Consider the following 124,293-nt stretch of genomic DNA (forward strand, 5'->3'; position numbering starts at 1 on the left):
TGTGAAATTCTTGGTGTGTCTTGCATGCACTGCTCCTTTGAGGTCTATCCACAGATTTTAGATGATATTTAGTTCAGGGGGACTGTAAGGGCCATGGAAAAACATTCAGCTTGTGCTTCTTGAGGTAGTCTGTTGTAGATTTTGAGGTGTGTTTAGGATCATCATCCTGTAGAAACCATCCTCTTTTCATCTTCAGCTTTTTTACAGACAGTGTGATTTTTGCTTCCAGAATTTGCTGGTATTTAATTTAATTCATTCTTCCCTCTACCAGTGAAATGTTCCCAGTGCCACTGGCTGTAACACAAGCCCAAAGCATGATTGATGTACTACCCCCGTGTTTAGGAGTTGGACAGGTGTTTTTTACATGAAATTCTGCACCCTTTTTTCTCCAAACACACCTTTGCTCATTGTGGACAAAAAGTTCTGTTTTAACTTCATCAGTCCATAGGACTTGTTTCCAAAATGCATCAGGCTTAGATGTTCCTTTGCAACTTCTGACGCTGAATATTGTGGTGAGCACCCAGGGAAGGTTTTATTCTAATGACTTTTCCATGAAGGTCATATTTGTGCGGGTGTCGCTGCACAGTTGAACAGTGCACTACCACTCCAGAGTCTGCTAAATCTTCCCAAAGGTCTTTTGCAGTCAAATTGCATTACGAACTGAGGAAACAGCCACCTGCAACTTAGAGGAGCCCATGGCTGCTTATTGTTGGGACAAGGTCAGGAGTCAGAGTATTTATAAAGCTTTGAAATTTGCATCACTTGGCCTTTCCTAATGATGACTGTAAACAAGCCATAGGCCTAAACCTAATTAAGGTCTGAGACCTTGGCAAAAGTTATCTGAAAGCTCAAATCTCTTGGGTTGCCCAAACATTTTTATGGCGCTCCTTCCCTTTTTTTCACTCTAAACTTGTACAAAACAAAATAATACACTAATCTTCCTTATCATGTTGAAAAGAATGTCTCATCTTTAACTATGCCTTTTGGAGATCAGTTCATCTTCTACTCACTTAACTAGTCACAGAGACAGAAATTTTGAACCAGACTGCCCAGAATTTTTATGCCACTGTATAATACATTATACCCACCACTTAAAATACTTTACAAACTTTGTTATAAATTGTCATGCATAATTATAAACATTTATAAAGAGTTTTATAAAGTCTAATAAATAGACTTTAATAATAATAAATATTACAATGGCTTATGAATGTGATTATAATGAATTATATACATGACCTTCCTCGAAAATGTTACTATGATGTTTTTTGTGTCTGAGTTATGTACTCAGTGCTAATATGAAACTTAATATTATGAAAGTTATGTGCGTAACAGTATATCCAGTTAAGATTACTGAAACACTATAGAATTTTCCATTGCAATCATGCTAAGTTTATTTTCTCGGTTTTAGGAATATCAACTCTCTATCTAGGTTGGAGCTCATCAGCACCACACTTTGTCCACCAATGTGTATTTTAGGACATTTACTGTTTGATTCCATTTTAGTGCTCTTATCAGTCTGGTTTCCAGCAGCAACAGTCATCTCTTTTCAGTGGAAAAAGCTCAGATAAACCAGTGGGTTTATCTGAGCCTTGCACACCAGCTTGGCACACCACCTGCCACCCAAGTGGCCAAAAAAACAAACAACTAATGCCATTTTAAAATTGTAGAGTTGTAGTGTTCGATAATCCTGAATGGATATACTAGCACTATTGAAATCAACCAACCACAATCAAACAGCTTACTTATTGTTATCTAAAGCCTTGTTAAGATTTAAAGACTCCTGAGCCTAGTATGCAGTATATTCTGGAAGTGCTTGATAGTTTGGATATGGTGCGAGAAGACATTTTTATTTTGTGTTGTAGCGATCTGCTATCACTATCACGGGAGGATATAATATTTTGGCTCATCACATATACCTCCATCTGTCATAGACACACCTCCACTCTTAAACCAGTCCCTGGATCCACCTTCTTTTAAATGGCGATGACGCTGAAATCCAAAGTGGCGCAGTGCTATGGGGAAATGGTGAGACTGTCCTGTCTGTGCAGAAAACTGTTTGGCGTCTGTCTTCTTTGTTTTCTTGTTCATAGTCTACATTGTTCGTAAATCCGTGTGGCTCTCTGGCTGAAATTTCTGGGCAATTAACTCCTGGGAGATCTTTGAGCCTTGGAGTTCTTTGGACCACACACCACCTGTAAATAAACCCCAACTGACTTGACGGAAAACATGGACTCAATTTGACCGGATTCACGTGACTTGCAGGTAACTCAAATCCGTGAGTAATATATTTCTGTTTTCCTTATTTTTTTTCCTTATCCTTTTCACAAGTAAACTGAATTGAGCTGAAATAATTTTGTGGAACTGGAGGGAATATTATTTTGTTTTATTTATTGGAGGGAAAAGATTCAAACTGGAGTTCAGATTCCGGCAGTTTTCTGGGAGGAACCAATTTCTCTGTTGATTTTTTATTCATTTATTTTTTTTAATTTTTTTTTGCCTGCACCTTAACTATTAAGACATTTCATTGCATTGAGCATCGAAGATGGATTTTGTTGTATTTCATTGTTTGTTGACCTATACTGTGTGTTTTTCTACTGGGTATGTGTTCTGGGGGGGGTTCAAGGTGTGAGTTTGCTGTTTTATTGTGCTCTGTGCTTGAGTCCTTAACTAAAAAATATTCACACAAACCTGACAAAGATACTGCAAGGCGCTGACCTAACTGGGTGTGTCTTGTTCTTTGATTTTTTAAATGCTATTTGCATGTTATTTTCTCTGTCTATCTCTGGATCCAGTCAGTTTTTTTCCTATCTGTTTCTAGGATCTAACTGAACCTAGAAAAGAGGCTTTTTCATCCGCTGTCTTTCCTTGTAACTTGAGTTCAGGCTGAAATTGATGGTCTCCTTTTGTGAGGCTGAAAAGACTGGGGGTGTTTAAGAAAGGAAAGAGATCAAAATACTCATACTGTCGCAATCGTTAGTCTGTGACGGTTTATTAGGTATTCAAAACATACTTCACATTTGTCTTGCTAATGTAGGTACTAAGTTATTAAATCCAAAATGTGCTCAAACTCTTGACTCTAAATGACTTGTGTACATGCAATATGCCATTAGGTGTACTCATACACGTTTTTTATTCCATCAACATAGCATGCACAAACTATAACATTATTAGTGTGCTGCCCAAAGAACTAAAAAATGACATTTCATGTCACTACTCATGTCACTGGAACTACTTTGTACTGAATGCTCTGAGTATCCCAAACAAAATTCCACCCACCTCCAAGGTATTAGAGTGGAGGCAAAATCTCACAACCTGGATACATATAACCAAAACTACCCGTGTGAACCGATACCACGAGAGGTCAATAGGTAAATATGGTTTTTTGTTACTCTGGTGAGCTGACTTTAGAACTTTAAGAATTTCCTGTCTGTGATATGTTAACAGTTATGCTTTGGTCCCGTGACTCTCCAGACAATGAGGTCCATCTGAAGGGATTGGGCCAGGCTGGAGGGAAGAGGATGCCACAGACCCCTGTGGGATCTGCAGTGCCACTGTCCTGCCCCTGCTACACACTTCTCTTCCTCGATGATGGAGAGGGGGCCCTTCACTTCTGAATTCTCCTCTCTTCTGTACGCTGCAGGGGGACATTTTGTTGCCCTCTCCTCCTCCTCGTCTTCCTCCTTGTCTTCGACAGATTCAGCTATCACTGCCATGTCCCTGGAGCAGAAGACAACTTTTGCCTTGGTCATCTTCCTCTTTGTTTTCCTGCCGGAGTATGCCAACCTCCAACTGGGCAGATGGCCTTGATGGTCTGGAGAAGGGCCAGTTCGACTATACTTTGGCATAGGGTTCTATACAAAATGCACACATCCAAACACACTGGCGTATATTTATGTATACACACACACACACACCCACACATACACACACACACACACACACACACACACACACACACACACACACACACACACACACATACACACACACACACACACACACACACACACACACACACACACACAAGTACTGTGTTACTGTGTTTGCCTTGAGTTTATGGAGCCACCAAGGGGCAGAAAACCAGTCTGTTATAATGTCCTTGCACAAGCTGCCTTTTTGGTGTGGGCAGACACAGCTGTTCCCACATGAACAAGCTAACAGAACAACGACCAGTTCCGAATTAGCATAATATGGATAGATTTTAGTCATATTCTACTCTACATGGATCAAATGGACTTCACACTGGTCTGTCTGACTGTGAGTACGAGTGCCCTGCCAGGTTGATAACAGAGAATAATGGTTTCAGTGACATGAATATATAAAGCGAAAATGGACATACTGAAGCTTTGATTATTTGGTGGTCGGTTTAGACATTGCTATGGTATATTCAGCTTGAAGACGAAGTGATTTTTTTTTTTGCTACAGTATACCATGTATACTGATGTTAGCTAGAGCTAGCTAGTAATGTAGACAACCTGTTTATCCACATTGTTAGCTAACTTGTGCAATCTCTGAATGCAATGTGAATTTACCAAGAACTCTAGCTCTTTCCATTATTTCCTTTTCTTTTCCTCTCCTTTTTTTCTTGTCTCAATACATTTCTGAATTGCCGTCACTAAACATAGGTATAAGTGTGAATTTCTCACTCAATTTGAAACTTTTTTTTTAACTCTAATGAACTTTGCCTCAATTTGTGCCACCTAGAACAAATTAGCCTATGTTTTTGTTCTCTTGCATTGAATCTATATGAAAATTTGTCGCCTCTGACATTGCTTTGTATTCATTCTGAATACGCCTTTAGGTATATGTGTTTACCTGGGCTGGTATCATTTGAAAGATTTTCATACTAATGCAAATGCGAGTTTTATTACTGATTCCGAAAAGATATTTTTTTGATATCTTACTGACGAATATATACACTTTTTTTCAAATTTAGGAAACCATTTTTTTATTTAACAAAAGAATTCAAAGTTCTAAAACTTTGTCACAAATAGCTTAAATGACATACAGGAAATTGGAATATTAAAATTCAAATTGAGAACTATCTGATCAAAGAAGGAGTAAACAAGATTACAAATCTGACCAAATGTTTGTTTCCAACTTTCAGTACTTGACAGTTGTTGGTATTTAGTGTTACTGACACATTTCATTGTGTATTGACTAAGATAGTATTGACTTTTGATACCCAGCCTTTGCACTTGCAAAGACAAAAAAAGTTTTAGAGTAAGGCATAGTATGTCTACTATTCAGTGTCTTTGGGAGGATATGAACTCTCTCAAACATTTTCTAACTGAAATGTGGTTAGATCTAATTCAACTAGAAAACTAGACTACATTTTGACAGTGACAGTCCCTGTGCACATTAGCAGAGATCTCTTCTACTCCTTTTGTCAAACTGTGAACAGTTTAGACTGTCAGCACTTCAATCTTTTGGAGACTAGAGAAAATCTTATTGAGACTAGAGACAGACAGTGTATGTCAGAGATGACCTTAGTGTGCCTCACTCATACAGGGTAGCTATTCTTCTTCACTACACCTCACTGCCTTAGCCTAGTAGTCTGTGCTGTATTAGAACTTCGATGTGCTAAACTGCAAAAAAATTAGGCTTAAAGAGTGACCTAACACTAAATCCACTTTTTTTTGAGTTGTATATGCTCATATACAATTAATACATATATATATAGCAATCAACTGTCAGTGGTGTTGGTGGGGGTTGGGCCCGACTGAAGTCACTGTTAAGGTCACGTTACTCTCGAATTAGTTTGCAAGAAGTGTTGTCCAATCATGTTAGAAATCAAAAGCATTTATCTAGTGGAGTGTACTGGCAACATACTGTTTCCAATTTCAGCCAGAAAGAAAATTGGTTTGGGTCATAGAAGTGATACACAAGCCAGCTGGTTTTGACTTTAGAACGAGAGTTACATATGTACCATGGTTCTACAAATTCGAGGTGACAATCAAATGTAATGTCTTAGGATTAAAACATATGAAAATGGCTAAAAAGTGTCAGTTAGACAGTGGGAGAGATAGTGGAACACTGGAGAAACTATCGGACAGAGCTGTTAGGGGGGTGGAGCGTTCGCACAGTGGAGGGATATTAGTGTGTCAGGGTTCGAATGCATTTCGAATGCATTTTTAGAATTTGTGCTCAAATTAAAATGGGGTGTTAAATTGTTCTTTAACATGAACATGAGATTTTTACCTTTTTGTTTTTGGTTAAGAGACATGAAACGTTAAAACTTGACTGCAGTCTTGAAGACGCAATTGTACGGTTTTACTTTGGTAGTCGCTCCGAAGATGATCCTTAGAGAAACATTTTAACAAGCCTGTTTGTAATCCAATTATTCATTTGGAAAGAGAACAGGGCTTTACACTAACAGGGTATCAAATTCAATATGATTAGCCATGCACAAGCGTTTTAACCATTGTTATGTCATAGTTTATTGGTTTAAGGAGGACTTGACTCAAGCTGTGCAGTTATTGGATTTTTTAAAAATTAAATTATATGCCTTTCAGTTATACATCAGGGTCCTTTCAAATATGTTTCTCAGATAAAGCAAAATTAATCCTGCATAAGGTTAAAGTCCTCGTAAATGCAGATGAACTCATGTAAAAATGTAATTATAAGGATAATTCTGTTTTATTTCAACCCAAGGTATTTGCCATAAATGTGGCTATTGTGACTCCATGGGTTGTTTTAACTTTTTACTTGCCAACTCCATTGTTGAGATTCGGGGAAACGAGGACTCACAAAAAATTGGATCTATTAGGGCAGAGCGTCCTACAGCTTTTCAAATAAACATTATTTTTACATGAATTATTTCAAACATTTGTCTCTGAGTCTGACTGAAAATAAACACAGAAATTAGCCTCTTGGAATGGTAATTTTGCTAATTTGTAGGGTTCTACATCCGGGGCAGTGTGCCAGCTGACCTAATCCCCCTGCATATTCATCCACGCAAGCCATTTTGTTTACATGTGTGAGGCTGGCTTTCACTGCTGTTATTCTGTCTTCTGAGGTAACTCAAAAAGCTAAATGTTTATCCGAACCACAGTAAACAGTCGAGGAGCTCAAACAAAAGGGCAGAAAGGCAACAGACTATCCTGGAACCAGCTGACTGAGCAGAAAATCTTTTGTTGCACAATCCAGACTTAAAAAATTAGATGTCTCCACAGACTGTAGTAATTCCAACAGTGTCACTACAGGGAATGACTTTGCAGCGCTTATCGTCTTTGTCCTCCTGGAGACATTTATTTCAGCTCCCCAAAACTTACAGACAGAGCCCGACTGGACAAATGCTTAGCTCGCCATACAGTAAGAAAAGGTGATTCCAACACATAAAATGCTGTGTGAAGGATTACAATATGTGTCCCCACCAGCAAACACTAACATCTGGTTATATTATTGGTTATATTACTCCGCATAACACTAATCTGATCAGATTAGTGTTATGCGGAGTAATTAGGTCAGTCGGCAAGTTGTCCTGAATGTAGATAAATTGGCTGTTCTTAGCAGCTACATTCAGTGTTTACTTTGGCTCAGACTCAGAGACAAGTGTTTCAAATCTTTATTTGAAAAGCTGTAGGATACTCATGCTGGTTGCCCCAGTATATGCTGTTTTGCGTGGGTCATGTTTCCCTGAATCTCAACATTGGAGGTGGCAAAGTACAAAGTTACCTCATCCAATAGAGCCAGGTTGAAATAAACCAGAATTATCCTTTAGGCCTTGTGATACTCATGTATTTTATCAACGCATAAGCATAAACAAGAAGCGACATTTCTCTCATACTTGCCCACATACTTTGTATGTATGCTGAAAATTATCCACTTGTGGGGGAGATCATGGCCAAATCATCTCTGGCTGACACTGGAATATTGTCCTTGAGAAGTTTTGTCTTTGCACAACTGAAACATAGTATGTTACAAGAATGTTACACTACTGTTACTGTTGAAATCACAGCAGAAAAACCGGCTTCAGTCACAAGCTCGATTTGTTTCACAGCCAAACTTTCCACCACTTTTGTTGCGGTTTTTGTTCCGAGTATGGCGCTGACCTCCGTGATACACTGACCCCACTGACACCCAACCAAAGCATGAGTGTGATACGCATGCAAATGTGTAGTTAAGAACAGTTTTTATCACAAGCCTAAAGATGCAGTGGACTGCAACCATGTAACCTTTAATAACAAGATGGTCACTAACCTACCACTGGTGTAAAAAATCACAGCTTTAATTAAAGAAGGGTAGACGAGTAGAAGGTAATGTAATATCATTTTAATAAGCTGTCCATTGTGAGTCCACCTGGCAAAGAAATATCTCTTAACATATATTTGTTCACCTTTTTCCCCACCACATTTATGAAAGATTTTTGCTGCACTCTTCTGCCTTCTCCTTCAGCCCTCCAACTGCTGAACTTATTTGTTCTTGCCAGATACTGAGTAAATGCCATATCAAGGCAGCCTTTAAAATTATTATTATATTCATTTATTTTTGAAGGTTTTTACCCCATTTCCTTCCAATTTGGAATGCCCAATTTACTTTGGTTTTCCGGAGGTACTATTCCCTTTCCATATGTTGCCTATTCAGCTACAGCAGACATGGCATTGACATTTTCAGTCATCTGAGGGCAATTAAGTTACTTCTAATTTACATTAAGTCTCATTGTTTAAAACTGTGCAACATGTGTGATTAATTCATTTACAGGTTAAATGTGATAATTGGGCTTTCCTACTGGTTTGTGGTGAGATTTTACCTTTTAAATTTTATCTACTTTTATACAAGCACAATGCGAAAAATATCCAACCAACGAATGTACACTGAACTTATGAATATATGTATCATGTTCAATGTCCTGGGACTGCAATGGTAAGTACTGCTTCCAGTAAACCAGCCTCCCACCTGAATTGATAATCCTACAGAGATTATTAGTGTTTTGTCTCAAGAGATATTACAATAGTAATGAAAGACAATCTAACTACACTAGTCATAATTTAACTTGATTTTTAAACAGTGGTGTCATTTTCAGATTGCTGGTAAGGGTTTCAACAATGTGATAACAATGCAGTGCTCACAGTTTAACACCACAGCTGATATTGCAACTATAGTTGTCAAAAATCTTGATGGGTAATTTTTGAAGACTATTTGAATTTACTATTTAAATGTAATGCACAAATCTTTAGAAAAGCATCTGCCAGGTAGTTCTGCAACCAATGAGAATCATATGATTCTTTAAGACTGTGGTCCATTCTATTCATGTCCAATACTGCAGTCATAACTACTTTTTGTGACAATGATAATTTCCCTCGCATTTAATTTCTTTTTAAATGGTTGGCTTTTTAGCCATGCTAGCAGTGTGGCTCTGTCAGATGGCAGTGTCAGTTTTTTTTTTTTTAAATAAAGTTTTATTGAACAAATAAACAGAGCCAGATGATGAGACAATAACAGTAACACAATGAAGTGAAGAATGTTACATTATAAAATTAAATAATTTTATATTAAATATGCTTTAATGCAATTTTACAAGCTTTCCTGTTTGTAGAGTACTGGAAAGTTTGGATTTTACTGCTTGCAATCTGTTTCAAATACTAAGATGGTATGCGATTTGAGAATTCACATTAATCAATGTGTTTTTGCCAACAATAAAATTAAGGATATAAAATTAATTGACTCTTACAGAGGAACTAGTAAAAAACATTACATGTGCAACAGAAAGGGAAAATTCTGAGTCAATACGTAATTAATTAACATGAGTAATAAATTGACAGACCTCTTGCCAAAATTTGAGAATGGGTCTAGGTCCAAAATAAATGCTTTAAATCTTCAGGGTACAGTTCACAAAAAGGGAAATTAACATAAATGTCCTTTTTAAATTTTTGTAGGAAGACCTTTGTTATAGTAACTCAATTTAGGATCCAAAGATGCAGGATAAACTCAGAGGCAAAAGCAGTTTTAAAAGAAAATTTATTTCAAACTGGTTTTGAGACGGTTTGTTTTCACCAGAGTCATTTTGTAGGAATGTAGCAGCTTGGCAGGCAGAGCAGGTGAACTGGAACAGGTGAGTGAATCTGGACAGCCATAGCAGGTAGGAGAATGGGGTTAGTGGCAGAGCTGGGCAGGCAATGATCCAAACGGAGAGCACAAGATGAGGACAGAGCTTGTAACAGAGTCAGACTGGAGGGGAAGCAATGATCGCAATGATTGCAAGCAGATTGCAAGCAAACAGAATGACAGTACAAACTCCACCCCACAATTTTCTGAGCTGACCAGTCTATGTGAGGGTTAGGTCATCCATGGCTAAAGAAACATAACACAAGCAGAGTCTTTGGAGCAGATATCACATTGAATCTGATGGTTATCAGAAAGCACCAGGGTTTCTGAGAGAGACTGTGTGATGTGTTAGCCAGAGCCAGAAATTGTAACTTGTAACCTGGGCTTAGATGGGAAGGAAGAATTATTCTGGCTCACCAGTACCCCCACTACTGATGAGCCCTATCTTTTTTTGTTGTCTAGGCTAAGCAGCAAGAACATTTCCCAGTTGCACACAGTAAATGCACTCAGCCACCCTTATGCAACAGAGTCATCACTCATCACTCCAGCAGATGATTATCAAGCCTGATAGCAAGGGAAACAAGAGAGCTTAGCTTAGATGGCTCATCCTGTGGAGTCAGTACATCCTTCACCTGTTCATTCAAACCCTTAAAACTCCTTGCAACCCCATTCCACTGTGCATCGGCTGATTAAGTCCAGAGGTCAACAGAGTAGTCAGCCACACTCCTATTTCCCTGCTGGAGACTCAAATGGTTAGAAGTACCCCCACAAAAATCTTGGCGATTAAACACAGCTTTAAATCTGGAAAAAAAAATTCCCCATAAAATGAAGTTATAGCTGGTTCATTAGCAAGAACTGCCTTAGCCCAATCCAAAGATCTTCCCTTCAATAAACCCATAATGTATTTCACTTTAAATTAGTCTGATGGGAACGTCTGGGTTCATTGTTGAAACACTGAACCCCCCAGCTGCCAACCCCCCAGCTGTGCTGGGGGTTGGCAGATGAACCAGGTGACCATGACAGACACACACACAGGGAGAAATACAAACTGAGGGCAAACAAACACACAAGGGAGGGAAAAAAACAGAGAGTACAGGAAATAACAGAGACGTAGTCTACCCATAACAACCTTGAAAGGATAATATCAATGAATAATCTTAAAATACACTTCTTTCATCTTATTGGTAATCAAAAATTTAGATTATAAATCTTTTCTTCCGCCCTCTGATAGACGGGAGACCTGTCCGGGGTGTACCTGTCTCTCACCCAGTTTTAGCTGGGACTGGCTCCAGCCCCCCCACAACCTTCAAAGGATAAGCATTATAGCTAATAGATGGAAGGATATTTTCTTCCAATTAAGACCAGAAAAGAGAGCATCCCAAGAGATAATATATGGAAAAGAGACTAGGTCTTTCTGGAATACAGAACGAAAGTCGATCCAGTGCAAGATTTATTACTCCATGTAGACTCTCTAGTAGCTGAGTGTTTTTTTCTCTATATATCTAACAGATTAAATTTCCCCATAAAGAGTAGTAGACTGGAAGCCGTGGAATTATCTGGACGCAATGGCCATCTATCTAACAAACCGTCTAAGGCTATATTAGTTGCCTCCTAAAAAATTTGTAATTTTGGATTTGTGGAAAGCTTATTAGCAATCTTTTAAATGATCAAATAAAAAATCCTTTTAGGTTTTGTCCTATATATATGTTGGCAAGGAGGACCATTGTTATATTTAAGAATTAATAAAACATAATAGCCATTAGGGTCTCATTCTGAGTGCAGTACATCCAAGGCATTCTTCAATATAGCAACTCCTGCAACTCATTTTGGACCATGTGAGAGCTAAACATCAATGCCTAATTGAGCTTTCCAAAAATTTTGTCATTTATAACTGAATGTGACTCTTTAAAAATTTCTGCTGCTTTTCATATCAAAATAAAGCTTTACGCTTAATACGTCTCATTCATCTGGCTTTTAAATAAACAAATGATAGAGTCATTAGAAAAAATGTGTGATTTAATCACCTCAAACAGTCTCCATGCATCACATAATGGTCAAGTTTAATCTGTAGAATTGTTCCAAGGTCCTGGATGTTGAAAAGTTAATAGTACGTACAATCAGCATCAGGATGGTGTAATAGCCATCTGAAATTTAAAATATAAAATAAAAAATAGATATAAAAATAAAAAATCTAAAAGAAATAACGTTGAATTAAAATTTTGTGAAATTCAAGGAAGTCTGAGATGTTCATACGAGACAATGTCAGCTGTACCTCTTGTGGAGACAGGGTTCGATGCATTTCTTTTCCATCTATTATCACCCAAAGTCCAGTGAAGTATGCCTCCTTAATGGTAGCTTCTATTATGGGCCATAGCTTATTCTGCAGAACCTTACTGACAGGCATTAGACCCTCGGCGAAACTCAGGTTGTTGTCTTTGAGGTTGCAGTCCTGCTTGAAATTAATGGCACCCTGGAATATTAAGTACAGAATTTAGAATATCTTCAGAAATAAATGCAAATTAATCAATTTTAGATGATCAGAATATTTAATAAAATGTGTAACTGAACAAAAGAAAATAATACAAATTATAATTATAAAATAATACAAAAACAAAATGTAGCCTAGACACAATTATTGACACCCTTCATTAATATTTGGTTTCAGAACCTTTGGCAACAATGGCAGCCTCTAACCATTTCTTGTAGCCATCTAGACGCTTCTTGCACCTGTCTGCTGGTAGTTTCTGCCACTCCTCCATTTCTGTGCATTCAAGCTCTTTTAAGTTTGCAGGAGCCATTTTTCCAATGGCAGATTTCAGCTCTCTACAAAGGTTTTCAGGAGGATTTAGATCAGGAATCATTGCTGGCCAGTTTAAAACAGTCCAACTATTCCTTTTCAACCATTCTTTTGTGCTGGTGGAAATGTGCCTTGGGTCGTTGCCCTGCTGAAAGACCCATGACCTTCGCCTCAAACCTAGTTTTCTGGCACTGGGTAACACATTTCACACAACACCACTCCAGAATACTCCAGCTCAGCCTGAAGCTCTTTAGATGTCTTGCGTGTTGTTTTTTCCACAATCCGCATCAACCTTCTCAGACTTTTCTCATTGAGTTTCTTCTTAGCACCATGTCCTGGAAGCATCTTAACAGTTTTACGATTAACTGTTTAAACAGGGATTTCAAGTTCATTGGCAATCGCAACCTTTGGAATTGTTATGTTTTTTGATAATAACATTTCTGATGCTCTCAGACAGCTCTCTTGTCTTCGCCTATGTGAAAAAGAAACTGGAAACAATCAGCTGGAAACAATTATGCAATAAAACCATCATTCATTCAGGTCATGTGAACCCTGAAAATTAAGCACAGATGAGTCTTGTTTTTTATTTTGGTTAGGCGGGATTTAAAGACCTAATGTGTCTCCATGGAGATGAATTGAAATGCCTGACCCTGCTCTTAATGGTATTGATTAAATATATTGAACAGTTGAAGTGTTAGCAAGGATTACACACCTTCAAGTCCACCATTGGACCAAGAGACTGCTAGCACAAATACCGCCGTTGCTTCACCACCATGTGCTCCACAAGAGGCAGAAAGTGCTAGCTTTAGCAGCATCACCAGGGCACGCACTAACCCACCTTCAAATCTAGTCCATTGCCATGTCAGGAGATTGCCAAGGGGCAGCTATGGCTCAGGAGGTAGACCTGAAGGTCGGTGGTTTGATCCATAGCTCCTCCAGTCTGCATGTCGAAGTGTCCTTATGCAAGATAGTGTCCTTGTGTTAGTGTGTATGTATAGAAAGCGCTGTATGTATAGAAAAAGCGCTGTATTGATGTGTGTGTGAATTGTAGTGAATTCAATTAGTATAAAGTGCTTTAAGTGGTCAATAAGACTAGAAAAGCGCTATATAAGTGCAGTCCATTTACCATTTACCAAGCCAACTTACCGGCATTCACAAGGAGAAACAGCAGGTGCTAGCAGCACCATGACAGTGCCTGCTCTTAAATCGACCATCAAGTCAAGAGATTGCTAACTCAGCTAATGACATTGCTCCACAAGAAACAGCAAATGTTAGCAGCATCATTGGAGCACAGACACGTGAAACAAATAACTGTACACAGTGAGGATATTCTCAATGCAAAGCAAATGGCCAACAACAGTAACCGAAGGACTTTGAGAAATTTTTGATTGAGGGAGGACCATATAAAGTCAAAGGAATTAATTTACTTATTTACTAATTTGATTAACTCTAAACCCAATCCATCTCCAGTTGCTTCAGGAAAATGCAGTTTCTCAAAGTTGAAACTAATTAAAAAAAATTACCTCCACTGAACAATGAAACAAGAAAGCCTTAATGAATGTGCAAGGATCTCCATAGAACATGACCTGGCACAGAGAATATAAACAGAGGATGCAGTTAATACCTTTGCTATGATGAAGGTGCACTGGGTACACCCTGGAAACCCCTTGTTGCCGGTCTATCACAGGGCTGACATATATAGACAAACAACCAGTCACGCTCACATTCACACTTACAGGCAACTAACATGCATGTTTTGGACTGTTGGAGGAAACCAGAGTACCCCGATGAAACCAGCCCAGGTAAAGGGGAGAACATGCTGGTTCAACCCGGAACGACAGTGCTTAACACTGCACCACTGTTACATCATGAATATACTTTAATTTTGTTGACACTTTGAGCACACTAGCACTAGACTACTATGTGTATGGCATATTGGCCTTTGTGTGTTGTTGCTGTTATGGTACGTTGCTAACAGAGGGGCGGCATAATTGTTTTTCAGCCTAGAACAGCAGAAGTGCAGAAGTATGCCAGTCCTGCATAACAAATATGGTCAGAATACGCAGTATTTGCCTGTAATGTGGCTGATTATAACAAATCCATATTATTCAGCCTGTGTGTGTATGTGCAATATGAAACCAGTTCTGCTACCTTGTGTTTTTTAGTTGGGGAATGCAATAATTTTGACTCCAAGTTTACTTTATCCTTTGCCCTGTAAAATCTCATAATAAGTTATATTAAATAAATATTTCTTTTTTTATTAAGGTAATTAGATAAGTTTGTCAGTTTCAAGGTTAAATTCTTTCATTGTCATTTTCAGAACTAATAATTACGAGTTCAGTTGACAAAATAGCTAACTTGGTAGTATTTGCAGTTTTCAGTCCTCAGTCTTTACTAACAACTACGGTAAAGTGTGCGTCTGTGCATGTTTGTGTGTGGAGGAGGGGGATGATGGAGGCTACAGCTCTGGGGAAGAAGATGTTCTTCAGTCTGTTAGGTCGGGCTTTGATGACTCTATATCTCGTCCCTGAGGGCAAGGGGACAAACACACTGTAACCTGGGCAGGTTGGGTCCTTACTAGCCTAACGTACACGTACACCTAACGTACACTTTCGTGTGTGCAGGTTTGGGAGCACCATTCTCACAATCTTTTGTACCGTCTTTACCACCTGCACCAAGTCCTTCTGGTTCTCGGCAGTGCAGCTGGCATACCAGACCATGGCCCAGTGGCAGAGGATACTTTTTCTGGTGATTCTGTAAAGGTTTAGTGGAAACTGATAGGTATTTCGGCCTGTTTTGAATTTTCTTGAGAAGAAAAGCCTATGTTGAACTTTCTTCACTTGGTGGGAGGTGTTAAGGAATCATGAGAGATCTTTTGTTAGATGGATTCACAGGAATTTTGATGTTGCAAACTCTACTCCACCTCCTCACCATTTATGTGTGTGTGTGTTTGTGTGTGTGTGTGTGTGGGGGGTGGGGGGTGGGGGGGTGGGGGGTCTTCTAAGATCTTCTCAAGTCCACAATGATGTCCTTGGTTTTTGTGGTGTTCAGGACCAAATTACTGTTCTAACACCACTCGACCAGATGTTGGAACTCCCCTCTTTTAATGTGTCTCCTCATTGTCATTTTCTAGTCTGTTGACCATTCAAAGTGCTTTACAATGTACATATGTCTCATTCACCCATTCACACACAAATTCACCTATGATGGCACAGCATCAGGAGCATTCAGTGTGTTGCTCAAAGATACTTTGACACACTTTGGGGAGCTGGGGATCGAACCAGGAACCTACCGATTACTCTACCCCTTGAGCCACACCACTCAAAACAAAAAATAAACATAAAAAAGCAATTGTCTTCAAAATAAACATGGTATATAGTATTATTATTTTTTATTTTTTTACATCATCACATACACATTGTTATGGATTATGGGTAACTTCCAGAGTGAAGTCTGGTGAAGTCTGCCCCCTAAGCAGACTCTCTGGAAGTTCACCGAGAGTCCACTTTAGGCTCCTTGTGGACTTGATGAAATGATGATTCTGGACAGCTCTCAGCACTCATGGACTTCACGGAAACTTGCCCCTTAAGTACTGCAGGGATGTTCAAGTTCATTTTTCTTCAGTATTTACTGAATTAGGACCCCTAAATGTATTGAGTATTTTGAGTTTTTCAGTATTGGGTGTTGCACAACTTTCAGGCCCCTAGAGTACAGTGCAGACAAATATGGTAAACCAGTATCCAGTGTAAGTAAAACAATACGCTTCATTATCCTCCACAAATATGAAGCTGCAGGCTTATGAAATCGAGAAGTGTTTTTACTTGTGTAAACTTGCGTTTCACCTGCTGTGATAGTTGTGTTAATGGTACGTGTTTATTTTTACAGTAAATAAACAAAACTCTACCAACTCATGTGTATGTGGCAGAAAAAAAATTACCTAGAAGACAATAGAAGTATTTAAAGTAAAATGCAAAACAATTATAGACACTTGTTTAACGTTGTTTAACACAATTATTAACAGGCACTAAAAGTTTTGAAACTTAACTAAACTGCAGCGGGGAGTGTCTTCAAAGGCCGCAGGCAACAGGAATTAAGAGTAATATCCACAGCCTAATAGACTAAAAAGCATGAATGTACTGTCTGACTATGGTACATGAATGAGCCCAAAAGCCCCCATCCATACTCTTTGGCATTCTTCGGCATACGGGCTGCAGTTCAGAATGTCCTGGAAGTGCTGGGTGGGTTAACAAAACATTAATTTTCACTAAACCCGCTTTCCGGAATACACCCTAGGTCTCCAGTTTTAGTAGGACCAAATACATTGTCAACTGTCCATAGTTACAGTGATATAAACATAAGGATATAGGAGTAGGTACAATGGCATCTTGCAATACAAATACACAATTATAATCACATTGCTAATATTACAGTTCTGTGTAACTGGGGGGCATTTGCACTATTGTGGTGTCTTGTGCTTCCACAGTTTGTAACAATGACCAAGGCACTGTTAGAAAAAAAGAAAAAACTCCAGTGCTGATGTCAGGTTGAAATCTTCTCATCAGTAAGATATGCAGGGTCATAGCTCTAGTACTGTGTAAGTGTGCTGCCACACTGTGTCTGCTTGTAAAGCATTACATTTAGAAAAACACGTAATTGAGTTTATGTAATAGATTACCAATTAATAAACCATTTCCAATGCAGTGCATTATTCTCTCTTGCTTTTTTTATCTGGCACTATGTTTCTCCCAATACATCAGTGAGATTTACAGAGAAGGTACACCACATGGAATATATGCATAATCACAGACGTGTATTTTAATGTAAAAATTACAAATTACAGTATGTCCAATAAGACTGCTGGGAATTTTTTCAGAAAATGTGTCCAATAAATACTAGAATAATCCCAGGATATGACTGGTATTATTATATTTTTGTTTTTTTTATATTATATTTTTTTCATTTTCGATCAATCCCATTGGCAAACCAAAACCAACAATGTTTTATTCCGTCTCTCAACACATTCTGACTTGCCAATCCCATCTGTGGCTCTCAGATCCAAGCCCATTGGCCCCTACTGAAGACGTAAATGTTAGAATAAATAAATAAAAGAAATGCTCAGTATTTTTCTAAACCAGCTACTGTAGTACTCAACAGAAGGAAATAGTGTATTTGTTAAGCAGTGGATTATTTGATTATTTTGGCATTTGGTGCTCTATTTCTAACAGCAGTATGGTGCATGTGGGACAGAGTCAAAAGAAACTGCAGTGTTTGTGTTCATGGTAATGAAGGAACAGGTCACTTAGCGCAAGTGTGTTGCATTGATGTGCTTTTTTAGAATAGTGAATAGTTTTTGGATAACAATGGCAGAGAGGAATAAGATTATATTAGTGGTGGAATATGGGTGTGCATCTCTCCCTTATAAGACTGTCCGATATGTATCTAGATACATGGGCTACGATACGATTCAGGGATGAATACGATATATTTCAATATACAACGATTAGGTTCGATTTGATGCACTGTGGTTCAATGCGTTGTGATGAGAGGCAGTCTGATACAGTTCTTAACTTAAAGTGGACATTAATTTTACTTTATAAATTAAAATAAGCCAATTCTATAAACATGGCCTTCAAATAGATATAATTATATAAACGACCAGGGTAACCCAAGTATTTTTTTACTTTATGGCAGTGGAAAAAAATGGAAGACAAATCATTTCAGAATTATGTGTCATTGTGTTTATGCTTTTCCAATAGACACAGTTAGACAAAAGACTGTTTCCATGCATTTTTCTTTTGCACGTGAAGGCTAAACATTGCTTAAAAAATGTGAAATTGGTTTATTGTAATTTTTATTATTATCAGGGTCTGAGCACTGATTGTTCTGGCACCAGCCTACTGGTTTTATAGAGCTTATTATTATTTTATTTTCTTTTAATCATATTAACCTATTGTTTTTGTAAAGAGCAGTATTATTATTATGCTGGAAAACCCATGACAGGACTTGGAACTGGTAAATGGGTGCCCCCAAACACAGGCTCATGTTGGTATAAAGTTGCTTGGATATTCGTTGGAATCATTGCTGTCATCATTCTGGACATAATAGATATTTTTGAAATTTAATACAATAGTGATTAGGTATATTATTTGTATTTGGTGGAATAATTTCTGAAAAAAATGTGTTACCTTCTGAGTTTCTTTGACTGGTTAATGGTAGAACTGACAACAATTCTAAATGAGTTTAGAGAACCTCAAGTCCACTGAGAAAGGTTCACTTTCAGAAACTAATTAAGCTTTATTTTCATGTAGAAACGGTTTTGTGACAAATTACTCCTTTACACAATTTGAAACCAATGCTTAAATTTGAGTGTTGTTCTGACTCTTGTATGTTTTACAAACTATTTAAGCTGTAATTTCATGAAGAAACGGTTTTCTTAAATGAATGGTCAATGGTAGGTTACAACAGTTTTAAAAGAGTTGTAGAGAATCAGGAGTCCACTGAGAAAAGTTGAGTCTCACAACCTGATTCATTGATACTTTCAGGTAGAAACAGTTCAAAAACAGCTTTTTCCTTTACACAGTGTAAAAACTTAATGAAAAGGAAAGCAAAGCAGTTAACTTTGTATGTTTGAGTATACTGTCTGAGAAACACAATGTGTTAACATTTGAGTTGCAATGACTGGTTGATGTTAGAACTGAACAATTTTGAAATGGGTTGTAGAGAATCACCACTACACCGAGAAAAGGTCAGTTTTACAAACTATTTAAGCTGTAATTTCATTAAGAGACGGTTTTCTTCATTGACTGGTCAATGGTAGAACTGAAAACAATTTCAAATGGGTTGTAGAGAATCACCTCTACAGTGAGAAAAGGTCAGTTTTACACACTATTTAAGCTGTAATTTCATGAAGAAACGGTTTTCTTCAATGACTGGTCAATGGTAGAACTGACAAGAGTTTTAAAAGAGCTGTAGAGAATCACAAGTCCACTGAGAAAAGTTGAGTCTCACAAACTGATTCATTGGTACTTTCGTGTAGAAACGGTTCAAAAACAGCTTTTTCCTTTACACAGTTTCAAAACTTGATGAAAAGGGAAGCAAAGCAGTCAACTTTGTGCGTTTGAGTATACTGTCTGAGAAACACAGCCACTGCTTAAATTTGAGTGTTGTTCACTGAGAAAACCAGAACAGAATGAAGTTGATTGTGGTTTTCTAGAGTATTGTTGCCAAAACGATTCAAGCTGACAAAGGAAACTGGATAATCGTGGCTTTGGAAACGATGGCATTTGTATTGGGTGGCAAGAGTTCACAAAAACACAATGTGTCAACTTTTGACTTGCAATGACTGGTTGATGGCAGAACTGACAGCAATTTCACATGAGTTGTAGAGAATCACCTCTACACTGAGAAAAGGTCAGTTTTACACACTATTTAAGCTGTAATTTCATGAAGAAACGGTTTTCTTCAATGACTGGTCCTGTGGTAGAACTGACAAGAGCTTTAAAAGAGTTGTAGAAAATCACCACTACACTGAGAAAAGTTGAGTCCCACAAACTGATTCATTGGTACTTTCGTGTAGAAACGGTTCAAAAACAGCTTTTTCCTTTACACAGTTTCAAAACTTGATGAAAAGGGAAGCAAAGCAGTCAACTTTGTGCGTTTGAGTATACTGTCTGAGAAACACAGCCACTGCTTAAATTTGAGTGTTGTTCACTTAGAAAACCACAGTCTGAGAACAGAATGAAGTTAATTGTGGTTTTCTGGAGTACTGTTACCAAAACGATCCAAGCTGACAAAGGAAACTGGATAATCGTGGCTTTGGAAACGATGGCATTTGTATTTGGTGGCAAGAGTTCACAAAAACACAAAGTGTCAACTTTTGACTTGCAATGACTGGTTGATGGCAGAACTGACAGCAATTTCACATGAGTTGTAGAGAATCACCTCTACACTGAGAAAAGGTCAGTTTTACACACTATTTAAGCTGTAATTTCATGAAGAAACGGTTTTCTTCAATGACTGGTCCTGTGGTAGAACTTACAAGAGCTTTAAAAGAGTTGTAGAGAATCACCACTACACTGAGAAAAGTTGAGTCTCACAAACTGATTCATTGGTACTTTCGTGTAGAAACGGTTCAAAAACAGCTTTTTCCTTTACACAGTGTCAAAACTTGATGAAAAGGGAAGCAAAGCAGTCAACTTTGTGCGTTTGAGTATACTGTCTGAGAAACACAGCCACTGCTTAAATTTGAGTGTTGCTCACTGAGAAAACCAGAACAGAATGAAGTTAATTGTGGTTTTCTGGAGTACTGTTGCCAAAACAATTCAAGCTGACAAAGGAAACTGGATAATCGTGGCTTTGGAAACGATGGCATTTGTATTGGGTGGCAAGAGTTCACAAAAACACAATGTGTCAACTTTTGACTTGCAATGACTGGTTGATGGCAGAACTGACAGCAATTTCACATGAGTTGTAGAGAATCACCTCTACAGTGAGAAAAGGTCAGTTTTACACACTATTTAAGCTGTAATTTCATGAAGAAACGGTTTTCTTCAATGACTGGTCCAGTGGTAGAACTGACAAGAGCTTTAAAAGAGTTGTAGAGAATCACCACTACACTGAGAAAAGTTGAGTCTCACAGACTGATTCATTGGTACTTTCGTGTAGAAACGGTTCAAAAACAGCTTTTTCCTTTACACAGTGTCAAAACTTGATGAAAAGGGAAGCAAAGCAATCAACTTTTTGCGTTTGAGTATACTGTCTGAGAAACACAGCCACTGCTTAAATTTGAGTGTTGTTCACTGAGAAAACCACAGTCTGAGAACAGAATGAAGTTAATTGTGGTTTTCTGGAGTACTGTTGCCAAAACGATCCAAGCTGACAAAGGAAACTGGATAATCGTGGCTTTGGAAACGATGGCATTTGTATTGGGTGGCAAGAGTTCACAAAAACACGTGTCAACTTTTGAGTTGCAATGACTGGTTGATGGCAGAACTGACAGCAATTTCACATGAGTTGTAGAGAATCACCTCTACACTGAGAAAAGGTCAGTTTTACACACTATTTAAGCTGTAATTTCATGAAGAAATGGTTTTCTTCAATGACTGGTCCAGTGGTAGAACTGACAAGAGCTTTAAAAGAGTTGTAGAGAATCACCACTACACTGAGAAAAGTTGAGTCTCACAAACTGATTCATTGGTACTTTCGTGTAGAAACGGTTCAAAAACAGATTTTCTTCACACAGTGTCAAAACTTGATGAAAATGGAAACAAAGCAGTCAACTTTGTGTGTTTGAGTATACTGTCTGAGAAACACAGCCACTGCTTAAATTTGAGTGTTGCTCACTGAGAAAACCAGAACAGAATTAAGTTAATTGTGGTTTTCTAGAGTGCTGTTGCCAAAACTATTCAAGCTCACAAAGGACACTGGATAAATGTGACTTTGGAAACGATGGCATTTGTATTGGGTGGGAAGAGTTCACAAAAACACAATGTTTCAACTTTTGAGTTGCAATGACTGGTTGATGGCAGAACTGACAGCAATTTCACATGAGTTGCAGAGAATCACCTCTACGCTGAGAAAAGGTCAGTTTTACACACTATTTAAGCTGTAATTTCATGAAGAAACGGTTTTTTTCAATGACTGGTCCAGTGGTAGAACTGACAAGAGCTTTAAAAGAGTTGTAGAAAATCACCACTACACTGAGAAAAGTTGAGTCTCACAAACTAATTCATTGGTACTTTCGTGTAGAAACGGTTCAAAAACAGCTTTTCCTCACAAAGTGTCAAAACTTGATGAAAACGGAAGCAAAGCAGTCAACTTTGTGTGTTTGAGTATACTGTCTGAGAAACACAGCCACTGCTTAAATTTGAGTGTTGCTCACTGAGAAAACCACAGTTTTAGAACAGAATGAAGTTAATTGTGGTTTTCTGGAGTACTGTTGCCAAAACGAATCAAGCTGACAAAGGAAACCGGATAAATGTGACTCTGGAAACGATGGCATTTGTATTGGGTGGCAAGAGTTCACAAAAACACAATGTGTCAACTTTTGACTTGCAATGACGGGTTGATGGCAGAACTGACAGCAATTTCACGAGTTGTAGAGGATCACCTCTACACTGAGAAAAGGTCAGTTTTACACACTATTTAAGCTGTAATTTCATGAAGAAACCGTTTTCTTCAATGACTGGTCCAGTGGTAGAAGTGATAAGAGCTTTAAAAGAGTTGTAGAGAATCACCACTACACTGAGAAAAGTTGAGTCTCACAGACTGATTCATTGGTACTTTCATGTAGAAACGGTTTAAAAGCATTTTTTTTCTTTACACAGTGTCAAAACTTGATGAAAAGGGAAGCAAAGCAGTCAACTTTGTGTGTTTGAGTATACTGTCTGAGAAACACAGCCACTGCTTAAATTTGAGTGTTGTTCACTGAGAAAACCAGAACACAATGAAGTTAATTGTGGTTTTCTGGAGTACTGTTGCCAAAACGATTCAAGCTGACAAAGGACACCTGATAAATGTGACTTTGGAAACGATGGCATTTGTATTGGGTGGCAAGAGTTCACAAAAACACTATGTGTCAACTTTTGAGTTGCAATGACTGGTTGATGGCAGAACTGACAGCAATTTCACATGAGTTGTAGAGAATCACCTCTACACTGAGAAAAGGTCAGTTTTACACACTATTTAAGCTGTAATTTCATGAAGAAGCGGTTTTCTTCAATGACTGGTCCAGTGGTAGAACTGACAAGAGCTTTAAAAGAGTTGTAGAGAATCACCACTACACTGAGAAAAGTTGAATCTCACAAACTAATTCATTGGTACTTTCGTGTAGTAACGGTTCAAAAACAGCTTTTTCCTTTACACAGTGTCAAAACTTGATGAAAAGGGAAGCAAAGCAGTCAACTTTGTGTGTTTGAGTATACTGTCTGAGAAACACAGCCACTGCTTAAATTCGAGTGTTGTTCACTGAGAAAACCAGAACAGAATGAAGTTAATTGTGGTTTTCTGGAGTATTGTTGCCAAAACGATTCAAGCTGACAAAGGAAACTGGATAATCGTGGCTTTGGAAACGATGGCATTTGTATTGGGTGGCAAGAGTTCACAAAAACACAATGTGTCAACTTTTGACTTGCAATGACTGGTTGATGGCAGAACTGACAGCAATTTCACATGAGTTGTAGAGAATCACCTCTACACTGAGAAAAGGTCAGTTTTACCCACTATTTAAGCTGTAATTTCATGAACAAAAGATTTTAATGATAACTTTCTTGTTTAGACAATTTCAAAACTTGATGAAAAGGAAAGGAACAGTCATATTTATGGTTTTTAGTATACTTTTTTAACACAAAACCACTGCTTACATTTGAATGTTTTTCACTGAGAAAACTACAGTACAGATTTAAGTTAAGTGTAATGATATGGACAAAGGTTTTCCAAACAATTCAATTTGAGAAAGGAAACCGCTACACCACCAAATCACCACTCCACTGAGAAAAGTTTAGTTTCACTAAACTATTTAATTTGTAATTTCATGTAGAAACGGTTTCTAATTTACACAATTTCAAAACTCGATAAAAAGAAAATTAAAACAGTTGAATTTGTGTTTGTGAGTATGCTGTCTGAAAACACAACCACTTTTTAAATTTTAGTGTTCTTAACTTTGACAAAATCAATTTGAGAACAGAATCAATTCTTAAATGCAAAACTCTCGTCAATGATGAGGGAGTAAAGACAACAATGAGTCTACTGACATTCTAAAAATTTATTAAAGAATATTAAATGAATTAAAGTGAACAACCAGCAATAATCAGCAATGATCATCAAACAGAGACAGAGACTGGCTCTTCGGTACTATTTGCCCAAATAGGGTGCAGTCTCTGTCCACCACAGGGGTTTCAGAGACTGGACGCTGTCAATAGGAGAATTCTTTCTTTAAATACAGTTGTGTTCACGTAGGCACTGCATAAGTTTAGACAAACAGTTCAATAATCAGCAAGTTCAGGCCTGCATCTGTTTGCCAGAATCAGTTCGTACAGTTCATTCAAACAACCTTTGCTCAAAAGACAGAACATCGGACTCAGTTGACAGGACATGGATCAACCGTTTACACAGGAAGGGGAAACACACATTAAAGGAAAAATATAACATAATCAAATGAAAAATAAACATTTTCCCATCAGACAAGGTAATTGAGAGTTCTGGAGTACTGTTTTCAAAACAATTTGAGTTCACAAATGAAACTCGATAAAAATGACAGTGACAACGATATTATTTGTATATGGTTGCATAATTTCCAAAAACACAATGTGTTAACTTTTGAGTTTCAATGACAGGTTAATGGTAGAACTGACAACAGTTTCAAGTGAGTTCTCGAGAACCACCAGTCCACTGAGAAAAGTTCAGTTGTAATTTCATAAAGAAAATGTTTCACGACAAATTTCTCCTTTACACAATTTTAAAACTGGATAAATAGGAAAGTCTTCTTACTTCTTACTACTTCTCTCATCACCTGTTTGGCCCAGCCATCCACACACCTTTTCCCACCCTGCTGTCACCTGAGGTCTTCCCACCTTCACATCGTTCCCTAATCAGCCTTGCATTACTTATACCAATTGGCTTGCCTTGTTTGTCTGTTTGCCAGATCCTCTGCTTATATCTCTGTGTGTCTACCTACCTGCGTGTTTTAACCTGTTGTCTGTATCTGCCTGTCTGCTTGTCCACCCATCTGTCTGTGAGCTTGGTTTTTCTTCAGTTCTTCCATAAACCTGGCACTTTTATCCTACTTGAATTAATTCTATAAACATTGTAAAACACAGGTAGAGAAGAAACTCAAAGGACCCACTTTATACACTCCTTTGTTTACTTCTCACACACCATGCAGTCCCAGCTGCCATTTTGAGTCAACAATTTTGTTTTGTCCGTTTTCCTACACACACACACACACACACACACACACACACACACACACACACACACACACACACACACACACACACACAAACACACACACACACACACAAACACACACACACACACACACACACTTGTATATAGTATCACATACAGGTGTGTGTATGTATGTAATCCAGGTTGGAGGTATTCCATAGGTCTGATATGTACCCGTGACAGATTTATAGCCAATATCTGGAAGCACTCAGCTACACATAACAATTCAATTTCATAGACTGTAGAGGGAGAGAGGGAGAGAATTGAAGCAGTGAGTGTTGAGCAGGATCATGGCAGCAGTAGGTGGTTTGCAGTCACAGATCTAGACTGCAGCTCCAGAGTCAGAAATTCCAGCAGAAAGCAACTTACTCATAATTACATATCAGACCTATAGAATACCTCCGTGCTGGAAAGAACATACTAACACATACCACCGAATACTTGAACATACAGGAATATAATAACTAGTAATATGAAACCAATACAAAAACATTGGCAGCTGTGGTTCTCATTGTGAAGGAGCACATGAAGAAAGTGCAGAGGACTCAAAGTGCAGCTTATGACAGAACAGACCAACCCAGAGAATTCAAACCTGGAGACAGAGTCCTAGTGCTGGTCCCCACATTGGAATGCAAGTTTTTGGCTATATGGCAGGGTGTAGTTAAGGTAATTGAAAAGGTTGGGGAAGTCATTTAGAAAGAAAGGCAACCAGGGTCGAGGAAAAGTAAGCAAATTTACCCTGTTAACCTCCTAAAGAATTGGCATGATCGAGAGGTATTGTTCAATTTTCTTCCCCCCAGAGAGCTGAAAGAACCTGCCTGGGACAAAGTGCAGTGTGGCCCAGACCTCCACCCTCTCCAATTGCAGCAAGCAAAGGAGCTTGTGGATGGTAATCAGGATGTCCCAGGCTGCAGCCACCTTGTGGAACATGAAATACGCACCAAGCCAGGGAAAATGGTGAACCAAAAGCCATATCAGGTACAGGAGACCTGCAAGAAGATGTTGAGATAAATGTAATTGAAAAGTCCAAGAGAGCATTGGTCAAACCCATTGTCCTGACACAAAAGCCTGACAAAACAGCACGTTTCTCTAATGATTTCAGAAAAGTAAATGAAGTGTTGGAATTTGATCTGGGTGCTGTGCTTTCCCACATCAGTTAAGGTGAGGAACACCCAGGTCTTTGATTTGGAATTTGCTGCCAAGAGAAAAGAACTATGCCACAGTAGAGAAAGATAGTATAGCCATATAATAGGCCTCAGAAACACTCAAATACTACCTGCTAGGAAGAAGGTTCACTCTGGTAATGGATCATTCCCCATTACAATGGGAGGCTAAAAACAAAGACAAACAGCAGGGTACCTAGGTTGTTTTTAAGCCACCAGCCTTTTAACTTCTGTCATTCACGGGCTGGGATGGTGCCATGGAAACACAGATGCCCTGTCCCGTTGAGACGCCTTCTGGTCCTCATTCACTCTGCCGAGGACATCAGGCCCGGGGAGAGGGATTGGGGCATCATAAGGGGACATTTAGTAGGGGTTGCTACATTCCCATACAAGATCAGCAGCCACATCACAAAATGGCCACTGGTGCACACACTACATCTCCCAGAATGCCTCACCACTCAGGTGTAGGTGCTTAAGCCACCTAATTGAAGCAGTGCTTGGGAGCTGCAGGGAAGGCAGAACAAAGGAAGTGGGGACAGACAGAGCACACTGCTTTAAAGAACTGGGAGAACAGACTTTGAAGAGACCACAGACATTGAGGAAACTGCCTTAATATCTAAGAACGTATTGAACTGGAAGAAGACCCTGTTTTTTGTTTTTGTTTTTTAAAAGGGGAAATGTTAAGTACTATTTTGAAGTCTGTTGACTGTTTAAAGAAGCTTTGATTGAAGAAAGTACCTGAGTTACCTGTGAATAAACAGCTTGTTGGATCAAATTTAAACTTCTTTTCTTCCATTAAACCTTCCATTTTTTACTGTTTTCAGTTATATTGCACTGCCCCATCCTAGCCTGCTCTTGTGACCTCTCATGACATTATAATAGCCATCCATCAGTTAGCTATACTGCTTATCTTTTGCAGGGACAGTGAGGACATTGAGGCTATTTATGTACAAAGAAATCCTTGCTTCATAGAGTGGCGGTAGGAAGGAGAAAGGCTTGGTAGTATATCAGAAAGTGATTCTGGAACACTTCAAGAAAAATGAGATGCATTTCGAAATGCTTTACACTTTTGTGGCCGGCATTAATAATTCAGTGACGCCAAATGCAGATAGAAAGCCATAACTTACAGACAAGACAAAACACTGCATGACACCTTTCAGTGAAAAAACAAAAAAAACAAAAACCTCTTTAGAACACCATGTTAGAACAGCAAGAGGAAAAACAGATGTTACGCTGCTGTGGTATTAACTGTACTGAATGGGCACAAAAGATCTGCAACAAATTAATGTTTTGCTGATTTTTGCTTCAAATATTTTGCTTACTCTAAAATTATGCAATCATTTCCAAATAGATTAAACAAGCAATCTAGAAAAATAATTACAGATCTACAAAGTGGGGTATTGGCTTCCAGGGTTCCACCTGAGAGAGGTCTCAGGTGGAAAGCCAAACCTTCTGTGCGTGGAAGTATTAAGGGGCCTGGGTGCAATGACGGTTGGCATTCCTCAGGTGGCACACCAAGTTACCAATGAAAGCAGAGCAGGTCCTTTACCACATCTGGTGACAGTGAGGAATTAATGCCTTGATGGAGGGACACTGTCCTCGTTCTCTTGGTTGGTGTGTTGGGCATATTCCAACCAAAGGAGCTGAAACAGGTGACTGGGAAGGGCTAAAGTTGCTGCAGGGCCGGTGGGAGTGGCAGGATCTGTAACAAGAAAAGTGTTAGTGAATGGGGAAAGGCCTGAATGAATAATAAAGGAGCAGAACTGTGACTCCTTGTGGGTGACAGAGTTTTGCTCTGTTTGCTGCGCAAATCCTCGAGCTGGCTGTGGTGGCATCTTCCAGGAATTGCTTCCACGGACATGGTGTATAATCCCAACACAAAGGGCCTTTGAATAAAATATGACAATATGACAAATATATTTATTTGACTGAGACAAGACTAAAATATTCATAGCTTTAGTCAACTAAAAACTGACTAAAAATAAAAAAGTTGAGGTTGATTAAATATGACTAAAACTAACATAGACTTTTTTAAAATCTCGGGATTAAGACTAAACCTAAAACTAAAAATAGCTAACAAAATTAACACTAACACTAAATATTAGATCGCTCTCATCTGAAGCTGTACTAGTAAACAATTTAATATCATATCATCATATTGATTCATTTTGTCTACCTTACTATGTCATTTAGAATATGTAATATGTAAGTATATGTAAGCCTAAATGATTCCCCTCCCTCCTGTCATATCAATAATTCCTTAATTTAAGGAAGAGATTCCAGCAGCATTTAATTCAATCCCATATAACAGAGAACTCTAACTTTACTCCCTCCCAAATTGATCATCTTGTTGATAGTGCGGCAGGCTCAATGTGAATGACACTCGATTCTATTCCTCCTCCAAAAGTGAAGGTAATAAAACAAAGGAGGTAACCTTCGTGGAGTAACTCCCAAACCCACGGATATGGTGTTCCAGCAAACTGGAAGATTCTCACTTAGACTGGCAAGATAGGCTAGAAGCACATAGGAAGACCCTTGCCTATTACTGATCAGTAATGGTGGAAGATAAAAACAACCCAAGATTTCTTTTCAGCACTGTAACCAGGCTGACAGAGTGATAGCTTTATTGATCCTTGTATTCTTATACAGTAGTAACAGTTTCATCAGCTTCTTTATTGATAACATTCTAACTATTAGAGACAAAATTCATCGAGTCCTGCCCTCAACCGGTACCAATTTAACTTCAAACACAGGAACTTTAGAAACAGCTATTAAATCTGAGGTGTATTTAGACCACGTTTCTCCAATCGAAACTTCAAGGACTTCTTCATCTAAACCCTCAACCTGTCTCTTAGACCCCATCCCAACTAGGCTGCTTAAGGATGTTTTACCCTTAGTTAGCACCTCTTTACTAGGTATGATCAATGTGTCTGTATTATCAGGCTATGTAACACAGTCCTTTAACGTAGCTGTAATTAAACCTCTTCTTAAAAAGCCTACTCTTGATCCAGGTGTTTAAGCCAACTATAGACCTATATCTAACCTTTCTTTCTCTCTAAGATTCTTGAGAAAGCGGACGCCAATCAGTTGAGTGAGTCTATATATAACAATAGTTTATTTGCGGATTTTCAGTCAAGATTTAGACTGCATCATAGCGCAGAGTAAGCACTGGTGAGATTTACAAATGACCTTCTAATTGCATCGGACAAAGGACTTGTCTATGTACTGGTCTTATTAGATCTTTGTACTGCATTTGACACTATTGACCATCACATCCTATTGTAGAGACTGGAAAATTTAATTAGCATTAAAGAAACCGCACTAAGCTGGTTTAAATCCTATTTATCAGATCAATTTCAATTTGTACACAATAATGATAAATCCTCCAAAATTAGTCACAGAGTTCAAAGGTTCTGTGGTTGGATCAATTCTATTCACCATATATATGCTTCCTTTAGGCAATATTATTAGGCAACACTCCATAAACTTTCTTTGTTATGCAGATGATATAATACTTTATTTATCAATGAAGCAAGATGAAACCAATCAGATAGCTAAAATTCAAGCCTGCCTAAAGGACATAAAGACCTGGATGACCTGCAATTTTTTGCTATTAAACTCAGACAAAACTTAAGTTATTGTACTTGGCCCTAAACACCTCAGAAACACATTATCTAATGATATAGCTACTTTAGATGATATTGCCCTGGCCTCCAGTCCCACCGTAAGGAATCTCTGAGTTATCTTTAATCGGGATATGTCCTTCAACTACCAGGTAAAAAACTTCAAGGACTGCCTTTTTTTAACGTATGTAACATTGCAAAAATCAGGCATATCCTCAAACAGGATCTGTTACAGGATTTGTTGCATTTGTTACTCCAAGGCTGGATTTATAACAAATCCTTATTATCAAGCTGCCCCAACAAGTCTCTACAGACTCTTCAGCTGATCCAGAATGCTGCTTTACATGTACTGACAAGGACTAGGAAAAGACATCATATCTCTCCCATATTACCTTTTCTGCATTGGCTCCAGAAATAGCCAGAATAGAATTTAAAATCCTTCTCCTCACCCACAAAGCCCTTGATGGTCATATCTTTAAGAACTCATAGTACCCTATAATCCCACAAGAACATTGCGTTCCCAGAACGCAGGCTTACGTGTGGTTGTAGAGTCTGGAACGCTGTTTACAAGTGGCCTACTGCCCCATGATTCTGCAAAACACCCACTGCTAAAATTATTAATTATTATTATTATTATTACATCTCTATGTAGAACTTGCATTGTTCTATGTTATCTTTCCTCCTTAGCTTCACTTGGTTGTTAATACAGGGAAAAACAGCTATCCTGGCTCAGTGTGACAGGACCAAAATGATTATTAATTAACACCTCATAACAATTTAATTTGTACAAAACCAAAGTGTAAAAATAACAAATTGACTATTCATGGGGGGAGGAGTTGTGTGTCAGCCAAATAACATTTCACCATTGGTCAGCCGGCCAAGTGTTGGAGTTTCCCCATTGACAATTGCTCTTTCAAAATGATTTGGCACAAACAGTTTCTATTGCATCCTCAGGGGGGACGTTTACAGGCAGTTTTGCCAGCTTAGCACCTTTGTTGCTAGATTTACCCACTTTTGAGACCCCTTTAGCAACTTTTCTTCAGAAAAGTACCTAGCGACAAATCTAGCGACTTTTTGGACAAACCCTGTCTTGACCTAGTCTTGATCACTTTTTGAGAGCCCATAAAGCCCCATTAGAGGGCTGCTTGAGTTGTGATTTTAAAAAGACATAGACTGGGCATTTGATGTTGGGATGTTACCCCTATTCTTCAAATGTGGTTTAAGCACTTATTATATTGTTTACTGCATAAAAAATAAATCTGTGCTAAGCTTTTACTATAATATGCACTGTAACATTTTGTAATCACCTTATAATTAATTCACACTGAATTAAGATCAAGTGTCAATCTCTTTAAGATTACATTCTGGGAGCAAATGATACACAGCTAATCAGTTGTGGCAAAATGAATAGAAATTTATTTTAAAAATATGAGGGGTTGTACCAAGAAGAGATTAAGAACAATAACACTTCCAATACCGTGATATGCTGTTGCTTTTATTCCTTGTTTACTCCCACAGTCTCACTATGATCCATAGATTGGCTCTGAAGTGTGCGTATAACATGACAAACCTCCCAAACACAATTGGACACTGTTGATTTTTCCAATACCAAACAACTTGGACAATGTTTTGAGGTCTGTATCAATGACAGGTACCAAATTGCCTGAGCAAACCTCATCTCCAGTTTTATGTCCACATGCAAATGTGTACTTCTTTTTGTAGCAGCGGTTGCAGTTTCCCACATATGAAATTAAATGTGCAACATTTCATGTGAAGATTAGCTAGCCATTGTTTGTCAATGAATTGTCCCAATTACAATTCTGTCCCATAAGTCTCGACTTCTTGCACGCACCCATAATGTCCTATCGGATGTCGTGGCTATCACAGAGGAAAAAGCTGTTGCTCTCCTTTTGTTCCTCCATTTTCTCATCTCCAGTTGGTCCACAAATTGCATAAGCTGGCTTTGTCCATGACATCTGAAAATTTCAAAAGTCCATGGAGTTATTACGAGTGCATCAAACATCTTGGGTGATATGGGTTGCCTGGAACATGCCAAGGAATAGACCCAGTCTGTATTGTTTTTAATTCTTCTTCTTTTAATTTCCGGAAGACTAGGCACAGGAAGTGCGTTGTGTTACTTTGGAGAGGAGGATTTCTGGTATGTACATGAAAAATGCTGAGCTAAAGTCTACAAACAGGAACCATTTAGGTACAGCTTCTATTTGCTAGGTAAATAAGGATATGTGTTCAGTTTTTGTGTAAATTTCAGGTAAAGGATTCAGAAATATCAACAGAACAGATTATTACTCCTATGGTAAAACACCTCAGTCTCAGTCAGTTAAACACATCTGTAAATCAGTCTCCTTACAATGAAAAGCTGCTGCTTAAAATTGCAGTTGAACTGGTCTGCATACAGACAAACATACAAACTGACCTAATGTTCCCATTGCAGGTTCAGCATGGTATCTATCAATTGACCTCTTTAGTTTGATACTTATGCTTGTGGTCCCTCAATAAGTTTATACATGTTCAAAAGTTTCACTTAATCTAGTGGATTAAAATTAAAAAAGGATGAGCTAAGGTGTAGAAATATGCCCTCCTACTGCATCTTAAATCTCTCAAACATTTATCCAGTAGGTTTAACTTAAACCTAAGATAAAGTTACCTCTACTGGAATGTGGGGGATATCTACTGGACACAGCAACAGTTTTTAAAAATTTTTTTTGCTATGATATACTTTTAATTTTCTTACTTCCTTACATTTTCTGCATATATATGATATCTAAAAAATTAAGAGTCTGTTTTTTGAAAGGGAACAGTAACAAAATATGACAGAACAGACAGAGTCCTTGTTAGTTTGTGGCACCCAAAGAACATAAATGGTTTAATGAGGACAATTTCCAGTTCAAAAGGTAAAGTGACCAAGTGTCAATGCGTTGTTTACATGTTGATGATGTGTTGATAACGTGTGACGTGTCAAATTTTCACACATTAACAATGTACAAATGACACGTTGACAATGCATAAACAACCCCTGATTTTAGATGGCCTCTTGGGCTTTCCATACAAAGGAGTCTTCTCCTCCCTGTTAAGTGCCACGACAAGGCTAAACCAAATGTGCACCCTTCAGATTTACAGACTGGGCCCTCACTGAATTTTGTCAAACGTAGTAAACCTTCATCACATCAGGTCTGGTAGGCTGCTTGACCGCGAGGGAATGGAAGGAGCTATGAGTAGTGCTGGCCGAAAAAAAGAACCACCAAAGATTTTCTACAGGTATTTTTACGAGATTGATTTGAATCAAGTTTACACTGGTACATACATAAATAGTCATATGCTCACACTCTAAAGTCCAACACTGAAAAAAGCTTTTACCTTCTCCTGTCTACCTCGATTTTATATGTTACCAAATTAAGAATCTGCCATATGGAAGCATAACAGCCTTAAATATTGTTACAAACTCACTTGAGTACTGTGTGACAAAGTACAGTTTGTTTTAAACAGTGCAGTATGTGACTGATTGACATGTTTTCCCCTTGCAGCTCACTGTAGCTGTATACGCCCGTTGCTGAGACCATTCAGTACTAGAAACCCGTACACTTGACTCAACTTGACTCGACTCAGCAGCTGTTGATACCAGCTTTCAGACAGACTCGCTGCCCTCAACACTTCCTGTACCTGCCTAACTGCAGCTCGTATGCCACAGAACGCCAAATAGGCCATTTGGTGGCTTCAGGGCTAGCTGGATTTGTTCATGTATCAGAGTCGGAAAGTAGACTGCTTGTTAGCCTGTTAGCCTATTAACCTGTTAACCTGGTGATATAACTTCTAAATCCCACTGCCTGTGGACTTTAGAGAGTTTGGTTTAGTTACACAACTTTTAGTGCATGTTAGTGTTAATAACTGTTTTGCATTTGCTGTACATACTTTTATCATCTACAGGTTCCTATATCTGCTACTGTCATAATACAATACACAAATGACTTGGTAGAGTTTTGTTCATTTACTGTAAAAGCATACACATAGCATCAACCCAATTGTCACAGTAAGTTAAGTAAAAAAAACTTCTTGATTTCACAATTTATCAGGTTTATATAGCCGAGAGCTTAATGTTTTGGGAGGATAATGAAGCATACTGTTTAATTTCCACTCAGTACTAGCATATTATTTTAGTATGTCCTGCGTTCATGTGGCCTGAAAGGTGTGTAACACCCAATACTCTAAATACTCAAAATACTGGATACACTTAGAGGTCCTCACTCTGTATATACTGAGGGAAAATAAAACTCTGACATATTGGCTAACATATTGGCACCAGCTATGACACAGGACTTAAAGTTATTGGGTTTCAATGGAGAGGAACTGAAATTTCTTTCCCTCTATCTCATTTCAAAGAATTCTTCTGAATAGTTCTTAATGGTATTGATATTGGAAACTTACGTATGATATGTGCAGGACTGCTGCATTACATAATAGCCATACCAGATATGATCAGAATGTGCAGTAAGATTTTCCCTTTACATGAGCTGCCAAACACAAGATTATAACAACATTAAACCATGAACTGAAAATCTTCACACCATACATGGACAGAACCAGCAGATTATAACGAATCTAAATTATTTACCCTATTCATATTCTGTCTTTGCAATATGAATACTTATTGCAAAAATGAACCTATACATCAAAAATGAAAAAAAAAGCAAATGTCTTCCCAAGCTAATTTCCCAAGCAAAATCTGGAGCACATTCAATCTGAAAATGGTGTGCACCATTTTGCTAGTTTCTGGGTTGAGTATGTGTCCTCAAAATGGCGTGCAACACTCTGAGGTGCATATTCTCTCATTGGATGGGTGTGTTAGAGGTTTTACCCAATCAGCAGTGACGTGTGTATAAACCCTGCTGGATTAAAAAAACTGCCACAGGGTTTAATCACTCAACAGGTGAAAGGAGTGTGGGGAAGGGTGTTGGGTGTGCTGAATTATAGGGTTAAAACTTTATAATAAAACAGTCAGAGAAATCTGACAGATGATCCTGGGAGAAAGGCACGTTTGTCAGTTGGTGGTCAGAAACGAGGAAAATTAACAAGAACAGGGAAAACCACTGAGCTGAAGAAAGCTGTGGCGGGTTAGCAAAACTATAGGCTAGGGTGGGGAAATTCTGACAAAGCTTATAGTGATGAGAGGAGGTTATGGGAGAGGAATGGAGGAGAGAGCTCAAGAAGGTTTTGAGTTTAAGATCATATTGAGATTTGGCGAGGGGAATATCTTAATTGAGTCTGGTGAGATTGGCAACAACTTTTAGAGAAGATATTTAATTTAGAGAGGTGAGTTTAGTAAATGCGCAAGAAATGTAACTGTAGGAATACGAACAAGTGGGGGACAGTTTGTAATTATGAATTATTACAATCCTTGTAGTAAACTAGATTTGAGTAGGTTAGAACAAAATGAAGGGCTGGATGGTAATAGGCTGTTGGTATGTGGGAACTTTAATGCACATACCATGTTTTGGGGAGGAATAAAGAGAGATGGAAATGGTGAGGTAAATGAGGAACTCCTAGAAGTGTTTTTTTTTTTTAAATGAAGGGAGAGAGACTAGACTACGTGTGCACACGTGGAAGACTTCAGTACTTGATTTTACTTAGTATCTTGAAATTTAGTGGGGATATGAGAGTGGGATGTACCAGAAGAAACATCAATAGGTAGACATCATTTTCCAGTGTTGTGTAATGTATTACTACAAAGAAATAAATAACTATGGGAAATATTGGGGAAATTGGTATTTAGCAATGCAAAATGGGAAATGTTTAAATATATATGTGAGGCAGAAATTGATAAAATAGATTTAAATGAAGATATCAAGAAGATTGATAAAAAAAAGTTTAAAAAAACATTACTAGAAGCTGTTAATCAGTCCATTTCTAAAAGTAAGGAAAATATTAAGAGAAAATCGCTGCCCTAGTGGACAGATAAGTGTGGTATAGTAGTGAAAGAAAGGAATAAAGTTCTCAGGATATTACGAATAATTCATAATTTTCAGAATTTAATTAAATATAAGCAAGCACAAGCAAAGGCAAACCACTGGTTAAATCTTCAAGGGCACTTGGAAGATCCAACAGCAAAGGTACGTCGCCCATGCTGGGAAAGAGAAAAGGCCAAATGGGAGTCTTTTGCACAGAGCAGTTAGAGCTGGTCAGAAAAGATATATCCCTATAGTACTGTTACCAGTAACACCACCCTGGATGAAATCATGGAAATTTCACTCAGTAAATCTGAAGCAAAAGGAATAATCAAAACACGATTGCACAGTGGGGCTACATAAAACAGGAGGACACCTTTGTGCAGTACACCAAGAAGTGGTCAGTGAGGACAGCTAAAAGGAGCACCAAAGAGGAGAACATCTTAACAAGGCTGAGGGTAGTACATACCAGACTTAATAAAACACTGCACTTAATAAACTGTCAAATAGAGGAATCATTGGCGCATGTAATTCTTCACTGCAAAAAGTACTCTTGAAAATGAGAAAATAAGAGGGCAATTTGGAAGCTTGGAGTGGAAGAACAGATTCTAAATATATGTATCTGCCATCAGTTTAGGGAATCTATTTCATTATTTGAAAGAAACTGGGGTGATCGAAAATAATAGCGTAATAATAATAATAACGAAAATAACATTTAGTTTGTTTGGGCTGAATATACCCCAGGTAAAGGATGCACCCTAAGCGTACAATGTCGAAGTCAGTTTAAAGCCGCTTGTGGACTGGATAAATTGTGGATTTGGATAGCTCTCAGCACCTCGTGGTGGAGTGTAACTTGGTGTGGAGTTACAACCACAGCTGTGGAGGGCACTCTTAATTAAGAGTTGGGGTATAAAATATACCAATAAATTTTGGAAAGCCCTTGCCTTTCTGACAGAAATAGGAACTTTCTTACATGATTTTTTATTTTTATAAACAGTTATCTTTTATTTGATCTTTTTTCTGTCTCTGTTTGCTGTATCAAACAATATCAATGTCTGCCTCAGATAGGAAAACTTATTACTAATCCTTTTGAAATAACCACACCGGGATATATGGAATTACCTCCATTTCGAACAAAACAGGCTCTGCATTTTCGAGAAGTGTATTTAGTAAACCAGTCTGGAAGCAGCCTCGGTGTCGGAGGGCCTGGCACGTAATGTGGCGCACATCCCACGCGAAACAGTCGGAGTGGGTACGGAGAGGATGGTGGGGTTGGAATGCAATTGAGCCTTCGATTCAGCCGGAGTCACTCCGCTATCTATCTTTTAAAGAGAGGAGGAAAGCCTACTAATTCCCACTCATCTCCACATCGGCTGTCACTTGACTTCACTTCCAGAGACACTGTCAAGTTGCTTAAACAAATCAGTCATAAAGGAAGTGTACTTAGTTTTCCCTTCAAAATAAAATGTGCATGTTACACACTCCACAACCTCAAAACAATCGTTTGGTATTTCTATCTGTCATAGAAGAGGTGATGCTCCTGTGCTACTTTTAATAAGGTTTCCCACCTTTTTAGCTTGTTCTGTGAAATAAGCTTGTCATTTTGCTTAAAAACTGACTTTGCCATTAAGAAGGCATCTACTTTGTCAAAAAAATCGTTTTCATAGCTTATATTCAACAATGTATATTTAAAAATAAATAAGGTATATGGTGTTTTTTGACCCTCTAGTCATGTTGTTGTGAGACTTGACATTTCATAGGTTAAATGAGTCCAAAATTAGTCTGGTAATTTCCTCATTATAGTGAAGAGCAAACACTGCTGTACTGTACCTTCAAGGCTGATTCAATAATTGTTCTTTTCCTAACCGCAACTGTATAAGTATATACCTTGTTTCTTTTCCATTATTATTGACAAGAATGGCCTTATCGTGATGGATTACTGATCCATCCCACAGGGAACAGGCCCAGGGACCCAAGTGACCAGGAGAACCCCTGAGCCAAAATTTAAAATGACTGTTCTAACATTTCTTGTTGGAAAATAATAAGGCTCAGTCAAAGATGGGGATGTCCCAATCACATTTCTTGCTTGCAACCAGAGTCATTTAATACTGAGTATCTGCTGATGCTGACATCATGTGTTCAGGGACCTACTGTCTCATACTTTGTCCACAATTATTATGTTGTTTATGATTCTATCTGTTGTTGTAATCTAATTTATTTCTTATGTGTAATTATTACCAGGGTGATGCTGCAAAATAAGCCTATAAGAAGAGATTATTTGCAAGTAATAACTAAAGAAAGTTACAAGTGCAATCAGAACCAGTCTTTTTTTTAAACTTTGGTCACAAATGACTAGTATTAATCACTTTTAGATGTTTTTCGTAACTTATAATGCGTTATTTTTCCAGCACTGGTGATATTTTGTTATTCTATAGCCACGATATCCTAAAATGTCAAATTGTCCTCTTTTATTTTGAAGGCGCAAATCTTGTGTTCCAGCCTTATGTTGTGTTGAGTAAAGTTTCTGGATTAGTCGGTGGTCTACGTCACACAGACTGTCCCTGCTTATCACCTGGAACATGTAACAGTGTGTGAAGTTCACAGAGGGCTCCTCTCCACGTGTTTTCAGCTGTCTCCACCGTGTTCAGTGTGTCACAGCCGCAGACATGACTCTGTCTCTGGGATGGCTCTCGGCTCTGGTCGCGGGCTTTTTCTCTGCTCACGTTGTGCAGAAACTCTGCTTCCCATACTTTTGGAGAGACCTCCTCTTTCTGTTGAAGGTAATCAGGTACGGCGTGAAGCTGGAGCTGTTCAAACTGACATCCAGCGTCTGTACGGTCCTGGAAAGGTTCATCCAGCAAGCGCAACGCATCCCCAACAAGCCGTTTGTCATCCACGATGGAAGCATCCACACCTACCGGGATATCGAGCAACGAAGCAACAGACTCGCCAATGTTTTCCTTGAGAGTGTCAATTTGAGGAAAGGAGACTGTGTTGCTTTGCTCATGAACAACGAGCCCGACTTCCTGTGCGTTTGGTTCGGGTTGGCGAAGGTCGGCTGTTCGGTTGCTTTCCTCAACACTAACATCAAGTCCAAGTCTCTCCTACACTGCTTTAACTGCTGTGGAGCCAAAACTGTAATAGTTGGTTCAGGTAAAGCTCTCACCCTCTGTTGTAATCACTGTGTTTCCCAAGGGCCATTCTCCTAAAAGGGGTTTCTGCTCATTTTGCTGCTCTAGGTCAGATATCCACTGCCGCTCCTGGTGTCATTGATCTTTTCATTATAATATTTTAGAAAAAATAGAATACTTTTATAGGATAATATTTAGCTTTAATTTTAACTTTATTTAATCTCAACAAACTTCTGCCCTGTGCCATGTCATCAATAAAACCTAGTCAAGAATGTCAGTGAGTAGCTTTAAATTCACATTGCTCCCTGCTGGCTTTAATCGTATTTAGGATATGATATGAAACTAAGAAACCTGATTATTCATACTTCTGTATGATTCTCACATTATAAAGGTTTCTGATCCTCTACAGGCATGTCTTGACTCCTCAACATCCCAACTCAATTCATATACTGGGCTTCAGATATTACAAGTATCAGACTTTAACTATTGGGTGTCCTGACCATGTTTTATCATTCAGTATTATTTTTAAAATTCCATTTGTGACTATCTTTCCTACATTATACAACTTACAATGGACGGCTTAGGCCTGAATTAAATTTGGTTTTGCATTTTTACAGATGAATAGCTCTCCTATAAGAACATATAACTTGCTGGCTTCGTATGAAATTTTATACAGTGACACTCTCCACATTTGTTTCTGTAATATTCTTTGGAGTTTCAGTGTTGATCACCTGTCATTCCAGCCGTAAATATCTGCATACATAAGTAATAGTAGCCGTACCACATGAAAAGATACCTAATTACAAGTAAAGGTCTTGTATTCACAGAAGTATTAACAGTAAAATATACTCAACCATATCAAAAGTAAAGCATTCATTATGCAGAATGGTCTCTATTCAGTGCAGTATTATATTGATAGATAATAATTATTATTTTTGATATAATTAATATTTATGGAGCATTGTAATGTAGCTGGTCAGGGTGGAGCTAATTTTAACTACTTTGCGGTAGCAAGAAAAAGAAAGATCTGCACTTCTGTATAGATTTGTCTCAACATATGGTCAGATCTTCATTTAAGTTATTATTATGAACAAACAATCGATATTAACCAACAACACACAAACATCAACAATGAAACGATTGCAGCGTTGGGTTAGAGTTACTTTTACTTATTAAAAACACTCAAACATTTAGATTTTGCTACTCACAAGAAGCATCTGTTGATGTGAACCATGCTGCGCAAAAAAGAGATCTCAGAAAACTTACTAGGAAGAATTGTTGATTTGTATAAAACTGAAAAGGGTTACAGAGTCATCAAAACGAGTTTAGATATTCATCAGTTCACAGTTAGACAAACTATCTGTAAATGGAGCCAATTTAGCGCTGTGGCTACTTTCCCTAGAATTGGCGATCACTAAGATGACTCCATATTCACAACGTAGAATGCTCAGTGAGGTGAAAAAACAAGAAGCCCGGAGTAGCAGCTAAGGCTTAAAGGAATCATTGGAGCTGGATAACATCTCTGTTCATGAGTCTGCCATATGCAAATGGCATGGTGCATGGTTGCACAGAGCACGGTGTCCATGGCAGGAAACCATGGAGGTAGCTGCATCTCTGCAAAAAAAAAAAAAAAAAGAAAAATCGCTGCATACCTGAAGTTTGCAAAAAATAATTTGACACACAATACTACTGAGAAAATGTATTGTGGACTGACAGGTCAAGGTTGAATTGTTTGGAAAGAATACCCAAGTTTATCAAGGTAACTTAGAGGATAATGTGAGCGTGGCTGTCTGCCAGCTGAAGCTTAGTTGGGTAATGCAGCAGGACAATGACCCTAAACATCAAAGAATCTATTATTATTAGTATTATGTCAAACAAAAAAAATCAGCTTTTTTGAGTAGCCCAGTCAGAGTCCAAACATTAGCCATATCTTTCCAACAATCACTCTTATTAACATGAAACTTGATCCAGTACGTTCTCATACCGCCCTGAGGCTCTGTGCAAAATTTGGCGCACATTGGCCACTAAGTGGCGCTTTTGTTGCAAAATCATGAAATATGCCAAAATTGTTTTGCCAAACTACTCTTAGGGTGTAAGTGCAATCTTATATGAAAATTTGCACATATCATCTATGTACTCTCATTATCAGTTATAAGCTATGTTATTTTGAAAGAGTTGATACTCAAAAAAATGCAAGCGTTTTAAAGGAAAAACATTTATGCATACAAAGAAAGTGATGTCATATCTTTGCATAGGTCTTTCCAATAAAAATAAACCTTGGCCTAGTAGTTTGCCATGCCACACTGAGGTTCTATGCAAATATTGGTGTGTATTGGCCACTAGGTTGGCGCTTCTACACAAAGTTGAAAAATATGCGAAAACAGCTTTTTCAGATTCGATTTAGACCTAAAATGAGTTTTGGGTTTAAATCCAATCTGCATAAATTGCTAATTTAGCATTTAATGTCTCTCAATTATCGGATCACAGGTTCACTCAACCCAAAGTCCAGGGTTTATGCCAGGCTAGTTTAACCATGCTCCCTGGAATACCACTCTGAAACATTCCAACCTTGGTGGAATGTTTTCTAATGTCTGTGCTGCTCTCAACCTGAGACTTGCATTTTGCCCGTGGACCTGCAAGTCCGACCTTCATCTTCTCAACAGACTGCAGGGTGCGAATTGCGTGGGGGAGCTTGGACCCCATTAATACCTGCCTGCAACTATCGTTATTATTTGGGGTCCAAGCCTGAGGGGGCTGGGGGCCATGCAAGCAAAGCAGTTTCTGAACAAAACTTTGCAGATAGAATCTATGGGCTCTCAATATAAAAAATTATTTAAAATAATTGTATCACCATCAGATGTATCATCTACATGATCACAAGTTATTGTGAGTTTTTATACTCCAAAAAATGCAAACGTTATAAAGGAAAGGCTTGTATTTATGAAAAGGAAGTGATGTCATATCTTTGTCTGTCCAATTAACACCCAAAACTTGGGGTAAGCCACAAGAGGTTCGCTCAACCCCATGCCCAAGGTTTATGCCAGGCTAGGGCCAGGCTTTCTTATTTTCCTCCGCTAAAAGTGTTCCTGCAGTAAAAATGTAAGAGCAAAATTCCCCAAAATCGGCAGGGGAGTTGCAAATTCCAACCATTATTCAGGCACCAAAAATGATACTCATTGTCACCCCTACTGGTGCAAAAGTGAAAGCAAAACAAACTAGTCATCTAATTTTCACAAAATTTGGAATACATCATCTACAGACTATGCTGGCAAAAATGTATCAAAGGAATTTGAATACATCCATCCGTTTTGAAATTATCAATCTTTAAACTGGTGTCTGTAAGTTCAATTTTACATAGATGCTCAGAAATCAAAATTGGCTAAAGAAATTGTAACCATACTTGGATGCTAGGTCCTAGTTTTGCTAAACAGTCTATGGATTATCTGGGTGGCGCCAAAAAATGCAAAAAGTTTATATCTTGTAACGTGCTGCATGGACTTGTAAGAAATTTGGTTCGAAAGATCTAGGGTCATGACTCAGTCGATGCATGCAATTTGGTAATGATTGATTAAAGTGGCTGTTGCTTGTTAAAAATCTAAATTTCTACACATTTCAAATACCAAAAGTCACAAAATAAAAATAAATCAATCGTAGGACCTACAGAGTTGAAATTTTTTCAGCACATCCACTGAATTTTGACAAGTTTACTTCACTGCAACCTATAGTAAAGTCTGAGACACTATATTTTTCAAATATGCAAAATCAATTAACATTGATATCTCCACCAGTATTCATTCAAAGTGTTTCAATGTTTCTATATAGATAGATAGATAGATATAGATATCATATATATAGATATAGCTGCAGAGATGATCCAGTTTATCATTCAGCGTCTGTGACTGAACTACAATTAAATAATGATATTCCTAAAGACGATACAGGAATGCTCAAAATGAAGATATATAACTAATGCAAACTGAGCATAGGTTACGTTATAACATAAACTTCACTTTGATAATTTTACCACAGCAGTGTAACATTCATAGTTTGCCTGTGGGTATAACATTGTCTAAAGTTAATAAGTAACAGTAACTTACATAATCATTTTGTTTTTGTGAACGGCTGGATGGAGCGTTGCTATAAATGCTGCTGCCGCAAGGAATTGTGGGAAAGCATTATCTTTCTTTTCATTAAGGAAAGTCCAGTGTACCTTAAGCTAAAGGAGATAAGATAGGAAGCACTGCAGCTCCTTTCATTAGCATTTACAGAATTTGACCAGCTGTTATCATGGCTGCCACTTACTTCTGGGTCATTTCAATAAGGTAGGAACCTTCTTAAGCAAAAAGGACTATTGGACCGCAGGCTTTCTCTTCTCTTTCTCCCAGGCCTCCACCAGCTAGATGGATTAGGGTTTTGTGTTGTTTTTTTTTTTTTTGCACACATCAGAAACAGTTAAATCATCCACACACTACATTTATTACTGACCTAGCTGACTAACATTATTATGATATTTTATCTTTAGTGGACAGTAAATGTCATTTTAGAAACTTTTTAAAAATATTGTGATTAGTCTTTCAGCTATTTATCAGTAATTGTGTAATTTTGGTGAAGATTATAACTTCAGCTGCATTAATTCCCATAGACTTCTGTTGTATTAAACTTTGAGGTTGTGAAAACATGAGACCACTATAATAACTCACCACTCTCCATAATCACTATGACAAACTGATCACCAGCGAATATTACATCATGGTTAAGTGTCACAGATCATTATGTTATTCACGCTCATTGACTTCAATGTAGTACTTTACTAACTGTATGCAAAACTAAGTTGATGGTTAGTGTCAACTGCTGTCAATGAAAGCTGTATTTTCCTGATGTATAGAGATCTAAACACATGCCCTGTAATGGTAAGGTCACCTGTTCAAATCCAGCCTTTCACCCAAGATGTGTGCATCTTCCTTTTTCTGCCGATCTGTTCTGAACTCTTGTGATTTAAAAGTTGGCATGCGATATACTGTGCTACTTTTGCAGTTTCCAAACTCAATTTATCAATCTCCCTTGACAAATATATAATTAATGTAATTTCTTTTTAGCATTACTTTTGTTTGCTAAAAGTAGGGAAAAAAAAATTCAAAATTCTTTTATCATTTTAACCTCTCAAGTCAGCTGCAACACACTTACACTGGGTGTGTGAAATTGATTACATAAGATTATATATGCGTGTGTCATAATTGATTAAAAGCATGTTAAGAGGATAGTCATTTATCTTTTTCTTTAATGACTGAATTAATTGTTTTTCATTAGGACATTAAAATCAAATCACATTGATTTGATTTTAATGTTTGATTTGTCTTTATTTAGACATTTCAAATCTTCATAGCCACAAAAACAACTCCAATGGGATGGGATGATAATGTTGTTATGTGTCTGCTGGATGTGGAAGAAGGCAGCATAGTTTAAATAGTTTAATATTTCTAAAAATGCAACTTTACATACAGTTTGAAGTACTGGTATTTACCTCGATTGTTTCCAATTTGTAAGACTTTACACTCCAAAACATTATAGAGGCAAATAATGTAAAGTTAAGTCTGTCTAAGTATTTAGACAGTGACACATTTTTTGTAATTTTGCCTCTGTACACCACCACAATGGATTTGAAATGAAACCATCAAGATGTGACTGAAGTGTAGACTTTCAGCTTTAATTCAAGGGGTTTAACAAAAGTATTGCATTAACTGTTTAGGAATTACAGACATTTTCAACATAGTCCCTCATTTTCAGAGGCTCAAGTATGGCGTGGCCTGTTCCCTCGTTATTTCATGACAAATCCAAGTGTTGAATTTGCATTTGGTAGCTGATCATGGGAATTCTCAATATGCGGTCCAAAGAGGTGTCGATGCAAATGAAGGAGACAGTCATTAGGCTGAAAAAATAAAACAAAACAAACATATCAGACAGATGGCAGAATATTTGGGAGTGGCCAAATAAACTATTTGATACATTCTTAAAAAGGAGGAATGCACTGGTGAGCTCAGCAACACCAAAAGGCAGAATTCTTTCCTTTGTGAAGAGAAATGTCTAGCCAGGTCAAGAACACTCTTGAAGAGGCAGGTGTATCATTGTAAAAGTCTTCAATCAAGAGACGCCTTCATCATCTAAAGAAGCCCACCCAGTTCTCGGACAAGACTCTTTGGACAGATGAAATCAAGATTAACTTGTACCAGAATGATGGGAAGAGAAGAGTATGAAGAAGGAAATTTTAACGGCTCATGTTCCATGTATGGTCATGTATGGTTGCCAATAGAACTGGGTCACTGGTGTTAATTCATGATATGACTGCTACTGGAAATATCAGGATGATTACTGAAGTGTAGAAGGCTATACTATCTGGTCAGATTCAGCCAAATGCTGTAAGACTGATAGGACGGTGCTTCATAACAGATGGATAATGACCCAAAACACACAGCAAGAGCAACCCAAGAGCTTCTCAAGGCAAAGAAATGGAATATTCTTCCACGGCCAAGTCGGTCACCTGACTTAAACCCAACTGAGCATGGTTTTAACTTACTAAAGACAAAACTGAAGTCAGAAAGACCTACAAACAAGCAGCGACTAAAGGTGGCCGTAGCAAAGGCCTGGCAAAGCATTTCAAGGGAGGAAACTCAGCATTTTGTGATGTCCATGGGTTCCAGACCTCAGGCAGTCACTGACTGCAAAAAATTTTCCCGTCAGTATTAAAAATAACCCTTATATTTATTATTATGTTCGTTTATCCAGTTATTTTTGAGCCTCTGAAAACAAGGGACCTATTTATGAAAATGGCTGTATTTTCTGAGCAGTTAATGTGATATTTTTGTTAATGTCTTACCAGGTCACTGTTGTTTTCAAATTCAGCTGTGAGCTGTGTGGAGCTCCAGTAAGAGATCTAACTGATTCTTTAACATGGGAGTGAACTCTGAGAACTGCCAAATCTATTGCAAAACAATTTAATGTGGAATATTTGCCATCAATTGTAATGATACAGCAGTATAATATGACCATATTCAGCTTCCACCCATGTTTCACTGTAAGAATCCTGTTTCTGCAGTTAACAGGATTCACCATGCTGCAGCCATGTGACAGGATGAAAGATAATTGCTCAACCAAACAAGCATGATGTTGTCAGGGACACTGTCCTCACTACAACCCCAGTGCAATAGGAGAAGGATTCATGGAATAGCTGGAACAGACAGACACTGATAGTGTCCACAGAATATTGTACTTGCTATTGAAGCCATTCTTTTTATGACAGTTGTGGGCATAATCTTACTCAAGAGTGTAAAGGATCCTGCAAATTGAAATATATTTTAATGCTAAAGATGAAGAGTCATGATGAGGAATCTGAGAAAAAACAGATTCAGGCACTCCTGGTTCAGGACTATTGAGCAAAAAATCGATTCTAGAGGTTAATGCCATGCTTTCAAGAGTAATGCCATGAATAGTCTTCATTATTTATTATAATTATTTTCAGTGAACTTTATGTAAAGTGCAATAAACAGAAAAAACTTAAATCAAATCAATATTTGCTATTACTGACGTTTGCCTGTAAAACGGCATCAGTTCTCCTTGGTGCACCGGGTTACAGTTTTTCAAGGTACTTAGCAGGTACATTTTTCCAAGCATCTTGGAGAACTTAGGCTGTCTCAGTGTCTTCTGTCTCTTCATATCATCCCAGACTGACTCCATGATTTTGAGTCAGGGCTCTGTGGGGGCCAGACCATCTGTTGCAGGACTCCCTTTTCTTGTTGTCTCTGAAGATAGTTCTTTATGGCTATTTTCAGAATTATGGCTGTATGTTTGGGCTTGGTGTGTTGCTGCAGAATGAATTTGGGACCCGTTGGATACTTCTCCGATGGTATAGTGTGAAGGATAATAATCCAAACATCTAAAGTGCCTAAAAAATTTTCAAAGTGGTGTATACTATATAAACTAAGGTCAGTATACGTGAAATAATATAAGGCCTATTCTCAGTCACTCACTGTTGTGCAGATTTGCAGATAAATATTACACTTATAATAAAAAATGAATAATAATTATGTATGCTAATTGGTTGAATGTATTTCTTTCATTATGTTCAAAAGAAAATTTCCTTACATTTTAGAAAGAAACAAGCACATATGACATCATGCGTATTTGGCAGTGATGACGCTTTACAATATGGGACAGCTATGTAGCCTCTCCTCTCCACGAAAAACTTTAATCCAAGTAGATTTCACCATGAGGTCTGATTTAGTTTTTCAGGATTGATCATCACAAAGATTATGTTGAGGAAAGAGTTCTAACAGTGTTTCTTTTAGCTTTATTTACAGTGACAAATCCTACTATCTTTTCCTCTGATAATTTGTATTTCTGTTGTCAACCTGGGAAACACGTGGCTGATGCAGTGGCTATTTAATAAGGATTTAAAAAGTTGATTGAAGTTGACAATACTAATTGGAAATAAAGAAATCTTGTGGCTTTTTTAGGCCCACCCTTAAGGCACCCAAGGTTGCCACGGTACCCACTTCGGGACCTTACAGTTTAGGAGTTAAATTTAAAATTGCTGTAGCGGCACCACTGTGCATTTGTTTTTTTTGTGTCTGTAGCAACAATGTATCCTTATCAACAATTTGCTTGCTGTAGTAGTTATTGTTCCTTTTTAGGGTGGAAGGAGCAGAAGAATTAACAAAAAACAGTGTTTCTGCGCCATGGGCAAAGGCTCTTATTTTTTACATGCCATCTTCATTCATCTTGTTTTATAATTCCTGGAGGGCAGGGCTATAATAGTGGTCAATACTCTGAGCTTTATTTTTGTTTTTCCTACGTGGTAATAGAGTAGGATTTATAGATGTACACATAGCAGATTGCTTGGGTAATCCCTGCAGTGCTAACATGATTACAATAAGGACTAGCAAAGCAGAGTGTTACACTGCTATGTCATTTCCTTTTATAACTATGGTTTGTTTACTTTGTGTTGCATCAGAGAACACTTATATCCTATGAAACAAGACAACCAGAAAATATTATACAAATGCAATCTATGTCCATACATTTACAAAGTCCCAGTCAGGACTTGTGAAATACTTATATATGTGATTTAAGATTTTACAGAGGAGGTTCAAGATGACATTTGGCTCAGTGTATAATTTCAGTTTCAATTTCAGTACTGAGAAAGAAAGTTGCATACACTGATAACAGTTTCATTCTTAAAATATCCAGTCACTCCAGGCAGAGTCACCATGAAACATTAATACTAGTTGCACAATTCTTTTAAAAGTACATGTCATATTATATATTATTAGCTTCGTATATGCTCTGATGTCTCTACATCATACTCAGAAAACACATTAGTTTACAATAAACTTACAAGTAGAACTTTATGATAAGAGTAAGTAGGAAGCAGCTGGTTAAGAAGGATAAGTAAAACAAAGAATATGATTCAAAGTATCCTTTTCACAAAATACAGTTTGGCTGTCCCCATCTCCCAGATTTAGTGGAATGTCTGGATGGCATCCTAACCAGCCTGCTGGAGGACGACATTCAGGTGTGGGCCATGAAGAGCCAGAGTGAGCACACACAGGTGAACACTCTGTTGGATAAAATCGATGCTGCCTCTGAACAGCCCGTACCAGCAGTGTTACGTGCCACCACCTCCCTCAAATCCCCCACCCTGTACATCTTCACCTCTGGAACAACTGGTGAGTGTGACATCTTTATTTATTTTTTTAACAGGTCAGTGAGGAGTGATATTTTAAATCTTATTGTTAATTTTTCAATTAGCACAGCTCATACTAATAATACACGTTTATGTTTCATAATCTGAGAATTTGAGTTTATGGAAAAAAATCCTCAAATAGAAGATGCTATGTCATGTAAATGGTGCTTAGTGTATAATGTGAAATGTTAATGTTAATGTTCTTATAATAGGGATAACCAGTTTTAAACATTTCCTTTTGATAGCTCTTAGTTATAATGAAGAAATAACCCATAGTTGTTGAGGTAAAATTTCATCATTGATAAATCTGTGTTGTTGGATGTTGGATGATCCCTTTTAAACCTGTGTATAACACTGTAATGTATGTAAAAGATTTTACTTTTTAAGCGCTTTTGCCAAGAAAACTGTCAAGAGACCCTTAAGCACTGGTTACATGTTGAAAATATAGTTGAATGCCATCAAAATGTCAAAACTTTCATTTTTCAACAAAATGTTGTCCAGTTTGAACAGATGGAGACATCTTTTCTTTGCTGTTATCAGCTGCTCAAACAGTAAATTAAAACTCAGAAAAAATAAATAAAAAGCTACAAGCATCTGGTCCATCAAATCAATTTTACTTTTATAAATCTCCATTAAATCCTTATATTTTGATACATTCTGAGGAACATGCTGACAAAGTACTGACCAGGGATCACTAAAGACAATAGTGGCCACCTATATCTTGGTATGTTGGTACTATCTCCTCATTTCCATGCTGAAATTCCACTTTTACAGTGTCATGTTTCCATGTTTTAATTGCTTTTCTTTTGGCTTCTACAGTGACAGTAATCATGGAATTTGATGATTTAAATTATAAGCTATTAGGGTGCAGGGTTTAATTACCTCCACTATATATCACTTTCACATCCAGACTGTAGAGGTCGAACAGATGTGGTATGCCCCCCCGTTAGAGGGGGAGATTGCAATGCACTAATCAGCTGTCAGATTCGTAAAACAATTTAAAATTGTTCTTGTTAAATTATTCTTATCATGATTTTCCTCAGTGATTAATCTGTTGACTAATGAGTTAGTGTCTTTTTTTGAGTTTCTTTCTGGTCATCATAATTTCCTAAAAATGCATCTTTACATACAGTTTGGTTACTACTGCTACTGTTACTTTTTTTTTATTAAAAATGGAGTTCTTACAGCTTGTTCCTCCACTCCCAAATGACCCAAAAATCAGTTAATGCAAAATTAATTAAATAAAGAATCAAGAATTTTATAAGCCAAAATAAAATTTTTAGATTTAATCATTAAACTTTAAGGAGATAAATGACCATAATCAATGAATCTGTTTTGTAATGACAGCGTCCTTCATTTGCATCGACACGTCTTTGGACCGCATATTGACATTTCCCATGAACAGCTACTAAATGCAAAATTAACACTTGGAATCAACTCCAGACCTTTTATCTGCTTAATTTGTCATGAAATAGCGAAGGACCAGGCCACACCTGGTCATGAAACTGATCAATTGTCAATTATCCAACTACTTCTGAGCCTCTAAGGGACTATGTGTATAAAAATAGCTGTAATTCCTAATGGTTAATGTGATATTTTTGTTAAAGTCTACACTTCAGTCACATCTTGATTGCTTTGTTTCAAATTCATTGTGGTGGTATACAGAGGCAAATAACGAAAATTGCGACACTGTCCAGATACTTATGGACGTAACTGTATGTTCATCAACAACTTTTTTTAAATATGATTAGGACGAGACGACGATGAGACGGCTCCTACGTCATTAAAACTGAGTGACTTTATCGACACATTACATACAAATGTAGTTTAAAAATTAAAAAATTTACCAAAATCTCTTTATATTTTACAGTGAAGGGAATAGAACATGATGGCAACAAAACGGGTTGACATTTGGACCCAATTCAAATATAACACTGTCAAGAGAAAAAGGGAGTGTGTAGTAATTTATTGTCAGGAGAGAAACACTGCGGCTACGAAATCACTGCAAAAAAAAACACAATTCTGAAGAGACACCACACAGGCAAAACAGGCACCCCACAGAAATTGAACTAACCTAACCTTGAGATGTTAAATAACATTACTTTATTTTTAAAGCCATATTAAGCAAACTACTAAAGGCAGCGGTGTAACATTATCTGTTAGCATCTCGCAACAACTACATTGTTTGCAAATGGGGATTTAGTCTCACTGAAAGTCAGTAGCCCAGTCAGCTATGTTGCCCAACGTTTTGCTTAAGAAAAGTTTGTTTGTTTTGGTCAGGTTTTGTTGTATTAAACATGCTATCCATGTTAATGCACACACAACTTAATTGCCATACACATTTCAGGTCTTGTTGAGTTTGAATGTGTTCATGATAGCTAAATGAAGTGTACGTATATGAGGCATCTACAGTTTATTAAAATGCACAGACTTTAATGTAGAAAATTGTTTTGGGATAGAATAAAGTCTGTTGGGCAGTAGTCTGTCCAGTAATTAGCTTGCTTTGTGTACAGAGATGTTCCAAATATTTTCTTTACAGATTTATATAAATGGTAGTGTACAACCTTTTTATAAAAACTTACTGTATCACACAGTCTAGTACAACACAGAATCTAGTACAACACTACAATTAAGAATAAAATCAACACCTTTCTGTGTTCACCTTTCGCCTTTGTTCACCTTTCGTTTTTCAGTCCTGACAAAACTGAACATTATAAGGGTAGGATTTTTTTGCAGGGCTGTTGTACAAGATTCTAACCCTAACCCTGTTTTTTCAGGGTTGTTTCTGATTGACTCAGATTGCAAGAGTTAGATTGCATTGGATTTGATAATGTTGTTTAATCTTTCAACACTTAACTGTTAAAATCAGTTGGATGAAATCTTATTTGAAAGCAGTTTTCTGAAATTTGACTAAAATGGCCATTCATGGTCTTGACTAAAACTAGACAAAATGTTTACATTTTTCTTTGACTAAAACCAGACTAAATTTTCCAGAGTTTTAGCCAACTAAAAACTGACTAAAAATAAAAAGGGTGAGGTTGACTAAATAAGACTAAAGCTAACATGGACTTTTTTTTTTTTAAATCTCAGGACTAAGACTAAAACTAAATCTAAAAATAGCTGACAAAATTAACACTACGTATCTTACATTTTACATTTTGTATTAATTAGCCAAACTTTTGCCATTTGCTATGAATATTAAGGCCATTGCTTGGAGACTTTATGAATAAAGTTGAGATATTATGAGAAAAAGGTTTAGTATCTAATATTAAGATGGAGAGCTACATGTGACTATGGATTGTGTGAACAAGCACACCTGCAACACGTCATTAAGATAACTATTTTACCATCCCCGATGTCCTGTGGAAAATCATTTAAGCTGGGGAACACACTCATTTATACACATGATCATAACACCAACACACATTCTCACACATACACACACACACGCAGATGTGAAATCTATAAAGGGCAGGGACACAAATCTTTTTTGATCTAGTACAGTTAGCCACTGTATTTTCAAGTATGATCACTCACCACTCTTTCCAGAATTTTACTCATTGATGAGAGCAGACTGATTGGACAGCTATTATATACAGTAAGTTGTATCTTTTGGATCAGTTCTTTTCTGAAGGAAACTTTCCTTGTTGCAGAGATAGGTTCTAAGTGCTTAACAGGCCTTGCAATGAATAGAGTAACAAGTTTCAGAAATTGTTTTTCAATAATATGTTGCCAACTAGATCTTGTCCTGGATATTTATCTTCAAAAAGTGAGTTCAGAATTTCCTCTTTTTCATGTAATGATATCTCTGGTGATATAAACCAGCAGTTTTTCCCCAACAGGATCTGTCAGTCATTTGAAAAATGATCACTCATATTACACTTCAAATCTTGTATCTTTGTTCCAAAATAGTCACCAAAGTGATTAGAACTGTATCTGTAGTTTAGTTTTGGTTTTTCCATCTATCTTAGCAGTGACAGGACATGCATTTTTTGACCCACTGAGTAAACGCTTAACTGTATTCCAGATTTGTTTTGAATTATTTACACATCCTCAAATACTGTTTTATAAAATCCTATCCTTTTCTAGGGATTTAACTTTACCAATTTTTTTTTCCCATTTTTCTATATAGCACAACATCAGAATCTAGTTTTGGTCTGGCTACTACAACTTTTGACTCATCCCTTTCAGCTATTGCTTTCTTAAGTCCTTGGTCAATCCAAGCAGATGGTCTAGCTTTAATTGTGGTTATATAATTATAATAGCTTGATGATCAATAATATCAGTAAACAGCTTAGTTAAACAGTCAACTGCACAATCAGTATCGCCCTCAAGATGTACAAGGTCCCATGGAGTAATGGCAAAAACTCTGATAATGTAGTTTGGAATCCTTCATGGCTTCACTTCACAGTCACTCTATGAGGCCTCTTTTGCACATTGGTATATTTTGATATGTATATAATGTTGTGATCCGTCCAAGACAACGGGATTGATATGGCATTTGGGCATTTAATTTGTGTGTTACAAAATTTCAGATCAATAGTAGTTTCAGAACAGAAATACTGACTTCAGATAATACTGCTGTCTTCAGTCTCCATCACATGCACATCACTGTGACCTAAAGAGTGACTTTAAAACAGGGAGAAATTTTAAAATGGGGGGCAATTCAATGAGTGACTTAGGGGGAAACCTATAGACAGAGTGAGCGTCTGATGGTTTAGTGTTATTGACTTGACCAAATTTCAGTGTAGGCTTCTCTTTCATTATTGGAGTCAGAAACTTGTAAGGGTTTATTCTCAGGAACAGCCACAAAGCTATTATAATATTAGTGCAATTGCAATTGAAATGCAACATTGCATGACATTGTGTTACATTGTCATGGAGGAAGCACATGGCTATGTACTCCCTAGCAGTGCTGTTGAAATGGACAGAAGGTATTAAATGTATTTTTTTTCAGTGTCATGTAATGCAGTATCATGTCTTAATTTTCACAGGGCTCCCAAAGGCTGCAGTGATCACTCACCTCCAAAGTTTGAAGGCAGCAGCAGGTTTTTGGGCATTTGGAGCGACTGAAGATGATGTGGTGTATATTCCTCTGCCACTCTATCATAGTGCAGCTTCCTTGATCGGTATAGGAGGGACCATAGAGCTGGGTAGGCCTCAGAATCTTATTATGACCCTAACCCCAATCTCAATTCTTTGTATTCACTATATGTTGTAAGCATGGCTTTTATCGTGTCAGATGAAACTAAACATCTCACAAACCACTATCTAGATCAGGGGTTTTCAAAGTCTGATACCGAAGGCTCCCCGACAAAATCGAGAGAGCTTGAGCCCTGTATTTTTAGCCTATATTTGTTTATATTTTGGCAAATTGGAACCATTAAAAGTATGCCAAAATAGCAATTAGCAGCTCTTTTTTCAAATGTATGTATTGATGTACAGATTATGTAAACACTATCACTGGATTACTTTGATACTGAGGAAAACTTACATAATGATTACATGATGATACTCAAGCAACTTTAAGAGTTATTAGGAGCATGAGCATGATTTTAAGCTGGTTTATAGATGTTTTGTTGCAATGGAGATTAAGTCAAACTGAATCTAAAAATATGAGTGTTCAGTTATGACTCTGAGAGGGAGCATGATTTTTGACTTCAATTCACCTCACGCAGTATCTTTGCTTTAATTCTCTCCCTCTCCTTCATCTCTCCTGTGCCCGTCTGGGCAAGGCACATATCACACTTTGAAAACCCCTGATCTAGATTTATCATTATTTCCACATTAATTTTGAGTTTACATTATTATGTATGGACTACTTTAACCACTTAAACAGTAACTACACCTAAAAAATATGTTTTTCTGAGTAGTAAAGTTCTATTTATTAATTGTTACTTGTGGAAAGACAAAATACTGGTTATTTAGTTCGCAGTTGAGAACATGATGTCCTGGTGGAAGTTTTCACCTCAAAATCTGCCGCAGCCCTGAGCTTCTCCAGACATTTAGAGCTGTTGAACATTAATTTTGACTCTAAAAAACCTAAAAAGCCTACTACTCTGTATTGGCACTCACACATACACAGAGAGGTTCTCTTATGAGAGAACCTAGTCTAGGTACAACAGATACCCACAAAGCTACAAAGCCGCTCCTTGATGAAAAATATAGCTATGACAGTTATCGGCTTTCTCCACACACAGCACACAAAACACCAGCCTTTTCACCACATTTTAGCAATGAAATTGGCCCATATATACTAAAGAGAGTTTAAAAGGCACAGTTTGCATGGCTTAGGTTGGTAGAGGTGCACACACAAAGATCTCTCCAAAATCACATATCTTTTAAGTTTGCTGAGTTCTTGATTTTTCACTGTTCTACAGTTTCTTTTTAAAATATATTACACATTGAGATGCCCATAAAAATAAAACTTTTAACTCGATGTGATGAAGGAATAGTCTGATAGGGATTAGATTAATTAGTTTTACCAATAATGCTCACACAATTGCTGACAAGTCAATAGACCTGCTGATGTTCTATGTGATGCCAACAATTGCTGTATGTAGGATTCTTTCCTTTTCAGTTTATTAAGTATTTGTAGCCATCACACAGTAGCAGAAATGATATGTGCGTCTCTAAATTGAGAGAGGTGCTGAGAGCAGTTTTAAGCATGAGGCAAAGCAGCAGTAACTTCATTAATTCCTTAAACTCATTATGATGTGGCGGCAGCAATTCCCAGGATCTAACGGTAATTATGTTCTTTACAGATCATTAAGGCTGTGTAGAGAACAGTCAAATTAGAATAAAGCAGATGACCTCAGGATGAGTTTCAAAACTTATTACAGAGTTTAAATTTGCTGCATAAATTTAATGTTTCATAATATTTGTATTGGTGGTATTATTTTGGATGCATTTCCATATACTAAACGCAACATTTCTTAGGTTAAAATAAACAACAGAATATCACAACAGATAGTAAAAATACATTTTATTTAGTTACTCTAAGCAGTTGCCTAATTGGACAGAAAGGACAATCAATTCAACTAATAAAAATAGCTGATTGTCTGCCACTGACAACATATTTGAGGTGTTTTATTATTGTAGTAAATTATTGTTCATTCCTAAAATTACTCAATGTGAAAAGGTTGGGGTGGTTTAGGGAAATGCAACTGCACTGGCAGTGTCTGCTTTCCATGAAGCTGTGCCATTTTTGTAGAAATCCTCAAATGTTGGTTGAAATCCAATATCATGCCATAAAAACCTGCCAGAAATTAACTAATGTAGGTTTCATGTAATTGTAATTGAGTCAAACATACAGTTGCAATCAGAAATATTCAACCCCCAAAGATTTTAAGGATTTATCAATTAAAGTTTTCTCAAAGAGGAAGATTCTGCTTCAGATGACTTCTTTATGAGTTGAGTGATACATACAATCAACACAGAAAATGCATGATGTAGTATTTGTGTGTAACATTATATTTTGTTAAGATAGTCATGCCACAATTATTCAACCCCTATATAATATTAATAATATCAAAGTTGTCTGACAGTTTTTATGGCCTAAAGTGGAGTTCAAACATAATTAAGCCTTTGGGAACTCTATAATCATCCTTCATTTGCTTCAGTTGTGATGCATATATAAACCCCACTCTTGAAGGTATTCAATGTGAGTTGCAATCATGGGAAAGACAAAGGAGCTTCCACAAAAGCTGAGAGAGGAGATTATTTCACCTGAAGGGTCTTGGGTATAAGAAGACTTCCAAAAAATGTAATATTCCAAGAGACACCATTGGGAGCATTATAAAAAAGTTTAAAACTTATAGAAGAGCTGCAAACCTGCTTGGCCGTGGAAGAAAGCCGAACATTTCATCAAGGGCCCTTAGAAAACTTAGTCAGAACAACTAAGAGAAACCCCCCATGTGATTGCAAGACACCTACAGGATGACCTGATGAAGGCTGACACAAGTGTTTCAGTGACCACAAGAAACATCAAAAGTCGACTAGAATATGCCAAGAGGAATTTAGATAAGACTACAGAGTTTTGGGAGACAGTTCTACGGACTGATGAAACCAAGCTGGACCTGTTTGGACATATGGACCAGCGGTATGTCTGACGTGCGAAAGGCAAGGCTTATGACCAGAAGAAAACCATCCCCACCGTCAAGCATGGAGGTGGGTAATCGATGATGTGGGGCTGTTTTTCTGTGGCAGGAAATGGCCATCTTGATCGTGTACCTGGCATCATGGATTCCCAGAAATACCAGATCAACTTTAAAGAGGAACGTGATGCCTTCTGTTGACAAATTAAACCTTGGTGATCATTGGACTTTCCAGCAAGAAAATTATCCCAAGCACACCTCCAAGTCAACCAAAGCTTAGTTGAGAAAAAGATCCTGGAACGTCCTGGAGTGGCCTTCTCAGTCACCAGATTTAAATCCGATTGAAAATCTTTGGTGGGATTTAAAGAAGGCAGTTACAGCACGGAAGCCATCAAACATCACTGAGCTAGAGGCTTTTGCACGTGAAGAATGGGCAAAGATTCCGATCGAGAGGTGTAAGAAGCTTGTCAGCACTTACCAAAAATGTTTGTTAGAAGTAATAAAAGCTAAAGGATTCGCCACAAAGTACTGAAGCTGGGGATTGAATAATACTACACGTGTTAGAAGAGTTACATTTTTCTTTTGAACTTCTAAGTTAAGTCAACTTCTGTTGTCAAAATAACTCAAATATGTATCAATAAATATTTTTTGTTGGTTAATGGGGTTTTTTGTCATTTATTATCATTATCTTTCATCCACATCACTATAATGTCTTTTGAGGTGAGGGGGTTGAATATTTCTGATTGCAACTGTATATTGGCTACAGAAATGTTCTAGAGCAAGAAAGTTCTTTCCATCCTTTGCTCACAGGAAAATGTCAAATTAAACATTGAGTTATCTAACAAAGTTTTCACAGATGGTGGTCAGGATCATAGAATATTATCAACTGTCCGAACAGATCATTGTCTTTTTACTTCAAAGGATCTATTTTAAACTTTTACACAGAATGGACATTGATGGGCTGTTTTTGATGACAACTATGATGTCCTCACTACATGAATGTTGCCCAGCCACATGCTTTTACCCATCATCAGCTCCATGTTAGATACAGAGAAGCAGTTCTCTTGGCAAACTGGTATTTGGGACTGCAGACAGCATCCACTGTCCACAGTATAATTGATTAACTATGTGACCCCTTTGAGGACCCGTTGTTTCACTTCAACTAGCAGCTTAATTAGAGGCTTTAAAGAAGGAAGTGGACAGTGGAGTCCATTATGGAGAATATTAATCAACTATCCTGTTGATAAATCCTTGGTTTCTGGATTTGTTCCAACTGCTACCAAAGTTGGAAGTTCATCGTCCTTCACTGGCAGAGACCAACATCCTGTGCTAACAAACCTTGGTGAGGCCAGTGACCTGATGGTTTTAGATTTTGAAATGTAATAAACACTGTACACATTTGTCAGATTTAGCCTTTAGACTGTCCACAAGGGTCCAGCTGTTCTGTCATTGTCAGACCAGGTCTACACTTGCCAACCTTCACCACTTGTAGGAAGGGAAAAGGGCAGCAGAAATTTAGACATATGGACATGTTACCACCTAGAGGCAAGGAGAGTGATAGCTGCCCTAGATTTGACACACAAAAAATGGGACAGACTGAACTGAAAATTAAAGATCTAGAACTGCAGGTCTGACACTGCAAGATCTGTGGTTCTGAAAATGGCTGAGATATGCTGGAGATTGTTTGTATATCATTATACTCACACATGCCATGTATGTTTGAACAGTTAATGGTCTCTGTAAATATTCCTCCTCTCCATACCTATTGTGAAGTGATATCTTCATAGAGCAACTCCTCTGTAAGGAGGACTGTGGAATGGGAGAAAGGTCCACAGTCCCAGTTCCATCTAAAAATGCATTTTAAACTTAAGCAGAGTCTAATATGACATAGCAGCATTCTGAGGTAGCAAAATCAAAAGAATATCTTCCAAAGATCTTCCATTGGGACAAGATGTTTGCCATAACCTCATATTATCATTGGCCTAACTGCATTTTTGTAACAAACAAGGACTGGGGATTTTGTCACACATCTTTTACAGTGTTGTTACTCTACAAAGGCATCTGTCTGAGACCAGTATGGAGAGTAGGAATTATTACCGTGACCAATCACTCTTTCAGCATACTTATGGCTTGGAACAACCCCAGCCTATCCTTTCAAGAGGTGGCATAGATTCTAAAGGTATATGTACTGTAGATTTCAAAATGTATGTTGATTGCCAGGCTAGCTAACAAACTAGCCAGCAATTTTCAGCCTCTAAATGCAAGACTCTTGTTTTCTTTTCAACAGGTACAGTTGGTACATTATGTCCATTAAAAAACTGTAGCTGGCTAGCATACATTATAACTTTCTTGATAGAACAACGGTTACAGTCAGGTCAGTCAAAAGTGTTATTTTTTTATGTGGAGATGTAAAATGCTCTCATAGGACTGAGATGAGCTTGTAGAACTGAAAGTGAACAAAATAATATCTGTCTTTGAACCTTTACCACAAGATAACATTGGCAGACATTGTGTCCCTGTTATTTGCAATGATTAGTTAAGTAGGTCAAAAACAATGCCACACTTGATACTTTGTGCCTCAGTTTTTGAAAGACATCAGCTGCCATGCGGTCAATTGAATGAGACACAGAGAGGTGTGTCTGCAGAGGGAAAGCCCGACCTCGCGCTCGTCTGTTAGGATCTGATTAATTGTTATCGTTAAGTGTTAATTGTTATCCCCATTGATACAATTCTTCCCTCTCTATCAGTGTGTTTATATCCACTTAAGTAACCGGCAGAGTTGGGTTGAGTAGCCAAAACTAATTACTCAAGAAGTAAAAGTAGTCATCAAAATAACTGCTTGAATTAGAGTAAAAAAGTATCTACTGAAAAATAAAAACTTGAATAGTGAGTACCTCAATACAATAAGTAAAAGAAAAAATCCCAGGATAACTACAGTCTTTTTCTCATGTTCTTTGTTTAATGTTGATATGACTGACATCATTACAACCACAGATGGTCTTCCTCAGGGGAGGATGGTCAATTTGTGATGAAATAGATTTATATAATATATATATAATCTACTGCATTACACCAGACTAATATTTCCAGTCCCCATCTCTCAACTGTGATCACAAAATTCCAATGTGAATATTACATTCATATTATACAGAGTACAGCAACAATTTAATAAATTTTTAAAAAATTACTTTCTTTGCTTTTTGTCCCCTATATCATATTATGATTTAGCAAATGAGTAAATCAGCATATCAAATATTCATGGACCATGCACCACCGGGCGGCTGTGGCTCAGGAGGTTGGGTGGGTCTACCAATAACCGGAAGGGCCTCGGTTCGATCCCCTGCTCCTCCAGTCGACATGTTGAAGTGTCCTTGGCAAAATACTGAAACCCAAAAAGCCCCTGATGTATCATCGGTGTGTGTGTGTGAAGCGCAGCATGTATAGAAAAGAGCGCTGTATGAATGTTTGTGTGAATGGGTGAATGTTGCATTAGTGTAAAGCGCTTAGCGCTTTGAGTGGTCAATAAGACTAGAAAAGCCTATATAAGTGCAAACCATTTACCATTTACCATTTATGTTAGTTATGTCAAAAAGTAAATATAAAGGGTTTTTCAATCCTTAAACTAGGATAATTCTAAAGCTGCAATGCTTACTTGATTAATTGATTAGCTGATCAACAAAAAATTAATTGGTTCACTCGTGTCCCAGTTCCCACCACAGACACACACAATTCAGTTGTGAGCCCACCACCTCCAGGTCAAATTAGGAAAATAAGATTAGAGAATTGGTCAAATCAGTCTCAAATTTTTTTTTTCTATTTTTTTTTTTTTGTGCACGTAATTTTCTCTTCACTTTTCGGTCTCTTCATGAGGCTACATGAATAGCCATAATTAGTTAAATGGTTAATCTAGATATAAAGTCTGTTAGCTTGAATATTTACATTATTTATAATATTTTATTTTATATATATATATATATATATATATATATATATATATATATATATATATATATATATATATATATATATATATATATATATATATATATATATATATATATATATATATATATATATATATATATATATATATATATAGATATATAATGTAGATATAATTTATAATATTTACTGCACTGTATGTTAATATGCTCATGTTGTAATTTGTTATTCTGCTGTGAAGAGTCATGACAAAAGTTGTGTCTGCTCTAGGATAACAGTTTGCCAGCAGATCTGGGATCAGCAGATCACCAGCCTGTTAACAGAACGGGCACGAATACTTGAAATAATAAAAAAATAAACAAAAGTAGAGTGATTATTCTATCCTTTTCTAAATGTAGAAGAGTGAAAGTAATATTTTTTCTCTAAAAATCTGCTCAAGTAAGGGTAAAAAGTGTGATGCATTAAAACTACTCTAACAAGTACAATTTACTCCAAAAAGTTATTTAGGTACATGTAAACGAGTAAATGAAACTAGTTACTACCTAACACTGCTAACTAGCTTACAATCCACTTTCTCCAGTAAGCTTATTTCTTAACTGTCCTGTAAATGAGAAACCTGGTTTCTGTAATCGGGGTAGGAGATTACGGAAACCTAATTTTCCCAAGTATACTTTACAATGTATGGGTAGCTGTGTTTCTAATCTGATTTTTACAAGTATGCATGTGCATGACAAGAGAGATCATTACACAGAACTAGGTGTCCTCATATTTATTATTATTATTATTATTAATTCAATCAAAAGTATGGCTACAATTTAAGCTAACACAAAGTAGCTTCCAGAAGTCTAAATGTGTTGGTCTACACACCTGAACATTTGACTTATTCACACACTTTTGCACTGCGAGGTAAAGCTCTGCTCTGTTTGCCTGTCAGTCTGCCTCAACAAAGACACACAGACATATACACACACACACCAAAAAAATCAGGAAGCTGTGTCTTCAATCAAAATAGTTAAAAGTACACCATGAAAAGTTAGTTAGGGTAGAAATCTGGATGCTGACCTGCTGCATGTATATGCGGGTTTATAGTAACCAGGTTATATGTGCATGTAAATGCATTCTCCAATTACCCAAGTATCTTGGTTTCTCTGAGTAACCTGGTTAATTAAGTACATGTTAAGGCACTATTTGAAGGCCTGCTGTGTGTGTGGCCATTGGTAACAAGTATAAACACTTTTGCCTTTGGACATTTCAGAAAACATTTCATATGAAGGAGCTCATTTGAAACATACTGAGACATTAAGCATGCCTTGATATATTTGGCCCTCTCAAACCTTAACATTTGTTGTGACTATGGCCATCTTCTCAAAAGATCAAGAGATTTAGGCAGTACATCGACCTGCATAGTAACACAATGCTCTACAGCACCACCTGTTAAGGTAAATTGGATACCTTTGTCATTAAAATATTTAAAATATACATAACATTGTGAATGGAAATGAATTTCCAATCTGTCTATATATTAAGGTTCATGTAAATAGACGTATGGAATTGATATACCTAGTATTGGAAATAGAGAATATGAGAATTTAATCCTTAAATAGTAATTTCAATGAAATTGTTGTGTGTTGTATTACAGGTGCATCCTGTGTCTTGAAAAAGAAGTTCTCAGCTTCCCAGTTCTGGATTGACTGTACAAAACATGATGTGACTATTTTCCAGTATATTGGTGAACTCTGCAGATACCTCTGCAACCAGCCTAAGGTAATTTTCTGTTTTGTATTGCCCTCTTAGCCGGGAATCCACATTAAAACAGTAAATTGAGAGGTGCGTAAATGCTACTAAAGAATTCACTTTACTAAGCGCACCAGAGAAAAAAACAAAACTTGGAGCTTAAAAAAACGTAGGGGTCTAGGGTGATATGCGTCTCACATGCGTGTCCTAGAGTCTTTGTGGATTCATATATGTAATAAAATGTAAGTGTATCTGTTCCATCAGATGGGCAATTGATGGATATCAACATGTCTTGACATTATTGTTATTCATATTTAACTTGTTATCTACACATCAAGTTACAAAGCAGGTCCAGATGATAAGCTTATGTTGCCACGTAATGAATGACAGAGCAAGCGAGTTAGAGTAAAGGAAAAAGCATCAGTGCCCTTTCCAGTAGGCAGAATTTTTTCCTTTGTAAGGAGTAGCAGTCACTGCTACTTGTGAATCATTCAAGTTACATTGTGCACAACTGTGGCAGAAAGATAAGCAGGGTCTTTGTTTTAGTGTTTGCGTCCTTCTATTTTTGACAAATAGACATGCACACACAAAGTATGAGAGCAGAGCTTGTCCCTTCTTCAGGCTGGACTCAAAGTCCTCTTTGTCCACTCTCCCTCTGTTATTTGGCTGTGTGGGTGAAAGGCTGGCTATGACTGTCATCACCACTGATTTGCAAAATTAAAGATGTGGACACGTACAGCACATACGCATCCTTTCACAAGGTCAATGTGTGCACACAAGCATGAGTACTAATTAATGCTTGTATGCTGTCATTATGCATAGTGATCAATAAACATGGCAGATACCATAGAACTCATCACTGAGGACAGAAACACAACTTACCAGCATGCAAGTACATATTTTCTGAAGGTTTGTCAAAAGGTGGTTTTTACTTGATCAGTGACCAAGAACTAACTGTTGATAGTTATTTTTTTGGACTTCATATGTCAATATAGTTCTTAAAACTTAATGAAATCCAACCGGACGTCTGATAGTATTTATTACTTTTTTCTGCAACAGCCATTCAATGTATTTACATTTTTTAACTATAGAATTAAACTCTGCATAGTAGTTGTCATTGTTACTGGTGGAGTCCGCCTTTTCCCCCATAGGATGCAAATTTTGCACGTACACACAAGCGATTCACAAGAAACATACTGCACATCATATGGATAACAAAAGCTGTTGCATGTGTGCATTTCACATAATTGTCAACATTTAATGATGAGTTCACTGTGTCTGTGCCAGACAACATTGTCCATTGCCTTCTTCTTAAAGGAAGTGATGAATCCTTTCAGCCTACAGTTTCTCTGGCTGTGCTATGAACAGATATACCAGTTCTTCTTCTGTTGTGTTTCTGTACATGCAGGGCTAGATTAGCAACTGAGGCTCCTAAGACCCCAAGGAGCTCCAAAGGCCCCATGCTGATTGTACTGTATGTCAGTTGTTTTGTGGTCATTTAATAGCAAATTTGTTCTGTAATATGCACAATTTTCCACATAAGCCCCCCCAACCAAATTACCACGCACAGTGATCCTTACAGGGCCCACAGGTAAATTTTTGCTTGAGGATCCTCTAGTTTATCCTGTGATGGATACACATGTAATTTCTATCAGAATTCTGGAACCAGTGATATGAAAACACACTCTCCATGACCACCAGCAACTATGAGTGTTGCCAATTCAACTAAAATCTGAGGCAGTATTAATTAAAATCCTGTGTTCTAAAAAAAAACTGTACTTATTAAGTAAATGTATTGATATGCAACACCTTAGCAATACGACACATGGAATAATAAGTAATAACTTATTTGAGCGAGTATTTCCATGAGCTCAGTACTGTAGAAGGGTAATCACTTACTGTAGTAAGGGCAGTAACGAAATACACTGTGTTACGCAGAGTCAGCTAGGAGGATCGACATCATCATCATCTTTGTGTGTCCAGTACAGAGATAGCTCTGGGATGTGTTTATTTTAGACTAGTACAGCAACTTGAAGCAGGGGTGAACTTCTAGCTTTAAAAAATAGAACTCCAACAACATCAAAGCTGTCGTACTTTCAGTACTGTACAGCACACGACTGATGATACTAATTGGATGACTAGTCCACTAGTCATCCATGACTAGTATTAAATGATGACATGAAATTGTTAATTGAACCAGTATCCTCCTATAAAAGATCCTTTTTCCAGGACAGTAATCAGGATCTCTTTTTTCTGCCTTAAAAGAACACACAGCCACTTAACGATAAATGAGGAGATTTATTGTCATTAAATGTCTATAAGCAAATGAATAAATGCAGAATTAATGATCAACATTGAGTAATGAGGTCAGAATCAAATGGATGAACAAAATTAATCTTTAAATGATCGAATGAAATGGATCACTTTAGTTTGGCAATAGTGAAATAAAGGGTGTGATTTAGGATTATCAGAGATAACACTAGGGGAATTAATCATTTCTCTAGGGCATAAAAAATTATATTTCAGAGCACTTATCAACTCTTATCATAGGCAGCAGAAGTAAAGTTTAGCTTAATCTGTGGTGTCGAGTCGGAGGTGGCCACTTTCATTTGGATCGGAAGCAGTTTGGTACTCCATTCGCAGCTTCCCCGTGATGTGTATAAGCAGTTGTCAAGCAGCAAGTTTCTGGAAGCAGGGCTGCTCAGCTGACAACTTGTTCCAGCTGATTGAACAGCTTTTTATGATCAGAAGGCGGCTTGCAAGCAGGCTGAGGTTCTGGAAGATGCAGTCTGTCTGGTGGTTCCTTTGTCCATTGAGGTTGGTGTCGGTAAAATTCTGATAATTTCACTTTCCCTTAACTAGAGTTGTTAAATAGTCTTGAAAGTACTTTCACTGGTCGGAAGACAAAACTTTCAAAATACTATCAACTGAGACTTACTAAAGTACAAAAGTACAAAGTAGGCTCTAAAACTTAGTCTGCAACTAAATATTTAACTAAGTAAACCTGAGGTTGGTTTCAGATAAAAAAATGCACACAGCTTAATAAAGAATTAAAAACATGTTGCGGTAATGACAGCCTATACAAGGTAAAGTGACTGGAGATGAGGCTTGGTGAACGGCTACAAGAAAATCTTTAAGGACAAAAATCGAAAGGGAAAAACCATAGACAAGCCAAAAGTAAAGTCAAACAAACAGAACTGCAAAAGAGCTCAGGTACCAAACATGTCAAAGTGCAAAATGTGCCAAGAGATATCACCCAAGTGTAGGGTGTGGTTTGTTTAATAAGTGGATAGTCGCGCCGAGTTGTGACTTTCCTCCAATGAGCGTCTGCTTCTTCGTTGAAAAGACAGGGGAAGGAGGAGCTGATTTTGCATTTATTTATTATAGGGAGATTAATTAAATTGAAATTTTATAGCAGAGATCACACTCTTCAGCTTTTCACTATGGTCAATCAATAACGATAAACATAAATGGTATATGAGAGCATATTACATAAAATATGAGGAAAAGCATACAGTAATAATCACAGTGCAGTGAGAAGATTATTCAGACTGGTATAAGACAGGTTAACTATCAAAATGATCTTTAATAATATTAATAGATTAACAACTTCAAATTTGATTAACAATATAATAGTCTTACAGTCTAGAGAAATAACTATATATATTCAAAAACACTAAAATCAAAGAAGTCTGCTATTCATTAAAAGGTACACAGTGAACATTGCATTAAATTCTGAATTTCATAATTCAGTCATTTTACATCTTATGGTTGTTGAACCAATTTTCATAAAAACATTTTTGGAGTAATATTAATTGGATTTCTGAATAGTTGAAAAAAGAGATACATATTGATTTCAGACAAAGTGAAAGTCAGTACGGTGTCATCCTGGAATGTTTCTTAAAATAGACAATAGTCCGTTAAGGGTCTCACCAAAGAGGCTCTGGGTGTTATATTTGTGTGTATGTGTGTAGTGCAGAGACAGAAAGAGAGAAAGAAAAAGAGAGAGGGAGAGGAAAAGACTGCTGATCAATTATGTATTTGATTGATTATTTTCTTTGTGAAACATAATTTTGAATATAGAATGCAGTCTTTTTTTTTTCTTCTGGTTTAAGGACATTTGTATTTTGTCTTGTCCCTTTTTAGAGTTCCACAGCTGGGTGAACACAAGGGTGTAAATGAAAGTTCATGTCCTGTTGTTAATTGTATTGTCAGATAAAAATGTCAGTTTCTCCAGGTTGAAGATGGTAGCGCAAGGTCTGGCATATGTTACTTTTGACATCTTTATTATAGGGTGAGAAGTTCATCTGGAAAGTCCTGAGCATATCTGAAGAGTTTATTATAAAAAGGTGATAAGGTCAGAAAGTCTACAAAACCTTAAGCAAAATCTACCGTTTGTCTCTTAGTAGTGCTTGTGATGAAAATGAGGGGTGTTCTTACAACACTTATATTTTCAGTTGAGATTGCATTAACATACATACAGACATGTACAGTTTGGCTGTAATAAGGGATTCCCATGGTATCATCACCACTGTATACCATGCGGTCCACATCTTGCCATAGTAACTTCAGCTATGTTGAAATGTTGTTGCGTGGGGCTTTGAGATTGTTTGCATTATTTCCATGGTTTGTTTCATTTTGTTTGCAACTAATAGAAACAACCCTACAATCCTGGTATCTATACTTAAAAAAAAAAAAAAAACACACATAAACACAGACATACACACACATACAAAACACAACTTTTTTTTCTACTTCTTGAGAGTTAGTTTGGAAGCTCATTACATAACTTCCTTTTTCTTGTATATTCCACTGTTTCAGCTTAATGAACACGAATAAACACATTCTGGAATTGCAAGAATTTACACATTATTGAGAAATTGTCATTTGTCAGATCTGTTTTGCTGATGGCATTACATCCTTTTGCCTCCATCAGACAGAGGTAGATAAAGGTCACAAGGTGTGGATGGGAGTCGGGAACGGATTGCGGCAGGATGTCTGGCGGGAGTTCCAGAGTCGCTTTGGAAACATTAAAATGTGCGAGGTGTACGGCTCCACTGAGGGAAACCTGTGTTTCATGAATCACATCGGCAAGATTGGAACTGTGGGCCGGTCCAACTTCTTCTACAGGGTGAGTGCTTAGTAACTTTGCCCCTCTATGTAATATCAAATTGAAAACAAGTCCCTTGTCACACACAATACTTCTACACAGACATTGATTTGGCTCTTTGACTACCTCCGCTGCCAGCTTATTGCTGGAAAAGTGCTGCCCCATTCGGTGTTCATACCTTTTATACAAAACGGCGAGGCAGAATAAAGGCGCAACATTCCCGCCTTGATCAGGATGTATAAAAGGGGCTACTGTCAATATGATTTGCAGTTGGTCGACAACACAATTCTGCATGTCAGTGTAGTACTCTGCTCATTGTTCTCTAGAGCGTGAAAGCTCTATGTAGATTTAACTCACCCTCATGAGCAAATCCACTAATTGCTGTAAGGACATTAAGAGGAAATGCTTGCTCAAAAACTGTTTTAAATCTTAGTGTGACAGTGACTGAGCCTTAAAAAAAAACTAAAGGTTTAATGCCTTGCTTGTAGAGGCTGAAATTTTCACTACATTCAACAGAAACCCCAAACATCTTGATCAAGTTGCCATTCGTATCTGAAAAAACTAACAGTCTACAGCCATGCTAGTGGCTCTGTGAGGGTGTAGTTAGGTAAAGCAGTGTTTTCAGCTAACTATTAACACATCTTATTTAAGTTTGTTAGCATGCTTACATTAGCTAATTAGCACTAAACACCAACTTCAGCTGAGGTTGATGGGAATGTCATTAGTTTTGTAGTTATTTAGTCATAAATCAGTGTTGGACAAAATAAGATTTTCACCTGATGATGGTGATAGATGAAAATAGCCAACCACCAAGATCACCATCAGCAAGTTTCATCTTCTCAAGACCACGAATTGTCTGTACAAGATTTAGTACCAGTTCATCTAGTAGATGCTGAGATATTCCACAGGATGAGTGAACATTTTGACCTGCTGGTGGCACTACAGGAAATGTCAGGGGACCACCAAAGTCACTGGGGTTCATTCACTGGGCATTAAATTTCATGGCAATCGATGTTGAGATATTTCAATAAAAATTAACAGTGTCAACCTATTGATGGCACTAGAGGAAAGGTCAGGGGATCACCATAGTCGGTAGGATTCGTCTGCTGAGGAGCATGAATGACTGTACATATTTTCATCCTAGTTGTTGAGATATGTCAGTCTAGTCCAAAGTGGTAGACTGACATTACCATCCCTAGAGCCTTGCTTCTAGCATGGCTAAGAATTCTCAAAACACAAAGTTCGTCCTAAAGGCAGTGCTTAGTTCATCCTCTTGGAAGCATAAATGTGCTCGATATATGTAATGGTAATCTGCCTCTTTTAGTAGTATACCTCTTATGTCCAAGTGATATGTATATTTCACCTGAAAAGTCATGGAGATTTATCCTGGGGAGGCTATGAATAACAAAGTTCGTGGCTGTTGGGTTGCAGGTCTACCTTGCTCTTTCTGATTTAATTGGAGAGCAATGAGTTGTAGTTATCTATCATGGAATTCTTAAAGAACACGCAGAGGGAAATAAGGTTTGGATGTATTAATGAACAGTATAATAGAGTTTTGGTATAGTAGAGAATTGATGTTCATAGAAAGCATGGAGCTGCATACACACACATTGCATTACACTTTCCAGGAATTAATCATTGACATCCTTCCCAGTAAATCACTGACACAGTGTGTATTAGCATGTGAGTGAGAGAGAGCAAGCGTTAAGGAGTGCTGTGTCTTTAATACAGTGGTTGTGTTTCTCAGATTCAGTCTGCATTCTTGTGAGAGCATTTCATTAATATCTTGTTGGTATGAGTCCAGTAGACGTTATTTCAGGTCATAGCAGGACACTGAACATCTCCAGCTGCCTAAACTCCTTAGAATGCAAAATACATCTTATGAATGTACAAAGAGTAACAAAAATGTAGCTGCTACAACTGAGCACACTACCACTGTGTGACAATGAATTCTGTTATTCCTGTATGCTCTGCAAATGCAAGGCATTGTTGGTATTAAAGTATCGGCAGTATTAGCTTTAATTCTTGAAGGAATAGTTCAACATTTCGGGAAATACACTTATTCTCAATCTCATGTCTGGGCATGAAATACAGATCTGGAGTCAGGACATGGTTAGCCTACCTTAACATAAAGACTACACAGAGAGAAACGGCTAGCCTGACAGTCACCACAGTGCATGCCAATGGAATGGCATGCATTGTGATGTAAATAAATGCATACAGTCTACCACACAGTTAACTCAACTCAGCTTGATTTGAATAGAACTTTACACACAACTCAGCTGATTTAAAGTGCTTTGAGGAAAGACAGAAAAAAAGAAAGGAGACAAACACAAGATACATGGTTAACATTATAATGGTTATGCAAAGACTGTAATGTTTAATAACTCTAAGAGATCTGGTTTTACTGCAGACAGAAGTACTGTATATAGCATACACAAAATGCTATCAAAATGAAAGTATATAGACAGATTTACATGGAACAAAATATTACTAATTTTAATTAGATAATCATAACAAACCTATAGGTCTAAGCAAGTGTACTTTTGACATATAGTCTACAATATGTGCACAACTCATAATAGATATGTATGAGTATGCAAATGCATGTATGTGTGGTTTTGTTTAAGAGGTGCATACATTCTGTATACAACCTGCTTTCACTTCCCAAATTCCCACATCCTTAAAATTAGCAGAAGCAGTCTGCAAGACTTGAATTTGTCCATTAAGGTGCACATGGTTAGTTGACTAAACTGTGGTGAGCGGTGGGGGGAGGGGTAAACAGCTTAGAGGAGATCTGTCAGGTCATGTGTTATCCAGGATGTGGCAAGTGTCCTCCATCAGAGGGGTCTTAAGCGGGTCAAATAGGCCGACTGTATCTAGTTACTGTTCATGGGGTGGACACACTATCATGAAAACGTGAAATTTAAGGTAGATAGTTATTTTATATAGGACTATCTTCTATCTGTCAACCATGCAATCTTAGAGTGTCATATATTTTATATATATGTATGTGTGTGTATGTATGTGTGTGTATGTATATGTGTGTGTATGTATGTGTATGTATATATGTGTATATATATATGTGTGTATATGTGTGTGTAAATTTTAATTATTATTTTTACACACAATGATTATGAAGTTACTGTTGTGTAATGCATATAAACATGACCAACCTGCATGGGCTTACAAGAAATGAAAAGAAACCAGATCCAGAATACAGTGCACACATTTTCAAATTATACTACAAAAATTAAGAATACCAATTCACATATCTTACTTTAATTGTTTTAGACCTTCAAGTCTACAGCACAATCCAAGCATTGCTAATAAATTGTATAATTGTGACCTACAAGAGAAATCCAAGTGAAGACTAATTGAATTGTCCATCTTGTCTTATTTTCCAGGTGGTTGAGACAAAGTTAGCAAACTTAAAAAGATCACAAATTAACACTTTCTATTTTTTATAATCTGCATATCATCAAGGCACAACATACATTACAGAAAAGACAGAAAGAACACCAGTTCTTAATTCTGCAACTGAAGCTCTTTGGTTTCTGGTGTGATTTCTTAATTTAGATTTTAATGGGATATTTTCAGACAATTTTTCTTAAACTTGGCTATGAGTCAACTACTAATGATGTTCACATTACAGCATACTTCGGGTAGATATACACCACTTCCAAAACCGAACAAAGCCTTTTAGCCCACTGAGAAGTGTGTGATTTCATAAGACCTTTCTTGTTTTAAAAATAGCCAACATCTCATAATATGATTTAGTACAAGTCAATATATAATTTACAATATAATCAGAAATATAAATACAGTATAACAGTATACAATATTACAATACAGTAATGTAAACAGTATTGTGCAATAAATATAATATGTAGTTTATTATGATTACAATAAATTGTAATACAATAGTAAGTTGTATTACAATTTGTTGTATAACAAGTGTTTGTGATATCTTGTTGTTGACAAATATTCCAGAAACACTGTCACAAGATATTAAAATTATTATGATGCTGAAACTTAGATGTTGGGTAAAGAATGTCAACCCGAATAATTAGTTGTAGAGATTAAGCTGTAAATCTGTTAAGACAGTTAGGAAAGATAACCAGTGAAGTGGCTTTCCTGTGGCTGTCTCTGGTATTAGCGTCACTAATGCTTGTCTGTGGAGCTGCTGTTAATCAGAGGAGTTACAAAAGAGTGGCTGCATGTATTTAGCTCTAATCTCTGACCTCAGCTATTCTTAGATCTATTTCTCGATGCTTTTCCTACTGGCCAACAAACCGTTATAAAAGAAAGTTATAAAAGTGAAGTTATGAAACATAATGATTTCAGGGCATATCTCCTAATTTAGTTAACAGGATTGTCAGTTGTAGTTATTATTGGATTTAGTTGTTGGAGCTTTCGTGTATAACTTGAGGAAATCAAGTTATACAATGTAAATACCCTCATTTGTGTATAATTATAGAAGGTTTTTACATTGATGCATAATTTTCAGTGCTTATTAGGAAACCAATATGTTGAAAAAAATCATAACAGATTTTAGTGTCTGATCTGTAAAATCAGAGGTGTTGTGTGTATGTTGTGTGTTTAGACTTTTGCTCCCTGACTTAAGCTTTTAAGGCAGTGTCTCTTCCCAGACAACAGAAGTACTCAGGTAAAACTGCACCACATCTGGAGAGAAGTGCTATCTTAAGAACAAACTCAGGGAACAAATGTCCCTTTCCTTGTTGTTCCATAACCCTCAAGCTTCATTCACGCAGGTACAAATATGAAGTGAACACATCAAGGCACATTTAAACTCTGTCTACATGTAAAAACTGTCTGCCAACAATTACACCTACATTTGTTACAAGCCAGCTGGAGATAGATCTCAAGAAGGAGACAATGCAGCGGACATAAAGTTAGATAATACCGTTACACCGGCAGCTACAGTGTGTGTGGGTAAGAGTTGGAGGAAATATTCAGATCCTGAAAGTGGAAACACTTAAATGTAAAAGTCATGCATTGAAATTCTCACTAAAAAGTATATGAAATATGTCTTCATTTAGAAAATAGCCCCTGTGAATGCTATACTATTATATGCTATGTTATTGGGTTGTTACTACTGATACATTAAAGTGGAGACAACATTTCACTAATGTAGTTGTCAAGGTGTAGCTAAATTGAACTATTTTATATACTCTTGGCCAGTGTGTAACCTATTGTACATCATATTTTATCAGCTCATCATTTCTTCTGTGTAAAAATTAAAAATATAAAGAAAATAGTGACTAAAACTGCCAAATAATGTAGTGGATTAAACAGTACAATATTTCTGTGTCAATTGTTTTGAAACAAGTATAAAGCAGGCCAAATTGGATAATATCAAGTAAAGTACAAGTACCTTTAACTTGTGATGAAGAACAGTACTTGAGGAAATTTTCTTACGTACATTCCACATTATATTACATTATTTTTGAATTAAACACAAAAGGAGTACAACCTAAGACCCTTTCGTTAATCTGACGGCAATTTAATGTGCAAGTCTCATGCCTGAATATGCACTCTGGTCATGACAGCTTACTGGGTCAGACCTAATAACATTAATATATTACTTTGAACATGGAACAAGTCTAAATGAGTGCAGTCACATCACATTACAATTTAGTTTTTACTAAATTGTTTTTTTTTTAGTTTTTAGTTTGCCTACCAATTAAGACATCCCAGGAAGTGACTCTTAAAAAGCTCTATATATTTAACAAAAATAGTTTAAATATGGTCTGACAGCAAAGTCAGAGAGCCGCTATCGCTTTGCAGCGAGGACAAGATAACCAGGCAGATTATTGGGACCGTAAGGAATACTGTTGGCTATGACAACATGACTGCAATCCTGCACAAGCGAGGGGATGCAGAGACACAAGGCCAAAATTATTATTAAAAATTATAAGTCTGCCAAAAAAGTACCTCAGTATTGAAGACCACCACAGAAAGAACAGTAACAGGGGACTGCACTGACCATGGGGGAAAAAACACACTCCGCTAATGTTGACCCCGAGGATGGCTCAACTTTGCGATCAGAATAGACAGACAACGTGGTCCTGGAGGAACAAGGAGAATCCGAGGCAGGAACTCACCAAGGTGAGTTCTGCTGTGTTTGTCACGTTATATTTATAGTGTGGTAACGTTATTTTCAGTGTTATATTTGTAGTTTGGTCATCAAGTAGTTACCTATTTTGCATTTTGGCAGTTAGACAGTTTAAACAGCTCTGCTTACGTTTGCATGCAAGTGTGAAGTTAAAAGTTTAGTTAGTTTCTAGTAGCTCATTAAGGGTGGGAAAGATTGGACCAAAGAGTGATCTGTTGTTTTCTGTTATCAGTAATGAGCAAGACAATGTTCCACTACGTGGATAACTGATGAAAAACTACTGTTGTGGTTAATTTTTTACAGAATCACCTTGAGAAAGAAAAGAAAAGATCTTTAAAAAACCAAAGTCCAGACATCAGCAGATGTCTGAGGACCTCTGCAAGCTTTTGGCTGGTATGGACAGAAACTTCAATGAAAGCTGTCAGCATCCAGAAGCATAGGTAGTCTGATGATAGGACTCGGGGGGAAGCAAGGGAGAATGAGAGAGAGGAGACGGCTCTGCAGATGGCAATGTGGAGGGAGATTCAGGACATCTACAGAACAGCTTCTTTAAGGAAGGTTTGAGTCACAAGCCATTTTTACTCCACCTCAACCGCAGCTTCATCAGCTCTACAGACCAATGAGACAGCACATTGGACAGAGTATGATTCCCCCAACATTTATTGATGCACTTTACTGGTATTAAAGTTTGCATTTTATAACTTATTGTATTGTTATACTTTTGGTATATATTTTCACTGCATGCCCTTAATGTTGAATTTTGTACTGTTGTACTATTTGAAGTCTATTTTAATTAAAAAACAAAAAACAAAAAACCTTTTAACTAGCTTCTCAATTCTTTCTGCAGCTGTACATTGTTGAAACAGTTCAATCTTAAATAAAGCATAATAGTGTGTCCATCTCTGTCTTGACAAAACAGTATTAGGTTAAGTAAGTATTTCTGACATGGCTGAATGGAAACATTTTATTTGACAAGAAAGCAAAGCACAAACAACATATATCACAAGAAAGACTATACAAAAGCACTGTCAAGTCCTAGTTTCAAAGACCTGGCATTTCTTCATATCTCCTTCTACTTGGCATACCAATGTAATTTTTGTGCCATAGTGTCATTCCAAGGTGAAAGTAGATTTTCATTCAGTATAGCCAGGTAGAGTAGAACTGGATCAGGGGAAGGCTAAAAAAGAATTTTGCTGCATTGAAGGTTCCCAAGAGCACAGTGGCCTCCATAATTCTTAAGTGGAAGAAATGTGGAAAAACCAGGACTCTTCCGAGAGCTGGCCACCTGGCCAAACTGAGCAATCATGGGAGAAGGGCCTTGGTAAGGAAGGTGACCAAGAACCCGATACTCACTCTGGCTGAGCTCCAGAGATCTTGTGTGGCACTGGAGAAACTTCCAAAAGGACAACCATCACTTCAACAATCAACCATTTTGGGCTTTATGGCAGAGTAGCCAAACAGAAGCCTCTCCTCAGCGAACGTTTGCAAAAAAGCACCTAAATGATTCTCAGATTGTGAGAAACAAGATTCTCTGGTCTGATGAAACCAAGATTTAATTGTTTGGCCTCATTTCTAATCATCGTGTGTGGAGGAAACCAGGCACTGCTCATTACCTGCCATTGGGTGTCATGTCTCGAGGGAACCAGACATGACACTTAGAATTGGTTGTCCTTCTGATGAGATCCACATGAATTTCTATTTCATCACCAGGTAATGGATTTCTATGGAGAGAGAGAGAGAGTAATGCTTAACAATAGAATCAAGTCAGTCACTGACCTGTTTTGCATATGTAAAAAAAAAAGTCTTATTTTACATAAAATGTGATTATAAAATATAATTATTAGCAATATCTATACACCTGCATATTCATGCAATTACCCAATCAGCTAATCATGTTCACATTAAACATCAGAATAGGGATAAAATGTGATGTCAGTGACTTTGACCATAATTGTTGGTGCTAGATGGGCTGGTTTGAGTATTCTGAAACTGCTGATCTCCTAAGATTTTCTCGCTCATCAGTCTCTAGAGTTTACTCAGAAAAACAAAAAACATCCAGTGAGCGGCAGTTCTGTGGAAAGAAACACCTTGTTGATGGGAGAGGTCAGAGGAGAATGGCCAGACTGGCTGGAGCTGACAGAAAGGCTACAATAAATCAGATAACCACTCTTTACAACTGTGGTGAGCAGAAAAAGATCTCAGAATGCACAACAAGTCCAGCCTTGAGGTGGATTGATTACAACAATAAAGGACCACGTCGTTCTCAACCCCTGTCCGCCAGGAATAGAAGTCTGAGGATGCAGTGGGCACAGGGTCACCTAAGCTGGACAGTTGAAAACTGGAAAACGTAGCCTGGTCGGATGAATCTGGTCAGAATTTGGCATCAACAGCATGAATCCATGGACTCAACCTGCCTTGTGTCAATAGTCCAGGCTGCTGGTGGTGGTGTAATGGTGTAGGGAATGTTTTCTTGGCACACTGTTGGCCCTTCATACCAATCAATCATTGTTTGAATGCCACAGCCTATCTGAGTATTGTTGCTGACGATATGCATACTTTTATGGCCACAATATAACCATCTTATAATGGCTATTTGTCATCCATGACACAAAGCAAAAGTCCTCTAAAACTGGTTTCATGAACACTACAATGAGCTCAGTGTACCCCAGTGGCCCCCCTCCATTCACCAGGTATGAATCCAATAGAACACCTTTGGAATGTGTTAGAACGTGAGATTGGCAGAATTAATGTGCAGCTGACAAATCTGCAGAAATTATGTGATGCAATCATGTCAACATGGACCAGAATCTCAAAGGAATGTTTCCAACATCTTGTGGAATCGATGCCATGAAGAACTGAGGCTGTTTTGAGAACAAAGGGAGGCCCTACCCAGTATTAATGTTGTTTTTTAATAAAGTGCTTGCTGAGTGTATACTCCCACAATATTGACAAAACCACACATTCTGGTTAAATTATTGGAATTAATGTTATGTACAACAATATTTTTGAGTGTGTTTGGACAACAACCTGCATTAAAATGGAGTTCCTTTTTTCCAGCTGAAATGAGCTGAGTGATCTTCCTTTCGAACAATCACAGGGATGTGAGTCCCATCAATAGCACCAGAACACATGGGTGTGTTTTTTTAACGCTGCTGTTACTTGTCCCAACATGCATACTGTGACAATTCCAAACCCCAAACAACCAGTTGATGGTTTGATACTAGGCGTAGCATACCATCACAAAGCAAAAGCCACTGTCTTCACAGAGGTTCTCCACAGAGGTTCAAATGATTTTTGCCATCAAAAATCTATTTTTGCTTCAGGGTATCTTATAAGTGGTAGCACATAGTCAAACATACTACGAAACATCCAAAAATGTTGCTTCCATTGCTCTTTGTCAAAGTTGTTGATTCACTTGACCAGAACACTTTGCCATGTGGTGTCTGTTTTCCAAGTTTTTTTGGATGCACTGCACAATACAAGTAGCAATGGTGGTCTTCAGCTGCATATGGCATCTCCATCAGCAGAGCGTAGTGGTTTTGTGTTTTGTGTTGTGGATCTTTGCAAGTTGTTCAGCTCACTGCAAATTTTGTTTTGGAAATGTTTTTGAATATAACTTGTAATCCTGTGTCATACATTATACATAACTTCCTTTATGTTTTCCTCTTTATATATTGTTGGTTTAATTTACATATACTTTAAATATGTTTAGTGCTAATAGATCTAACAACCTTTGAGTATGACATCACTGAAAGTAGTACTGAGCTAAAAGAATGCTAGATTTGACATAGACTAACTTAAATAATTGTAAACAAGTAGAAAACAGTGTGTAAAAGTTCATTTTTGTCTTATACTAGTTTGGAGGGAAAAAAAACAATTCAATTTAATAGGCTCTTCTGGAGCTTTCAACTGCATCTAAGATTTTAATTTCTTTTACAACTCTGCAAACACCATTCACTGAAGACCATGAAATGTAGACAGCAGTTTTTGGCCTGCTTCTACTACTGTATGCAGCATAATTTTACAATTTCCCAGACATTTTCACAGCATATATTTTAACATTCCAAAAAAGCACAGCTGTAATTAAAAACTTTAATAAAGGCTGCATTCCAGTTAGTGTTCCAGTTCCAGGGCCCTGGTGTTGTCCATGCTTGCTCACTGGCATACGGTGATATTTAATTGGAACAGACATCATTAGTGCTATTAGTTCCACCTGTTCTTTTCCTGCTATGACAAGTCAATATGTCAGCTGTTAAAAATATCTGATATATAACCTTAAGTTGATATATGGGTGATTTTTTTTTTCCATTAATTAAGGTATATGTCTCTGCCACTGCCCCTTTAAAAGTATTTTCTTTTAACTTTTTGTGTAGCTCCTGTTCAAGTATGATCTGGTAAAGTATGACATGGAGAAAGACGAACCAGTGAAAGATCAGTATGGCTTCTGTCAACGAGTGGAAAGGGGTAAGAGTACAACTGCAGCGTTTCTACAAATTAACTTTTAAGTAGCTTGTCTTTGAAAGTTGACTTTACCTGGAAAACATTTACTGATTTGAAACCTTCTGTCCTATTTTTCTCCTCAGGTGAGACAGGGCTTTTACTGTCCAAGGTGAGCTCCATTAGCCCCTTCTTTGGCTATGCTGGAAGCAAGCAGCTGACTGAGAAAAAGCTGATGAGAAATGTGTTTATGAAGGGAGATGCCTACTTTAACACAGGCGACCTAATGGCTGAAGACCAAGAGGGCTTCATCTGTTTCAGAGACAGAATGGGAGACACCTTCAGGTAAAGTTTGAGATGTGTTTACTGCAGACACAAACTATACACCAGGACCTTTAAAGAATTCGATCCATCGATTAGCTGTACCACTTATCCTTTGAGGTACGCGGGCGAGGTCAGTTCTCTATTAAGTTGCATGTTATGAGAAATGTAGGATCCACAGTTTTTGGAGCTTTACTCACACAAGGGACTAAACGTCAGCACTCAATTTGACCATTCTTTTTTTAATCTGTGACTTGTGAGTCCCCCAAAGTATGAAAGTTCAATAACATGAATTGTTGGAAAACTCAAAAGGATCCAGGACTTAATCACAAATTTCAAAATAATTACTGGCCTGCTTCTTATCTTCTGTCTGATAACCTGAAATTGTTCTTGGTTTCATGGGTAATATTTTTAGAATTAAAAACATTATCCAAGAGGAATTTTATTTAGGTTTCCTCCACGGTATTGAGATAGCTCTTATTAAAGATCACATAAAAACTAGTCTACGTATCATGTATCATCTGTATTAGATAAAAAGGACCACATTGTCTCTATTAAAATGTCTTAAAGGTCTCCTCCAAAAATGTTTTACTGTAAATTATATATTTGTAGATAGATTACATGACACAAATGTCCTTCTGCTCAGTGAAGCTCAAACATCCAAGAGAAGTTAGAGTAACAAAACACGTTTGTGAATGGAGGGGGGGGTAAAGATTTAGGTTGCTCTGAGGCAGGAATCCTTGAATCAAACCAGTCCATGTGGACAGTCAAAAGCATCTGCGGTGTTCCACTCAGTTGTTCACATGAAAAGTTATAGAAGTAGTGTGTAAAGGAGGAAAAAAGAGCGCTTTGGAGAGAATACAAGCAGGTATAAATACAGGCTCTGTATTATGTAGCAGATTAGATTGGTCCGAAACTACTATTTCCTGAATGCCATGCAACGCTTACAAGACTTGTACTCTTAATCACTTTGATTGAAATCAGCATTTCTCCCCCATTTCAGGTGGAAGGGTGAAAATGTAGCAACGACAGAGGTAACAGAGACTCTTGGGCTGGTGGATTTTATCCAAGAGGTTAATGTTTATGGAGTGGAAGTACCAGGTATGTTTAAAATGATTGTGTTCACATGTCTGCCTCTGCTATCCAAATATTGCTCATCTCACTTAGCAACAAAATTACAAAGATACTGTAATCTCTGAGGGAGAAGGTATTCAACTACTGTAAAAATGACAAGACAAAGTAAATGAGATTTGAAATAACCCAAAGTTGCTTACATTTTGTGATATTAAATATGATTATTTTACTGAAAATGATGTACTTTTTAATTTATGGAAGAAAAAAAGATCTATTTGTGCCCAAATAAGAGCGATTTGGAAGAAGAAAGTCGAATCTGTTCAGCATGTGATTTAGGGGACATTGAAAATGAGTACCGTTTTGTATTTTTTTGTCCTTTCTAATGGGCCCTTTGTCATCTTTTGTTTAATGATATATGGTTGAGATGATAGATATAAATGAACTAAAATGGTTGTTTAAAAAAGAGACACTTAAATTAGCATCCTATTTAGGGAATGCATGGGAGTTCAGGAGGAGAACCTTGTATCACTAATGAGTGGGAGATGATGATTTGATTTTGATGACAGTGACGATGAGTATGATGTTTTAATCATGTATATACATGTATATTTCCCTATATATTTTTTTTATCTTCTGAAATGATTATTCGAATTACCATGTGACCAGCCTGCTGGAAGATGTTACCTTGTGGGAAGGAAACTGGTGTATTATTAATAATTGATTTAAAGGTGTCTTATAATCCCATGAGGGATAAAAAGAAGAAGCACAAGCTGGGATCCCATGCTGTTTCTATTAATTTTCTTGATAAAGAACAACCCAGCAATGAATAACACTTAGCTGGAGAGTGATGACAGAGGTTATATTGAACAATGTTGTCCACAGGGCATGAGGGCAGAGCAGGAATGGCTGCCATGATTGTAAGACCAGGTCTTACGTTTAATGGGAAGAAACTGTTTGAGCATGTGACGAGGGATCTACCGGCATACGCTCATCCACTGTTCATAAGGCTCCAGGTAATGAACAGAGGTATACTGACATATTTTATCTGCATCTCAATTCTGTTCTGATGAGTGTTCTTTATTAATACCACTGTAGTGGATTTTAAGTTAATTCTGGACAGAACAGTGAAAAAATGATTTATTATTTGCAACCAAAAATAGACACAAATAATTAAATCAGACGCAAAAATATTGCATAAACCATTTTGGAATTACAGCCATACACTCCTTTTGTCATTGACATAATGCATTCCCCAGCCCCTTACCCTAACCTTAACCATCACGACAAAATGCCTAACCTTAAGCCTCAAACCCTTAACATAACCCAGTTTTAACCTGAGCCACAAAACCGAGTCTTATTCTTCAAAAAGCAGTATGGACCCGTGGGGACCTCAATTTTGTCCCCACAAGTGAGACAAGTCTCCGTTGGTTGGTGTGGGCATTCAGAAAAGTTCATAAAGTATTCAGACCACTTCACTTTTATCACATTTTAAATTGCAGCCTTATTCTAAAGTTGTTTAGATTAATTTTTTCCATGACAAATGACAACAGAAGTTTAGAATTTTTTGCAAAATTATTAAAAAGGAAAAATTGACATATCACATTGATATTGCTTACATTACATTACTTACATTGATTAAGTATTCAGGCCCCTTACTCAGTACTAAGATTCATGTTTATCACAGTCTGAGAGTCCTTAAGGTGCTTTTTTTTTGGAGTGATAGTTTTCCTTCTGGAAGTTTCTCCCATCTCCACACTGGATCTCTGGAGCTCAGCCAATGTGGCCACCTCTCTTACCACGGACCTTCTGCCCAGTTGCTCAGCTTAGCTGGGTGGAAGAGTCCTGATTGCTCCAAACCTCTTCAATGTAAGAATTATGGAGGCCACTGTAATCTTGGAAACATTGGAAAACATTTTTGTAGCCTTCTCCAGATCTGTGACTCAACATAATCCTGCCTCTGTTTTTGTTCTCTCAAAGATGATCAGGAGAAATGGGAGGCACCTGAGCTAAATTTCAAGTGTCATAGCAAAGGGTCTGAATACTTATGTCAATGTTATATTTAAGTGTTTTCTTTTTAATAAATTTGCAAACATTTCTAAAAGTCTGTTTTCGCTTTGTCATTATGCGGTACTGAGTGTAGATTGAAGAGGGAAAAAATGAAATAAAATTATTTTAGCATAAAGATGTAACATAAAATGTGAAAAAAGTGAAGGGATCTGAATACTTTCTGAATGCACCGTATATACACATACATGTGAAACTTTTAGCTTCTTTTATTTCAGTCACTGGTTTTACAGCACATTTAATGTTTTGGTTCAGTCTCAGTGCTCTAGAATTAAGAAATGTCAACTGTAGTCAAATAAAGAAGGTGCTGCTGAGCAGTGCCAAAAAACATGGAGCACAGGACACTGTGGAGCACACAACTGCAGGGAAAATAAATAAATGATAAAAATGAATAAATTGAAAATCAAAAGCCGATGACACACACAGACTATGTGGATACCTTCATTCATTATTGAATCTTCCAACACAACACCAGGATTTAATAGTAATAGTACTTGTGAGTTTTTCTAAACATTAAACGGTAATGGTGTGGACAACTATGAGCAAATCAGCGATGATAAATCACCTTAAGTATCTAGTGTACATTGTATCAATTTAGGTCCCAACTAAAGATCTAAAATTCAAAACATTAGAAAGTTTAATTTTGAACTTTAAAATCATTCAATTCAGTCTGAAACCTGCTGATACCCTGAAAATTCCCTGATTGTTGTTTTTTTCCCCCTCAGGAGATCATGGAAATGACAAGCACCTTCAAGCAGCAGAAATTTCAGCTGGTGCAAAGTGGCTTCAACCCTTCAACAATCTCTGACCCTCTCTATGTGTTGGACTACCAGCAGAAGAAATACATTCCTCTAACAGACAGTATCTACCAGAGCATCCTTGCTGGAGAACGCAAGCTATAGAACTCACAAGTTTGGGTATGATGACATAGCTTGAAACAGTGCACCAAGAGGGATATAAATGTGCTCTGCTTATTGCAGTAATTTATATTTAATGGAAGTCCATGAGCTTACAATCAGGTTGAATGATTTACTGGGGTCTGACTGAAAATACATCGTCAAGTTAGTGAATAAGAGGATCATGATTAGTTGACCATATACATATGAACAGTAATGTCTCTTTGAGTTATTTTTGTTAAAACAAACATCAGATAAATATTGTGTATATAATATGTATGTTTTAAGGGTTTTTTTCAACCATTTTAAGGTTTAAAAACCCCTAAAACACTGTGGATTGGGGTGTGAATGGATTAAATATGAAAAAGTTTGGTAAGGGGTAAAAAGCCCTGAAAATGACCAAATATCATGAAAGCCATCCATGAATGTACATTTTATTTGAAACATTAAAACCCTTTAAGGTATAAATTAAGACATGGTTTTAATGTTATTTGGTCAGTTTTGATGATTTTTTTTTACCACTTTAAATGCTCTTAAACTCTGTAGGTAATTGATTAAAATACCTTAACATATTACAATACATCAAATTGTCCATTAATTGTTCCCTTAAAATCCCATTAGTGGGATAAGTGCCTTAATTACATCTGCACTAATGGATAAATTGATGGAATTTTACGGTACAAAATTAAGGGATTCAATGTCAACTCACATACAGCATAAATGGTTCAGAGATGTGTTTTTGCAATTTTGCTCACGTGTCAAATTGCTTCAAATTTCTTTATTTTTTCAACAAGATCAACAAATTTATCCACAGATATTTCCTTTTCACTGATTTTACTCGTCAGATTTTAATAAATCATTTAGCAAATTGTCACATTATGCTGACCAAGCATAGAACTCATATGTTTGTCAATTCGTATGATTTATGTATGAAACAAAGATAAACATGCATTGTCTTAACTGTGAGATATTTGGAGTATGAAAGCCCAAAAGTGCCCAGATATTTAGCCATATCATATGTTTTTGCCATTTATGTTTTTTTAATGCTGTGAAAGTTCTGATTCCATGATTTATTTACTTTTATTTTTATTTTTTTTATTTACTTAAGATTTTTAGGGCCTTATTTTCCCATCTTTTTGGGTCTAAATGAGTAACAGGGACAAAAATGTTTAGAATCGGTCCAGGGTAATCGGTATTGAGCGAGTACGCTATAAGCACCAACCCGGAAACAGCTGCAATATAATTAAACTGGAAAATTTGTTGTCACTGCCTCGATCAGTTAGTTTGTGTTATGGTATAACTTTCAGTGGTGGAAGAAGTATTCAGATCCTTTACTTAAGTAGAAGTACCAATACAGCAATGTTAAAATACTCACAAGTATCAAGTACCGGGTCAACTAAATAACTTCAGCTATTAACATTACCTTCTGTAGCAGGTCTTTCCACTCTTGGAACAGCATTTTTCTTCAGGAAAGAGTGCTTGGGTAGCAGTAGTAATCCTGCTCAAAATGGTAATGGCAGCAGTAGACCAGCAACTCCTGTGTTCTGCAAGATAAATTTAATATTTTTGTCAATGGAGTCTGGTGGCTTTGAACAGAGCAATATAACGGCTGTTTCTGGTTAAACAAAAAGGATCCCACTCTTTGACAATAAGGTCTATCTCTGTAGGGATGTTGTTAGACACTTATATTAACAATCTGAGCCTGTCCGCGGTTAAAACATGCACTTTTAGTGGGTGTACTTTGATGCGGACAAATGCCCAGTTGGATTACATTGCAGCCATTTCGTGGTTGCCAGATAGATATTGAACCGATTCCAAACATTTTTTCCCCTATTAAACATTTACAACCACAAAGATGGGAAAATAGGGCACAGGTTAAAAATACCGGAAATATCCTTTATAGGTCTTTATTTGCACCTTCACAGTAGATGCAGCAGAAGGGAAAAGATTGGCTTTTAACCATCAATGACGGTAAGCTTGCTTTTTCCACTAACTGCAATGTTCTGCTCATGTATGTACATGATTTATTTGAGATATCACCAGCTTATTTCAGTATATTTCCACAGTTCTATGACTATACCTGAGATTAGAGCTTCCATTTGAAATATTTTAGAAAGTAAAAACACATTGATTGAGACATGTAGATGTCACTATTGTTACCCAGAGTTCTGGGTCTTATTTTGAATTTTTAGCCATCATTCCTAACATTTAACTCCTCAAGTTAATTTTTTAGAATTCACTAACCAACAAGTTAAAAAGACTTTTGTGGAAGAGAAAGTAAAGGTTATTACCCAAACTGTCTGTTGTAAACATCCACCACAGTTTACAGATCCACTTTCTGCTTCAACTTTTACCTTCTGTTCTCACTGTAGCTCAATCATCCAACTAACATGGAATAGACTATCATCTGAGTGCAAAACATCTACAGTGTGTTTGCATCTAGGCTCTGACCACATCGCTCCCCACAAGGAAACACCAGGCTCAATACAGCAGGGAATGAAAATAATAACTTTGCCAGGGATCCCCTGGACGGATGCTGGGTGGAGGTAGGGCTTTTGAAATGCTGTATGAACAGCAACAGCAGAATTGAATGCATAGCTTTCAGGTGAGGTGTGGCAGCAGGTTTGGCAGCAAATCAGTGAAGTGATGGCTTAAATACACAATTCTTTAAAAGGGTGTGTTGGATATACAGTATGTTGCAGTGACGTGTATGGCATGTTCAGTAAGTGTAGCAGTGGACACAAGTTGACTGTCTGAACTGCAATGCTGGCTTTGCTTCATTTGTGCATGCACACAGTTTCCCTGCACAGTGAGGGATTATTATGGTCTGCACTCACTTTCAGTTTTTCAATGGTTAAAATAATCTGGATAAACAGATAAACTGCTTGTTTTTCTTGACACATCAAACTTTGTTGTAGTGATATCGTTGTGTTCCCAGATCCCAGCCGCTACTTTAAGTAGTACAAATATAAGAAACAAGTTGCAATTCCTTTAAAGGAACTGTACTGCATTATAGTATATACAGTTATGTTGTCAAACCCACGTTGTCATACTGTACGTGTCCAGTACAGTGAAAAGTGTTTTTTTGGCATATTACAAATGTTAAAATAATTTACATCTTTATCCTTTAGCCAAGTTTGGCAAAAACTGCTAACCTAGCACTATCAAAGGTGAAACAAACAAACAAATTTTCACTTTTATACAGCATATAACTATTAAAACAAATCTGACCCATTTTCTTCTATGAAAAGAACTGTAGCCTTGAACAATAGATAACCTGTAAGGTTGGTAAGGAGGTGCGTTTATTTCGAATTTGTGCGGCTCTTACAGGTGGTCAGAAAACATGTGCAACTCCATCTCATTAAACAGTAAGAGGCAACCAGGTATTACAGCAAACTACAGTACATTTTCTGAAAGTTACACCGCAAGTCCCAGTCTTCTGCATTATGGTTGAATATATTTTTAATCGATTCAATTATTAACAGCAATTAATTGATAAAGGATTAATGATTGACATCCCTACTGGCAACGCCACAATGCCTCCTTTGAACATTTCTTAACTTCTAATTCTGTCCAAGACACACACAGATTTTGTAACATTTTGTAACCTGACTCTGGATAAAACAGAGACAAGTGTAATCAACAAGTGTAACAATGTGTATTGTTGAGGAGTGCAGGCTGCTTGGGCAGAAATACTAGATTGTCATGTTCTTTTTCAATCATGCATACTGAATGAAAAGAAATCAGTTTAAAATACCTGTTAAAAATACTAAAAGAAATATGCTTTGCATTGGTACAAAGCTCAATTTCTTTTTTCTTTTTTGATTTTTCACACAGTGACTCAGATGCCTTAAGGAGCCAACTTATGGCTGATGAGTTCCTATGGTTCCTTCATAGCTGCCATGAAGCAAACTGAGTCTCTCAGCTGTTTTAAATTTATCTGATACTCAATGAGCAATTGCAGAAACAAACCCAGGATGGAAGCAATAAAGCTAAAGTTGTGTAGCTTCAGATATGATGTTTAATTCTCACCTTCCCCTGAATGGATCCTTATTGATGCCATGCGACCCATCCCATTTTTCATTTGTGTTATTTCCTGTTTTTTCTCTCAACTTCTGGTCGATATTACTGACAAGTAAAAAGTTGCTGTCCTGAGCCTACAATACTTTTAACAAAGTTGTGAACAGACGTCCACACTTATGAGGAGGACACATGGCCTGACACCACCAAATCCAGTACAGATATCAGATTAAAAATACCATCTTTTGAGCAAAGTTATCTACAGAGGTAACTAACTTAAAATCAGTAACTATATTACTATGTGTTGCAGCAGCCATCAAGATGTGGTTAAAGTGTAGACTATCAGATTTAATTCAAGGGGTTTCACGAAAATATTACATTAACCGTTTAGGAATTAAAGCCATTTTTATACAGTACCTCATTTTCAGAGGCAACTTGACAGCTGATCCTTTTCATGATCCTTTTCATGACCAGATGTGACCTGTTCCCACATTATTTCATGACATTTTAAGCAGATAAAAGGTCTGTAGTTGATCCCAAGTTTTGATTTTGCATTTGAAAGCTGGTTATAGGAACTCTCTATATGCAGTCCAAAGAGGTGTCAATGCAAATGAAGGAGGTCATCATTAGTCCAAAAAAAAAAACCTATAAGACAGATGGCAGAAAATTTAGGAGTGGCAAAAACACCAAAAGGCTTGGAAGACCAAGGAAGACACCTAAAGTGAATGATCACAGAATTTTTTCCTTGGTGAAGAAAAGCCCGTTACAACATCTAGCCGGGTCAATAACACTTGCTAGAAGGTAGGCGTATCATTGTCAAAGTCTACAATCAAGACACGCCTTCAGGAATGTAAATACAAAGGGGTTTACCACAAGGTGCAAACCGCTGATAACACTCAAGAACAGAAAGGCCAGCTTCGACTTTGCCAGAAAACCTCTAAAAAAGCCTGCGCAGCCCTGGAATAAGATTCTTTGGACAGATGTAACCAAGATTAACTTGTACTAGAATGATGGGAAGAAATAAGTATGGGGAAGGAAAGGAACAGGTCATGATCCAAAGCATACTGCATATCTAACATGGTGGAGGCAGTGTCATGGCATGGGCATGTATGGCTGCTAATAGAACTGGGTCATTGATTGATGATGTGATTGCTGATAGAAGTAGCAGGATAAAATTCTCAAGTGTATAGGGCTATACTATCTGCTCAAATTCTGCCAAATTCTGCAAAACTGACAGGACAGTGCTTCACAGTGCAAGATGGTTAATGACCCAAAACATACTGCAAAAGCAACCTAAGAACTCCTCAAGGCAAAGAAATGGAATATTCGTCAATTGCCAAGTCAGTCACCTGACCTCAACCCAACTGAGCATACTTTTCACTTTCTGAAGAAAAAACTCAGGGCAGAAAGACCCACAGACAAGTAGAAAATGAAGGTGGCTGTAGTAAAGACCTGGCAAAGCATCTCAAGCGAGGTAACTCAACATTTTGTGATGCCCAGGGACTCCAGCCTTCGGGTAATCATTCACTGCAAAGGATTTTTATCCAAGTATTAAAAATAATTCTTACATTTATAATTATGTTGGTCTGTCCTATTGCTTTGGAGCCTCTGAAAATGAGGGGGTATGTATAAAAATGACTGTAATTCCAAAACTGTTAATGTGATATTTTTGTTAAACCCCTTGAATTAAAGCTAAAGTCTACACTTCAATCACATCTTGATGGCTTCATTCCAAATCCATTGTGGTGGTTGTATAATTTCAAAATTGTGTCACTTTCCAAATATTTATGGACTTACTTGTATATTTTATCAGTAATATAATTTTAATAATAAGCTTGTTACACACTAAGTCATACAAAAACCAGACTGTATGTAATAGTGGAACTAACAAATTAGTCTCCACTGTGAGTGTTTTGGATGAAGTAATATTGTATCAACACGTTTAAATCTGTTATATTGTTTCAAACATATAATAAAATATAATAGAAACACACTCAGACCAGTAACCATGACTATTTTAACAATAAGATGTCCAGCAGATCCCAGAGCTGTGCAGTTGAAACGATCTAATTAGTTCCTCTTTGTAAATAGTGGTGGATGTTGTCAGGCTGCTGTAGAAGAAAGTCTCTCATTTTCTTCCATCTCTCTCAGTTCTTTGCACTGTACATAATATTGTAAAACTAATCAGATAGTTACTAAAATGTAGGCGGAAGATGATCATAAGCAGCAGGTGTCAGGCTACACATTGTAACACATTCACACCTCTGCTGTAGACAGGAAGTTAAAAGAACAAATAATGGAGTTGCATACGGTCAATAGGAAGCAATTGAAATCAATGGGATGTTCTGTAATGTAACTAACTTATCCTCTTATAATCAAAGAGTTATGACACCTTTGGAAGCTGAAATCAAAAGAACAGATGTTTTGTTTTTTGATATAATTAACATGTTATCACAATAAAATAACTTTGGCAACACACATTAACAAGGTATTAAGCCCATGAGGTCAGGGTTTACATAAAATTACTGGAACTATGGCAGCTCTTGGCATCCATACAAACCTAATCTCCATCTAACTTTTGTACATTTTTTTCATTACCAGACACAGAATTATCATATTGTTAAAAAACACCAACAGAACATAGTCATGGTTTTGCTATATAATACGCGATTCCTATAGTCAGCCCCATATGAGCAAATCAATATCTCTCAAATGTATCTATATGGTATAGGCTTACTAACAGAGGGGAAAACACATTGACATTTGTAAATCTGATGCATTGTTTGTGAATCAGAGCTACCATTCAGCTCTAGGTTCTATCATCTTGTTTGAATCAAGACTGCCAGTTCCTTCCATTGTTCACTGTCATACCTTTGACATAATCAAGCTGAGCCAGAAAGAAAACACTTGAATCATTCTGACTTTCACTTTTACTTAATATGTAAATATTGATGTTCACGTTTGAAGTGTGACTCAGGTGTGTCGTTCTTGGCTTCCTACAATCTCATCACATACACAAATGTGCTTTTAGTGTGTTGCAATAATGAACTCATGATACTCTTATGCACTGATAAGAAATCATTTGATTTCGTCTTGTCAGCTCATCTGTTTAGTTTCCCAGTCTCATATGGGGTCTGTGATGGTGGTGTTACTATGTTTACTCTGCTCACTGACAACTGAGCAGTTTCACTGAAAAAATGTTCTGAGATAAACACAAGTAATTTATTTGTTTTATGTGTTTTTATTTGATTATATGTGGTTATAATGTAGCCACTCAAAAATTACCTTTCTGCACACTGTTTATGTACAGAGATAGCAGGGGATACTAATAGCAAGGTATGTGGTAGCTATTTATTTATCTTGTGAATACAAATAGTAAACCCGAACATGTTTCGGTTCTTCAGAAAGACATATGACAGAAACCCTCAATGAGATATGGATTGCGTTACAGCAGTGGTTCTCAACCTTTTCGGGTCACAACCGCCCAGAATAATCAGGTTACTTGGACAAACAAACTCACAACATCCTATGCAAACACATTGATCACTCATAAACTGTCTGTACTTCCTTAGTTATATACAGTATACCGGTAGATGCACTGTGTGCTGGCAAATTGTTTATAATGCTTTTTGGTGTCTAAATATTTTGGTATATGGTTACTCTAAGCCCCATAGCTAAGCAAGTTGACATTTGTGAAATGGTGAAAATGAGTCTAGCTAAGTTAGGCGGTGCATGTGTAGATGAGGCACTGTTCATAGAACTGAAACAGAGCAAGGAGATTGATAGACAGACAGAAAACGTCACTTAGTTCTTAAGCCTGCGTCTTTTTGTTGTAAATAAAACTTTTGGCCCTAATTTCAGTTTCTCGGGAAGTGAAGAGACAGTCAAAGTTATGAAGAGAGAGAGCTGCAAACCCCAAATTATACTGGTTTTAAACATTCATGGGCAAGCAATTCTGAACAAATGACACACTGTGGATACTGTACATGTTTTTGGCTGTGCATGTAAATCCATATTACAGAAAGTCAAGCTGATATTTCCAAAACTTGATGGCAGGTCAGCGCTCTGTTGTAACCGGTGGCGGCACCTTGCATTTCACAATTGATGGTGCTGCTGTTGACCTTTCAGGTGGCCCACCCTTAGACACCTCTTGGTGGCCTGAGTTTTGAGCTGAGAAGCCAACACTCCATAGTCTTTCCAGGTGATAGGTAGCAAAACTGACTATAGCTGCTTGGTTAAGCATGATACTGTGCACATTTTGACTCTCACAAACACACTCAGTAAAATCTATTCTAAGGCAAATTATATCACTGGTACAGGCCACATAACAAAAAAACCATCCCCCAGTCTAAAATGTTATTTTATTTTTTTCATCTGTGTTACAGAAGCTAGTGGAACAGAGACTAAGCGCTTTACACTACACGCCACATTCACCCATTCAAACACGGCATTCACACACACTCACGCATTCTGATTGCACATCGGGGGCAATTGGGGGTTCAGTATCTTATCCAAGGACATTTAGATGTACGGACTGGAGGAGCCGGGGGATCGAACCACCAACCTTCCAGTTAGTAGACGACCCATTCTAACTCCTGAGCCACAGCCGCCCCCATATAACATCAGGGCTTTGGCTCTCTCTGTTAGAGATTAACATTTCTAGAGAGGAATCTTTTAGTTTAACACTTACCTATGCCTATTTTTGTGTTTATTCTTTTTGCTCAAGCTATAATACTCCAAATGTCAGCCAATGTAAGCCACTTCTCTTTTAGTTGATTTTGATTGTGTTAGTTTTCCATACATGTTTGTTAAGAATTTCAGAATATGCTATTTCTGGCAGGTAATATCAGTGATTAACAGATTCAGGACTGAATATATACCAGTGCTTTTCATTCTTGGGTAAATTATATTTCTTCTGGTAACCAGTGCCACATGTAGTAGAATGAGTATTCGGACTTGCTGCACTTGTTTTATTTTTTCATGCACACTGCTGAACTTCCTTAACAATAGGTTACCGTACAATACAGTGTCTTCAGAAAGTATTCAGACCCCTTCACTTTTTGCATATTTTGTTTAAGTTTTAGATTTTATTTTAAATGAATAAAAGTGACATTTTTTCTTAGAAACTTTGCAAATTTATTGAAAATAAAGAACTGAAATCTCCCATTTACATAAGAATTTAGACCCTTTGCTGTAGCACTCTAAATTGTGATCAAGTGCATCCTGTTTGATTTAATTATCCTTTAGATGTGTCTATACCTTGACTGGAGTTTACCTGTGGCACACACCTGTGTATATAAGATCCCCCAATTCAAACTTCAGGTCAGTACAAAAACCAAGCCATGGTCAGGGAGGTTACCAAGAACCCAATTGTCACTTTAACAGAGCTTCATAAGTTTCTGCAGAGATGGGATAGCCTGCCGGAAGGACGACCATCTCATCAGCACCCCATCAATCAGCTCTCTATGGTAGAGTGGCTAGATGGAAGCCACTTTGAGTAAAAGGCATGAGACAGCCTGCTTGGAATTTGCCAAACAGCATTTAATGACTGAGAGCATTCAGCACAACAATGACCTAAAGCCAAGACAATGCTGGAGTTGCTTTGGGACAAGTCCCTGACTATCCTTGAGTGGCCCAGCCAAAGCCCAGAATAAAACCACTTGAACATCCGTAGAGAGACCTGGTGATGGCAGTCTACAGATGCTTCCCAACCAATCTCCCACCAATTCCTAACTGCGGACAAGCGAGTGAGCAAACATCAGATTGTTTCAGTGTTTCCCAGTGAAGATGTCCTAACCTGCTCTGTGCATCAGTGAACAGGCTGAGCGATGTGTCGCTTGTTTGAAAAACCTCTCACCCTGGCTCTATTTGCGCTTGCCCCAGGGGGAGAACAAAATACAATACAACAGATTTGTGCAGTAAACATATACAATGTGTGATTTCTGCAATAGTTATGTGGATATACATGCTGTTTGTGTCTGTATACACATATGCATACTGGTAAACATATTTTGACAGATCAGATGAGACAGTACAGCTGTTCTTACCCAGAGTGAATGGGGCTGGACACAGTGTTGTGGCTGTGGTCCATTGTGTCTGGAGTCCAGCTCTAGAGCCACATGCACTCTGACAGTTAACATCATATTACAGCTTATATAATGAGCCTATATAAAATATAATGGTGTAAAAATCCCCCCCAAAAAATCATTCTAGCTGAGGAAATGATTAAAACGTACTCATTTTCAGAGAGCATTCACAAGCGAAGCAAAAAAACATCTCATCCCCTCATCTTGCCTCCCCTCATCGCACTACATCGCTCCTAGTATATCTAGACTATTGATCTGTACTTCATCTGCTAGAGTTCGTTCACTCGCTGTATTTTAGGAAGAGGTGATACAGAGCTTGAGAGGATTTGCCAGAAAGAAAGGGATAAACTGCCCAAATCCAAGTGTGACATACCCAAGACTCCAAGCTTCTGTGCTGCCAAAGGGGCTTCTACAAAATACTGTATTAAGGATCTGAATACTTTTGTAAGTGAGAGAATTTAGTTTTTGATTTTTAATAAATTTGAAAACATTTCTAAAAACACGTTTTCATTTTTTCATCTTATCCATTTAAACTAAAAATTTCCAACAATAATTATAATACAATGAAATGTGAAAAAAAGTGAAAGGGTCTGAATACTTTCTAAAGCCATTGTATGTGATTGTTCAACACTCAGCTCTTCAATGACACATGTATACAAATAATACAGTGGCAGTGTTTCCAGCATGTCACAACTATGTCAGCTGTATGAACCAAAATCTATTCAAATATTGATTCATATGTTCTGTGACAAGTGACCCATACCCATTGGTCAAAAGTAACTAAATATATTTGCTCAAGTAATAAAGCAAAGCCTGGGAGCTAGTTAAGGCAGCCCAACTCAAGCTTACTGCTACTTTTACATGACATACTCCTTTCACTGCAACACACATACAACTCGGTTGCAATCATAGCTGTGTATTTAATAATAAATAATTAATTTGCAAACATTTTTAAAAAAACATTTTTTCACTTTGTCATGATGGGTAATCGAATGTAGATTATCCATTTAAAATTAAATCTACAAAAAGTGAAGGGATCTGAATACTTTATAAAGTCACAATATCTTTGGATTGTGCCTTTAGGTTTCGAATGTTTATTATGCTGCTCATATATTGCAACAGACGGGGCTAGCACTTGTTGGAAACTAATCTACCTTAATTTAGCAAATAAAAAATTCCAGTGAGGTCTTATTTGATTGTCTTTAATTATGAAACATAGTGATACAGTAATCCTTTCTCAGTGTAGGGGGCCATAGTAAGAGCTTTGTTTTATGCTCAGGGTATAATCAGACCTGATAGACTGTAGCAGAATTAATGTTGTAAAACTTCTCAGTGAATGCTTCACATAGTACTACAGTATGTTGAGAGAATAGTCTGAAATATGCTGAGATTTTATTCTTCCATTGGTAAAAATGGTACTGCAGCGTACACAGTAAAAATTATGTAAGTAAAAGTTTCAGGGGAATGGTGCACACATTTCAGGCAACAAAAATGACACATCCACCTGCAGTCGGCATCTATAATTTTTTTTTTTTTTTTGCAAAATTGCGATATTTGTAAAGCCTACTTTCTGAACTCCTCCTAGGCTGTGCACATAGAATCTATGGCCTTTTTATGATCAAAAGTCATTAAAAGAATTTTGATAATCCAAAAAGTGTGCAAGTTATAAACAACTTCTTATAGGTTGCATTCAAAACAGGAAGTGTTGTATGTCTTGGCAACAATCACTCCTATTAACACAAAATGTAGCCCAGTAGTTTCTCATGCCCAACTGAGGCTCCGTACAAAAATTTGGAGCCCATCAGCCACTAGGTGGTGCTTTTGTTGCAAAATCATGACAGATGCTAAAATTATTTTTCAAAACTACTCTTAGGCTGTAAGTGCAATCTGCATGACACTTTGCACGTATGTGCTCTCATAATCAAAGTTTATTAAAATAATTTTGATACTCCAAAAAATGGAAAAGTTAAAAAGGAAGAACTTGTGCTCCTACATAGGAAGTGAAGTCATATTTGTCATGTCTCATCCAGTGTCATAGGTCATGTTTTCTTTGTTTTCTTTACTTTCTGTTTTATTTTGTTTCACTCACCGCTCCTCTCGTTTCAGATCCCCACATCCTGCTCGTGTGTTTCCTGCTTCTATGATTGTCTTCGCCGCCCTGATGTGTTTCACCTGTGTCCAATCCCTCCTTCCCTTCTCTATTGAGTCTGTGTGCCCCCAGCTCCCTGTACTAGTTTGTCTTCATCCCCAGTCTCCAGCGTTCCAGCATTTGCCCAGTGTTGAGTGTTTCTGGTTTTCTCGATCTGTGCTTGTGTTTTTGACCTCGCCCCAGCCTAGCCCTTTTTGGATTGTTTGCCTGACTGACAGCATTCCTGTGTATTGAACCCTTTTTCCTGAGTAAATGCTTTTTGATCACATTACCAAACTGCCTCCAGAGTCATTCACTCGAGTCCTCATCCCTGTGTACTAGTTTTGATGGAATCTTTACATAGGTCTATCCAATTAATATGAAACCTGAACCATCAGTTTGCTGTGCCAGTAGGTGGTGCTTTTACACAAAGTTGAAAAATATGCAAACCTACTTTTTCACAGTCATCTGAGGTTGAAGTCAGATCTGCATGCATGTTGCATATAAGGAGCCTTATGATTAAAAGTCATTAAAAGAATTTTGATAGTCCACAAAATGCTGTAAAGGAATGTTTTCATTTGGATTAGGAGAAGTGATGTTTTATCTAGGAAACAGTCAGTCCGATGAACACGAAACTTGGGCATGTAGTTTGCCATGCCCCACTGAGGCTCAGAGGTCAGTTTAAATAACATGAAACTTGCAGAATCATGAAATTTGCTTATGTTTTCAAACTACATAAAGAATAAAACTATTGATCTAAGGCATGGAACATGCAGCAGTATCAGGTGAATGATCAGGTAAATGCAGGGGATTTTGCAAGAAAGATCTATAATGTAAAGGACACTAAGAGCAGGATGGACATTTCTATGAGCATTTTTTTGGGCCGCTGCACTCCTAAGACTGAAGATTTGTCTCTTGTGGTGCTGTGCTCCTATGACTGAAATGGTTCCTCAAGTCTATAAATTGTTAAGTCATACACAAAAAAACTCATAAGCTCACTAAAAGAGCCCACTCCCCCACCATGGTACTACAGATTTTCTACCCTCAGTGATGAATGTAGCAGGCCCTACATCTATGTTAACCATGCTTTCTGGAATACCCCACTGGAATACCCCTCGGAAACATTCCAAACTTGGAATGTTTATCAATCTCTGTGCTGCTCTTGTGACTTGCATCCTGCCCGTGAGCCTCTGGGTCCAACTTGCATCGCCTCAACAGGTCGCTGGATGTGAATTGCATGAGGGAGACTGGACCCGTTAATATCTGCTTGCACATTTAGTCTTCTTATTTTTTTTTCTGAGCTAAAGGTGTTAGTGCAGCAAAAAACACACTACCTTTTCATATGTAGAGTTCAGTGGTTGAATGTAACTAAGTACATTTACTGTAGTCTCCCAGTCGAATGGTCAGTTGGTTAGTCGATATGCTCTCATCCAACCAAATTCTCCTTGGTTGGACAATTGCATAAGGACTACACTACATTAGTAGCCTTCCAGGATAAATCCATTTTCGGCAGCGGGAGGGACAGACTACCTTTGTTATTATTTCAGTAAAAAATAATTATGTTAAAACGATTTAATATGCTGCAAATATGTGCTTTTTATGTTTATTATGTTATTAGGGGTTATAAGGCTACCAAGAAGAGTGCACTCAGTGCACTGTGGCCAATTTAGTTAATCTAAAGATAGCATGCAGATTTGTTTTTCCCTGCCACCAATCAATTGGTTGAAGATTAGGTATGATTTCAGTGAACCAAGATTTTCTTTGGTTGACTACAACCCTAACATTTACAAAAGTACTGTACTTGTGTTCAAATTTGGGGTAATTGTACCTTGCTTGAGTATTTTCTTTTCAGGCTTTTTTATGATTCCACTCCGCTACAATTCAGGGAAATATTGTATTTTTTGTTATAAGCTCTTCATATGTTTTGCGCAGAATTTCTTTGTATTACAAATTAAACTAGAATGGCACATACTTCTCTGCTAAGGCCAAACAATCCTACACATGTCTGTCTAGCTCTTATAATGGAAAAATAAAAGGATGTAGTCACCGCTGTTGTTATTGTGTAATTTTATTAGTTACATATTGAATGAAATACTGATGTAAGCAATCCTAAATGCTGCTGATGCCATATGCACTGTTACTTACTATTTAATAAGTACAACTCTGTGTGTAATGTGGATTCAGCATTATCTTCCATCAGATCCGGATTATTATCTGGTTCTGCACCACATTGTACAAAATCATTGATTTCAACACTATAAATAGGTCAGATTTTTTTTGAGGTCCATGCATTATTTCCTGAGAAACTGATGAAAATGTTGAAGAATGCCCTATCTGGCAATGTTAAGGAATTAACATTAGGTAATTCCTGGATCTACCCCTTTAACCAGATCCACATCAAAATTTAATTGGTGCCAATCAGTTCAGTACTTTTTGCGTAATCCCGCTGAAAAATAAACATATACTCCGTGGCGGAGGTAATCAATCAAGAATATAATTAGGAGATTAACCCACAATGAAAGCAATCATTACTGGCTGCGTTATATAAAAGAGTTAAAAATTAGCTCCATCTCAAACAGGTATCAGTAAAATGCTGCTTACACATTAATGTGTGATTAATAATAATCTAATGGTGTAATATATCATAGTATAACAGTCAAAGGGGACATTTTTCGTTATTGGGTACTTTTAACCAACCTCATTTGATTAATAGTTTAAACAATGCAGTAGAAACAATAGGTAAGGCAAGGACATAAAATTGAACCAAAAACTAAGGCAACCTCACTACCACTTTTCACTTTTTCATCATTATGTAATGAGACATGAGATGGAGAAATGGTTTAAGAGCTGCTGTAATTTTGTATTATCAAGGTCCCAAGAACTGTTTTCTGTTGCTGTTTGGTCAGCTGTCAGTTCCGTTTCACATCATTTAGGAAGCCAAAGAATATGTTTTTCCTCACAGAACCTCCACTAATGGCAGTTTTTCTAATGGCTGTATGTGCCTAAGAATAGAACAGGTTCCAGAACATTCTCTATATGTCAGTTAATCTGACATGTAGTGTGATGTGTTTGTCTTAGACCTGTTGAGCGGTTCTTTCACGGGACAATTCCTATGGTGCCATCATGAAAATCATTGAAGATGTCTACAGGGAAACTCGAAAATGACCATGGTGAACCTGTGACACTGACACACTGGGTTTCCTTCAACAGCCTGGAGATTTTCTCTGTGGCATTTAGGATCCCACAGGGTATAGTCCTTTAATATTAAGCTTGTTTTAACTCTCTTCAAACTCTCTTGGGTTTGGAATAGTTTATGAAATATAGCTTTAAGTTTTGGACTTTTCACTAATCTTTGATTTGTTTTGTACAATATTGGATAATTTTTCCCTGTGAGAAGTTTAGAGGGGGAAATTTTTCTTTGGTGGAACTGCAAACAAGTCATAGACATCTGAAATGTGACAAGAAGCCACATCTACACATTGTTTTCACCCGTGTCTGTTTGTTGTTATATAAGGCTACAAATAATCATATATAATCATAATCATATATAATCATATTTTACATAGTCTATGTATTTATATGTAATGTTACTTTTTCCTGTGTTTAACCCTCTATGTTGGTACAGAATATACAAAGAGGAAACTGTATATAAAACTATAATAAAAATTAATAGGACCAAATAATATCCATTTGATTGGTTGGAATGTAAAAGGATTCTCAGTTACATACAAATACAAATACAGTGATACAAATGATCACACATTTTAAATCCCTATCATGTGATTTGGCAACACTCCAGGAGACAGATTTAAATGAAATAGAATCAGTTAAATCGAAACAAAGATGGGTGGGTCGAGTCTTCTCAGTACCAGGCAGTGGAGCCTCTAGATCATCATTTAGACTTTCTTAACAAATTGTAGATAAAAAACAATAGGTACATCATTTTATCAGGTTTCTTAAAGAATGAAAAAATGTATCTTAGTCAATGTGTAAGCTCCTAACACTGGCCAGAGCACTTTTTTTTTTCATTTTTTTTTTTTTTTTTATTAACTAAATTTGGCGCTGTCAATATTTGCAGATTACCCCATTCTGATGGGTGGGGACCTTAACCTGGTTAGTCATGCCTAAATTGATAGGTCTGGACAACCCCTCTGTTCAGACGGAGCACTATAAAATTCTCTTAAAGAAACACAAAATTCTCTTGCACTATCTGATATATGGCATATAATTAATCCTGATACATGTGAATTTACATATTTTTTCCACGTTCACAACTCATATTCCTGGATTGATTATCTGCTTTTTTCACAGTCCTTGGTTGGTAATGTAATTGATTGCAAAATGTATAACATTATTATCTCAGATCATGCTCCCTTGCCAGTCCTCTTCACTACTGTAATTAATAATGAAACTAAACAATGGAGATTTAATAACTGTTTATTGAAAGAAAACGATTTTGTGTCTATGGTACGAGAAAAAACACAGGAATACATCATCATTAATCTTAAATCAGTCAAGTCAGTGCAGACTGTATGGGAAGCCTTTTAGGTAATTTGTAGGGGCTGGATTATAAACTACCAAGAAACACAAAAAAATGGCAAGGAAACATCCCTTGAATTGAAACATATGTTGGACCCTGATAATTTACAGCTAAAAAACTGTCAAAATGTCAATTATAAAAACAGAACTAAAAGCATTTCTACATGAGGAAAATGCGTTTGCTCTTACTCAACTGTGTAGAAGAGTTTTTGAATCTGTGATAACGCTGGTAAATGCTTGCCCTGAGACGGAAACAACAAGAAAATCACCAGTCAATTTCAAGCAAAAAGGATGAGGATTGTTTTTGATCAAAGACAAATTAGCCATGCATTGCAAAGTTTTATAGCCCATTGTATAAATCAGAATGTTTCATGTGTGAGAAGGAAAGATTTTTTTAGAGATATATCTTTACCAACCCTTAGTGCAAAAAAAAGGCAACCGTTGGCGGCACCCGTCCTAGAAAATAAAAATTAAATCAGCTATTAAATCCCTTTCAAGAGCTAAAACACCAGGCAATGATGGCTGTACAACTCAATTCTGTAAATATTTCAAAGACACTCTTACACCACTTCTAATGTTGCTGTTGATATGATATAATATCTAAACAATCCATGTCACTGACCATGCGTCAAGCCACTATTACATTAATTACAGGAACCACCAGCAAATGAGTACCTTCAGGTCATTGAGTAGTTTAAATAACGATTAAAAGTTGTTTGTATTAAGTAGCATAATTTGGAAATACTCAAGAACAAGTACCTCAAATTTGTACTTAATTACAGTTCTTCAGTAAGTGTGATTACTTATTTTCCACCACTGTTTACATGTGAGCTGCATTATTGTTGTAGCAAGTCGAGTTGGAGCCAATTTTAACTACTTAATTTACTATTGGGTTGGTTAATTTATTGCATAACAATGCTTTGCATTTTAAATGCTCATTTCAGGTTTTTTACAATCTTAGTCTCTAGTAACTAAAGCTGCCAGATAAATGTAGTGGAGTAAAAAGTACAATATTTCCCAAAGTGGACTACAAATAGCATAAATTGGAAAGTTTACTTCCAAATTCTATAAGTGCTGTACTTGAGTAAATGTACTTAGTTTCTTCACACCAATGGCAATTACACCTGAATTTGTAACATGTTGTAAATATATAAAAACACATTTTATAAAAATTCGAAATATATGCGTAACCACTTAAAATATATTTTGGGAACAGTATGTACTTACAACTAAATTACATTGGATAATGTATGATTTTGGGGTTGGAGAATTTAAACAGCAGATGGCACCAAAATGTTTTGAACAGTTACACAGCAGCCAGAGGGAGGAGGACGGAAGTTTGAGTTGAAGTGAGGCTCATCTGCAGTGCCATAACAACCTGTTACATATTGAGTGGAAACAATAGGATGACAGCCATTTAAATTACTTAACCATCATGCTGAAGACATCAAGTTATGTTGTTGAGGTATGCGATGAAAACTGCTACTTAATTGTTATTCCCACATGGCTTCACATTTTTGCAGCTGGTGGATGTGGATAAATGATTAAAATTACACATATTGGGGCATTGCTTCTGATCTGTATTTCCTTTGCTTTAATCTCTGGATTGCTTTCTATATTGATTCATGCCTCAGTTTCTTTGATTCAATTCAATTCAATTGTATTTATATAGCGCCAAATCATAACAGAGGTTAACTCAGGGCACTTTTCATGTAGAACAGATATGGTGTATCTTTGGTGTACACCACCACGGTGGATTTGAAGCGAAGCCATCAAGATGTGATTGAAGCGTAGACTGAAAAGTAATTGGACAATAGAATGAGAGTCAGTTTCATGGCCAGGTGTGGCGTTTTCTCTCAATATTTCATGACAAATTATGCAAGTAAAAGCTCTGGGGTTGATTCCAAGTGTTGAATTTACATTTGGTAGCTGTTCATGGAAACTCTCAATATGCGGCCCAAAGAGGTGTCCATGCAAATGAAGGAGGCCTTTATTAGGGTGAAATATAAAAAAAAACTATCAGACAGATGGCAGAAACTTTACCGCAAGGTCCAAACCAAAAATGGCTGAAATTCCTAAACAGTTAATGCAATATTTTTGTCAGTATTTTTGTTGTCCCACTTTGTCTCCTAGGTCATGTTTTAGAGTCGTGCTAGAGTCTGGTGTTTCCCATCATGTACTGAAGTTTTGCTGTCCATGGAGAGCAACTGCTGCGATCCTGAACAGGCCTTGCAACGAACAATCTTTTTGTCTTGTAAAAGCAGGAAAAGCACAAGGGAAAATAATCACATTAACAATGGCTCCATTCCTTTAAGCTTTCCAGTATGCCATACTAATGTCACAGTGAGCCAGCATGCACAACACCTGAGCCCTGGAACTGGTTCATCTAAATGGAATTCAGCCATCATTAATATTATTCATTCTACCTGTGCTTTTCCTGCTTCAACAAGTCAAAATGTCTGCCATGAAGATGGTCTATTAGATGTTTATTTAGCAGATGTTCTTAAAAATACTTTAAGCACTAGATTTAGTGCTTAAATACGAAATCTATATTGAAAGAAATAAAGCAAAAATAATACTTAAATTATGGATGAATATTCAGATATTTTAGTCACACAAAACTATCCATTTGAGGACTGTCTTAGTAAGTGGAACTACTTCATAATTGGTTGGTTTAAGAAACTTTTGAACCAAAATGGCCAAGAGAGATACCTTTTTTTCAAATGATAGACTGATAGTTGTCCATATATAGACATACATATAGACAAATATAATATAATTTCCACATCTACAATTCCATGACAACTAGGTAACTCCATCTGCTGACTGAGAACAGCTACGGCACTAGCCCTGATGCAAGGCTGTACTAGGTATCTATTTCCTTCGTGGATATCTCTTGGAATTTGCACATTTTAATAACAAATCCATTCATAAACGGGATAGAAGGAAATCTTCTTAGTGACCTAAAAGCTGGAAAAATGACATCAGGTGCCTATGAAGTGACTAATATAATTTATTACAAATAAGAAAGGTCCTTTCCATTAAAGTTGATCCAAACCATTTCAAATGAAAGATGATACAGGACTGCGTCCTCACTCACTGAGCAAGAATAATTCCCACCATTGCAACATGTAATTGCAACATTATTCCTGTAGCAAATTTTATGAATGGATCTGTGTCTCAAATGTCCAAGTTCCAAGAGATATCCATGCAGCACCTTGATATAATAAATGGTGGGCAAATAAGAGCAAAAATATCTGACTACAGATACATATACAGTGAGTGAAAATTGAGAAAATATGGTGATTATTTTTCAATTGTGACAAACTTATGGAAGAATTAACCAGTTATAAGGAAGTTTTACTTATATTATTAAAGAACAGGATCAGCTTTGTCAGTTTTGTGAGTTAAATGAAGTAGACAGTTATGTGATTTTCTTTGTATTTTCCATCATATAATAATTTAAGAAAGTGGTTATTCAATAAAAGTATCAAATATTACTTTCTTTTGGAAGACGCTGAAATTATGAAAACACTGGACACTTTTCCTCCGTCTAAGTATTTCAACAATGCATTAAGAAAAAATGTTCTGTATAGGTAGCTTTTATACTATATTTTACAGATAGCCTGGGGGCAGGGTAACAAACATTAAAAGCTTAAAACGAGTCACCTTTTTTTTTTTTTATTCGACTGTCTAACCAGCATTAGACTGGTCTGACAGCATAGTTTATAGAGCAGTTTACAGATGTGTGTTTAGCAGCTTCAGGACATCCTGCAGCTCTTCCTCACACTGAATACTGACTAACTTTTCCTGGATTGTAATATGCCTTCAGGAGCCCTTCTTGACATTTTAAGGTCTATAGAACACCATCAATATTGACATCCATAATGTTTACTGTGTTTCAAGGTTCATTCCATGCTCCAGCTGGAAGGATAAATGCTGGTTATGCTGGAGTGTGTAAACTGACAACAAGCAATGTGTACAGGGTATCCAGAGAAAAATTTCCACTCTGACCAGCCTATAGTCACAGTGGGAGGGACCCTTTGTGTGCTGATTTGTTGGTCAATAATGTTCTGTTTGTTAATGACTTGCAAACTCAGCTGAATAGCTGTAGCATTTTGAGAGAGGTCACACTTACAGTGACACATGGAAGAGAGGCTCGGTTTGAACACTGTGTGCTAAAAAGTGAAAGTCTTGTTTTTTCTTTCCTTTCAGTCATTCTTCTTTGTTGCATGTGAAACTGATGCTAATGAAGCTTTATCTGTTTCAAGAACATTGTGTATTGCATGTTGAAAGTTAAAGGATCAGTTCACCCAAGTCACAATTAAAGCATATTTTTTCACTTCCCCCTAGAGGTATCTTTCCATGCAGAAACTTTTGGTTTTATTTGTCCATGTTTTGAGATAACTGTCTTTTGCCTCCACCACAATATAATTATATTTGTGCTGTTCTGTGGATTATCCAGAGCGGATTATCCAGGGGAGTGAATTTAAAAAGTGTGAATTTGAATTTTATGATTTGCATCTTTGTTTTGGTTCAGGATAGGACTTCAAATACCTAGCTGAAGCTGAAAATTCTAACTAAATGGCTAAAAAAAGGGATCAGTGATTGTAATCTATGTGAAGTTCAACATATATTTGCATTGCTTGTGCAACTTTGTGGCCCCCAGAGAATGAATTATTGATACAGTCAAAAGGGTATATGTCTGTTTCACCCCAAATGTTCTACTTAATCCTATCACAACAATTCATTCTGACATTTTATCATACATATGGTATAGTGCAGTATATTTCATTTTGCAACTGCTCAGAACCTCTCAGTGTGCATACAAATATTTTCACCTGCATGCTGTTTGTGATGGTAACCCACTTGTTTTGTGTTTGGGAGTGAATCTGGTCATAGGGAGAGGTAAGAGTTACTGCATTGTTCTTTAATTAGCTATTGGAGAAATGAATTGTACAATTTTCTCTTAAGACAATAAAAGAGTGTCAAAAATAAATTCCCTCTACAGAATTTCAAGCATTTATGTTTTAATCAATATTTTCTGCTATATCTTGGGAATTAAAGTATAGAGTGGAATAAGTCTAAAATCAGTATAAAAATGCATATTTCATGACAGACATATTAAAGAGATTTACAACTGTATATGACAATTTGTTTGAAAAAAAATTATGATGATCACAAATGCATCTTCTTATCCAAAAGAAAATAACACCTAACTTTAATAAATATCAAGCAATTTTACAAATAAATAACTTATTATTTATAATTAAAATCAGCACAACCTGAATAATTGTCAAATTTGAAAGTCAATAAATAAATAAATAAATAAAACATATCTTGAATAAATGTCATACAACTCTGTAAAAAATACAACTCAACTTGAATTAATGTCAAATTATTTTACAAATAAATACAACCCAGCTTGAGTATGTGAAGTATTTCACATAATATATTTCAAAGTTTGAGTTAATTAATCTAATAACCTTTGCTTTAAAATGCTTCTTGTTCTCATTAATGTCTAAAAGCATTATTTTCTTTTTTACACATTGTTGAGCCGGTGTCAACAGATCACTGATTGTTGATATATACCGCAAAATTTGTCAATAGATGTCTATGTCTCTGTGTCTATGAGACTTATTTCTCTCCAAAGAACGTACACGAATATATATTACACATATGTTTGTGTAGTCATTCAAAATCTTCCCCATAGTTTGAGAATTCATCTGTTTCACTGCAACTCAAAAGTCACCTTGCAGAGAATGAGCTATGTTCAGGACGTGATAGCAGGTAGAGTGAATTCGTCCTCAACTAAAGTCACAGTACCCTCTCAACTGAAAGGCCACAGATATGGTCAAAACAAACAAAGTATTGATGAAACATAAACTCCATTACACCACCAAGCATCGTAGCGCCCTCCTGGGAAGTTATAATAATATCTGTCGTTCACCCACTACTTTCATCTCAAAATATTCCATTTGTGTTTTGTGGGAGGAAAGGGTTATCTGGAGTGCACTGCTAGCTATTTCATCTCAGACAACTATACTCTTGAAAATGCTGCTGTTTTTGAAACAACAGGCTGTGTCTATAGTAGTATTTCACGGTGACTTGGCAGAAATGCTTTTGTCATCAGAAGTGAATTATTTGCAATATTAAAAATATTCACAAACAAAACACAAAATGATACAAAACAAACACAAAAAGATTCATAATGACTGCAAAGAGTTGCAAAAGCACTATAAAGAGACACAAAATGACCAGAAAGAAATGAAAAACAACTACAAAGAAACCCAAAACGATGACAAAGAGCCCCAAAATGACTAAAAAGGATGCAAAACTCTATAAAGGAATGTAAAACAATTACAAAGAGATGCAAAACAAGGACAAAGAAACTCAAAATGACCACAGCGGTCCAAAATGACAACAAAGTTACAGAGTTATTGTTTTTTGTATTTGTCTCTGTCATGTGCCATCAGCTACAAGTAATGGTAGAAACAACTAGCAAAATGTAAAGGTAAAAACAATGAATTTTACCAACAGAACACAGAAACAAGAGAATAATATTTTTTCAGCTTATATTTAGAAACCAAAATATAACTGAATTATTAGAGTTTCACATCTCGCTGGGATCAAATATAATTTTCCAACTGAAAACCAAACTGAAACCAAATTGAAAGCGCTCGTTAAGTTTTACGTTGAATAAAAATCAGATTTTCAATCATTACAGACAAAAAGTCAGTGACAGCGGGATCAGTTCAAACTGAAATATTTACCAACAATATGATTAAATGTGCCTTTGAATATTTATGAAAATACTTACAAGTCAAAGATATAAAGTGAAATATAATATCACAGCATGTTTTCATGTGAATTAAACAGTGAATGAAATACAGTATCTCAACAATAGTTTTTTGATGTTCAACACACAGGCCATCATTCAGGTTATGGAATAAAGTCACTTCTCAGTTCTTCTACATTCTGTATATTGCCAAAATTTCAAACATTTTGAATTATTTTCTTCTCACTAACAAATCTTAAAAACGGATCAAATATCATTATCCTATGATTATCTTAAAGGGGCTAAAAGGGGGCATTTAATCCATATTATCCATAGTTTATTGTGGTGCAGACTCACATAACATGCAATGTTAGACTTTCATTATTGTCTCCTCGAAAGGACTCTTGTCGGCACCTGAAGTTGATGGCAGACCTTTGTAGTGGTGGAAGACAGTTTGTCACCTGGACTACAAACCTTGCCAGATTTCACAGAGAGAGTGGTTGGTTGGAGTAACTAAGGGGGTGGACTAACTTCTGTCCAATATGAAATGCACTTAGATTGTTGTTGTATGGGACTGACTTTTAATGTACAGTATGTGCTTGTGGACAAAATAACAACTACAGTGTAATTAAACCTGATTCATATATTACCATAAAATTAAGATTAGACAGACTTGTGCTTTCCCCCAAGTATCTCCTGAGTGCAGCCAGTACTTGAAGTTGACTAAGTATGTGGTACTAAGGTGGTACTAAGGTGTGGTACTGGTTTGAGGTGGATTCTGGCATCCCTATGAAAACACATAATTGTAATACACTACTACAAATAAAAGGACTTTCCATTGCAGGCAAATAATGACATTTTAAGCAGCTTTCCAAAATAAAATATTGTGAAATACCTAATTTTACTCAAAATTAATTTCACTTAACATTATCAATCCAGTGCATGTGTGACAATCCCAGCAGTCTCAAAGAAGGTCTCCGCACACAGCTTGAATTTTAGATACTGTTAACATGAGTCCTGAAAAGGAACAGAAAGTTCCCTTTAAATGAAATAATGACTGAAGGATTCTGCTACTCTAAAACAACTTTAAGTCACTTTGATAAAGCTTGTATGTTCTTTAGATAGACTATCATCCATTTGTATCTCATTAGGCATATAAGTATAAAGAAACAACATATATAGGTCTAGTTTGAGCACAACCAAGGTGACATTTAATAGTACAGCTAACGAGAGGTGTTGTGCTATTTGTTTAAGTACCAGAGCGCACCTATGACACAAGCGCATATGTGCAAAGACTGAGACAATGGGAAAGCAGTCTCAAACTTTTGGACCCCATTGTACATTAGTCAACTATCAGTGACAACATGATCAAATGTTGGACTGACTTGTGAATAGTTATATCATGTTGAGAATATTACGCTACAGTCAGCCAAACATCTAGCTAAGTAGTATTAAACGATTCCATGAATGTAGTAGGTTATCATTAGTGTGGCATTAAGTAATATAGACGAATGTACACGAATAGTTTGTGTTTTGAATTATTTCATTTACTTGTGCCAAGCAAATGAAGCCACATTTGAAACATCCATTCTGAGGAAAAGTTGCAGTGTGGGCAGAGGTCAAACTCATCGAATAGTCAAGGCTATGAAAACGTAACTAAGCAAGCTTTCATTTCCTGCAGGCATTGTGGATGCAACACAAGCTGTCCAAGTTTAATAGGCTGGCGATGTAATGTTTCTTCGCAAATGCATCACAAATAGGGAAACCATCAGAGTGAATGATGAATGAAAGGATGTTTTGCTGCCTTTTCATCTTTAATAGTTAACATTAAATAGGTAGAAAAAATAATTTCATTCACTGTGCTGCTCAAAGGCTATCGACAGCTAATGTCAACTTTTAAGGTGGAATGGCTTCTTGTATGTTACTCAATGTATACGTTGACATTGTGAATTAGTCAGTACCTTAAATGTCAATATTACAATTTTGACCATCCCATTTTTTTTAATTTGCTCTCTTGCGTGACATGTGATGAAGTGATGGTTGGACTTTCAAGTAGTTTAAAATTTTCAATTGAATTATGCGCACTGCAAATATTCTATTTCCTCACTTGGAGAACAAAAGTGGCAGAGCATCGTTCTGGTGCACTGGTATTTGCTGCTGCCAATGAGACTGAAAATGAGACCCTATCTTTCATCAAACATGTTAATGGTTAACATCAGCCTAAAGCTTAGCTGCCACTTTTTAGCAGCAAATCTGACCATTTACAACATTAGACAAAATGGAAAGACATCAAATATTACAACTATTACAACCAATGGCCCTATTTACCACGACAATAACGCAGCTATGAGTTAACCCATAATTCTCTTTCGTTAAAAGATTAAAATTGACCTCCTTCCCCACATACTGGGGAGATATTATGAGAATGTTGGAGCAGTCAGAGCAGCCAAATGCTACTATGCTCTTGTTGTTTACATACTGTTATACATTATGCAAACAACATTTTTAATATTGTTTAGCCTACTGTCATTGTTCCAGCATTCAATGTTGCCATGCGCTGGTTGTCATTGTTTACATACTGTTATAGATTGTGCATGTATATTCAAGGCATGCATTTATTGTCATTATTCATTTTATTTCTGTCAGATTTTTGCACACTGATCTAGGAAAAACACAATTTCGTTCTGCTGTGTATTCTTTGTTGTATGGTCTTGGAAAATTCACCTTGACTTTGTCTCCCATTTTCATATTTCACATATCTCTCTGTTCAGTATGTGTACATAAAGAAATGACCATATATTGTAAAGCTGTAATGACTATTAATCTTTTATTATCGTGATCCACAAGCTATAAAATTAGCTGCATATAACCAATTGTGTCAATAAAACCATGTAAAAATATTGCCATTTAAATGGTGTTATTTTTTTCAGCTATTTTTATATTTAGTCTTAATCTTAGCCTTTTCCAAACTTCTGCACACCTCCGCACAACCTTGCGGGAAGGTGCCACATTGCCCACTTTGTGTAAATTCAGCTAAAGCATACGCTTCTTCGTGTTCGCTGTAAGCTCTCTGCTTTACGTGTGTGTAACTCAGCCATGCCCTCGGTCAAAGAGACACACAGACCTGCAGCTCTTAATACATCCATGACACAGCATGAGAGCAGAGAAGAGAGAGACGGAGACAGCGAAGTAACCGGATCCCTACGTTTTTATAGAGTTGCGCCCCCTGCGCGCTGTTATTGGCAGGGGACTACGCACCCACTGCCCAAAGGTTCCAGCCAAGACACGTCTTGAACACAGCAAAATAAGAAGAAAATAAGAAAATACAGGCGGAGCACATGTCTCTGCAGACACTCTCACACACACACTTCTAGTGGGTCATAAGCGATGATTGAGAGGTATTACTTTTCTCTCTATGTTGATTTTTAGGAAAATCCTGTATAGTATACCTTATGATTAAGAACGCAGCTTTGCAGAAAGGGTGTCTGGTCTTGTGTTATTCTGTCTGGGCTATACATCCAGACACTTAAGAGGACAAAACAGTGAAATCTGCAAAGATAACCATTGCAAGAGTTCAACCCAACTCTTGCAATGGCGTTTAAATAGGTGTTTATAAATGGTTGTACACTACCTTTTAAAAATTTTATTCAAGCCCAAACCAGCTTCTACATAATATGCAGTGCATTTTAATAAACAGTAGATGTTGCAAATAGACTACACTTAGCTGGCATCGACAAGACCTGACTATCAAATGCTTGGCAATTAAGTTGTGCTTACTTAAGCATGTTTAACACTCCCAAAATAAACACACTTGTCTTAAGCAAAAGGTTAGCCAGCTTAGCTGGCTGGGCTACTGACTGACTCAGTGAGACTAAACCCCCATCTGCAATCAATGTATCAATGTCCTGTTGTTGCAAGATGCTTAAACATTAAGGCCTTTAGTAGTTGGCTTAATATGGCTTTAAAAGTAATTCAACGTTATTTAACATCTTAATCTTACCTCAGTTTCTATGTGGTGTTAATCATGTTAAATGATGTTTTGACCTATGAGTGGGCACTGCAGTGTGTATCAGGCCATGCCCTCTTAAATCTGCTGGGCCTTATGACAGGCTAAAGACACCATTCTCTAGTCCTAACCTGCCTTTAAAATTACCTAACATACTTTTAAGCTGCTTTTAGCTCCTACCTTCGCCCAAGTAAAGAGTAAATACTCAGTGGCTTGAGCCAGCCTTATATCTACATTGTATGACTAGACCCATTGCTTGATAGGCAGTTTCATCTGAATGTCAAGACCCGCTCAGTTGTCCAGCTTTTTTCCCTACTTATCTAGCTCCAGTAGTCCTACCAGTAGTTACCAGTTAAAATGTGTCTTGTTTACTAATTAACACACAATGCAGTATATTTATCAAAATTTTATTGAAAATAACATAATAGCAATAACACACAGCTGAATTCTGTTAGTGCAGTAATCTGCAAGGCAGAGAATACAGAGTACAAGACACACTTTGCAAAAATGATCCACCTGGAACTTTCCGTAGCGGCTCCTATAATTAAATATGATAACTTGATTTCCCCCAACAACAATATGAAAAATGTGCCAATTTTTGTCTGTTGGTGTAACTCGCGTCTTAAAAATGTTCATCAGGCTTGGAAAAGAAGCCTATCGAAAAATTCTTCCGTCTTCCTAAAAAATTCAAAAACCACTAAGTTTTAAAAAGTACTGGTTGAAATTACATTACTTAAATATGTTGATATTAATTCTAGAATGTCATTTAGTCACATTAAAATTCAGACTTAATCTGAAGTAATTTTGAAGTCATTTATCAATTAAACCTGAATTTACAAAATTTCCTGATATGAAAAAAATATGAAATGAGAATATGGTGTAGCCTCCTTAACTTCCTTGCAATCAGTGGTCAGACTGGTCCCTATTTGTCCAATGAAGGTGAAGAAATGTTAAATAGTCTAGAGAAAATGGCAGTGTTCTTGACTGTAGATAACTTGGCAAGTCAAGACAACTTATCCACTGCAGAGGCGGAGGCACCTTAAGTGAGATACAGACCATGTGGAGAGAACATGGCAGTTGTTTTCTTTATCATAAAACAAGCCCTGATCATTTCCAGACAAGTTGAGGGAATCAGCCAATTAGAAGTTGGCAAAGTACTGCAGCGCTGACAACGGTGTGGTCCAAGCTAAAAATTGATATATTTAAGTCTTTGCTACTCAAAGATGCTAGTGAAAAAAATGACCCCTTCGAGTAATGTAATCAAATTCAATATTTCAAGTAATATTTACTTAAATTGATTAAGCAGAAACAAATTCCAGGCTAACACTTTTCCTTTCCTAGAAATATCTGTTTATCATCAGGTGGTATATCACTCCACACTGAGTGAACATGATGGGCAAAAGTGATACATCAACCCTCCAGCTTGTTGGCACCATTTTTGCTAAAATTTCAAACCTTACGGTAAGAATGCTTGTATGACCTTGAAAGAATGTTTTTTGACAGCTTGGGACTTATTTTTGTCATTTTGACCATCGTTGCTATCAGTTATGATAACATTGTACTGACCACTTTCATTGCTGAAATATGTGGGTACAAGGCAATGAACACATAAATGGATATTTAGAGGGAAATGTGTTAATGAAAAATGAGCAAAACATTCTGACATTAGATAAAACAAAAACTAATAATGGTATCACTGTGTAGTAGGATAGTAATGGGTCCAGTACATATGCAGTAAATCCAGTAGGAACTCCAGTGCAACTGGTCCATGAGAATGTATTCCCATGGTCCTGGCACATTCTGTTTAAAGCTAAAAGGGGCCAGTACAGAATCCCATGCTACTATGTAGATAGTAGTAGCTGTATTTTGCTATAACAGCAGCACTACTTGATATTTGGGAGTTCATTATAATGTTAACTATAGTACCCCCACACAATCTCCTCTGTGGCTGTGTGCATACAACAGTAATTGTGTACATACTCACACAAATCATGCTCTGATCCTTGCAGGAGTTGTAATTGCTCTCCGACACTGTAGTGAGCACTGTGGACAAACATGTAGCACACAGGCAGGTTGCTCTTTATTGTTATTATTAGATTATTTTTTTGGCATTTTTCCTTTTATTGACAGAGCTAGTGAAAACAGCAGAGAGAGACTGACCTGAATGCTAATTTATGCTCCCTTTACATATGAAAATAGATATATCCATTTCAAATGAGGCAATTACCCACATATATCCTTTAAATTGGCATGGATGTTAAGCAATACCCCCACTAGAGGACCGCTTCAGAGTCAAATGTTTCTGACAACAACAAACATGGCAACTGCGTAGGAGGTCTTAACAATGTACCTGTATGTCCCTGTGCCCGAGCGAAGTAACTTCATATAGATGTTACTTCGCCAACTGGCCTAACCTCTCCTAATAAAATGGAGCCATTTATAAAGTTTCTTCGTCGTGTCCTATGGTAATGTCTTGCTATTAGCTAAACTGCTCCCACAATTTCCAGTGGTACTGCTTGGTTTTGTTCATATCTGTACGCTTTCAGAAAAAGTGCACAACAAAATTAATGCAGAGTACAGACAGAAGACCCATCCATAACTAATGCTGGGCATAAATGAGCTCTCAGATAATTTCAATCCTGCTTGTCTGGTTGAAGTTAAACAATGGGATTCAGTAGCCAAACCGCAGAACTGAGAACCACTCACCTGTGTATTAGCCTTGGGATGCCTAAGGGGAATATCCTTACAAAACAATCTACAATAATTTTATGTGGTTTTCATTTGAATGGGACACATATACAGTGGGGTCCAAAAGTCTGAGACCACTTTCCCATTGGGAAATGTTACTATATATCAAATAAAAACTGAACCTAAATTAGATGTTAATTTGTTATTATAAAATATGTTATTATATTTTTATTTAAAAAGTTGCGACTTCATAATGTAACTACTTGAATCAGGTTTTATTACATTTTTTTATAACATTATGATCACTTATTACATTATCCTCAGTTATTACATTATGATTTTCTACAGGTCTACTTGTGTTTAAGTTCAATATTCAGACATTCAGCAATGTTCATTCGTAATAACTTTTCATCAGTTAAATTAGTTGTAAAGTGTAGAATAAAGCTGACTGATGTTCCTCAGGTGTTACATATGCCTCATGATCAGATACTGATACCTGAAGGCTTGGTCACATTACAATTTCCTTTTAACAAAGTTTGGTTTTTTTTTTCGTTTTTGATGAGGGAAAGAAGTAAATATTGATCAGAGCAATCACGAAACAGAGGATGAGAGCAACGCTACAGTTTGTAATTCGATAGACCATGATATTTTGCTAACCTTGACTTCACTTTCATCTGAGCCTCATCCCATTATACACACAACTTACAGTTTTGCAATAGGGCCCAATACATTTCTGATTGATTACGGATTCCCACCTGAATAACTAACAGTTTTACAGCTTTCAATGTAGACTCAGTTAAGACTTTTTTTCTTTCTTTGAAGCTAGAGTTCAAATATGAATCATATTTATTATTTGATTATTTTAGGTATTTGATTGAATGTTGACAGCCAAACTTATACAGTATATACAGTGGACACTGTATGTATGAGTATAAATGGCCGTAGAAAACAAGTTAATGCAGAATATGAAGCAGACAGTTTCCAGGATAAGCCACACTCACTTCCAGTGTAATCTGAATACAGATGTTTTTGTGACATGAACCAATACAGATACAGATTTTAGCTTAGCATTACTCCCCTGGTCTATGGTCCAGCACTAACTCTTGAATTTATGATAGTGCATGAAAACATTTGTCTGCAGAGTTTTTCTGTTGGCTGTGTTCCATTTCTATATGTGTATTATGATCAAACCTAACTCTTACATAGATTGGACATATAGAAACAGATAGTTGGAACACCTGCATTTTGAGAAGTTTTCTTGCTGGGGCAGGGAGGGATGGCATATCCACTTTCAAGGACACACTGCAGGAACAAATATGATAATAAAACATGGTGAATGAGAACAGCCAAAGGTGTTGGGACTCCTAACATGACAAACTAGCTGTATATGGGAAAAGCAAACAAGCAGATCAAGCAAAACAAGTGAGGAAGTCGACAAATCAGTTAAAGATATCTACTTATCACAGCAAGCTAGTTCCAAAAACAATAGGGTTTATACACCAAATGATGATGATCAGGGTTTTACTGCCATGTTGTCATGAATATTTATGCAAAATTCCTCTATTTGATGAAATTCTGAAAGCCAAGGTGAAAGAATCCCCTCAATATGTACTGGATTTCGATATCACAGGTCTAATGTGATACCCTAAATAAGTCACTTGGCAATGGAGGCATTGCATTTTTTGCTAGGTCAAAAAGGGATGGAGGGGAAAATTAATGAGTGACAAAGAAGCATTTCAGCATATTATAAAAAAAAGCTTCCAAAATGCATTTTGAATTAGATCTAAATAAGCATAATAAACAAATATTAATTAAAATTTACAGCTATGCTCTGACAAGGAAAATAAGGAATATTTTTTATTTTCATAGAGCATTGCTTTTCTATTGGGATGGTGAGAGTAATGATAGAAATAACTAAAAATCACACGTCACATCTGGGCTGTACACTGAATGGTATACCGGAGGCATGATGACTGTCTTATCAATCAGGATTAGTGAGTGATCTGGTGCTGAGAAAAATCCCAGAAGCTCCTAAAATCTATAACATGGCCTGCAGGACTGCTGAGTTAGCTATTTGACTCTGCTATGTAAAACCCAGAACAGCTAGTTCTGGGTTTTACACAACAGAGTTAAACAGCTTACTCAGCAGTCCTGTTTCATGAGACTGGTCCTTTGAAAAGGGTTTACAGAAACAGATAACTTGATTACCTAGAGGGAGACAAAACAATGTGTGTATATTCATTACATTTATGATCATCCCTCTTTGTATTCAGTTCTGCTAAGTCATTTTGTTCTTCTTCACAAATGAAGGTGTCCTTCCTTGACTTTTCTAGGTTTACAGATTGGAGAAAGTAATTTTCTCCATAAGAATGCAACAGAAAAATATTTTAAGAGTTTTGGAAATTTTATCAAGTGCATTAGACCTTAACATCCATGTTTTGTTTAAAGGGACACTCCAGTGATATAACTTAACTTTAGATTTCGTTTTCTATTAATGAGAATTTGTTGTTAATTTACGAATTTAGCAAGTTGCAAATATGTCAATACTGAACATATCAGTAAAATGTTCAAAGACAACATATTTTTTTTCCACCTAAATGGCCAATATTGCAGTACAATATCCAAACAACACCACATTTCCCTAACATTAACCAAGGTGCTTTTGTTGCCTAAACCACAGACAGGACACTGGATGTGAACTCTGATGTCTGGTGTGCCAGTCGTGCACTTTGCATATCTGCCATCAATCCCATTCACCTGCTAGTGACTCTGCTGTTGTTAATAAATAACATCTCATCAATTCCAAAAAACGTTGACTCTAAAAATAATCCAGCGAGTGATTACATTTCCTACAAGAGGTATTTGCTGTTGCAGTTTTATAAAAACACAATTTCTAGGAAACAGGGTTGCATATGCAGTCTTAGTGGGCCCTCTTTTCCTTTAAACACATCTATGGTCACACTAGTAACTTAATCAACATGTAAATCAGTAATGACGTGTTTATATTGCATTTAAGAAAGTCAGCACAATCAGGAGTGCCAGCATATTTCAGCTTCTTTTCTCAACATATTGTAATTACTGTGTGAAGCTTTCACAATGAGGTTTCACAACATTATTTCTGCCAAAGTTTTTCGAGCCTTCATTATACTCTATGCGGTGTTGGAAAGCCATCTTATTCTGGCCAATAAACTGAGAAAGGTTTACCATAACAAATCAAATAAAACTTCACTGTAATCATGTTTTATTTGCAGAATTATGGTAATTTAGTTTCCAACCAGTGCTAGTCCACTCTCTTGCAACACAGAATTAGAAGGATAAAATTTCAGAAATTTACCACACTTATGGTGCACCATATAATGCATTCCAGTATAATGTCGAGTAGAGGGTGGACAGTTTACACATAGGTTTGCGTGGGTAAACCCACAACTGCACTGTGGCTTGGGATGTGGTGTCATGTCACGCATTTTTACTCTCCCTGTGCTCTCTCCCCGTTAAATAAACCAACTGAATAATATAAATAATTAAACACTTGGCCAATATTAGGGAAAGATCAGCTCACTGCTTTTGTGGACCTGACAGTTGTCACTGGACATTGTGGGCCACAGAGTCGTCCACTTTGAGCACAATTCTTGGGAGCCTCGACTGCAGGCTGATCAACTGACCGAGAGACTTGGTGATAAACATCAGCATCCCCAGAGCCACTTTGCTAGAAGGCTAAAAATGAATGAAGATTTTTGTTTCTTTTTTTAGTAAGCTGGTGTGCTAGAAGTGTAATATCCAAGGTCCAAGGTGTCTCTATAGGGAAAATAAGTTTAAGACAGTTTAGACCCTCCAGTCAGTTTGGGATTGTCCTGTACCAGGACAACACATCATGAATCACTGCATAATGTATTTTGTTACTTGACAGAATAAATTATATAAATTAATCTTAACTCATTGCTCTATCTGGAGTTTTCAACTGCAGTTTGTTTACTGTAATCAATAAACTTCCATTGTTATACAGATGATACCCAATTCTACTTGTCAATGAAGTCTGATGAAACCAATCAGTTAGTTAAACTTCAAGCATGCCTTAAGGACATAAAGACCTGAATGACCAGCAACTTAACTAAACAAAGTTATCTCCAGAACAATAAAAAAGAAGAAGAAAGAAAATCTGTATTTTTCAAGTTTTCAATATGTAATTAAATTCTTTTGTGTCTTAATTGTAAAGTGTTTGCAAGTTCCAACCACCACCTGGAAGCTTTCCATCATGGTTGAGGGTGATGAAGACATGTAAATCTGCTGGGAAGTGGGGTAGACAGCTCTGACAATCACGATGATGAAGTTCCAGTAAGCAGTGAGAAGATGCTGTTGAAGATGTTGATCAGCACTGATGAAGACCAGGAGACAACAGGATGATGGCAACTTATATTTTCAACAAACCACTTATTTGCAAAACAGAAAAACATGTTTCTATTTCTGAGATTGTGATACTGCATATTGGAAATGCTATCCAAATATAACAGATTATAAATCTTTTAAAAAAAGATTTGGTCAGAAAAAGGTCCAATTCTAAAACAGGGTAATTATTTGAAGCAAACATGCACTGAATGTATGTCACAGTAATGATCTCCTCCTGAAGAGAGCAGCATTAACTGGATTATCAGGTCTCCTGGCTAATGAGCAGGAAAAACTATCTGGGGGGGGTCTGACCTTCCACACGGCTGTGAAAAGATATAGCAAAGCCTGTCACAGTGTATCAGCATGACACCCTGCAGCAGTAAAGGCAGCCAGCCGAACCTGTGTAGGAAACTATACACCTGATGGAGGATGACATAGAGCAGCATGAGCTCTATTTCCGTGTTTCAGTGTCCTACTTGTTTGCTATTTGATCAATGTCCTTTGCAATCCAGCTTCCCACATTTCTCTTTTGTTACCCTGCTGTGCCTGAAGATAGTGATGTTGTTCAGTCTGTCTGTGTATCCATCTGTCCAATACTTTGCTCTATGAGGGGCACTGCAAGTCTTAACACCTGGGCCTCTCGCTTACATTAAGTACATTAATTCTCCTTTCCTAATATATACAATATATGCTCACTCTTATATTAATGTATTATACCTCCTACAGATATACAATTTCTCTCTCAGAGTATTTCCACATTAAGCTGGTTAAATTTGTAAATGCATCTTTTTGTCTCTGCTTTAGCCTTCCATCTAAAAAAAAAACACATTTATCTCCCACCTTCCAAAATGACCTCCAAAGTGTGTACATAATGGCATTTCATATATTTCAATTAGTATGGAGAGAATAGACCTTTTCCAAAATTATGACATAGGCAAGCCTAGTGAGGGTCAGGGGCTGTGTGCCAGTAAAGATAAGATGACAACTTATAGTCACCTCTAACTGTCACAGTGATATTTCAATTTAAATGCCGATATAGCTTAATAAACAGCAGAACTTTTTTCATTTACCTGGATTTACGCAGACTTGGTCAGATGACGTCACAATTATGAAATAAGGATCTTAACAGCACAGCGAAGCAGTTTGGGAATGACTGATCTCTACATGTAGTGATTATGAGCCATGATTAAATCACTGTTTCAAAGTTATTCAGTCACTGACAACAGAAACAAAAAAATATGTAAATGTAGAATTCAGCTACATTAAAACACAGTGACAGAGACCACAGAGAGGACTCTGAAGGAGTGGTGGTGGAGATGTTATGCGCAAAGTAACTAAGTAACTAAGTAACTTGGCAGAGTAGCCGACTTGAGTGACACCTATAGATGTGGTTTGTGTAATAGTTAAGTCAAGAAGACAACTTTCTGTCCTTTTTTCTGTGATCACACAATTTAAGCTGATCAGATGGCTGTTGTCATTAATCTGTATTTATGTTGATTTTATTAGACAATGCCCTGACCATGAAATAATGATTTGGTCAGCTGGGCTGCCTGTTCCACTTTTTACCAGATGTTGGCTGTGATGATGTTTTGTTTTTTTCCAGCTGAGAAGAAGAGATTAAGCCGTTTTCATGTTCATGTTCACTGTGGACAGAGCTCTCTACTAAAACCACAGGGAAACACAAATTGGGACACAAAACAGTTTCACAAGAAAACTTTTTAAAAATTTAGATGGCTTAATATAGACATACTCTCATAAACATGTATGAACATGTCCCCTTATAATACATAAATTGATGTATATATATTTCTGTATACACTCACCTAGCACTTTATTAGGAAAACCATACTAATACTGGGTAGGGCCTCCCGTTGCTCTCAAAACAGCCCAAAGTCTTCGTGGGGTGAATTCCACAAGATGTTGGAAACTTTCCTTTGAGATTTTGGTCCATGTTAACATGAGTGCATCACATAATTTCTGCAGATTTTTCAGCTGCACATTCATGCTGTCAATGTCCTTTTCTACCACATCCCAAAGGTGTTCTATTGGATTCAGATCTAGTGGGGAGGCCATTGAAGTACACTGAACTCATTGTCACTTTTGCTTTGTGGTTTTTTGCATTATTATGCTGGAAGTACCCATTAGAAGAAGTAAATTGTAGTCATAAATGCATGCACAGAAGTGTTCAGAACAATACTCAAATAGGCTGTAGCATTCAAACCAAAGTGTGCCAAACATTCCCCACCACATTACACCACCAGCCTGAACTGTTGACACATTGCAATTTGGTTCCATGGATTCATGCTGTTGACACCAAATCCAGATTCATCAGACCAGGGGGGCTACATTTTTCCGGTCTTCAACTGTCCAGTTTTGGTGAGCCTGTGCCCACTGCAGCCTTAGATTTCTGTTCTTGGCTGACAGGAATGGAATCCAACGTGATATTCTGCCCATCCGTCTCAAGGTTGGACATGTTGAGCATTCTAAGATGCTATTCTGCTCACCACAGTTGTCAAGAGAGGTTATCTCTGTTACCGAAGCCTTTCTGTGAGTTTTAAACCAGTCTGGCCATTCTTCTCTGACCTCCCTCATCAACAAGGCATTTCCCTCTGCAGAACTGCCACTTACTGGATGTTTTTTTTTGTTTTTTGCACTATTCTGAGTAAACTCTAGAGACTGTTGTGCATGAAGATCTCAGGAGATCAGCAGTTACAGAAATACTCAAACCAGCCCATCTGTCCCCAACAATCGTCACAGTCAAAGTCACTGCGACCACATTTTTTCCCAATTGTGATGTTTGATGTGATCATTAACTGCAGCCCCTGACCTGTATCGGCATTATTTTATGCACTGCACTGCTGCCACATGATTTGCTAATTGGATAATTGCATGAATAAGCAGGTGTACAGGTGTTCCTAATAAATTGCTTGGTGAGTGCATATCTGCAGCATGACCCTTAATAGCCTCACTGTAGAGAAATGTCATACCACAGCAGTAAAACAGATGTTAAACGAGCAGAGCACACAGATTTACAGGCCAGAGAGAGACTTCTGGTTACGGAGGAACCAAAAAAAGAGAATGCAACGGTAAAAAGGAAATTTCTGTGAGAGTAAAGTACAGTATATACAATACATGTATATAGCTGTTGCAATGCATATATGTGAACAGAGTGACATGCACATACAGTTGGGTGCAAAGGTCTGATACCACTTTCCCATTCACTTGAGTGTAGAAGTTAAAATGAATGGATGACAGTAAATGGTGTATATGTGTAAATTTGACACTGAAAATGTATGTGTGTGGGAGAAGAGTGTTTAAAAAAAGTAGAGTGTATATATGTGATTGAAAATACGTATGTCTACGTATGTGAAAGGAGTTAAATGTATGTGAGTGGGTCAGATGATGAGGTTGCTCAAATTCAATTGTCCACCTTCATATCTAAAAATTCAGGATAAAAAATTTTCAGCTTTCAAGATTGAAATGCTGAATGGCCCAGTGTGGTTCTGTGAATCTCATCTCCCTTTCATCTAACCGCTTGCTCTTATGCGTTCTGTTGCCTGACTGAGCTCTTCCCAACCTGAAATATGCGTCATGTTACCCTGACCCATCTAACAGGGAACTGCTGCTGACTTGTTTTACATTCATATCCTGAGCTCAAACTGAACAGCAGAAGACAACAGACATAATAAAATCTAGGTTTGCAGGACAAGGTTTATTCACTGTAGCTCAGTTTTCTATGATGGTTTCATTAAAAATTCTAATATGCCAACTAATCAAAGCACTTAAAGTATTTTGCCTGTGTGATTAGCTCAGAACAGGAAAAGCCACTAAAATTAATTATGTTGCCGCTCTGTTTATTGCTGTACTCTTTAGTTTGAATTCTAATCTTACACTAATACTTGTAGTTTATATGAAAAATAAAAATACCACTGAAGTGTAATACAGTACAAATGGAACTGCAATCATTGATCTGACCCGGTTTAGACGACTCTTATAACATTACACAATAATATAAATATATTATTATCAGTAAAACACACAAGTTTTTGAAACTGCAAACCTTGAAAATTGTCTAATAAATAAATTCAGATAGTTTTCAAAGTCAAATATTTAAATTTTATTATTAAATAGTGGTCATATTTCATAATTAGGTGTTCAGTTGCTTACAAAATTCAAATGAAAAATTTCTTTGCTTCCATTGACATAGCCTCTAATAATGATACAAAGGTAGATATCTAGGCAACTGCCACTCAGACTGCCATGAAATTTAGAATCCATGGTCCACAAATGAATCCTAAAGACTTTGCCAATCCGACCTTTCTTTGGGTCAGAATGTCCGTTTGTGTGACACTTTGGTACAAAGCAATGCGGATGGCCACAGAGCCACAAATTTTGCTGTGGATATATTTAATTTTGATAGTTTTAAACATTTTGCTGACGCTTGCTTCATCTTTAAAGTTTTAGATGGGCTTGCACCTCCCCCAATGAGTCAGTTAATAATGCAGAAGGATAATGGTGGCAGGTTAACAAGGGAAATTACCAGAGGGGACTTTGTTGTACAATACAAACATTGTGAGTTTGGGCAGTTTTGGCTCAGTCAGAGCCACCCACAACTGGAATACTCTACCTGTTGAGTTAAGAGAGAGTAATTATTACTTAACTTCTAAATATAAACTAATGATATGGCTTAAAGTAAAACAAACTTGCAATCATGTGTAATCATACCATGTTATTTCTGTCACTGCCATTATAGTCTCTGACATGTTTATGTATGCATCTGTTGCTTCATTCATCTCCTCATAATCTCCTGAGCTTTCTTCTTTTGCCACTAACATTCCACAATTTCCACTCGTACACACAAAAAAAAAATCATAAATTACTGGGCAATATATTTTACATGAAATTTCCTGAAAATTTTTCAGACTTCTGTTTGTCTGAAACTCAGTTGTGACACTTATTTCTCTCTCATTTCTTCTCACCAGAAGTTGTTTCCACATGTCCACGCCCACCTCTAATGGACCGGGCTATTTCTGGGTGTTAAATGTAATAATAACATTGTTAATGAGTCTCTACACTGATTGGCTGGACGCACTCTTAGCCCCTACTCCTTCTTTTGACAGAAACAATAGCTGCTTAACCAGAGACAAGATGTTTGTCAGTATACAAACAAACATGGTTAAGAATTATTTACATAATAATTAACATTATTTGTTCCCATTGTGATGTCATGCAGAGGGGGCAGTCTTTGGTACCATGTTTGAATGGTGGAACACTAGTTTCATACTTTTACAGCACTTCAGTCAACATCTTTGACTGCAAAATCCAGCAAAAAAATAAACCAACAATTTTCAGTTATAATACACTATTTTTCATTGGCAAGACAAAGCTTTTTGTTTCAGAAATTAATCATTTTGGTTTAAAATTAATTTTTCTCACATCACGTATATTCCTATATAAATTTCTGTTTGAACAAATTACCACAAACCAGTCAATACACGGAAAAGTTGGGATCTTGTGGTATAGGATTATTTCAGCCCTGGAATACTGGTTGGTTTTTTTGGGTTTCTGTATGCACTGTTCCGGATGGGAACTTGGAGTTGACATACACAATACAGAGGGTGGGGTTAATAGGTACCGAGCAGCAAATTTCATGCCCTGGGGCTAGGGGGCCCCAAGGCACAAAATTAAAATACCACCACAGTGGTATTTTATCTATCTACCTACTCATGTCCAGATGAACCTGGACATGAGTAGGTAGATAGAGTTATATATATATATATATATATATATATATATATATATATATGTATATATGTATGTATGTATGTATGTATGTATGTATAACCACAACATATTTTTCTTTGTGATTTGGAAATACACACTCCTGTACTCGGTCAGTGGCAATAACCATGAATGTATATGACATCATAACTAATATGTTGACAAAAAGCCACAAATATTCACTGAGCATGACCAGCTGCGTAAATTCTGTCATCTAAATTCTTTAAGGACCAACCAGAATTGTCTTGCATGTAAAGATCACAAATGAAAATTATGTCTTTAACAGTTCCGCTATTAACATGCTCTATTTTTACAAAAGCAAAAACTCAACTTTCTATATTTTTACTAAATCAAAAACTCAACCTTATATAAATTTCCTTATATAAATTTCCTGAATTAGAAATAAACTTGTAATTCTGAAGTTAGCCCTTGGCCCAGAAAAGCTGTTCTGGTCTTTCAATTGCTGTCAGCCAAGTTTCAACCCCCTATCCGGTGGGGGGGTTGGGAAAGAGACTGATGGGGCATGTAAAAACTCTTTGGATGTTTTGATGGCCCAGATGGCCAGTCCAACTATGGATGAGAACGGAAAAAGGATGTGTGTTGAGTGTGGGGGCAGGGTAAGGGATGACATTACTTTCTGATTTGCTGAGTGAGTATCTCGATGGCATT

The 124,293-nt window shown here is 37.0% G+C and overlaps 1 protein-coding gene and 1 long non-coding RNA gene across 9 annotated transcripts; one reads left to right on the plus strand and one right to left on the minus strand.

Annotated features, from left to right (window-relative positions):
- Window positions 1-12,048: 12,048 nt before the first annotated feature.
- On the minus strand, window positions 12,049-12,408 carry LOC120787516. The gene is made up of 2 exons (XR_005706942.1): window positions 12,323-12,408; window positions 12,049-12,194 (listed from the first exon to the last, which is right to left on the minus strand). It is a non-coding gene; the product is annotated as an uncharacterized LOC120787516 (long non-coding RNA).
- Window positions 12,409-39,060: 26,652 nt separating this feature from the next.
- On the plus strand, window positions 39,061-95,726 carry slc27a6 (solute carrier family 27 member 6). 8 transcript variants are annotated; one of them, XR_005706944.1, is made up of 13 exons: window positions 39,062-39,688; window positions 49,176-49,385; window positions 54,397-54,555; window positions 63,080-63,204; window positions 68,111-68,305; window positions 78,797-78,887; window positions 79,007-79,205; window positions 80,185-80,282; window positions 81,138-81,268; window positions 83,045-83,236; window positions 85,119-85,186; window positions 85,588-85,761; window positions 95,428-95,726. XR_005706944.1 is itself a non-coding variant. In XM_040123216.1 (11 exons), exons 1-11 carry the CDS (start codon window positions 39,202-39,204, stop codon window positions 83,219-83,221), a joined length of 1,788 nt encoding a protein of 595 aa, XP_039979150.1. In that variant the 5' UTR covers window positions 39,061-39,201; the 3' UTR covers window positions 83,222-85,112. The 8 variants fall into 8 exon arrangements, 4 of the variants coding, with proteins under 4 accessions (XP_039979150.1, XP_039979148.1, XP_039979149.1 ...); XR_005706943.1 differs by having other exon boundaries at window positions 85,141-85,186; XR_005706945.1 differs by having other exon boundaries at window positions 85,141-85,186; window positions 85,644-85,761.
- The last annotated feature ends 28,567 nt before the right edge of the window (window positions 95,727-124,293 follow it).

Source organism: Xiphias gladius, unplaced genomic scaffold (genome assembly GCF_016859285.1).
Source record: "Xiphias gladius isolate SHS-SW01 ecotype Sanya breed wild unplaced genomic scaffold, ASM1685928v1 HiC_scaffold_1481, whole genome shotgun sequence".
Lineage (NCBI taxonomy): Eukaryota > Metazoa > Chordata > Actinopteri > Istiophoriformes > Xiphiidae > Xiphias > Xiphias gladius.

What these genes read in the sequence shown, in the direction of transcription:
- slc27a6 (XM_040123214.1), top strand. Translation starts at nt 39,202, where the DNA reads ATGACTCTGTCTCTGGGATGGCTCTCGGCTCTGGTCGCGGGCTTTTTC. An exon ending in AGGAGGGACCATAGAGCTGG is followed by an intron (nt 54,556 to 63,079) that starts GTAGGCCTCAGA and finishes GTTGTATTACAG; the next exon opens with GTGCATCCTGTGTCTTGAAA. An exon ending in CTGTCAACGAGTGGAAAGGG is followed by an intron (nt 78,888 to 79,006) that starts GTAAGAGTACAA and finishes TTTTCTCCTCAG; the next exon opens with GTGAGACAGGGCTTTTACTG.